This window comes from Ammospiza caudacuta, chromosome 3, assembly GCF_027887145.1.
Source record: "Ammospiza caudacuta isolate bAmmCau1 chromosome 3, bAmmCau1.pri, whole genome shotgun sequence".
NCBI classification, from domain to species: Eukaryota; Metazoa; Chordata; class Aves; order Passeriformes; family Passerellidae; genus Ammospiza; species Ammospiza caudacuta.
In genome coordinates this window covers 21,628,672-21,770,746 of record NC_080595.1, presented here as the reverse complement: position 1 = coordinate 21,770,746, position 142,075 = coordinate 21,628,672, and the positions used below count along the sequence as shown (strand labels likewise).

General features: G+C 42.5%; 5 protein-coding genes across 10 annotated transcripts in view; 2 read left to right on the top strand and 3 right to left on the bottom strand.

The window, feature by feature from the left end:
- HHIPL2 (HHIP like 2) overlaps nt 1-8,864 on the bottom strand; it is a 12,078-nt gene extending 3,214 nt beyond the window's left edge. Inside the window, 11 exon segments of the mRNA XM_058801453.1 lie at nt 183-264; nt 1,716-1,861; nt 2,215-2,341; nt 3,572-3,610; nt 3,613-3,761; nt 3,763-3,903; nt 4,235-4,270; nt 4,272-4,304; nt 6,799-6,882; nt 6,884-7,413; nt 8,637-8,864. Coding sequence (XP_058657436.1) covers nt 183-264; nt 1,716-1,861; nt 2,215-2,341; nt 3,572-3,610; nt 3,613-3,761; nt 3,763-3,903; nt 4,235-4,270; nt 4,272-4,304; nt 6,799-6,882; nt 6,884-7,413; nt 8,637-8,864 — 1,595 coding nt within the window.
- Nucleotides 8,865-38,474: 29,610 nt separating this feature from the next.
- TAF1A (TATA-box binding protein associated factor, RNA polymerase I subunit A) lies at nt 38,475-50,995 on the bottom strand. Of its 4 annotated transcripts, none has more exons than XM_058801877.1 (10): nt 50,709-50,995; nt 49,092-49,261; nt 48,163-48,276; nt 46,994-47,192; nt 46,155-46,285; nt 44,499-44,657; nt 43,351-43,417; nt 42,128-42,248; nt 40,896-41,056; nt 38,475-39,723 (listed from the first exon to the last, which is right to left on the bottom strand). In XM_058801877.1, exons 1-10 carry the CDS (start codon nt 50,845-50,847, stop codon nt 39,581-39,583), a joined length of 1,404 nt encoding a protein of 467 aa, XP_058657860.1. In that variant the 5' UTR covers nt 50,848-50,995; the 3' UTR covers nt 38,475-39,580. The 4 variants fall into 4 exon arrangements, with proteins under 4 accessions (XP_058657860.1, XP_058657861.1, XP_058657863.1 ...); XM_058801878.1 differs by lacking the exon at nt 50,709-50,995 and adding an exon at nt 48,929-48,960; XM_058801880.1 differs by lacking the exon at nt 49,092-49,261 and having other exon boundaries at nt 50,709-50,929.
- Nucleotides 50,996-54,490: 3,495 nt separating this feature from the next.
- Nucleotides 54,491-82,186, top strand: MIA3 (MIA SH3 domain ER export factor 3). Its single transcript, XM_058802779.1, has 29 exons — nt 54,491-54,666; nt 55,360-55,493; nt 60,490-60,576; nt 62,163-65,082; nt 65,991-66,278; nt 67,977-68,038; nt 69,153-69,284; nt 70,519-70,540; nt 72,609-72,697; nt 72,819-72,896; nt 72,991-73,101; nt 73,880-73,951; nt 74,159-74,263; nt 75,441-75,563; nt 75,667-75,784; nt 76,442-76,497; nt 76,578-76,668; nt 76,778-76,916; nt 78,516-78,617; nt 78,718-78,778; nt 78,899-78,934; nt 79,026-79,093; nt 79,346-79,443; nt 79,560-79,691; nt 79,896-79,964; nt 80,090-80,166; nt 80,310-80,381; nt 81,008-81,164; nt 81,526-82,186. Exons 1-29 carry the CDS (start codon nt 54,510-54,512, stop codon nt 81,768-81,770), a joined length of 5,901 nt encoding a protein of 1,966 aa, XP_058658762.1. The 5' UTR covers nt 54,491-54,509; the 3' UTR covers nt 81,771-82,186.
- Nucleotides 81,705-117,288, bottom strand: AIDA (axin interactor, dorsalization associated). 2 transcript variants are annotated; one of them, XM_058802780.1, is made up of 11 exons: nt 117,098-117,288; nt 114,234-114,303; nt 107,663-107,716; nt 105,640-105,694; nt 100,135-100,198; nt 99,583-99,689; nt 98,391-98,402; nt 95,636-95,758; nt 93,297-93,419; nt 86,481-86,598; nt 81,705-85,605 (listed from the first exon to the last, which is right to left on the bottom strand). In XM_058802780.1, exons 1-11 carry the CDS (start codon nt 117,205-117,207, stop codon nt 85,509-85,511), a joined length of 933 nt encoding a protein of 310 aa, XP_058658763.1. In that variant the 5' UTR covers nt 117,208-117,288; the 3' UTR covers nt 81,705-85,508. The 2 variants fall into 2 exon arrangements, with proteins under 2 accessions (XP_058658763.1, XP_058658764.1); XM_058802781.1 differs by lacking the exon at nt 98,391-98,402.
- Nucleotides 117,289-117,362: 74 nt separating this feature from the next.
- On the top strand, nt 117,363-134,130 carry BROX (BRO1 domain and CAAX motif containing). Of its 2 annotated transcripts, none has more exons than XM_058801120.1 (13): nt 117,363-117,548; nt 119,419-119,549; nt 120,162-120,268; nt 121,783-121,879; nt 123,188-123,283; nt 123,931-124,003; nt 124,332-124,437; nt 124,969-125,058; nt 125,793-125,878; nt 127,182-127,263; nt 128,295-128,445; nt 129,873-130,032; nt 130,488-134,130. In XM_058801120.1, exons 2-13 carry the CDS (start codon nt 119,449-119,451, stop codon nt 130,572-130,574), a joined length of 1,236 nt encoding a protein of 411 aa, XP_058657103.1. In that variant the 5' UTR covers nt 117,363-117,548; nt 119,419-119,448; the 3' UTR covers nt 130,575-134,130. The 2 variants fall into 2 exon arrangements, with proteins under 2 accessions (XP_058657103.1, XP_058657104.1); XM_058801121.1 differs by lacking the exon at nt 117,363-117,548 and adding an exon at nt 117,889-118,032.
- Nucleotides 134,131-142,075: the final 7,945 nt, after the last annotated feature.

The following is a 142,075-nucleotide window of genomic DNA, read 5'->3' as shown; positions in this document are numbered from 1 at the left end:
GAACAAATTCACTCAAACTGATTAAAGTTGCACCAGAGGCGTAGTGTGTAAACAAAACCCAAGGACTGGATGCAGATGTCAGTGATTTTGTATCAGTAGTACCTGGTATTCTTTTACTGTGATAGCTGGAGAGTGGTAACTATAGAAGAATTTGGCATGGAAATATATCTTTAATTACAAACCTTGCAGGATAGATGAGCTTGTAGAGTGATCCATGTGGTGTATAGGCACTGGGATAAGAAGTAGACATAAAATATAGTTCACCTAAATGGAAGTGAAAAAAGAGAACTGGTCTTAGATTCAAGTGCCCAAGCTGGATCCCAGTTCTCCATTTTCCTCTTTCCTGGCTTTTCAGTAATTCATGTAGTCAGAAAAGGAAACTCCTTCAGTTACCCACCCAGCCATGCCTTATGTCCAAGAAATGGCTTTGTTCTCACCCTGCCCTGCCAGTGGGCTCCCAGAAACACCAAATGACCTCCTGGCTGCAGCAGGGTTCCACACAGAGCCAGCAGCTCTCTTTCAGGCAGCACCTTCATTACCTCACCTCTGTGGCTCTGTAAAGGTTGCTTTCCTCTGTATAAATACATATTTCTTAAAACTTGTTTGTACCAAAGAAGCAGCCAGAAACTACAAATAGAGGGGAAGACCACACAAAAAACGTATTTTCCATTTCATAATCATACCAAAAAGGAAAAAATTCAGCAAGAGCTACATTGGTTAATCTGTGGGAGACAGAAGCTTCTCATGTCTGGTTACTGTAGAAGAAAAATGCTCCTTGTGCCTTCCCTTCAGCACTCACTAGAACAATATCCAGGGGAAAGGGAAATTAGAGTATCTTGCAAGAGGCAAAGCTGTTGTTGTCTTTCAAACTACATAACACCATGTTAGTTTCTAAAAGGCCACCAGAAGAAGAAACATTTCACATTCACTCACTCCATATGTTAGAACAGTTAAAAACTGTACGCATTTCACAGCAAAGCCTGCATCTCCATGCAGCTCTGACAGAATATGCTAGGCAGAAAATCTAGGATCTTTTCCTGGCAAGCAAATCTCTTTTCTGCTGAATGATCAAGTGCTAAAACGCACCTGTGCTTTCCAAAAACTTGCAGCTTCTTTTTGTATTACACAGCTCTGTCAGGAAGCTGTAGAAAAGCAAACATTCATGTTCATTGGTACTTCCACCTTGGTGGGAGATCTGGTCCTTGTGACCTTAGCAGTGTCCCATGTGCTGAGGCCTTTACACTAAACTTTTAAATGAGTGGCTTTGCTGATCCCCAGATAAAGTCCTAGTCCATGATCCACAGTGTGAATTGTGGATTGTTGTGAATAAGACTGAGGAATTTATACTAAGGAAGCAGGAGAAGTTCAGAGAAGCTCTAAGAACTCAAGTGAGGATGGGATGGTATAATGAAAAAGTGAACTGCATTGATATGGTCTTTTGATTAGTAAAAGAGTACAAAAGACCAACAATAAAAGGAAAGTTTCACATGAGATTCGGTTTCCTGAGCTTTTCATCAACCTGATCTGCAACAGCTTCACAGGGCAGGAGACCTCCCTGAGCCACAGACCAGTCCCCATGCTGTGCCAGCCACAAGCCTCTCTGCACTGCCTGCTCTCCAGGCACCCCTCAGGAACCACAGAATTTTCCACATTTTCCATACATAGAGAACAGACTGTACAGTTTCCATTGAAGGTGTGGCCAGCTCGATACCCACCTGCTTCATCCTCAGCAAAGGAGATGATGAATTTGCTGTAGGAACTGATCATTCCAGGGAAAGCTCAAGATGATGTACTGCCAACAGAGATATCCTCTTTCTTCCATTTATTTGTCTTCTTATCTTCCTGTAAAGCCATAAATCAACTAGATGAAAAATAAACCCCTGTGTTTTATGTCTCCATCATCCAAATTAGTTCCTGTCAAAATCATGCATTACTGAAACAAAAAAAGCAGTCAGTGAAGACTGTGACTGTTGGCTGGATTTTGGAGAAACAGACCTGAACAAGAGCAAACTTACCCTAAGGATTCTGAAATGGAGGAAGTTTAGATTCCAGCAAAAATGTTGCTGTAATAGTCAAACACAGAACTTACTCTATATCCAAGTTTCTCATCTACTCCAGCCCAAAAGGTTTTGGGATGGTCCAATATACTTATTTGCCCAGACAAGGAAAATGTGGGTATAGAATGGGAGCTGCAGAGGAAACAATCAGACTCACCTGCTCAGGAAATCACCAGAAATATAAAGGCCATTCAAGTTAGGTGATTCACATCCCCTGTAGACAAAGCCTCCAGTAACTGACTCGCCCACACTGCAGCCATATGCAAATATTGGCAGAGTGTCATCTGTCAAACACACAGAAATACAAAGTAAGTTTACTTTCAGAGAGCATCAAAAAGCAGTTGCTCAATGACACTGACAGGTACAAAAATTACTAGAAGGACCATTAGCAAAATTTCAGTGGTAATTAAGCAGTTTACTCTGGGACAGAACGGACCGAGGGGCTTTAAGGACCTCTCTGTGTAGTTGCTTATCAAGGCTTAGTCATGATGAGCTTCCATAAGACAAAAACCAAGATTCTCTACAGCAAGAAGCAATGCAGGAAGGCATCAGCCTGCAGCAAGTGTTATCTAATTTATATGTGACTGTACCAGTCACTTTAGCAGGGATCATCCTTACCAATTCCAGTATTTTTAGAGAAGGGAAAAAGATCAAAACTGCAAGTGAGCTCAACATCTTCATGCATTCACTGACACAACACAGAGCATGAGTGTGAAATGAGTATGCTCTCACCATTTTATGTCATGAGACTTGTAAAATAAAGACTCTGCCTCTGGCGATGTTAAAATTTAATTCAGTCCTTTCTCATATTGAATTGTCAGATTCCACAGAATTTTATTCTTGTCCTCACTTTTTTCCCTGCATTAATGTCAATAATACATACTCTGCACTTGTCTGCTCATCCAAATGTTCCAGAAACATCTGCAGGACCTTGAGACCAGGTGTCTTCACCAAACAGCTGAAGGAACATTATTATAATACTCAGTTTTTCTACCATGCTTTTGCCAAGAGCTTTGCAAAGACCACCAATTTCTGTTTTTTGAAGGCAGCAAGTGTGTTTTGTCCATCACACCCACAGTCAGACCCAGAGCACAGCTTTTGGGCATTCTGCTGCAGCACTTTGCTGGCTGGGACACACTACATCTGTCACAGGTTTGTTTCAGGATCTCAGCATCAGCCTGGCCCTCTGTCCTTTGCCACAGTCATGGCTCAGAGCTTCTGGAGAAAACACAGTATCACTTTCTACTTAAATAAAATCCATTGTCCTCCTTGCTTTACTGGGGAAACTGTCCACAAAAGACACAGGCTTTGAATTTAAACACCTTGTCCAGTGCAGTCATGAGAGCATCATTCCATAACAACACAGCAGGGCTGGGGAAAAGGGATTTCTGGTCTTAAAAAGCAGACAAATTCCATTTAATATACAACACTGGATTATTTAGCTTTGCTGGAAAAACAGTGCTAAAGTCCACTAAATATACACATATAGTAATCTTCTACAAGTTTTTCCTTACCCATGGAGGAGTTGCGGCAAAGCTTTGTGTCGGAGCAAACCCCTCCTTTGCTCTCCAACCATAGTTCCCTCCTTTAACAATGAGGTTGAGGTTGATTTCCTCAAACCTGTTCTACCCAACAGCCCCACAGAATATCCTCCCTCTTCCTTTTTTTGTGATAGGGTCCCCTCTGTCCATTGCACAGCACCATATTCCTGACCCCATAGGCATAAACCCCTGGGCAAGCTTTGGGATCAGACATGAATGGATTATCAGGAAGGATGTGGTAAGGCTTTCCATCAGGGTTTCTTCCATCCACATCAGTCCTCAACACTTTCCCCAACAAAGTGCTCCTAAAGGCAGAAAAAAGAAACCACAGCATGAGAGCCATCTGAAAACACAAAAATTCCCTTCTTCTCCTTGCCCATTTTCAAAGGAAAAGTTATCTGCCTAGAAGAAATAAACAGAGGCTGGTATCTGGCTTGCAATCCACTTAAGCCAGAAAATTCTCTTTTCTCTAAACAACTTGACAAGTGTTCATTTTTGAAATACTGCTTTGGACAGACTTGCAGATGCACAAGCATTTTCAGGAAGCACTCTTACTCTATTCTTCCACATTTTCTCCTTTCCAAACCTTGCATCTTGGTGAACATGCTCAAAGCTTTCACCTGCCCTCCTACTTACTTGTTCTGAGCATTCCCAAATTTTCCAAAAGGGTCTCTTTGCAGCTGGTTCCTCAAGCTCCAGGATAATCCTTTAAAAAATGAAAAAAAAAAGAAAAAAAAAAGTAAGAACTAGCTTTTATCTTAGCATGGGACAGGGCAGGTGCCCACATGAGTGATAAATAAGAGTATAGTACTGTCATTAAACACCCTCTTCTACAGTACAAACCTCATAGGGCAGATGTTAATTCCATAATAGATTAAAGGCTGTTACTACTCTTTAGAAGACAAGAGTACAAGATGGAGAGAGAAGACAACCTTATTCCTGAGTCTTTTCAATCCATTTTAGTTTTCTGTGTGACCTTGAGCCAACCTGATTCTGGTAGTTCCATAGCAGGCCAGTCACACACCTGAACCAGAATGACTGGGAATGCGCAGGTTCTGCCAGTGGAAAGCAACATACCATCACAGACTGACTTGAGTTGGAGAAGACTTAAAAATCATCAACTTCCAACCCCCTGCCATGGGCAGGGACAAATTCCACGAGACCAGGTTGCTCAGAGCTCCATCTGTCTTGGCCTTGAACACTTCCAGGGTGGGAGCATCCACAACTCCTATGGGCAACCTGTGCCAGTGCCTCACCGTGCTCTTCATGATACCTAACCTAAACCTTTCCCCTTTGTCCTGTCACCACATGCTCTTGTAGATGGACTCTGTCCATCTTTCTTGTAGGCTCCCTTCAGGTACTGGAAGGCTGCAACAAGGTCACCCCAGAGCATTTTCTTTCCTAGGCTGAACACTTCCAATTCTCTCAGCCTGTCCTCATAGGAGAGGTGCTTCATTCCTTTGATCATCTTAGTGGCCTCCTCTGAACTCTCCAACAGATCTGTGTCTAGCCTAGCTAGGCTAGGCTAGGCTAGATGCTAGGCTAGGCTAAGCTAGGCTAGATGCTAGGCTAGGCTAGGCTAGGGTAGGCTAGGTTAGATGTTAGGCTAGGCTAGGCTAGATGCTAGGCTTGGCTAGACTAGGCTTGATGCTACGCTAGGGTAAGCTGGATGCTAGGCTAGGCTAGGCTAGGCTAGATGCTAGGCTAGGCTTGGATAGGCTAGGCTAGATCCTAGGCTTGGATAGGCTAGGCTAGATCGTAGGCTAGGCTAGGCTAGGCTAGGCTAGGTAAGGCTAGATGCTAGGCTAGATGCTAGGCTAGATGCTAGGCTAGGCTACGCTAGATGCTAGGATAAGCTAGGCTAGGCTAGGCTAGATGCTAGGCTAGATGCTAGGCTAGATGCTAGGCTAGGCTTGGCTAGGTTAGGCTAGATGCTAGGCTAGGCTGGGCTAGGCTAGGGTAGTCTAGGCCAGGCTAGGCTAGATGCTACCTACCTTAGGCTAGCCTAGGCAAGGCTAGGCTAGGCTCGATGCCAGGCTAGGCTATGCTAGGCTAGGCTAGACTAGGGTCTAGGCTAGGCTAGATGCTAGTCTAGGATAGGCTAGTCTAGGCTAGATGCAAGGCTAGGCTAGGCTAGGCTAGGCTAGTCAAGGCTAGGCTAGAGGCTAGGCTAGGCTAGATGCTCGGCTAGATGGCTAGGCTAGGTTAGGCTAGGCTAGGCTACATGCTAGGCTTGGCTAGTCTATATACCACGCTAGGCTAGGATAGGCTAGGCTAGGCTAGGGTAAATGCTAGGCTAGATGCCAGGCTAGGCTAGGCTAGGCTAGGCTAGATGCTAGGCTAGGCTAGATGTTAGGCTAGGCTAGGCTAGATGTTAGGCTAGGCAAGGCTAGGCTAGATGCTAGGCTAGATGCTAGGCTAGATGCTAGGCCAGGCTAGGCTAGGCTAGGTTAGGCTAGATGCTAGGCTAGGCTGGGCTAAGCTAGGGTAGTCTAGGTCAGGCTAGGCTAGATGCTACAGTAGGCTAGGCTAGATGCTAGGCTAGGCTAGGCTAGACTAGGCTAGATGATAGGCTAGTCTAGGCTGGGCTACGCTAGATGCCAGGCTAGACTAGGCTAGGCCAGGCTAGGTTAGGCTAGGCTAGGGTAGGCTAGATGCTAGGCTAGGCGAGATGCTAGGCTAGGCTAGGCTAGGCTAGATGCTAGGCTAGGTGCTAGGCTAGATGCTAGGCTAGGTTAGGCTAGGTTAGGTTAAGATAGATGCTAGGCTAGGCTAGATGCCAAGCTCGGCAAGGCTAGGTTAGGCTAGGCTAGATGCTAGGCTAGATGCCAGGCTAGGCTAGGCTAGATGCTAGGCTAGGTTAGGCTAGGCTAGATGCTAGGCTCAGCTAGGCTAGGCTAGGCTAGATGCTAGCACTAGTGCTGCAGTTGGGACCTCCTGATCATAGAGCAGAGGAGCAGAATCCCTTCCCTTGGCCTGCTGCCACAAATCTTTGGATGCGGCCCAGGACATGTTTGGCTTCCTCAGCTGCAAGCTCACATTGCTGGATTATATCCAGCCTCTCACCTACTAGCACCCTCAAGTCTCTCTTGGCAGGGCTGCTCTCAGTACCCAGCCTGTGTTGATATTGGGGGTTGAACAGGGACAGAGTAAAACGATTTCTCATCATGGCATACAGTAGCATTCAACACGAACTTTACCTTTCAGAGCTTGGGTCAATTTTGTTGGCATCAGATGCCAAAACCTTCAATTCATTGATCCTGATCTTTCCCACTCTGTTTTCTTAGCCATGTGTAACAGATATAAAACTCCCCCTTGTCCTTCTGCTTGGGGTGGAAGCCCCTCTTATCCGCTAGCCATGGGGCAGCCAGCAGCAGGCTCTGAATATCCAGGAATGGCTCCTCCAGCCAGCTGCCATTGGGTAGGCAGGCCCGGATGAGGCCCAGCTGCTCAGCTGTGAAGGCGTGGTGGGTCCCGTCAGCAGCGCGGGCAATCAGCACCGGGTTCCTCAGGCCACTGGCAACCTCAGCCAGGCACAGCTGGACACAGCCCCCACACTGCTCCAGCAGCAAGCCCAGGCAGCAGCTCAGGGACAAGTTCTGCAGCACCTGGGGGAAACAGTAGTCCTCATCCTGGAGCTGCAGGAGGTGGCAGAAGTGGGTCCTGTTCGTCTTGCAGCACTCCTGGATGTGCTTGTCACCAGTCAGCAGGCAGATGGCAGAGTAGCAGTAGTCAATACAAAGTCCTGGTAGGCTTCTCAGTGGGGTCCATAGGTTTTCTGCATCATAGAGATGTGCAGCATATGGAGAACAGTCCTAGCAAGTAAAGGAAACTAAAGATGTGGCTGTGGACACTCATCCAGGAGAAGCTGAGACACCTCAAGGGGAGCAAAGTGGTTAATAAAATGAAAAATTATCAATGCAGATAACATAAACAGTCACCTATGAAGTGCAGCTGTTAAAAGTCACTCAGAATATGGCCAAAAAGGACTTCAACATCAGTAGTAGTTTCCTTTATCAAAGCATAGTCAGCTGCATGTAAATCCTTCCCAATAGAAGTACAAGTGCGGAGGCTGTGAATTTTCCATTCAGTAAAGTGGGACTGAGCAGTCCAAGGGGGAGGTGATCAGAGCAGGGAAACAACCTGACAGAGCTCTGGAAATATCACAAGTGTCATTGAGAAGAGGGATAAGGCTCACTTTCCCACAGAAGAAAAATAAGGGAGTATCAAATAAAGGCAATAGGAGCCAGGATAAAAAAAGCAAGTGAAACGCTGCCAGAAGAAGCTGTAGCTGCTAAAGATGTACATTGATTAAATATACAGGCTAAATTAATCTGATACATGCACAGTATTACTGAAGCAGACTGTAGGTGAGATTTAAAACAGATTCAAGTAAGTAAATACCATCTCGTGCAATTCCTGTAGATATCATTGACTCTACCTCTGATCGTCAGGAAAAAAACACTGCAGGCAACATTTTCATGTGTTACAGATCTAAAATTATGTTCCTTCAAATACCTTTAAGTGTTTAGCTGTGTAAAATGTAGGATAAATTCTGAAAATCAAGCATTGTGTTTGAATTTGTACCTAAATTTAAACTCAACTTGCGAACATTGTAGGCCAGAACTTCTGTAAAATGTTTCCATTAAGATCCCACCTCTATTTTAATCAGCACAAAGTTGCAGAACTTAAAGCAGAAGAGGCTACATTCTACAGAAATATTATTTTTCTGGTTTTCATGCCAGCAGCCCAAAATCAATCTATCCAGAACTTTTATTTGACAGAGATGGAAGAGGGCAAGTACATGCACAGTCCGGGAATGTAACTACTACGTTAGTAACTTCTCTGCCTCGTTAAACAAGTTAGCTTCTGTTATAAAAGATCAACAAAAAGCCAAATTAATAAATGCAAAAGATTTTATTTTCGCAACCAAGTTACGGTCCTCAAAACCCACAGCCAAAGAGACAGTGTCGAGCCCAGGATCAGCTCTGGGTGAACCTCAATCCCACCTCTATCTCATCAGATCTCCCCCATTCACGAATGCCGTCTCCAGCAAGGCTGTTTTATACAGTTTTTTATGCCTGAGGCAGAGGTGCCCCGATTTCTTTTGTAACTCCGCATATGTATGAACGTTTCTTTCACTGTGCAGGGCTGGACAATTGCTGTTTCTTGGGTAATGGCAGGTGCTGATCATGTCAGGGGGTGTCGTGTATTCAGATGTATGTTTCTCGAGGACTTCAGGTATCTTGATCTCCATGCCAGCCATGTTCTTTTATTAGTTAATGAGGCATTCTTCTCCTGCAGCCACCAGGAGTTTCATAATTCCAGTGTGGTAATCTGTCTCCAGGTTGTCCGTGGTCAGAGGCTTGTTGGATGTTAAATTAATTTTACAATTTTTATTTTATACATCTTCCCCTTAAGCATGAATTACTTTACATTACATATTACACTTCTTTAAACAGAATTTTAAAATCTGGGCAGTTATACAAGCATTGAAATTATTTTTTTTTTTTTTGTGTAAGTAGCAGCCTTTCCAGGATGTCTAATACGAAGACTACAGACCCTGATTCCAAACTTCACAAGCAAGTTGTTTTCTTTGCTCACAGCAACACCCAGGGGCTTTTGCCCAGAACAGATCTCACTTGTAAGGAGTAAAGCCCTTTAATCTTTTGGATGGTGTAGGAGGTTTCTCACTTTTCATTGCTGCCATTTGGTTACCAGAAAGCAGCACAGAATGACCTGGTTTCTGTTGCTTCCACATCACATCTGCAAGGAACTTCTCCCTCTTCCTAAATCTAAACTCTTCAGCCTTGCGAAGTCCCCCAGGCCTGTCCTTGCAGTCTGACCCCAGTCCCAGCTGGCAGAACCACACCATTCCCTGTTGCAGCATGTCAGGGTGGTAGAAACACTGCAGCCTTCTTTGAAACATCTCCTTCAGAAGCCTCTCAGAGTAGGGCCACAAGAGCATCCATTTCAAGTCCATGCACACACACATGCCACAGATAGCTCAGCAGAGGAAAGACAGGAAGGATCTTTGCATGATACATTCCAGCAAGGGTTTATTGCATTCACCCCACCAAAGGGACCAGAGACAAAAGACTAAACCATGTGGTCTGCATGACTTAAGAATGGGGTCAGTGACCAGTATCTGGAGGGCACCGGGGCTGACAAAGGGCAGAGCAAAGGGCAGCAATCTGTAGGGGGAGGAGGGATAAATAATTGGGGTGGGCAGTGTCAACTGGCCAATGGGACAGGCAATCTAGTGTAGATTGGCAGTAGTGCTGCAGAGCACCATGGGCTGAGTCACCTCTAGCAGCATAGATGGGCAAAACTCTATGATATATTCTTCCAAGGCAAGGCCCTGGGTATTCCCCTGAGGGGGAGAAGCCCCTGTTTTTTCTTACTATGAAAACTTCCCCATTGGACCTCTGCAAACACTTAACTATACAGGAAAATATAAGTAAAAACAATGATTACAACCCACAAATTCCTTTAACAAACGATGAAACCCATCCTGTCAACTCCCATTGTCCAAAAAGTTCATTGGTGTAAACGGAGTTCTTCTTAACTTTTAACTGAATAAACTGATGTAAACAGAGTTCTTCTTAACTTTACTAGCTCCTTCAGCTTCTGGATGTTTGCGTGGATAGATGCTGAGTATGTGAAAAATGCCAATTGTTTTAAAAATTTTAAAAGTTTAATAATAATAAAATGGTTATAAAAATAGCAATATAATTACAGTAATAATAATTTGGACAATTTGGATTAGGACAGTATGAGGCAATAAAAACAAAGAGTTACAGACTTCTGGGTACCTTTTTCTGGGCAAAATAAGCCCAAAAAAGGACACCCATTAACAGAGGATTAACCCTTAAAAACAGTAGCCTGTTGCATATTCATACACCTCATACATGATGCATAAATTCCATTCAAACACAGGATTCTGTCTGGTCCGTGTCAGCTTCTTCCACTTAATCCTAACGGCATCTTCAAGACTCAGCGAGATGGGAAGAAGTTAGTTTCTTCTGATAAGAGAGCAATAAATTCTTTTTATCTGAAAGATTTAGGTGTCCAGTGGCTGCTATTTCCGTGCAAGTCCTTTCTTTAAAAAAGTATCCTTCATAGCATAGTTTCTATTTTAATATTATATTATAACCTAAAACTATATTTAACATACTACTTGGGAAAATTAATACAGCATAACTTTCTAACATAATAGATATAATACTCATTTCAATATTTGCAAAAAGCCAATCATAAAATATGCATTTTTCACAAGAATGAAGAAAGGTTAAAGCAGTACATCTTTTCAAAGTTTTGGCAGCTATGTCCAAGGGCGAGCAGTGAAAAGTCTATAGCTGCTTGGTTTTATAATGATACATGCATGGTGTTATTAGCATTTGTTAGCAGCTTACTCAATGCTTAGGGTGTAGCATTGTTTTGCTTACTTAGCTAGCACCTTTAATTCTCTTAGCATTTATTGAGTTTTTGTAGGAGCAACCCCAGAGGCCAATAGTGAGGGTGCTATTTTCTTTTTTCTACCTCAAAAGTCAATTTCGGTTTTGCAGTCAGATTTAAACTGATGGACAAATCTGCTGTGCTTAATTTTTTGGTCACAAATTATGGTAAAGTCAGGTGCTAGCATAGCAGGCTTCCCCAAAGCCACGAGGTGCTTCGGCCATGGAACTGTTTATTTGCTGGTGGGGAGTAAGATTTCAAAGAGGCTGTATAATTTAGTAAAGACTGAGTATTTGCAAATTTCAATTTCATGGATTTGTTATGTCCAAAGTACATAGAGAGACAAAATTGTATTTAGTTACATGAGTGCTGCACGTCTATTAGTAAGGCTGTTAGAGGCTTCTGCATCTTTGCTTTTCAACAGCTTTAAAGACTCGTTATTCTTAAGACAAAATTACTTGGATTTTATAACTATCCTTATAAAAAGGAGTCACTATTGAGCTGTTAGAATATAACAGAATTTTGAAAACTGAAAGCATTCTTAAAATCTCACAAGAAATAGCTGTTAAAAACCTATGGCTGCTTTTTTTGCCTTTTTTTAAATTTGTGTGTGTTTGAGCAATTGGATGTTGGTATATATCCTTACATGAAATTCACACATATAGAACAAGGAGTCTTATACACTTATGAAGTAGTGGAGTGACATTTTCTTTGATGACCATTTGTGATTACAGTCTTTTTCTTTCTTTTCTTCCATGCCACATGGTTTGGGTTTTTTTGCTGTCTCGGAGGCTCAAGAGAAGGGTCTTTGGGTGCTGTGTATGGCTGTTCGATGCACCTCTTGATGCTTATGCCTGTAGATATTGAAGCATACACTGTCTCCAAGGTTCTTGATAGAGAGGGGTTATTGATATCTGAAATGGGTGTGTTTTGGTCAGGGTCAGTCTCACTTCCAGCATGGGAACCGGGAGTGACCAGATTGGAGAGGAGTGGGGCAGGGTGCCGGCGGGGAAAAGAGCCCAGCCTGGCAGCGGCGGCCACAGGACCCACAGCATCCGAGACGGACAGCACGGGAGCCGGGCCAGGCACAGGCAGAGCGGAGCTCGGCTCTAGAGGGACAGGAAGACCAGGTACGGGCCCAGGGCCAGAAGGACACAGAGCAAAGGCAGGCAGGGGTGGAGCGGGACAGAGAACGGGCCCTGTGCGCCCCCGAACCCTGCGGGAACGGGGTGGGCAGCAGGGTAGCTGGGCACAGCGAGGAGGAGGATGGGCACGGGACCAGCACCTACTGCGGGGGGGCTGGTCTGAGGCAGAGGAGGGGAAGGGAGGGTCCCAGACGCTGTGTTGTGTGCTGAGGCGGGAAAACTGTGCGCCACAGCATTCAAACTGGGAGATCCGTCCGTGTAGCAGGTGCCATCTTGTCTAATAGGTGTGCATGGAGGTTCAGAGTAAAGGAATACAGGAAAAAGGGTTGGGTTAGAGCCCAAGCTAGTATGGCCCACTACTAGCCTGGAAAGGGCACAGGTGAGGACTGAAGGTGGCAGGAGGCAGGTAGCTCTCCCGCACCTTTTGTAGGCGGTTTCCATTTCCATACCTGTCCCAAGGGGACAGGAGCATGAGGGAGGAATGCCTGAACTGTGGTATTAACTCACACTACACCTCTTCAGGAATATTACAGTTGTCAGAATTTCATACTCAGTTTTTAAGCTAAAGTCTAGAATTAAAATTTAGAATTTAGAACAATTCAGCTGAAGGTCAGACTCTAAACCTCTAAGTGCTTAGAACAAGTGTAGGTAGCTAAAACAGACCGAGACCTTGCCAGATGCAGACTGAGCTCTACCAGCAGAGCCAAATTACTTTACATGCCTCTTCTAACTGATTCGAGACTCATATCTGAATATTCGGATCTGAGTAAGCTAAGATTGCTCTGAAAAGACATAATGGGAACAAGGCAGAGTAAGGAAGTTCCTAACGCCCACCCATTAGCATGCATCTTAGCACATTGAAGAGAAATAGCAGGCAAAGGGGGCACAGAAAATAAAAACCAGCCTAAATAAATATTGCTCCCATTGGTAGCCATTATATCGCCTAGAGGATGGGGCAAGGTGGGCCTCCTACAGGTACACTGGAATATAATACCCTGTTACAGCTAATGCTGTTTCTACGCAGAGAAGGGAAATGGGAGGAGGTTTCTTATTGTGATCTGTTTTTCTCCCTCCGAAAGAAACCCTGATTGGCAAAGGGACTGTGGCATCAGGGCCCCTTCTGACTCCCTTGTTCTGCCTCTTGAAAGAGAAAACAGAAGCAAAATGGGAGAAGATAAACAGTACTGCTTGGCTTGTAGCCTAAGACAGAGATGCACCAGGACAGATAAAGTTTATCATGCAGCATTAGAGAAAGAACAAGATCTAGCCAACCAATTTAGCCCTCACTTGGGAGGGCAGGGGGGAAGGGGCAGGGACTTGGGAGGGGCACCAGCATCACCTCCTGCACCTATTCCTACTAGTCCTACTCCTTCTCCTCCCTTGGAGAAGACACCAGCTCCATCCCCTCCAGGCTTCCCAATAGCAACCCGACCTAGAGAACAAATACTGCAGGCCCCTTTGCGGGAGGCAGTAATACCAGGAGGAGAAAAGATATTCGTTAAGGTGCTCTTCTCCCTTGATTGGGAAGTATGGGAAAGGGTTGCGGGAAATTACCAGAATTACTCAGTAAACACTGCTAAACATCTATGATACATTATGAAGCAGCACAATCCAGACTGGGGTGATATTCAATTGTTATTAGATGCATTCACTGAAATAGAAAACCACCTGGTTCTAAAAACAGCAGGGGTCCTGGTAGCAGACCACTTTAGACAACAACAAGTGGATCTAAAGGAACATTTTCCACTTCAGGATCCAGCCTGGAACCCGAACCTACCAGCAGAAAGACAGAGGCTAAAGAATTATCAGGATTGGATTATACTGAGAGTGGAAAGAGCAATGCCTAAAACTATAAATTGGTCAGCTTTATATGCTATTAAACAGGGACCCTCAGAATCCCCCACAGAGTTCCTAGACTGCCTGAGAAACACAATGCAATGCTATACACCACTGGACCCTGCATCTGACGTGGGGATACAACAACTAATTAATCTATTTTTGGGACAGTTCACAGGGGATATTAGGTGCAAACTCCAAAAAGTCCAAGAAGAAGATACACAGAATTTAGAAACTTTATTGGGGGAGGCTTGGAGAGTCTTTAGCAACAGAGAAGAGGGGTAAACAAGGGATGAAAAACTTAATAGCAATAGTGCAGGAGGAATAGAGAGAAAAACATGAAAGCAGGCAGGGACCACTCAAGCAAGGCCCTCCTTGATTAGGCAGAAATCAATGTGCAAACTGGAAGAAACAGGGCCACAAGGAATTGCTCTGGGGATATTAGCACAGGACCTTGGACTGTATCGGGCAGCAGTTGCTTATTTCTCTAAGCAATTGGATGCAGCAGCTAAAGGGTGGCCTGGATGCCTCAGAACTGTTGCAGCAGTTGTACTGAATAACCAAGAGGCACATAAATTCACCCTGGGACAGAAAATGACTGTGCTCGTGTCTCACACGGTGTCTGCAGTGCTAGAGGTGAAAGGCAGGCATTGGCATTCCCTAAGAAACAAAGATTTCTGAGATACTGAGCTGTTATGGTGGAGCAAGATGATGTGGACATAGTAGTGACTAACATTGTCAATCCAGCCTCCTTCCTCAGTGGAAACCAAGGGGAGTCAGTGGAGCATGACTGCCTGGAGACTATCGAGGCAACCTATTCCAGCCACCCTGACTACAAGGACACCCCTTTCAAGAAAGCAGAAATCTGGTTTACTGATGGAAGCAGTTATGTCATCAGTGAAAAACGACACGCCAGGTATGCAATTACTACCTGCAGAGAGGTAACAGAATCTGGACCCCTGCCAACAAACACTTCTGCACAAAAGGCCGAGATAATTGCTCTAACTTGGGCCTTGGGATTGGCAAAAGGGAAAGAAATAAATGTGTATACAGACTCAAAGTATGCATTTGGAGTAGTGCATGCTCATGGAGCCATTTGGAAAGAAAGAGGGCTGCTGAACTCTCAAGGGAAAAACATTAAACATGCATTAGAAATACTGCGACTCCTAGAAGCAGTGCAGTCACCAGAGAATGTGGTGATCATGCACATTAAGGCATATCAGAAGATAAACTCAGAATTGAAAGAAGGGAATGAGCTGGCGGATAGGGAAGCAAAAGAAGCAGCAAAAAATGAGGTAATAACTGAGGCGACCCTGATTCCAGATGTGCAAATTTCCCTTGAAAGTAAGCCAAAATACAACAAATTAGACAGAAAATTGATCTATGAGCAGAAAGGAGCCTATAACCAAGAGGGATGGGCCACCACAGAAGGAAAATTAGTTATACTCTCCTATTTATAATGTTCCCTAATAAGGGAGGAACATCAGAAAACACACTGGGAAATTGATGCCCTACATAAATATCTAAATGAAAGGATCATTGCTAGAAATATACGAGCTGCTACCACCCAAGTGACTTGACAATGTGACCTTTCCCTCCAGATCAAACCCAAGAATATTCTCAAACCAAAACTTGGCCAGATTGGGAAGGGCCATGGACCTGGGCAGCAATGGCAAATCGATTTCACGGAATTGCCAAGAAAAGGGAGGTGTAAGTTTTTACTGGTGCTAACAGATACCCTTTCAGGATGGCCAGAAGCATTCTGCACCAGAACTTCTAAAGCTCGGGAGGTAACTAAAGTATTGGTACAGAAAATCATACCACGCTTTGGAGTCCCGGCCACAATCTCCTCAGATAGAGGACCACATTTTATCGCAAAATTAGTGCAACAGGTTAGCCAATACTTACTTGGGCATAGACTGGGAACTTCACACCCCATATAACCCACAATCAAGTGGTCAGGTAGAGAAAATGAATCATTTGACCAAACAACAAATTATACAACTGGGACAAGAGGGTAATTTGCCACGGCCTCACTCCCTCCCATTAGGGCTGCTGTGGATTCAAACCAAACGCAGGAATAAGAAAAAACTAAGTCCGTTTGAAACACCTTACGGGAGACCATAGGGGGTGCAGAAGGGAATGTCTGCCCAGGACATATCGCTAACCTCCTATATGATCGCTCTGACCAAACAACTTTGAGCAACTGAAAAATATGTGGCTGGAACTCGGGGTACAGGGCGCAATGCACCCGTACATGACCTACAACCTGGAGACCATGTATATGTTAAGTCTCTTACAGAGAAAGCCCTGCAACCACAATGAGAGGGACTGTACCAAGTGCTCCTTATTACCTTCACTGCAATCAAGATTAAGGAACAAAGTGCTTGGATCCACCACAGCCATGTTAAGAAAGCTCCAGAAGCCCCTTCGAGCATAACACTGGGTGATGGTGAACTGAAACTGAAACTTACCTGGACAAAATGAATGCATCATGGTGGGTGGGGATTTTTGCAGAAGCGTTGTTTACAATCATAGTTGTATGTCCACAAATTAGAAAGTACTCCTAGCCAGAGCAATGCTGAATGGCCTTGGTCCCAAGCCTTTACTCAGTACACTGGATCCATGGAAAAACCTTCTGATATAAAAGGTTTAAACCTAGCAACTGTGGTCATGCACAAAACCCAAATATATCAAAGGCAGGAATGGCAGAAACAGAGGTTGTGGTCACTTCAAGGGACCATAGGGGAGGTAATTAAGATAGGGTGTCAAAGTATTAATGAGACTACCCATAGTAAAGCAGCTCAAATCAGTGTAAATAAGTGCCGGAAGATTTGCAATCGTCCAAATGAATTAGACTGTTGGTACAACTTCACATTAAGATAAATTGTCAATGTGGTTTGCCTCTGGGCCCGTAACAGTATTGGGCCGTCTTTCAAATTTAAAATAAATTCTATAGCTAAGCCTGTTACAAGCCACCCCACCACTCAAGCACAAACCCAAAATACGCCATTTAAGCATGAACCTAGGGTTTATGAAATCGGCCCATGTGTAATAAGGAATATGGGTCAACAACAACAACAACTGGTATTTAATCCAGAATGGTCCCTTAAACGTGTCAAACTGTCAATGCAAATTAGTATCTTGACAGTTTATCCAGCTTGTTCCCCCTTCCTAAGGTCATCCTTCAAGGGATGGACAAGATGGCTACAAAAATAAGTACACTTCAGAGACAGAATACAAAGGGATTTAACCAGTATGGTAGCAACTAGGTTAGGGGTTTTGAATGGGATTGACTCAGAAATATTAATGAATAAATTAGCTGTAGCAACTAGCAATCTGATATAATTAAAACAGCCTTTACTGTCATCTCTACTGGCATTGGAAAATAGTTATTGGCAAGTCTCGAGGGTGCTGCCAAAATGGAGAGAAAGTGAAGATCAAGACCATAGCTTACTAGCAGATGCATTAAAGGGGGCACAGGATAACATATCTTTAGCCCTTAGCTGTATAAAAACACAATTATGGGTACAGTCAACAGCTGCTTTAATCATAAGAGAAGGAGGTAAAGGGGTGTTTCCAACTGAAGTGCAAAAGGCTGTCTGGGACAGTGCTACAGACTTTGAGAGAGATTTCCAATCTTGGTGGACCATGGTAAATTTTACATATAATCCCACCACTAACATAGCTCCTGCCTTTGTGCTCACTATAGAAATAAGAACAGGTTTTGCTATTTTATTTTTTAGAAGTAGTACTGAAATGGAGGTTCACTTAAGTTAGCAATATGAATTAAGCATTTAAATTTTAGCTTGTAGAATGATGTGTTAAATTTTAACCTTTTACTTAAGAAACCTCTGCCATGGTACAAAGGGCATAGGAAAATTTCTGAAGCTTCTTGTGATGAAGAACAATACTGGGAGAAGACCAAGGAATGCAAGAAACCTAGATAAAGGAGCTCCTCTGTCTCCAAGCTGTTAAAAATCAACAGACATACTCAGATGAGCAACAAGGGACCACAGTGCACGAGCAAAGAAGTTCAAAAGTTCAACCGTGAGGAAGACCACGGCCTTCAGCCTCAGAAACCACTGAAAGACCCCTGTGCAACCACCACTGTGAAGAAGGGCATGGATCCAATTACCATACGAGGCAAGGACAGGCGGGGCCAGGAGGTGAATATGCATGAAAAGGTTGTGCAATGTAATGTATATGGAACACCTGTGTGAATAAAGATGTGGCCCAGATCGGAGCCCAGGGCACAAGTTTTCACAAGAGCTATCTCACTTGCGCTGGGCACTGACAATACATACCTGTGGAGAGTTTAGTTCAAGCATGGCTTAAAGAAAAAGGCCATGAAGCCATGCAGTTTTGTTCATAACATTAACTGGGGGGATATGACTGGTGCTGAATATACAAAGTCACACCCAGTAACCTTAATACAGTTGCAAATCCAAAATTGGAATGATTCTTAACAGATAAGGGTACCTTACTCTTATTAATTTCTATGAAATTACACACAGTCCTTAAACACACACAGCCACTACCTATATACACCAGTGCAGTCCATTGGTTGGTATCTGAGTGGATCTTGAAGTGGCAGATGCCTTGGTCAGTGTCAAAGTATATGTCCTGAGCACTAATCTAACTACTCTCACAGATGAGCAATGCAAAGCTCCAAGTTTATGGTTTGCCATTTCCCCTGGGTTTTCCAGGCCCATACCCTATGTTCCGAGGGGTATAATATCGGCTCCTTGTCACTTAACCCTAAAGCAACAATGGGGTGAATAGTGTGAACTATAAAATAAAAGGTAGTTGCAAAGCAGTTCCAAAAGCAGTTCCCAGCCTGATTTCTATAAACAATTAGATTCTCTCAGGCATCACTTTATAAACAATAAGGTTCTCAGACAGTCTTCCCATAACAAGCAAAACACCCTCTCTGGGAAAAGATGGCACCCTGAGAACAGATGTGGAAGTTTTGGGAACCTTTCATATCACAGTGGGAACACTGGTTCTGTTTTTAATAAACAATCATAGGTATTGTAAAACAAAAGGAGTGGTTAGAGTTTTCTCTGTTAGCCTATCATGAGCTTGGATTTTGTAATATGCATGAAGTTAATTAACACTGTTATTTAAAGTGACTGATCGATCAATAAATCGGAGTTCAATGCATTAAAGGATGGTCGTCTCTACTTCAACAAATGGTGACACCCGGACATGATAGCGGACACCACGAAGATCGCAAACACCACGGGGATTGCGAACACCACGAGAAGTGAGGACTGGTTCGGGCTTCGAAGCAGCTGGAGCGGCAAATAAGCGCGAAAACAAAGCGGAGGAAAAGCCGCCGATACGTGCCATGTCCTGGGCAACTGTATAGACGGGCCTGGCCGATACGTGCAGCCGTCACCTTGAGGAGCTGCAAAGTGCGCACTTACAATATAGGTATGGAAAGGCAAGCCGCATATGAACTTCTTATTACTTTCTTGCAAAAAAGGCAGATTAAGGGAATAGATTTACAGAAAGAATTACCGGGTCTTTTGGCTTATGGTCTGGAACGGGGAGTCTTTGTAAATCCCCACACAGTTCACAAGTTGTCGGAATGACGGAAATTTGGTGATATATTATGGCAGGCTACGTTAGACGATGATAAAACTGCTAGGAAGTGGGGTAAATTATGGCGGTCGTTAATACCGAACTGTTGCAGTTTCAGACTGAAAAAAGGGCTGCTCACCAGGCTACTGCCGCTCACGATTGTAACAAAGAACACGATCAAGACAGGGAGTTTGATAAGAAGTCAGGAACTCCTCTCGGCCCCGCTACAAGGACGGTTTTATTACCAGCCTCACGAACTCCCTCGGTGAGCCAGGCTGCGAGCCAGGCTGTGAGTCAGGCTATAAGCCAGGCTGCGAGCCAGGCTACAAGCCAGGCACTGCAGAGCGCTGCATTACCCGCTTCGCTGCCCCCCCTAACGAGCCAAGTTCCGCAGGGTGCTTTATTGCCCGCTTTGCCAGAGGCTACATGGAGCACCTCTGAGTCTCCCGTATCCGCTGTATCACAGCAGCCGGGGACACAAACGCATACTCTGATCCCAAAAAGCGATCAGTCGATCCCTGGGGCGGAAAACGACCCTGCGGCGACGATTGCGAGGGATAGACGGGATGCATGGGCTGCTCTGGCCAAAGATACCATGGAAAAGGGAGATCAAGAGCTGATAAGCACGGCTAGCGAGCTGGCTTGTCCGGTTATTTTCACTCCTCAGGCCGGAGGAGGCATACAGGCTACAATCAGCGCTTTAGACTGGAAGATGTTATCTCAGTTGCAAGCCACTGTTAGTCAGTTTGGCTTTAAAAGTGAACCAGCCAAACAAATGCTCGACTATATTTTTGACACCAGCATCCTTCTCGTTAATGATTGTCGCGGCATAGTTAAATTAATCTTCACCCAACACCAACAATTGCTGTTTAATGCTCATTGGCAAGCGCTCGTTAACAAGTGCGTGGCAGTACAAAGGCAGCAGGGTGACCCCCTCCATGGCGTCACTGTTAGTGAGTTTATGGGTCTGGGATCTTTCTTTCGTCCTGAGGCACAAGCCTTAATAGGTCAGGAGAAGTGCGGGGAGGCAATGACGTTAGTCAGACTCGCGATGGAAAGGGTAAAGGAACCAGAAGAGAGACCTGTATATATAGGTATCAAGCAAGGCAGACAGGAATCATTTAGCTCTTTTATTGATAAGGTTGCTGCAGCAATTGAAAGAGCTGAGGTGCCAAAATATCTTAGAGGAGTATTGCTCAGGGAGTGTGCTCTCCGAAATTGTAACTCTACTACTAGGAGAGTACTTACACCCTAGGTACTAATTGGACTATAGAAGAGGCATTAGAAAAGATGGCCCTCATATCTACGGGACAGCAGGCTTTTGTGGTAGATGCGATCAAACAGAAATCAGCGTCAGGAATAGGCTTGCAAGAACAGGCAAAGTCCTCTCAGAGTCAGGTGTTAGCCGCTCTTGCACCTCTCCAAGCGTCAGCTGCATTTGCAAATCAAACAATTGTGGCCAAAAATGCCGCTCGGACGAGCAGGCACCAACAGAAGTCATCGCTGCAGCATCGGCACCCTCTCCTGTCTCCAACCCGACACCACAGAGAGCCGCCGCGGGGGCAGCGGGACCGCCGCAGAGGGAGTGACCCGCAGCGCAGAGCGGGGGGGGGGCCCGTCCGCTCCGGCACAAGCGGCGACCAGAGTGCTTTTCCAGCGCCAGAGCTTGTTTCTCCGCCCAGCAGCTGGTAAAGAGCCTCGGTCTTGGACCTAACAGCCTAATAGATGTGACCTTTTGTCAACAAGGGAGGGGATCCCTGCTGAAATTGAGAAACCAGTGATGGTAAACAAGTGAAGTTAAAGGCACTTTTGTTCTTCCTGGCAGAGACTATGAAACAGGAATCAGCGTACTGAATGCGGGAGTCAAATTTCGGCCGGTTTGGCTTGGCATTGGTTGTGCTGTCTTGAGATCACCTGTATTAACATAGACTTTAACATCAGAAGCCCGGATGGCTCAGTCGGTGGAACATCAGACTCTAAAATTATATTTTGAAAAATTTAAAAATGTCAAGATGTGTTGGACTGGTTGTATGAGTAAGATTGTATGAGTGTGCTTTTTGGTATAAATGCTGCAGCAAAAACGTGAGAAAGGTTGTTTTGGTTTGGTGTTTTGGAGTCAGGCCTGTGGGTGAGTGATGGTGAATGCTATATTTTTTTTTTATAAGTTTTATTTGTTGTTAAGTGGTTGGAGTTGGATTGTCTATTAAGTGCCAGTAAATATTAAATACTGTAAATATTAAATTATATTAGGTTTAAGTTAAGTTAGATTCTGTTAAGTTTGAATTATATTTGGTTTAAGTTGTGTAGAATTTAAAGTCAGTTGATTTTGTTAAAGTTTTATTAGATTTAAGTGATTTTACATTATTTACAAATAAGTCTGTTAAGTTTAAACTGTATTTAGGTTTAAGTTATGTAGGATTTGAAGCCAGTTAAGTTCTGTTAATTTGAAAATAAGTCTGCTAAGTTAAGTATTTTAAGTGCTTCAAGTGCATACTGCTTTCCCACCACTCCCAATCAACAAAGGACTGAGAATTGCCCAGTTGATGCCATTTCAGCCAAATGACTAAAGGATTACAGACTGTAAAACTGATTTTGAACTCTTCTGAGAGACCGGGGGGGGGGGGGGGGGGGGGGGGGGGGGGGGGGGGGGGGTGCGGGGCGGAATGTGAAGATATCAAGGACAGAAAGGATCATTTTCAGGCTTGAGGTTCGCCTGCTCTCCAGGGTCCCATGAATGAAAACAGCTAACAGCCTTCTTTTCTTAGTCCAGTTACCACCTACCTTGCAATGCCTGATAAGGCCGGACATTGTGGCTCAGCTAGGGGTGGTTTTAACCCTTTGGGGTAAAAGCCGTTGCTCGGACCGTGGCTGGGGAACCTTATAGAGATACTGAGTGTACTTTTAAATGCTTTTACTTATTTTACCTTGTCTCTGTAGTTGTATCCAAAATATGGTTAGTAGGATGATAGAGAAAACCTGGCAAACTAACCTCCTTTCTCAAAAAGAAAAAGATGGGGGAGATGTGGAGAGTTTAGTTCAAGCATGGCTTAAAGAAAAAGGCCATGAAGGCATAAAGTTGAGAGAACAGTAAAAGTAGTTGCAAAGCAGTTCCCAGGCTGATTTCTTTAAACAATTAGGCTCTCTCATGCATCACTTTATAAACAATAAGGTTCTCAGACAGTCTTCCCATAACAAGCAAAACACCCTCTCTGGGAAAAGATGGCACCCTGGGACCAGATATGGAAGTTTTGGGAACCTTTCATATCACAGTGGGAACACTGGTTCTGTTTTTAATAAACAATCATAGGTATTGTAAAACAAAAGGAGTGGTTAGAGTTTTCTCTGTTAGCCTATCATGAGCTTGGATTTTGTAATATGCATGAAGTTAATTAACACTGTTATATAAAGTGACTGATCGATCAATAAATCGGAGTTCGATGCATTAAAGGATGGTCGTCTCCCCTTCACTTCAATACTCACTGTGTAATAGGGTGTGTAAGGTTGCACATGGGGGGTGAGGGGCAAGGAGACAGACACGTGACTCACCCCCGAAGTTCAATGTTCATATGGCACAGAGGAAGTTTATTTTCCCAGGCTACCCTTGATAAAGACTTTTAAAAGGCCCGGTCTGGATATTCTCGTTGGCCTGAACTCCATGCCCCCTCAGGATCTGGTCAGTGAAATGCTTACAGCTTCATAAGAGATCGGATTGGGAGAAGCCCCTGTCAGTTAATCCTGGGACTTGGTAGCAAGCTCATATGTGCCATCCGGTAACATATCACTCTTCTTTGTTTAATAAATTTTGTAATTTGTTTTTTGTTACTCATCTGCAAAGGCCCTTTACAAACACAACAGCAACAGCATGGCCAAATTTGCATGGAAGCTGCAGCATTTCTGTTCAGAATGTGTTGGGGGAGAACTCAGGCCACAGGCACAATGCTTATGTGTTACAACTTATAAAACCAAAACCCATTCAACCTTTAACCCATTTAACCCTTATAGAAAAGCCCAGCTATTAACGACAACCTGTAACCCATTTATCTCTTGAAGAACCCAACACCCAGAAAACAATCCGTAAACAGAAAAACAGTTGTAAACAGGAAAATACTTAGTAAACAATTCAAATCCTTATATTGACTATCTATGTGGTAGGTAGTCATTTGTAATCCATGGTTCTGTTGAAGAGACTTCAGAATGCTGTCCAGTGTCCTTTACCTTGGATTTCTTAGGAATATTGTACTGTTACATGACTTATTATAAAACATAAGCACATAACATCACTCAAAACTCAAAAAGGGGAGGTGTACCTTTCCCCCAACTTTTTTTCCACTTTTTTGTTTGTATAATAAGTAGAAATAGAAATAAAGTATGCATTTCTTAACAGCATTAATAAGGTAGGGGGTTGCTGAAAGGTGTCTTTCTCATTATGAGCAAACTTCTGGAGGGCTATTCCGGACAAAGCCTCTATGCCTCTCTCAAAAGTAAAAGAGTTAGCCTTTTTGCACAGAATCTTTATCTACTTTTTCATAGATTGATCAGGCCAATGACTTGGTTGGGAGAGATTCCTGCATAAAAACAAGTTTGTATTAATATCCAGTGCAAAACAAAATGAAAAAATTTTAACATGAATTACAGTGTAAGCAATACTCTCTTCTTGCCTTGTTAGAATTTTTATTAGTGATTTAATCATTGACTTTGAATTTTTTAGAATGATGGCAAGTGGCTAAATTTCAGTTAGAACTTTGCAACTGAAATTTGCCTATGACAAATTAATTTTGCTATGGGTATCTCAGTGGACAGTCCCTGGGTCTCTGCCATCCTTCTTTAAATACTGTGACAATAATTAGTAGGAGTATTAAAAAAATAATAATACACACAGTAATGCTTCCCAGACATACAGCTTAATAGAGGCAGTAATATAACAACCTTACTGATCATGGGCTTGTTAATTTTGGTTCTAACAAATGCAAACACCCATAATTAATATTGTACCATGAGTTCTAATGTATATTTTACAAACAGTTGTACCTTTTACTTTTGTATGACAACCTTTCAGTGTCTTTATTAGAGTTTTTGTTACATGAAAACCTCGATTTATCAGGAGGTAATGTGGTTGTAATGCTTGTAAGGAAGAAAACTTGGTGACTGCCTCTTCACCATCCATTTGCTAGCAGCTGCTGGCTTCTCGCTTGTCTGGGTGACAGTGTGTCTTGACCTCAGCTGCTGTGAGACCTGCAACCCGTGTGTTCGACTCCACCTCTTCGGGCAGACCTGACAGTCTCTGCCCCTGCGGTGCCACACTCCCGCCTGTCTCCCTGCACTGCCTTTTTCCGAGCGGCACCTTTGCAAAGGCTTCTCCCAGCTTTGCTTCTGAATTCTGCAGCCTTCTTTGGAGGCAGGCTCGGCGGGGGCGCTGCTCCCTCCCGAGGTGTGGCTGTGTTCCGCGGAGGCTGGAGCAGGGGCAGGTCCATTCCCTCAGGAGGCGCGGCCAGGCTCCATAACCTGGCAGTGTTCCGCAGCTGTGTCAGGGGCGAGGCGCTGTGTCAGGGCGCTGCCTGGCTGGCCCCGATGACCGCCTGGCGCGGAGTGATGGCCCCGGGGCTGCTCCTGCTCCCGGCAGGGCTTGGAGCGGCCGCATGCCACGTAGCCCTGGGCGGGGGCAGAAGTACCCACCATGTGGTCTGTTCTCCCAGAGCAGGGCGGTGTGGTAGCCCGAGGTGACTGCATAATAATTACTGCAGTCTGGGGAGGGCTGACGGCGTACCGGAGAAGCCGGGGCTGTGGTGGCTTCCATCTCTCTACGTGGTTGGATTTTTGGATTTTCCAATCCATCCTGCCGGCTCCCTGGATAATGCCGGCATCTGCCGAGGTTCCCCCACTCCCCATGGAAATAATCCCTCTTTTTTGAAAGAAGAAAATCAGTACCTTCATCATGGAGTTTTCTGGTCCTCATATCCTCATGGTCTCAATTGTGATTTTAGTCCACAAAACAGGTTTTTAAACCTTCAAAGCACTTTCTGCTAACTGCTGAGGGGGTTTTTTTTACCACTATCTGACCAGTGACTCCCGTGTTTTTCACTGAAAGTCTGGTTTTTACACCATTCCAGCTTTTATGCCGTTCTCAGTTCTTAGACTGTATTACTCCAGGCTTTTATGCCTAATAATTCTGGCTATTATGCGTGATAATCTGGCTCTGAAGACTGTACCAGCTTTTTGCTGTCTGTCTCCTTTGCTCTGTGCCAGGCTATCGCAAAGGTCACCACTGTTATAAACAAAGATCTGCCAATTTTCTTTTTCTTTTTTTTTTTTTTTTTTTTTTTTTTTTTTTTTTTTTTTTATTGTGAGAGAAGGGTTACAAAGATTAGCCAGACCGGAGTTGCTGTCAGGGTTGCAGACACCTTTTTGTTATGATAATTTCAAGTCGTTGTCGTTCATAGTTGTTTTTGTATCAGTAAAAGCCCTGGCTGGGGCTGAGTTAATGGCTCTTCTCCCGAGAAGGGCGGGGACCTCCCCAGTCGGTGAAGAGAAGGGACTGAGACGTGGGAGGGGGTGCATGCAAACTAACTTCGGGACCAGCGTGCCATGAGAAGCTACTATTCCAAACACACTGAAAAGAACCCCAAAACAACGAGCCAGTATAGAGTTGAGAAATTAGAGTGATATCTAGACGTGAGGAGTAGAGTGTTGGGCCTGCAAAGATGCTGAAAAAAAAAAAAAAAAAAAACCCTGTGTTACCCCTCACCCTGACTGCCACAGTCCTCTCGAACCGCCTCCCAGAGCGGGCGCGAGCAGAAAATAAAACATTGTGCGATACCACACCCAAGAGACTCCCACGAGGATTGGACCTTTACCTCTGCTCCTAGTGGACAAGCTGTACGTTTCCTGAGTCACCCGGGGAGAGGTGATGGAGGCTACACACCCGTCAGGCTTCTCAATTTCAAGCTGATCACTTTTAATAAAGGCATTAAGAGGAGAAAAAAGTCTGCTGCCCTGTTTATTTCAGTTTGGACTATTTTAATTTAGATTGTAAAGTTTCAAAATGTTCTTCCACAGCATCCCATAAGGTGTCCCTCAGCCCTGGGAAGCAACTTCTCCTTAGGTGAGAGAGATGATCCAGACTTGCTCCCAGTGGCTATCTCATTAGAGTTCATGCCTGGACATGGGCCTAAAGCTGTCTTGGGACAGCCCTGGCAGGCAACCAGGTGTCTCTTCCCTTCCAGACATATGGTGTCCCTTCACTGAAGTCTTTAATTTGGCTTCTTGCCTGCTATTGTGCCCCTCTGCTCCCCTGAACTTGCACAGATGGACTTCGATGGGTTGATGACTCTCCTGTGATGCCACTGAGAGCATCCCAGCAGGGTGTTACTTGGGCTTCCCCTTCCATTATCTGCCTGTGTTCCTTTGTGAGTATGTACAGGAGATTTTAGCATTAACCCAAGTATAAAAGCTGAATGCTGGAAGTCCTGGTACTTGGTGAGAGCTCCCATGTAATTTCCTTTTGTTCCCTCAGCTTCCTGTGAAAGATGTGTGTGTCTTGCAGCAGCTGAGACTCTACTGAGGAAGAAATGTGAAACAAAGCATCAGAGATTGGGGTGGGGATAAGGAGACTGGGAGGACAAAGAGGAGCTTGATGTCTGAAAAATCTGCTAATCCGTTTTGGTGCTCCCAGCTTTCTCCTGTGACCTCTGGAAGCAGGATTGCTCTGGGGGATAATGTCCTCTCCAGGTGCTAGAGCTATAATGCTGCAGTCAGCAAGTGCAAGAGCTGGGTCACAGCTTTTGTATAACTGTGCCCAGCATTGCTCTTCCATGTCCTGCAAGAAACTTGCTGTTTCCTGACACCACAGTACTTGGACCTGAGACAAACCAGCAGATCACAAATCCAGAGAGAAATCTCTGTGTGTACTGTGTTTTCAAGCCTGTGTGTTGTACTTTGAATGTGATAACTCTTAGTGGATTGGAATGGTTGTCTTTGGCTTTGAATTCTGTGCTCTAGATTTGGTTTTCCTATCAATTTTCCTCCCCTTCCTGTGGGCAGAGCTTCTGAGAGGATTTTTTTATTATCATGCATGAAAGAAGTAACTCCCTTTCCATGTGGCTGTGATCAAAATTATCTTGTCCTGCTTATGGAAGAGCAAATCTAGGGAAGTGTCATCCTCCAGCACAGACTAAGTACAATGTGTACAAACACCTGCGTCCCTAGCTGATGGGAAGGGCTTGCTCAAGCACTATTCACCGGAGGGGAACGTGTGCAAAGGTTTTGTGCATTTTAAATCAGTTTAATGTGAAGTGGGATCAAACCCACAAAAATTAATTTGCTGAAGTAGAGGATTACCACAGAATATCACAGCCAACTTGAGGTTGTGCTGGTGCCTTAAAAGAATTTTTCCTCCTTCACTCCTGAATTTCTTTCCATTTTAACCCTGAATGTATACCTGGATTTGAGGGTAACAGCAGTATCTTTGAAGTCACTTGTTCCTATGGTTAATTGCTGCCTTAACTTGATTGTATTTTATGATCCCTGTTCAGTCTTTATGAAACCAGGTCCCAGTTTGATGCATTGCAAAAGCTGAGAAAAATGGTAGTTAGGAACTGAAAATTGTTCACTTGTGTTTTGTAAAGATTATCAAGTTCTGTGTATAGGTATCACATCTCGTGTTTTTATTATTCATATTTCTCGGTGAAGGATTTCTCAGCCAACTTAACCTAAAATGTAGGGATTTGATTTGTGAGTGCTTCTAGGGGCAGGAGAAATATCCAGAGGGGAGGGTTAAGCCCTGTGAGGTGTGACACGTAAAAGGCAGCCTGGAGGGTGTCTCTGCTGCCGAGTAGAGTCAGGTAAGGATGAAAAATTTTGTATCCTACACTTTGAGCTGGTTTGGAGGTCAGTTGTGTTTCTGACAGCTGTGCTACTGTGAAGGGAGGTGTGGGAGCAGGGGAAGGGTGGGCTGGCAGGGGAATGGCACTTAATCCTCAGAAGGCATTTTGCAAAGTGCTTTGTGTAAGGTCCATCACTGTAATCTGGGAATATACAGTGCCATTTGCTAGCAATAAGGGTTTATGGAAACATTTCCCAGTGAGGATGATTGTGCGAGACAATTTTTTAAAAATTTTAAAAGGTATAATAAACCTTAACAAAAAACAACAAAAGGACTAAATAAAGAAAAATTTTCAGCACTGGGAACTGCCTTTGCGGCTGCCTACCACGTGGCTGGTTCATCTTCAAGATGGATGCTCATCCTGGGGGTTGCCTCAGCCAACCCTGGCCCCTCCCAAAGTCTGTCAGTCAGCTCTTCTTTGCCGTTTATTGGTGGAAACTGCTTCCTTGTAACTTGATTGGCGGGTCAGGTGTTATGCCACATCCCCTTAGCAAGGAACTTTTCTGCTCCCAGCTGCCTCAAGCTTTTCCACTCCCAACTGTACATGTACAGGCCTTCTTTCTACTTGTCTAAGACAACTGAGGCTGTCTGATGGTAACATTACAAGGCGGGGGAGAGCGCAGAATGGAACTATGGAGAGAACAGAGGTTATCTAAACTACATCAATAAAGCTTCTCTTAATATTCACACAATATTAATCTCTTAATTATGAGGCAAATCATCTCATTATCCATCTATACAATGATGATTTTCCCATAATGAAGGAGAGAATACAGATCAGAATTTACCCCCTGCTTGGAGGCGCAAGGTGCTGTGTCTTGGGTTGATAAGGAAGTGAGGTTTTTTGGGAAGTTGTAGCTAAACCAATCAGTGATCAGATTTGAATATTAGTACTTGGTGTGGTTATTGAATTCATGGATATGCTTTTGAGAACACATGGGGTTAAAAAGCAGAGAACTTTCAGGAGAACGTTTTTTTGCTTCGGTCAGTTGAAGAGGCCGGATCTGCCCTGCCCAGCCAGAGGCTGTGTGGGGGAGAGGAGGCCATGTGGCTTTGGTTGAAGTAGGTTGGAGCTTTGGACAGAGAAGGGGACTGAAGGCCCCTGCAGAACGGAGGGGTGGGGAACTACCGAGATGTTTTGGGCAGCTCTAGAGAGAGAGCGCTCCCCCTTCAGAGAGAGAGAGAGAGAGCCCGCCACCTTAAAATTCAATACCATGTGCTGGCAGCACAGCCGGCCGAAAAAGAGAAAGGGAGGGGAGGGTGCAGTGAGAAGGTGCCCGGCTGCTATGGGAGTTCTGGGTAGGCAGAGCCAAGGATTTTAACCCTTTTCTTGGACAATAAAAACTTTGCAGTACATTAAACCCTCCTAGAAGAGAGACAGACATAAAATAGAAAAAAATGGTGTGGTGAAGATCTGAGCAAGTGAAAGATGTCAGAAGAAGTTGAGAAGAATCCTAGGTGGGAGGAGATAATAGAGTAACCTTTAGCTAGACTCTTTTCTTATATAGCCATAGACAAAACCATTTTTCCTGTAATGCAGAAACTGCATTTAAGAGGAAGCAATGGCTTGGAGCCAAGAGAGTGCAGTAATGTTATGTGAAAGAGTAGCATGAACAGAAGCTGATGAGGAGGGTGTAGTAGTGCCCTCTGTCTTCAGTGAAGAAGAAGATCTCTGTTCTCGAGATCCCTCAGCCCCCAGGAGTAAATGTGAAGGGGACTGGTGTCCCAAAAGTGAGAAACTGTTGCTTTTTTACTAGACAAAACACCCTTAAAAGAAAAACCCTAGAAGCAGCTCTAGTCCATGCACAGTAGTGAGAGCACTAAACATAGAAAAAAGAAATCACAAAGGCAAATGTTCTCCGAGTAGTGCCATGTATGACATGAAAACACAAGAAGTTTCAGCTGTGTTTCCTGGAGAAACCTTTAGTACAAAAAAACTCCTCTCTCCATAATGAACTGAGAGTTGATTATCTGAAAATTGGTAACTAGATTGAGAATCTGAAGTTTTATCTCATTGTGCTGTGTAGAAATTAAAAAAATAAAAGAATGCTTTAAAAAGTTTTCATTCTGAATTCTGTGTGTGTTCCTTTTTACATATTGTAAGTTAATAAAGTTTTTTTCCTTTATTCCTAAGCTAAAACCTGCTTTGCTCTATTTCTAGTCACATCTCAGAGCAGCCACTAAAACAATTATATTTTCATAGGAGCACTAGCATTGTGCCAACGTCAAACCATAACATGCTGGATTACAAATTCTACAGAATCAAATGATAGGGGAATTACAGGGAAAGTGTTTGGATCTCTGGACTGCAGGGAGGATGTTTTTTCGTTGTGTTCCTGCTGAGGGTGCTCCAAATGCTGTGCTTGTCAGAGTAACACAAAATTTCCCAGGCAGTGGTTTCACACAGCTGCTGCAAGGTCCCGAGGCTGCAGTAACAGTGTTTTCACCAATCCTATCTTCCCACTGCCCACCTGGCTTGTGGGAAGTGTGCAGGGAGGAAAGACTAAAGGCCCTTTTCTGCCTGAGCTTCCCTGCATCCCTGGAATCAGAGGGCAGGACTCACCTGCCTTTTTAGCAACTGTGAGTCACACCAAGCTCCACTCAGTGCATGCCAAAACACAAAGCAGCCAAAAGACACACTTAGTCTTTCTAAAACCATACAAAACTCTTGTAGTCAATATTACCTGAGCTCTAAAATGTTATCTATGTACCAAAATGTTTCCACTCTTTTGGATACTGTCAAGATTCTGGCATCTCCTTGGGATGGAGGATACACCTTTTCAGCACTAGGGCTGAAAAAAAGTAGCAGCAGAGTTCTGTGTTATTTTACAGCTGGTAAACCAGCAAAGATGTGTTATAGATTCTAACAGAAAAACTGGTGTTGATGTTGTAATCATTTTTTCTACATGATTCAGGTAGAAAAAAGACTATAAAATTACTGTTCTTTCTTTGATTCCTCATTCTGCAGGGTATAATGTGAAATAAACAAAAGGGCCAGGAGACTTCTTCTCCTGTTTAATGCCTTTATTAAAAGTGATCAGCTCAGGATTGGGTAGCTCGGCGGGGCTGCAGTCTCCCGTCGTCTCTCCCAGGGCGACTCGGAGGAGGAGGATATGCACAGCTCTGTCCACCAGGGGCAGAGCTGGGGATCAGATCCTCTTGGGAGCCTTTAGGGCCTCCTGATCCCATAAGATGGTGCTCGGTCCGGGTCTCCAGACCCCCCCAGTCCTGGCTCGGGGGATCTCGAGGACAGGGTGAGGAACGATGAAGGTTTCCCGCATCTCTGCAGGCTCAGCACTTGGTTCCTCACGTCCAGACATCACTCCAGTCTCTTAACTCTTAGGTGGCTCGTTGTTTTTGGGGTTTCTCCACGAGTTTGGAGATGGGGGTCCCACAAAGCATTCTGGTCTTGCGAGTCACTTTGCATAACCCCCCCCACCTTCTCAGGTATCTTCCCTATTCTGAGAAAGGTAAAACTTAGCCTTGGGCAAGGTCCCCACCCAGGAGAAGGGCCATTACCTCGCCCCAGCCAGGGCTTTTTACTAATACAAAGACAACCATTAACGACAACGACCCGTGATTACAATAACAAAACACACAGAACTTGGGCAGGGCCAGTGGTCTGGCTGCCTTTTTGAAACTTTTTCTCATAAAAAATATTAACTGAGTTTTTGTTCATAACATAATGTAATTTTGCATTTAAGTGCATTTTGTAGGAAAGAAACTCCCAAACCACCCAGATTTTTTTACAGCTTTTCAAAGTCTTAAGCTATTACTCTTTTCCTGTTTTTTTAAAGTAAGATTGCTGTTGAGTCTTTGAGGAGGAGTTGTGACTGTGATATGTGTTGCTCTCCCTGGTCAAGTTGGTAATAACCACAGAAATAAGATTGGGTTCTCTGGCACATACTGTTTGCCTGTTGAATTAGTGAAAAGAGCAAATATCTACCAAATGGTTTTGCTTCAGTGAAGTCACTTTGCTGGATCCCATTGTTGCTGAACTTACATGGAAGGGATGGAATTCCATTCTGCCACCTCCACAGCATCCTCATAGTTTGGAACAAAATAAATTGTAAGGAAGTGGTGGAGGTGCTTATTAATAAACCTGAATAGCAGCTGCTCTGATTTAGCAAAGACAGCATTTTTTGGGGAGATCAGAGCAGTAGCCATGTGTGGTAACAAAGCAGCTCATTCAGTCAGGTGTTCCTTCTGTGCCAAAACCCAGCAAAAGTCAGACAATCTTGCTGGTAATAAGGGGACTGCTGAGTGTTACCCAGAGGAAGCTGGGTTCACTGGCCCTGCAGAAACCAAGAAGGAGGCCATGGAGTTCACCTTACCCTGGCAGAGCAGCTCTGTGTTCCTTAATGGTAAGGAGATTATTCAGGGATGTGTTCTGGATCATGGATTTTCTGCTAGCACTCTAAACCGGATACATTTCTCTAAAAAACGAACAGGTTATGAAGCGATAAGTGGAATAAATTGGCTCCACAACCTGATGTAGTTATGAAGTGGGTATGTGTTGAAGTGAGGGGGAGACGACCATCCTTTAATGCATTGAACTCCGATTTATTGATCGATCAGTCACTTTAAATAACAGTGTTAATTAACTTCATGCATATTCCAAAATCCAGGTTTACGATAGGCTAACAGAGAAAACTCTAGCCACTCCTTTTGTTTTACAATACCGTTAATTGTTTACACAAAACAAAACCAGTGTTCCCACTGTGATATGAAAGGTTCCCAAAACTTCCACATCTGTTCTCAGGGTGCCATCTTTTCCCAGAGAGGGTGTTTCGCTTGTTATGGGAAGACTCTCTGAGAACCTTATTATTTATAAAGTGATGCCTGAGAGAATCTAATTGTTTATAGAAATCAGGCTGGGAACTGCTTTTGGAACTGCTTTGCAACTACCTTTTATTTTTCTCTCAATTGCATGGCTTCATGGCCTTTTTCTTTAAGCCATGCTTGAACTAAACTCTCCACATTTCCCCCGCTTTTTTCTTTGAGAGAAAAGAGGTTAGTTTGCCAGGTTTTCTCTATCATCCTACTAACCATCTTTTGGATACAGCTACAAAAACAAGGTAATATAAGTAAAAGCAATAAGAGTACACCTAATATCCCTATAGCATACATTACAAAGTTTCTTAACCATGGTCCCAATCCTAAACTTTTAAGCCACTCATCAATTCCCAATCCTTCTTATTCCTTAAGGCTGTTAAGCCCTAGCCGTAGCTCTTTTATCTTAGCATGAATAGATACAGAATGATCAGATAAATTCATGCAACACATCCCTTCAAACTCTTCACACCAATGGCCTTGTGCTAGTAGTAAAAAATCTATGGCAGCTCTATTTTGTAAAACAGCGTGATTAACACTCTGTATATCTGCAGTCAACATATCTAATATCTGTGAGGTCTTATTCAATTCACCCTTAGCCCAGCACCCTATTTGTTTTGCTAAAGTCATTGCTTTGCTTGCAGCACCCCATGGCAGGAGAGCTGAAACCATCACTTGTTTAAATTTACTCCAGAACAACGGATCTCCTATTTGACTACAGTCTAAGTTATGTAAGCTGCGCCTTTGCCTGCTTGTCTTATGACTTAGTTGCATTAGGGTGGAACAATGATAACTTGCCTAAATAACAAGGTCCACCCTGCGGCTGGGCTGGTATTCCATTCCAGGCTCTATCTCCACAAATTAAAAATATCCCTGTAGGTAATTTCTTAGGTGTCATGATACTAGAGCCTTTACATTGGTTATAAAGCTGTTTGGACACTATGTCTGGGCTTAGAGATGAATCTAGAGTGGCCCATGTCTGTTTATGCTGATTCATCTTTTCAAAATTAGAGTAATCAAAGCTGAACCACCCACCATTGGAAGTGCTGGTCATGCTAGCATTTGCACTTCCGAAAAGAACTAACTCCTCAGGTGGGGAATGCAAAGGAGTATTAAGTGGTTGAATTAGCAGACATTGGCGGTAGCCGTCACTCTGACTGGCAGTATACCCTTTTTGCGCAGGCAATTTAATATTTACCATACTGTGCATACATAAGGCACGATTATTAATAAGACTGCAGAATTCTTGAGAAGACCATACTGGAAGCCCTACCAAACATGTTTAAAAAGGGTTAGTAACTCCTCCAATGCTGAGACAAAGCGATGACTGATTAATCTGTCTAGCAAGTGTTATCCATACATTATCTCTAGGTTGACTAAAATGTGTTACCCTTAATTCTTCAGCTACCACTACACCAAGCAATATAACAAAAGTAAACCTAATTACAGGTATTACACCATAAATGAAAAAGCGACAACTGATCCACCCAAAAGGTCTTATCACAACCCCCACAACACAGTGCAACCCAAGCAGCACAATGTGGGCTGTGACATTCAAGGCAGTTCTCTTTTGCCGGTCCTTTTATATGGAAAGATGATAATGATTCAATAATGTCAATCAGTTCCCTGGTCGTCCGGCAACGGCGTTTTATCCCAAAGGGTTAAAACCACCCCTAGCTGAGCCACAATGTCCGGCCTTATCAGGCATTGCACGGTAGGTGGTAATTGGACTAAGAAAAGAAAGCTGTTAGCTGTTTTCATTCATGCGAACCTGGAGAGGAGGTGAATGGCAAGTCTGAAAACGATCCTTTCTGTCCTTGAGATTTTCACATCCACCTTTTCCTTGGGTTTCTCAGAAAAGTTCAAAATCAGTTTTACAGTCTGTAATCCTTTAGTCATTTGGCTGAAATGGCATCAGCTGGGCGATTCTCAGTCCTTTGTTGATTTGGAGTGGTGAGAAAGCACTTAAAATATTTAACTTAGCAGACTTATTTTCAAATCAACAGAACTTAACTGGCTTCAAAATTCCATGGGCTAACTGTGCTACACTCTTTGCAACATAAGAATAGGCAATTCTAATAACTAAACAGTATTTTCAGCTAGCAAGGTTTCTCTGATGTTCACAACAACACTTTGAATACAAGTCACAAAATAAACACCTATCGTAAAAGCATAAATCTATCTAACATCACTTAAACTTAATAGCACTTATACTTAAAATACTAAAACTTAAAATATTTAAACTTAATAGAACTTAACATTACTTAAACTTATCTTTACTTAAACTTAACAGAATTTACCAGATTTTTAAATCAACAGAATTTACATGTAAAATCTCTTAATTCTAATAAAACTTAACTATAACAAAACTTAACTGACTTTAAATAACAGACTTATTTGTAAATAATGTAAGATCAAACTTAACAGAATCTAACTTATCTTAAACCTAATATGATTTAACCTTAACAGACCTCGAACTTAACAGAAAATAAACTTAACAAACTTAACCTTAATAGAACGGCACTTAATAAATAATTTAACTTAAACTACTGAATAACAGATAACTTACTATAGACATAAAATATAGCATTCATTATCACTCACCCACAGGCCTGACTCCAAAACACCAAACCAAAACAACCTTTCTCACGTTTCTGCTGCAGCATTTATACCAAAAAGCACACTCATACAATCTTACTCATACAATCAATCCAACACATCTTAACATTTTTAAACTTTTCAAAATATAATTTTAGAGTCTGATGTTCCACTGACTAAGCCATCCGGGCTTCTGATGTTAAAGTCTATGTTAATGCAGGTGATTCTGATAGCATAACCAATGCCAAGCCAAACCGGCCGAAATTTGACTCCCACATTCAGTACGCTGATTCCTGTTTCATAGTCTCTGCCAGAAAGAACAAAAGTGCCTTTAACTTCACTTGTTTACCATCACTGGTTTCTCAATTTCAGCAGGGATCCCCTCCCTTGTTGACAAAAGGTCACATCTATTAGGCTGTTAGGTCCAAGACCGAGGCTCTTTACCAGCTGCTGGGCGGAGAAACAAGCTCTGGCGCTGGAAAAGCACTCTGGTCGCCGCTTGTGCCGGAGCGGACGGGCCCCCCCCTCGCTCTGCGCTGCGGGTCACTCCCTCTGCGGCGGTCCCGCTGCCCCCGCGGCGGCTCTCTGTGGTGTCGGGTTGGAGACAGGAGAGGGTGCCGATGCTGCAGCGATGACTTCTGTTGGTGCCTGCTCGTCCAAGCGGCATTTTTGGCCCCAATTATTTGATGTTGCAAATGCAGCTGACGCTTGGAGAGGTGCAAGAGCGGCTAACACCTGACTCTGAGAAGACTTTGCCTGTTCTTGCAAGCCTATTCCTGACGCTGATTTCTGTTTGATCGCATCTACCACAAAAGCCTGCTGTCTGGTAGATATGAGAGCCATCCTCTCTAATGCCTCCTCTATAGTCCAATTTGCACCTAAGGTATTAAGTACGTTCCTAGTAGCAGAATTACAATTTTGGAGAGCACACTCCTTGAGTAATGCCCCCCTAAGATATTCTGGCACCCCAGCTCTTTCAATTGCTGCAGCAGCCTTATCAATAAAAGAGCCAAATGATTCCTCTCTGCCTTGCTTGATCCCCATATATACTGGTATCCCTCCTGGTTCCTTTACCCTTTCCATCGCGAGTCTGACTAACCTCATTGCCTCCCGGCACTTCTCCTGACCTATTGAGGCTTGTGCCTCAGGATGAAGGAAAGGTCCCAGACCCATAAGCTCATTAACAGTGACGCCATGGAGGGGGTCACCCTGCTGCCTTTGTACTGCCACGCACTCGTTAACGAGTGCTTGCCAATGAGCATTAAACAGCAATTGTTGATGTTGAGTAAAAATTAATTTAACTATGCTGCGACAATCATTAACAAGAAGGATGGTGGTGTCAAAAATATAGTCGAGCATTTGTTTGGCTGGTTCGCTTTTAAAGCCAAACTGACTAACAGTAGCTCGCAATTGAGATAACATTTTCCAGTCAAGAGCAGTGATTGTCACTTTTATTCCCCCCCCCCCCCCCCCCCCCCCGGCTTGAGGAGTGAAAACAACCGGACAAGCTAGCTCCGATAGCCGTGCTTATCAGCTCTTGATCTCCCTTTTCCATGGCATCTTTGGCCAGGGCAGCCCACACATCTGGTCTATCACTCGCAATCGTTGCCACTAGGTCGTTTTCCGCCCCAGGGATCGACTGATTGCTTTTCGGGAACGGAGTATGCGTTTGTGTCCCCGGCTGCTGTGATACAGCAGATACGGGAGAAGCAGAAGTGCTCCGTGTAGCCTGCGGCAAGGCAGACAATAAAGCACCCTGCGGAGCTTGGCTCATTAAGGGGGGCTGTCTCGTTAAGTGAGGCAGCGAAGGGAGTAATACAGCGCTCTGTGGAGCCTGGCTTATAGCCTCGCTCGCCTAGGGAGGTGGTGAGGCTGGTAATAAAACCGTCCTCGTAGCTGGGCCGAGAGGAGTTCCCGACTCCGTATCATACTCCCTGTCTTGATCGTATTCTTTGTTACAATCGTGAGCGGCAGTAGCCTGGTGAGCAGCCCTTTTTTCAGCCTGAAACTGCAACAGTTCAGTATTAACGACCGCCATAATTTACCCCACTTCCTAGCAGTTTTATCATCGTCTAACGTAGCCTGCCATAATATATCACCAAATTTCCGTCATTCCGACAACTTGTGAACTGTGTGGGGATTTACAAAGACTCCCCGTTCCAGACCATAAGCCAAAAGACCCGGTAATTCTTTCTGTAAATCTATTCCCTTAATCTGCCTTTTTTGCAAGAAAGTAATAAGAAGTTCATATGCGGCTTGCCTTTCCATACCTATATTGTAAGTGCGCACTTTGCAGCTCCTCAAGGTGACGGCTGCACGTATCGGCCAGGCCCGTCTATACAGTTGCCCAGGGCATGGCGTGTTTCAGCGGGTTTTCCTCCGCTTTTTTCTCTGTGCTTATTTGCCGCTCCAGCTGCTTCGGAACCCGAACCAGTCCTCACTTCCCGTGGTGTTCGCAATCCCCGTGGTGTTCGCAATCGCGTCCGGGTGTCACCATTTATTGAAGTGAAGGGGAGACGACCATCCTTTAATGCATTGAACTCCGATTTATTGATCGATCAGTCACTTTATATAACAGTGTTAATTAACTTCATGCATATTACAAAATCCAAGCTCATGATAGGCTAACAGAGAAAACTCTAACCACTCCTTTTGTTTTACAATACCTATGATTGTTTATTAAAAACAGAACCAGTGTTCCCACTGTGATATGAAAGGTTCCCAAAACTTCCATATCTGGTCCCAGGGTGCCATCTTTTCCCAGAGAGGGTGTTTTGCTTGTTATGGGAAGACTGTCTGAGAACCTTATTGTTTATAAAGTGATGCATGAGAGAGCCTAATTGTTTAAAGAAATCAGCCTGGGAACTGCTTTGCAACTACCTTTTACTGTTCTCTCAACGTTATGCCTTCATGGCCTTTTTTCTTTAAGCCATGCTTGAACTAAACTCTCCACAAGTGAGGAAGCAGCATTCTTAGGGAGTCAGAAGTAAACAAACACTAGGGTTGGGAATGAGGAGTAATTGTTTTTAACAAAACACACTTACAGCAAGTATTTCACTTAATGTTTAAGATAGGTTGTCTTAAGGCACTTCTCACAAGACCTATCTGAACCCAGACCAAAATCCCAGAGAGGTTCAAGCACTTCACCCTCCAGAATTCTACAGATGCGGCATTAAAACAGAAGTATTATTTGGAAACCATTTTGTTGTTGTTTTCAAGGAAACTGGAATTCTTGTTTGTGATAACACATGAACATTTGCTTTCCAAACACAGCAACACTGCGTATTTCAACTCATGGGCATGACTGCAAAAAAGTCTCTTCCAGGAGGTAGAGAATTTCTCGGTATTTCTGAGCCTCTGCTCTTTTAAGATGTATTTGAAATCAACACTGTTAGCATTTCACACAAATATGAGAGTAACATTACAGAAATTCTTTCTGTAATTCTTTCTTCAGACATTATCACTTGATTTATATTCATTTTATTATAAAATAAATACCAACCAAAGTGGTTTTATATAAATATATTTTTAAAAAGTCTAGTACTGAGTCAATAGGGTCTGCCTAAAGGTTTTGGAGTACCACCAACACAAAAGCCAGTTTTACAGAGAGGAAAAAGTACCAAGAACCTTAGGGACACCTTCTCATCAAGGCTGAACAGAGCAATCTGGAGGACCAGATATTCTCAGGTAGACAGGATTGTGCCTAGTCACAAACTTCTTCAGCATCTGAAACCTTTTCAGCTGAGCTTTGAAGCCTTGGTGTGATACATATTTGAAGTATTTGCAATCTAAAGATGAAAAAAAACAACACGAAGTTACACCATGATACAAGCAAATACAAAATGCTTTCATTGTTTAAATAATATGCAAACAGCTACAAAACTTTTCAGTAATTAAAGGTATTAAAATCCAAGACATGCTCATTACAGACATAACTGCAGCATTTAATAATCTATCCTCATTTAGCCCAGCAAACATTCTACATGTATCTAAATGCCTGTTATCTTGCACAATACTGTTTTCTCTTTCATTTTTGCTCTGCAAATTAGATCAGAAAGTAAAATTTCAAGTGTGTAAAACAGCACTGATATCATACATTAATTTATTATGCTAGATAATGAAAACAGAAGCTCACATTAAGTCAGTAAGTACTGAAACTTCATTCAAGAAAATCTGAACTAGAATGCTTTTATTTGCCATCTGGAAATAAAAGGGAGATATCTGATCATACTGAAAGCAAAACAAAAAATATCTAAAGAGCTTCCAACATGAAGCTCTGTTTGTTCTATGAGAAGTTGTTCTATGAAGTGCAGAAGTTATAGAAAAGTTGACAATGTACATGTTGCCCACCAACCAGAAGTTCAAACCAGTCTACAAGCCATTGTCTCCACACCATATTCCCATTCTCAATTTAGCAGCTGATTCTTGGCCTGATCCTCCCCTTGTTTTGGCAGCATTTCAAATAATGCTACTAAGGAGGTAATGATATTCACCTTCTTACCAAACTGATGATGTTTTCCATTCAGACTCTCCGTCCTCCTTCCTGCATTACAACACACCCACAGTCCTTAATGACCAGCTGACACCCAGTATTGCTGAGACACTGCCCAGGCTGGCATCTAGGAAGCAAACTGCCGGCAGTCCTCACAATATTCCCAAGGAGGGTGTTGTGCATTTTTGGAGTTACGGTTTGAAGGTCAAACGAGACAAATAGTATTGTGGCTGCTCAACAAAGCTAGATAAAACTGAATTCTAAACCACAATAAGACTAGCTGCCTCACTGTTAAATATCAAACTAACTTGAATACCTTTCATGTTCAGCTTCAAAGACAAGAATCTTTTTTAAAAGAAAGAAACTGTATTTCTTCCAGGCAGCAGATCAGCTGCATCCCATGTCACTAGGGCTAGAACTAGACATTATTTCTGTTCTATGAAGTGAAAAAAAAAAAATTAATTATACCCTTTCCCAGTAGGATTCCAGCCACCAGAGCTTTTTCATGTGAAAGGCTTTTATTTTCCTGCCAATTCCTTTTTGCCAAGTAATGGCTAAAATGGAAGTCAGGCCACCAGTCCTTCCTGGAGTTCCACTCTTGCTTGATCCAGTCAAGATGCTTCTCGGTGCTGGAAAAAGGTTAAACAAATTACAGAAGAGGTTAAAATATAATGGAAAGATTATTAGGAGACAGTGAATGTTATAATCAGCTTGCTATAAATCTCCTAAATTGCCAACACAGACACATTGACTTTATACCAAAACACTAACACAAGCATTTTTATATAAAACTAACAATTCTTTTTTAATCCCTGGCAACACTTGTGACGCTGAAAGTGAACTCTAGCAGTTTTATTAAGCCTTGGCAACAGCACAGATTATGGTTTGAAATTAAGCAAGCCTTTCACTTGTCTGCCAGCTTCTCAATATGGAAGTTACTCCAGGTTGGTCAACAAATGAGTAGTATGAAGAGGTTGCTTTGTCCTTAGGAAAGGTTTGTGTTACTCCAGGCATACTCAAAGACTAACTCATCCCCAACAGTTATTACTGTTAGGCAATAATGCCCTTAAACCAAGCATTTCAGCAACACAAACTCCTTCCAGCCTCTCAAGGGAACCTGCAAGAACACAAAGAGGGAGTTTTTGCAAGGGAAGGTAGAGACAGGACAAGGAGGAACAGCTTTAAACTGGAAAAGGACAGGTTTAGATTAAATATTAAGAAGTTTTTCACTCTGATGGTGAGGCCCTGGGTCTTTCTTGCCTAATATAGTATTTGGTGAGTGGTCTCTCCCTGTCCTTCTCTCAACCCATGAATACTTATGTTTTCTCTCCCCATCCAGTTGCAGAGTGGAGGGATAGAGCAGCTTTGGTGGGTGCCTGGCATCCAGCCATGATCAGCCCACTACACTGTTTTAGTGGGAGCTGTCCCTGCCCATGGCAGGGGGGCTGCTGGAACAAGGTGATCTTTCAGATCCCTTCCTACTCAAACCATTCTAGGATTCTATAAAACTATCCACAACAGGGAAGTGACATTGCCATACAGTGATCAAACTGCCCAGTATATTCCAAGATACTCTGAAGTTGTGTATGAAAGGCAAAAATAAAGGCAAAGTTAGAGCACAGTGGGTCACTGTGTTCACTGCCCAAAGGTGGAGGAGACTTGACACATTTGTTTCAACACATTGCATCAGAGCTACTTACATTACAATTTGTTTCACCTGTCTTGCCAAACAGCTCCATGCTGTTGCATTTTCTTTCCAGCCAGCATAATCCAAGGCTGCAAAAATAACTTCTAGGCCCAGTTGACGCTTTTTTCTTTTCTCTGGAAAAAGATGAGGCTGATTAATGAATTACACAGATCAGGATGAACTCCTTAGTAAGGCATAAGTGAAATACAATTCTCCACTCTTCCCCCCCCCCCCCCCCCCCGTCGCTACTTTAAACATAAGTTATGTTTATTGGTATAAATTTCTCTAAAAACTCCAGGTTGTTCTCATAAGTTACGAAAAGTTGGCAAATGTGTCACACATGAACTGAAAAAGGGAGGTTTCAGATAAAAGGTCTCCTTTTCCCACTCCCAAAGAAGAATCACAGTTAGAGTTGGAGAAAACCTTAAAAATCATCAAGTTACAACCCCCTGCCATGGGCAGGGACACTTTCCACAAGAGCAGGTTGCTCAGAGCCCCAGCCATCCTGGCCTTGAACACTTCCAGGGATGGGGCATCCACAGCTTTCCTGGGCAACCTCACCACCCTGACAATCAAGAATTTATTCCCAAAATCTCTTCTAAACCTCCCCCTGTCAGTTTGAAGCCATTAACCCTCATCATATCAGAAGAGTGAACAATCTTTATTCATGTACATTTCACCAATCTGTTGGCCTGCTGAGACATACCAAGACACAAGAAGACAGACAGCTTGGAATACAACTGATCAGCATGGAAAAAAAAATAGTCTTCAGATTAGAAGACTCTTCTACCAGCCTGAAGATAATGCTCCATTAAAGAAAAGGAAAATTTTGTTGTTTGATCATTAACAATGAACTAAAGAATAGATACATTCCAAGAAAGAAAAGAATAAATAAAATAGAGATTTCAAAAATGAAATTAAGACCTTGGAATTCAGAGTAGGGTACCTAAAAAAAAAATTAAGTTGTTTTTGAGGTTCTCCCTGTGCCTTAAAACTGCTTGCTTTGCTCAGCCTTTAAAATAAAAAAAGGCATTTGTTTACACAAGTTTGTAAATGACTGCTCATACATCCATCTTAAGAGGTTATGGTGACTGAAAAGATGGCATTTGAGGGGTTTTTTTGGGACTATTTCTTAAGAAACAAAACTAATTTCAAAAGCAGAAAGAAGGCTGTAGGATAATCCAGAATAATTTTCTGAAACTACCATAAATGAAATGAACAAAGGTAAAGACTTACTTGATTTTTGAAGCATGGTATTAAAATCTATCATTAGTTCATGAGAAGGAACATTATCATGCAAGATCTGAAAAAAGACAAAACCCACATAGGTTATTTTAATGTGAAAACTTTTGAAGACTTTTACCTGACCAAGAAAAGCACAGGCTTCAGAGCTTTGGGTGCTTTTAGTTCAGAAAATTAAGCAATTCTGGTACTTTGGTGCTTTGATATAAAGAATGGATCTCTAGGTCCTTCTTGCACATTTGTGGCACTGCTCTGTGACACCATAGATGAAATACCTTGATGGCTGCTGACAAACACTGCTTGTGGCAAATACAACGTTCTGAAGGAGCAGCCCAAATCCATATCCAGTGTCCCCTTTTTTGAAGGCAAAATGTAATTTTCTCCCTAGGACAGTTCTAGCTTCCCTGTACACTACTCTGTGCATTGAATCAGTTTCTAGACTTATCAAACACTTTCTATGATTTTTCTGTTTTCTAAGAGACTCATGCCTAAAGCGACTGCTAAAATGCAGAGGAGAATTTCATGCAAATCTGCTACAGTTTCACTTTCAAAGTCTAAAACAAACAAAACAGCCTTACAAACCTGTTTTTAAACAACACTTGCACTAACAAGAGCACATTAGTGCCATCAAGTGGCAAAGCATGGTTTGCAAGGAGTACTGAGGGCAAGGAAAGCGGGAATTTAAAAGCTTAACCCAACAAGGTCTTGTCTGCCAACACCCAGCAGACATTAACTTTTAGCTTTAATGCACAGCTCATTGAAAACAAGCAAAGAAACTAATTGCTAGATAGGATCAATAGGTGAAAGAGAAGGCATTTAATGATTTGTACATATTGTCAAGATCAAACTGTAAGAGAAATCAATGCATGCTATGCACAAGTCTGCTGATACAGACTGCTGAACCATGTCAACATGTTCTCTGAGCTTGCTTACCGCCTTTAAGTGATATGATGTACCAGTCAAAGGCAAAACAAGAACTGGAATTCAAGGACAGTTAAGGATTCTGCTCCCTCTCACTAACTTCCCTCTAACCCTCTACTTCCCACAAAGAATACAATAGGATAAATAATGTTACAGAGCTCAAGCAAGTTGTCACACCACCCCATGACTGACACAGACTGTATCTCCTAGGGGATACCTACCTTCAGTGCAGATATGAGGGATTTCTTTGATTCACCCTGCCTCTTGAGGAACTGATAGAGGTAGACATGGGCATTGGGGTTAGCAGGGAACTTTGAGTTGTAGGCATATTCATTTAACACTTGTCGGGCCTCATTGTGCTCTCCATAGAACTCCAGCAACTGGAAGTTAAGTCTGTCATTAGTTTGGCAGATACAGGGAACCAAACTCTTACAATTAATTCTAAACTGCCACAGAGCCATCCAGTAGCACAGTCTGTATATAAGAGTGCAGTGTATTAGATAATGCATATTAGATAATGCATCTTAATTTTACTGGCTACTCTCGGGACAGAGAGACAAGAATTCACACATAGAACCTACTCTGGGAGAAAATGCCTTAACACCTACTTAATTGTCAAAGGATTATCATCCCTTGCTCACTGGAAAGAGATGCTGAAGGCACCTGCCATATCTCTAGAGACAGAACTTGGCAGATGCCAGCACCAAGGCAAATTCTTAAAACGTCCTAGATTGCCAAGCAATGTGTATTCTATTTGTCATGTGTTCAAGGTGTGGCAGTTATCTTCTGTTAATTAGGCAGTTTTCCTTATCTTTTCCACAACCCATCCTCCCTCCAGAGAGATATCATCTGTTAATGGGCCATTGACTGTCACTGCATGACTGATAAAATTACAGCATTGTGAGATGCTCCGCCCAGAGGGAGGAGCCAAGCATTCCTAACTAGATATAATCTGAGATTCTGGGACAGCAGAACAGCCTTTCCACTGGATTACCAGAGGAACAGCTGCCTCTTCCACTTCCAATCTTCAGAAGAAGACTACACCCTGCTACAGGATCACTGCTCCAACAGAACATATCTGCTACTCCAGGACTGCAGCCACAATTCCAACTGGACTGCTACCAACACCCTGACCCACAGGGTGTCAGGTTGTATTCTCACTCTGTCAGTGTTGTTTTGATTTACCACATTGTTTATTTTATTTTTATTATCTTCCCTAATAAAGAACTGTTATTCCTGCTCTCATATATTTGCCTGAGAACCCCCTTTAATTTTGAATTTATAACAATTCAGAGAGGAGTTTACACTTTCCATTTCAGAGGAGGCTCTTGCCTTCCTTAGCAGACTCTTGTCTTTCCAAACCAAGACACATGCTTAGAGAAGTCAAATCTTATCAGTGTTCACAAAAAGTAAAAGATCTCTTAAAAATTACTAATTCTTGGTTACAAATCCTAAACAGGTATTTAAAAACCCAAACCAGAACAGAGAGGATGCATATTTGGCATCTCTAACATTTCATCTATCCAGAGAAAACACTGCCCTGCCAAAAATCAAAGTGTTTTCAGGAATTTGAACTAAAGCAGTTATGCTCCAATTTTTGCAGCCCCACAAAAACAAAACATGTAAGCTGTCTGTCTACTTCTTTTTCTTGACAATGAACAGATAAAAGTTCTTTTTGTACTGTGCTCAGTCTCTGCAGCTCTACCAGGAGTACGCTGTTCTCTACATCAAAGCCTGTGATGTGCACACACAAATGTGTTGCGTTTGAAATACTTTGTTTTCACTCACACACACAGAAAATAATCTGCATATGGGCATCTTAATGAAAATTAGACAGGGAAACACAAATGAAAGCCATCTGTAAAACATGCCCTTACATCCACATAGCATTTCACAAAGACATCCCAGACTCCAGGTATTTTAATAATCTCCTTCAAGTTCACTGCTGCCTTCCGGAAGTAACTGTGCATTTCCTGCTCAACAGCCAAGTCTGCAAATCCACCCTCACCTACCAAAACACAAAAGAAGGTCACAAAGTTATTAACACTGCCAAGCACAGGGATCTTGAAGTGCTGCACCTTAGGGGTGATCACATTTTGCTAAGCAAGGACTTCAGCCAGAAAGCTTTTAAGAAAAGACTCCTCAGTACTGAAACAAGACATTTTCACTGTTCCTCATTCAAATTTATAATCAATTTCAACTTATGGAGCACAACGAGTAGGACGCCAAGAGAAGGTGCTACCAGCACAAGGTCCATAAGCCAAATTCAACATCTGGTTTTCACAGAAACAAAGATCTAGTGCAAGTGATAAAACACTGCCAGTAGGTATGTATAGAACCAGATGTGACACATGTAGCAACTTCCACATCTTTAAGGAAACTGAAATTCAAACACAAGTGTTGAGGGTTTTGCTATCACTCAACATTCCAGCAGCAATCATGCACTTGCACACTTATTAAACCACTGCATCAAGGGAATGCATTCCTTTGATCATTATTTTAGGTGATGCTGGCTGGACATGGGGTGAGAGTTTCAGAACAGCAATTCAGGGCACTTCAGAAAGTGCTATTTTGGCACTACCATCACTGCTGATATAGAATTCTGTACCAGCCACACCATCACACACTGAAGTCTGGTAAAGGAAAAGGCGTCATTGCAAACCATGGCATCTGCATGAGCAAGCTGAAGCTACAGTTCAATCCAAAAAGCACTTACCATGTTCTAACAGGATTTTCTTCTGCTTAGACCAGCTACAGTAGTCCAAGAGTCCCCTGTAAGCCTGAATCAGCTTAATTTCCTTATCCTGAATGGCTGTTTGCTCTCCAAACCTCCAGCTTTCTGCCAGGGACAGGTTCTGGTAGGCTTCATCTATTTGCCCATTACAGAGGAGATGGAAGACATGCTCCAAGCAGACCTACAACCCAAACAGTCCAAAACACAGCATTCCACACTCAAATGTAGAGATTCTAAGCAATACAGCAAAGTTCTACACACATGTGCAGAGAAAGAGGAGACTTGCTGACATGCATAAAAAATATTGCCAAGACACGTAATGAAGAATTTAAATTATTTGTGTTGTCTCAAAAACCTGCTTGTCTTTAACATGTGCTGTACCTATTTTAGAAGATCTAAAAATTACCTGAGGAAACCCAGCTGAGCTGCATTTGCTTATTATTCAGAGCACCTGAAAGAGGAATGTCCTTCCACCCTACCATGTTGATTTGGCATAATAAGATAAAAGACTAAACCTACAGTTAGCTCCAGAAAACCCTTGTATGGAACTTCTTTTGAAGACCTTTAAAAAGAGAATAAAAGAAGCACCATTCCAAGTGTGCAACAGCCAAGGAAACCAACAATATAGGTTTGAATGAGCCACCAGAGGGAAAAAAAAAACCATTTAAAAACCCCCCACAGCTGTGTGACACAGGTGTGCACAACATACAGTTTTATAATCAGATTAGCTACTCAAAAAGTGAGAGGGTAATGAGGCAAAATTTAAGTACAAATGTTTAGTCAGCAGCACTGTGGTCAAATTAAAGACTGAAAATAAAACTTCGCAGGCAATTACCTGTATTTACATGTCATTGGGACATGCATGAAAATGAATTTGACTGGTTCAAATTCAAATTAAAAGATTAAAGGATTTTTAAGCACTTCTAAGGACTGAGAACATACATCTGTGATCAAATATACAGACCAAATGAGATAAGGTTAGGTATAAAATGACCTCCAAATATCATGCAATTGATAATTCAAATGTTGGGTTTGAGTTTTATTGACACTAAATGTCAGTAGTATATTTCAAAAGAGATCTGGAAATTAATATTCAAGTAAGTGTTCAGACAACTGTGAAAAATCATCAGGGCTGCTTTAAGTACACTCACCTTCAAGTACCTTTTTACTCCTAAAGTTTTCATCTGTTCCATGAAACAGTTGAACTCTTTCATCCTGCTTTGGGAATGACGCCACAAAATTTCAGTTCCTATTCTCCAAATCATCTGTTATCAGGGAGAAAGAAAATCAAAACCAACCTTAGTACAAAAATGGCAACAGACATCACATACAGTCTTACTAAACTTATAGTTACTGTAGGACATGAAAAATGTACATTTGAGCTGCAAATAAAAAATACTACAAAGCATTATCTACTCCTATAGTAACCTACCTACTCATCCAGTAGGACTTTTAGAGTCATTCAGTGGTTCAGAATTGCTCAATATAAATGCAACACTCAAGATGAGTTTATGAAAACTGTATGCCAGAGGGTTCCTCCTCTCCTCACTGAAAAGTTATGTTCTTTTTTGACATGATCCCACTAAGACACCAGGTATACAAAACTCGTTGAACTTAATAGCAAAGATTATTTCCAATTTGATGCATGCACCTTGTTTCCAAAGTCTGCAAGCTAGCCATACTCAAGTACTCCATTTATTTAAAACTCTGATCCTTCTCCTTCCACCTGCTTCCATCGAAACACCTACAAGGAGTTTTGCAACTACTGGAAAAGCTGGTAACAACCTAAATAAGACGCCAATTTGCAAACAGATTCTGACTGACGACATGCCAGAATTAAACACATTTATTGCTTTCCCATTTCAGAGGACTACTTTGATTTTTCATAGATACACTGCTGATAGAGTGAACTTATACCAAGCCAAGTCTTCTTCTGTTGTGACAAGGATCTATTAAAAAAAAAAAAAAACAAGCCTGTGATTAGCTAATTAAGACAGATGTTGGTCCTGAAGTATAGGGATGCTGCTTTGCAAGTATTTTTTCAACAGCAAAAGAACTCGGATAAGGAACATGGGCTTACCTCTGATGGACCTATGTGTTCTCTGGAATAGTCCTTCTCTAGTGACTCAACATAGCAGGTCAGGAACTCTGCAGCCCTTTTCCACTGCTTTTGGAGCAAGGCATCCTGAATGTAACTTAAACATGCTTCCTTGCTCTTCTTGAAGTTTAACTTGTGTTCATTGGAAGATACTAAGTAAACAACAAAAAAACCCAACCAAATAAACAAAAAATAATCAACTGAGCCCACAGCAGTCACAGCCCTTATTCAGATAGCCACATGCTCTCCCTTTCAGCATCCTTCTTGTACGGACACTACAGAAAGTCATATTAAGCTCTGTGGTTTGGAAGATAAACAGGGAAGCACAACTATGGGACTAGGTGTGATATGGAATGACATTTTCCATAAGCAGCACATAGCTGTGCTTGAAATTTCCATTCACTTGAAACAGTGAATAGCCAATTATGTTACACTACTGCCCTACTAGAATCAGGGAGCCATGGTGCTTTGATAACTTCACAGTACATTTTGTCATATTTTGGGGACTACTCTCTTCACTTATTAGTCATCACCCAAGTCTGCGATGCCACAGTGCTGCCATATTTGCATGCACACAAACAAACAGACTGTTCCAGTACCAAAGGCTAAACAATTCCCACAAAGATAAACATAGAGAACTATTCTCATTTGAGTACAAGGCTGCAAAGAGGCCTCTTGATCTTTTTACATCAATAGTAGTTCAATTTATTCCAAAACCAGCATGAAACTGAAACTTCATTCCTATGAAGTGTGTTTAAAGCTCGTAGCTGTATGACCCTACAATTCTCATCCAGAAAAAGCCACCTGCAAGGCACATGAAGAGCTCACCAAGACATCTCCTATCTGGATGCTGTAGGCAGAGGACTTAGCCATCAAACAATGGCTAAGTCAGGTAATCATAGAACCATCAGAGTTAGAAGGGACCTCTGGAGATTATCCAGTCCAACCAGCTGCCAAGGCAGTCACCTGGAGCAGGTGACACAGGAAGGTGTCCAGGTGGGATGTGAAAAAGTCTCCAGAGAGGGAGACTCCACAAACTCCATGGGCAGCTGTTCCAGTGCTCTGCCACCCTCAATGTAAAGATCTCCTTCATGCTGAGGAGAAACTTCTTGTGCTTTAGTTTATGGCCACTGCACCATGTCCTGCTGCTGGGCACCACTGAAAAGTCTGGCATCATCCCCTCAGCACTTCTCTTTGAAATATTTACCTGCAATAATGAAATCCCCTCTCAATCTTCACACTAGAGAGGCCCAGCTCCCTCAGTCTCTCCTAAGAGGTGCTCCAGACCCCGAATCATCCATGTTTCTCCTGCCTTGAGGAGCCCAGAAATGGGCACAACACTCCAGATGTGCCTCACCAGGGCTAAGTAGAGGGGCACGATCACCTCCCTCGACCTGCTGGCACTGCTCATCCCGATGATACCATGGGCCTTGCTGCCCGCAAGGGCACACCGCCGGCTCACAAAACAACTACGGTTATTTCAAACCTCTTTCCCGGCGCTAGCAGACGATTTGGCGGATAGAAGCTGAAACTCTGCCACCATTGCCAGGGCAGCACGAAGGAGTTCACAAAGAGAACGCACAAACGCTCCGCCCTTACCCGGCTGCGGCGGCAGGAAGGGCAGGTGCAGGAGCGGATGCAAGGCCGCCTGAGTGGCGGGGCTCCTCTTCCTCCTCCTTCTCTTCCCCTCCACTACCACCGCCGGCGCCTCCTCATAATCCTCCAGGAAGCTGTCCATGGCGCCGCGGACAGCCGGGCTCCGACCTCACCTTGCAGCTCAAGGGGGCGGGAGCCGCCGGCCGAGCCGAAAGCGGGGGCTCAGTCCGAGCCGGGCGGGCAGCGGCCGGGCCGCCCCCTCAGGCCGGCGCCTCCCCGCATGCAGCAGGGGCGGCAGATCCCGGCAGGCGCCGCGTCCCGGGAAGCGCGGGGCGGGAGCGGCCCCTGCGCGTGCGCGTCGAGGGGAGCGGTGCCTCCGCGGCGTTTCCGTGCTTCCCCTGCGGGTGGGGAAATGAGGGATGCGGGCCGAGGGTAAAGCGGGAGGGATGAGGTGGAGCACGGGAGATAGCTGGGTGTGTGTAGGGGTGTAGCAGAGAGGTGTTTATTCCTTAATCAGAGCATGACTAGAACAGTGGCTAATGCGCTGCTTATTCCAAAGATAAATTAGCGAGCTCTTCTGTCACTCTTTCCTTTCTTTCTTTAGCTATATTGCTACTTTCCTGTTCCTTTGTAACCCATAACGTTCTACAGAAGGAAGAGATTCTGAATCAAAATCCTGTGCATTGTATAGCAATGATGTTGCCCGCGCTCCCGCTGAATTTTGGGAATTCGTCTGCCTTAGCCACAGTATCTGGTTTATACAAATCTGTGCTGGAACTTGTTTCTTTAAACCGCTTTGGAACTGAGTTTGTCCTGGACTGTTTTGATGTGTATAAAGTCCAGTTTACTGCATAAGATCTCACAGAGTTGGTTTTTTTTCAGAACTGTCCTGGCATGGGAGAGTGAGTAAATAATAAACTGGCTCAGATTAAAGGTTCCTGTGATGCAGTGTCTTGGTTCAGCTGTGATCAATAAGCAGTGTTGGGAATAGTGCAAGGCAGAACAGTTGTATACAGCATTTAAACACTTAAACCTCAATATTATATCTTAATATAGTATTAATAAATCAGTGTGGGGAAAACAGAAGTCTCCCTTAGCTTTTTTTTTATTTTTTTATCCTGTGTTCTTCCAATAAAGGCCAGCATTTCAGTTCATAAGTATTTTTATTAATCGATAATTAACTTACTTGATTGATGACAATAAAATGTTATATAACACCACATCTTTATCAGTGCTATTTTCTTTGACTGTCCTTTATAATTTGTACCTTGTGTGAGTGCCTCTCTGATCACTGGTGTTCCCCAAGTTTGATGTCACTTCCTACAACACTCCTGATCTTCTGTTAGCTCAGTACTCAAATTTCAGAATCCAACTTAGCTCTCATTTTTTGGTAAAAGTTCTCATGTTTGCACACAAGAACATTTACTTTTGGCTTGTTATTTTTATTTTACTCTGTCATACATAAGAGAGTGTTTCCTGATCCTTAGGTAAACTTATCCAACTGATCTTGTCAATGGGTATCAGCTACTTTAGTAGATATTTTAGCACAGAAGAGATAGGAGAACTGCTTTTTAAGAGTAGGTTAATGTTAGATACCTCATGTACAGTGGGACTACACTCATAGCTGAATACATATTTCCAAGATTGGGGTTGAAAACTGGAAGAAAATTTTGCCTGAAATATCTTAATTGAACTAACTGAAGTATTTTTATTTTCTTTCACACCTTGAGGAAAGCTAGGTATGTTAATAAGTGGCTACCTTATTACCCTGAAATATTTGAAATTGTAGGAAATACTTGACAGTTGCAGTGGTAAACTTGTGTATATGTATCAACTTCAGGGTGCTCATTATTGTACAATAAAGGCAGCGACTTATACAAGAAGTATGTGATTTTGTTTTTCTTCACATTTCCCTTTCTTGCCCTTGTCTTTACAACCACGGCCACCACTACCTTTTATCTTGGTCTTTTATAAAGATAAGCTTGATAAATTATATTGTTGGAAAATAACCAAACAGCTCTTTCTTCACAAGAAATTGAACCTAATACTGTGAGCATTACACAACAGGAAATATTAATGTTGAGGAAAGAATGCTTATCTTTCACTCATACAATTATCCTAAAATGTGACTTGATTGAATTTGCTTCTATATTGTAAATTGTGACAAACTTCTAGATTTTCTGAGTTGACAAACTTCTAGATTTTCTGAGTTGACAAACTTCTAGATTTTCTGAGTTAGGCTTTCCTAAGAGCTTTTAATCAGCCAACATCAGTGATGGCAAATAGGTATCACCTCATTCTCTAAAATGTGAAACACAAAAATGTCAACAAAATTGCAGGAGGGCTACAGCTGCTATAGTGCTCTAAGCCTGAAGAACACACATGAGCACTGGGTGAATGAATCATTGCATTCCTGTAGCATGTGGTTCCTGGCGATACAAAGGACTGTAAGAAATGCCAGGGTGTCTGTGGGATGCTGGGCAAAGAGGTACCAACACCTGTTTCTACCTTGATACTTTTTCATAGTGTGATTAAAATATTAAACTGCTCTAGGTGGGGGCTGAAAATGAAACACATATTTTTCAGAGATTACACAGCAGTAACTAAGCCTGGATCTAAGGCCTTGCGACTGTGGGAATGAGAGTCTGGAGCAAAAATCAATAGGCATGAGGATGCAAGAGGAACACATGCAATTAGCAACAGTAATTGCTAAGTCTTGAGATGTAGCATTTAAAAGGGCTCTTTACAGCTCTTGGAAAAAACCCTCAGCTGCTTTGACTAGCACAAAAAAAAATTTACCTTGACTATCAGTTCTGTGAGTGCCTATTCATGTTGGGAGCAGCTTCAGAATTTGCTCTGAGATGTAGAAAAAAAATACAAAAAATGTAGTCATTTGATTCACCAGCAAGAGGATTCCCTTATGTCACCTGTCCTTTCTTACCTGCATCTTTCATTCTTTTTGTCTACTCAGGCTACTGTGCTGAACAAATAACATGGGTCTGAAAAGGAAAAGAGAGAAGTTTTGTTCATCTGCATTGAGACTTCTGCTGTCATTTTGCCATTTTAGATCTGTAAGGCAATATTAAGGTGATGGATGTGAAGAAAAGGCAATGGTAAATGCAGGCATACTTGTAAGCAGCACATATCCACATATCTCGGCTTGCAAACACTCAACACTTAAAATGTACCATTAAGTGGAAGCTGCAGCTACAGAAGGACAAGGATAGGCCTGTCAGGGAATGTTGCGCTTTCGTCTGCTCGCTGTGAAACCCTGCACTTTCCCCAGTGGGATCACGGCTGAATGAGCTCCTCCGTCCGCCGCACCGCAGGTGTAACCTCAAACTGTCGGAAGTCACCGAGAAAGTGGCGGCTGCTTCTCCCCAGGAGAGAGAAGAACTGCTCGGCGGGGCAGGAGGGAGAGCAGTCAAGTGCTTGTTCGGATGTGTCGTGTCCTTACAGGGCGGCAGCTATAACCTTTCTATAGGTTCTTGTTACTCCTGCGATCCTCATCTGGAGAAACCCGCACAAATAAGGGGCACGCCCTTCCTTATTTTCTGGCCTGCGAAGCGGGAAAGGTAGCCGGACTCCTGCTCGGCGCAGCAGTCAGGAGCGCTGCCTCCTCGGGATCGGGATCCTGCCACCAGCAGGGAGTGAGGGAGAGTCCCTGCGCTACCCTCCTCCTGCGGCGGCGGCGGCGGGGCTGGGCTTGTCCCTCCCCCGCCACATCGCCCTCCCGCTGCCGCTGCTGACGTGTCTATTCCCTCCTTCCCAACCCGGCTCCCTCCCTCCGCGGCGCTCGCCGACATGGCTGCAGCCTCGCCGCCGGAGCCCCGGCTGCTGCTCGCCCTGCTGCTGCTGCTGCTGCCGCCGCCGCCTCCGAGCCCGCGCTGCGCCGCCGCCGCGGCCGACCTGGGCCGCCGCTTCGCCGAGCGCAAGCGCTGCGCCGACCTCGAGTGCAGCAGTGAGTGGGGGCGGCGGGCACGGCCCCGGCGAGGGAGTTGTGGGCGAAGATGCCTCCTGGAGGCTCTTCCCTAAGCTCCTTCCTTCCGCCGGCTCTGGCACGGAAATTGGGGAGAATCGAAAAAACGGGAACGCGACGCCCACGCGCGCCTTCCCTCTCTACTCGGCCAAGTTTTCCGATCCTCGCTGCTCCCTGTGTGGTTCCCACCTCCACCCCCCCTGCAGAGCCCTCTCAGGATAAACCCGCTCTCTGGGTGTTCTCTGGAATAATTTCAGGACCGGTTCGCTGGGACACAGATGTCGTCTTTCTGATTTAACATTAATGATAAGCTTCATAGCTCACACCTGAAGTATAGTTCTCCCGCGCTTTGTCAAACCCTTGTCTTGACTAGAGTGCTTGCTTTACTTTTTTAGCTATAACTTGCCTTTTTTTTCTTTTTTTGGTTATAACTTGGCTTGTTTGTTTGTGTTAGTTACAGCTAAAAATTTCTTAGTTATACTTTCAATTTAGTTATAGTTTTATTAATTTATTAATTTCTTAGTTATACTTTCAATTTACTTTCTTATCTCTTGACCCAGTCTGGAAAATAGCAAAGTGATGCATGCGAGGTCTTGTTTACTGCCAGTTAGCAAAGACATTTTTCATGTAAATTATTTTTAAAGTAATACTCTTCTCTTTGTTTTCTTTGGACAGTGTTAATGTGCCGAGGGAAGGCCGTGCGGGATTTTAAAGGTCCGGATTGTCGTTTTGTAAATTTTAAGAAAGGAGAAGCAGTGTATGTATATTATAAACTAATAGGAGAATCCACTGAGCTTTGGGCTGGAAGCGTAAGTACTGTAGAGCATTTCTTCTGTTTGCTCTTCTTGGTAATCGGTTCTCATTTGTTTTGCCTTCTAAGAGAATGCTTGGAGTTTTGAACATGGCTAAATAACACAGAGAATGCTGGTTTGTCATGAGGCCAGTGGGAAATAGGATGAGGTGTGATCAAACCTGAGTGCTATGAAAAATTGGTAACTCTAATGTGTCTAAAAACTGTTAGAAAACTGCCTTTGTGTTGAAAACCTCCTATTGCAGCACTGTCAGTGGTGGTGGCTACAGGGCCACCTGGAAGCTAAGCCTCCCTTCCCATTTAGGCAGGCTTAAGCCTGTGCTTGTGTTTTCCCGTGATGTGGTCTCATACTGCACTCTGTAATCCTGCTAAAGATCAATGCATGTGCATGATTTAATTGTGCTTCTCATCCTAATATTCATCTGCCTTCTTCCCCTTTTTATCTAAGGTGCTTACAGAGTTGGAGGAAAAATAAGTAGTAAAACTAGAAAGGATTAGGGGAAATTTGATTTCTAAAAGGTCTCTTAGCTCTGCTGTATCTTGCAGAGTAGTGGCCTTGTCTGAGTCATCGTCCTTGGACAATCTGAGAGGCTTCTGCTAATGGGGAAGGAACATCACCATACTTGTAGTTGCTTCATAGGAAGCTCCTCTCGACTTTCATAAGCACCTTATTTGCCTGGCAGAGGCAGAACTGAGATACCATGGAGGAAGAGCAGTTTCTCTGGGCTTCCTTTGAAAGTGTTGGCAATCCAGAAGTTGCTTAGACCTAGTCCCTGTTGCTTCCTCCTCATGTTTCCCTTACATCCTTTTTAGTGTCTAAATTGTTTACTTCAACCTCTTTTCTTAGTCTAGTTTTCTACAAAGGATAAACAGTCTTGACAGTGGTCTTGGGTGCTTGAAACCACACCTGGGTGTTGACTGTGGGGCCAGTGGTTTAGTGAAAATCGGGATGTATCTGTGTCTGTAACCACTTCAGGCTGGGCGTGGACAGCCAAGCTCTCAGTAGGAGCTGAATCCAATTAAAACGATACAGAAGTGAACAGAAAAACTGCAGCACGTGGTTAAAGAAGAGTTAATAATTCTATCATGCTGGTAATTCCCTTCTGACATGTACTGTACCATAAATAATCTGGGTAATTAGTTGGTACAGGTTTCCAGGGCTGCCAGTTCTTGAGATGCAGAGTAGCAGCATGGGGCCAATTTTGCATCCTCTAACAAGGCATAATGTAGGCTGCAAGATCAGACAGCAGGTTAAGGTAATTGCTGAGTTAATATTCAGTTTAATTATTCACCGATAGGCAGCTCATGCAACAGTTAGGTGTGTCTCCAAGTTAAAAGGATGTTTGCTTTGAGTTTAAAGTAAAAGCTGCAGTTGGCAGGTTGGAAAGAATTCCCAAGCTCCATTTTATGTGTTGTAATTTTTCAACCGTGTTACACGATTTTCCATGCTCCTTTTAGGGCAGTGCTGCCAGACTGATTCCTTTTGGTTGGTAGCTATAACCTTTTTTTCTTTTATCCCTCTTGGATTGACTGCTGCTGCTTTAATCATAACACTGCAACAACCAGCGTGGAAGCACTGCAGCGGGGTCAGAGGTGCCTGCCTTTCCATTTTGAGTAGGGCACTGGCACAGCTGCCCCTGACTCACATACAGCGCTGGGGTCTCTCCTGTACCGTGACTTTCTGTGTCAGATTTGGCTGGGCAGCCTGATTTCTCATGCCAGGTTTGGCTGGGCAGCTTGATTTATGCAGGCCAGCCATGCCTGCTGTGTGAAGTCTTGGAGCCAGGGGCAAGCTGCTGCTTGCTAATTAAAACCAGGCTACCCAGTGAGGTCTGCCATCAAAAGAATTCCAATGCCATGGAAGGCATACTTCCTTCTGCCATGGCCCTTTTGGGATCTCATTGCGTGACTTCATGTGGGCTTTGTGTGCATTATTTGATCCCATCCATATAACATGCTGCCTTTTTCCATTCTCCAAAGTTTTTTTGTGAGAGGATTTATTAGGGCAGAATAGAAGCTCTGAAATCAAGGGCTTACTGGAGTTCTTATTGTCAGTTGTGAGCAGAGGTTAGGGGAATATGTGTATGAGAAGCTTCAACTAATGCAACCTGGGGCTTATTTTAAACAAGTTGTAAATACAGATTCTAATTCCAAAATCAATGTGAAGGAGCCATGAGAAATACAATAGTATTTCTGACCTGAAGGGAGATGACCTGATAAGAAAAGGAGCCTTTCACCAAGGCTGAAAAATCTATAGCAGTTGGGACTAGGCTTTATTTGCCTTTGGTTTTCTAATTCACTCCACCCTTTTCGAGTCATTGCTGATTTTTTTTTTTCCTTGTGCCAGCAAACACATTGTATTTTGACAAAATAGTTCCTTTATTTTGTGATGCCAGTCATGAATACTAAATTGCTTACAGAGCACACACTATGTTCACTGGATATTTTACATGTGACAAAATTCTGGAACTCAGCTGTAATATGTATACTGTGCATTATATGGCCTGTAGTTTTTAGCAGAGCTCTCTAAACCTCAATAGTAAAGCAAAGCCAAATGCTTGGAAAATACTCTATGACCATTATTTAATAGTCATTTTATGTTATGAATTTCATTAATACATCAGTTGCAGGAAAATGCTTGATTTTTTCCCCCAAAGCCAAGAGATAGAGCATATCAGGTGCTCTTGTCCTCTGCACAGTGTTCTGCTGTAAATCAGTCTCCTCTTCAGTATCAATGTTGCGTTGCTTATACCATCAAGTTGTTGTATAGACTCCTGTGCATTTTTCCTGTGTTCTGCCCTCACTTTAGCAGGGTTCAAAACTCCAAAAGTACTTCAGATCATTCAAAGAAAAACCTGCTCCTTTTCACAAAACATTTTGTCAAAGACACTTTAAGGTTGTTATTTTGTCTTATGGCAAGGGGATGAACTTAATACTTTTGATTCAAGGTTGAAAAAAAACATTTCTGGCCTCATATTACAAGAAATAGACTTAACTGCAGATTGTGTCTTCTTTGTGTTGTTTTTTGTTTTGTTTTTGTTTGTTTGTTTTCAAATCTTGTATATAGGTTAGAAGAAAAGAAGACAGGATGGATAAAATTAAGTAAAACAGGAAGACAATATTTCTGGAGAACTCAGAGGGTCAGGGCAATACTGTGTTTTCTTAACGCTGCCAATGCTCAGCAGGTGCAAACCAGCTCTTCTTTGCCCTGTGTTCCGAAGTTTTAGTTACCTGTGCTTTAGGGATGTGGGCTTTAAAATTAAAAAGATTTGAACATCATCTTCCCCAGCTGTCTGTTTTCTGATAGATGATGTGAGAGTGTGGCTTCTTGGTCAGTGAATCTGCAGCAGCTGCCTGTGACATGTGGGCACCAGGGGAGGCAGATGTTGTACACACAGCCATGCCACGTGTTTTGTCCATGCACAACTTTTTAGCCAGGAAGAGAGTGGTTATTTCTCCCTTATACACTTGGGATATCCCTTTCCTCTGTCATGTCTGTAAGAGAATGAATGTTTGTTTTATTTGCACAATGAGGCATTTTTTTTCCCTTATAAGAGAGGACTTGTAAGGAGAGAAGCAGATGAAATTTTGGGCAGGCAGATCCCATATGGCTTATAAACCACAGAAGTGGCAAACTGGGTCACTACAGAGAACATGAATGGTCAGCAGCTTGGATTGCAATAAAGGAGTTTCACACTGTGATCCCTGATTATAATGGTTGTTACAGATATTAGTCTGTAAGGAGGCTTTGAAGCTCTAACTTTTGTTTTCAGTAAGATAATTAAAAACTAGAGTTGAAGTTTAGAGAGAAAAATAAGCCAATTTACAATTAAACTCTAGTGTACTACACAAAGACAAGCTTTTGATGTGACTTGTCTAAATTAATTTCCCATTCCCATTGGTAATTCTCAATAGTAAACATAATTCCCAATAATAATCATGCATACATGATCTGTTTTCAGTAAGAGAGCAATATGTATTTACAAAAGGTGGAGAGGGAACAGTGTGGGATTTCTTAATACATATGTAACTAACTTCAGAGATATCAACTATGCAAGGTAAGATCTGAATGAGAAGTACATATTATTTACTAGGTACTAATTTCTTCTTTTATTTTTCTTTTTTTTTAATACCACTTTTATTTTCCAGATATTTAGGTTGTCTAGGAACTTTGTACCTTTCTAGGTGTTTCCACCAGACTCTAATTACCTCAATTATCTAATCAGGGTAGTGATTGCATTCTATTAATATTGGCTTCTTGACAGCCGTTCTCAGAACTCTTAAGTGTGAACATTACTCTGTGTAGATCATATCTGGTGAGTGATAAAAGAGATTCTTGTCTTCCACTGTTTGCCTTGCCTTAGCACATTGAAAATCACCATTCTGTGACTGATTTTTTTGCTTGTGTCAGGCACTGAAGAGAAACAATGCTTTCATAGAGGAGGAGGTATATTTTCCAGACAGGTTTTTAAATTATTAATTCTGCATTTTAAAATGATGCAATTTTGCATTTCCCTAAAATCTGCTTTAAGAATTTTTTTTCCATAAGTTACAAGGTGAGCGTATTTTGGGCTATAATATTGTGCGTGGATGTAAATCTTATTAGTCAAAGATCCTCTTCTGCTTGCTACTTGAGAAAATCCTTGAGGTGTGTGTGGTGCTTCTGGTGCCTGCACAATACCAGTTAAAGCAATTGAGTCAGAAGGCCTGGGATTTATTCCCAACTCTCGTAATAATTTGTTATAAGTCAGGCTTTAAAACATGAACTGTGAAACTTAAACCAGCTTCACAAGGTTGTGAAATGTGAAACCTCAGTGAAAACTCTGGCATAAACAAAGCATCACTGGTCTTCTTTTATTCACTGTGTTAAACTTCATTTAGAATACTTGAGAGTCAGTTCAACATATTTGCTAATGGTGCCTGCAATTTTTTACATAGTCATGTCATTTCTAAACCTTCTTTACTGTTTTTCATTCATGTTTGTTCTTTTGCAGGTTGGAAGTGATTTTGGATATTTTCCAAAGGATTTACTTGAAATAAATCATAACTATTCCAGTGAGGAGCTAGAATTACCAACAGATGTAAGTCTTACTTGTTCTGTTTTTCTTCTTCAGTTGGGGGTTTTACTGTTTCTTACCTCGGCATTCAGTAAAATTCCCAAGAAAGAAATTTGGAATACTAGTGATTTTTAGTAACTTTTTGTTAGTAAGCAGCTACATACTTGCAAAGGTACACATGTATGCATGGGGGGTAGAATCTTTGTGCAGCTCTGTATGTGGATAGGTGTGAAAGCATCAGCCCAAAATGTGGGTGTTGACCTTTCTTTCCTCAAATGTTATGGTTTTCTTCTAAAGAAATCTGTTTGCATTGAACTCTATGCATCCTGATAGCTGGCTAGTACATAGGCCTTCTGGTGTGTAATCAAAATGGCTTCTTTTCCCAAACTTTCCAAGTTTAAAGTACTGTCAGAAGCAAACAAAACTGGGTACACTCAGCCCTTTGATTCTGGAATTGGTCCTGCAACCCTTTCACACATGACTGGCTTTCATGCACTAATAGCAGCAACTCCAGAGTTGTGTCAGTAAAGCCTTTTTGAGGCTGTAGCTTTCGGTGTGCTTGCAGCACAGAAAGCCGAGTGAATCCTGCATCCAAGGTAGCATGGCAAGGGAGGGTATTCTGCCTCTCTGCTCTGGTAAGACCCCACCTGCAGTGTTGCATCCAGCTCTGGGGTCCCCAGCACAGGAAGGACATCAGCCTCTTGGAATGAGTCCAGAGGAGGCCACCAAGGTGATTTGAAGGATGGAGCACCTTTCCTATGAGGAAAGGCTGAGAGATGTGGGATTGTTTAGCCTGGAAAAGAGAAGGCTCCAGAGAGACCTAATTGCAGTCTTCCAGTACTTGAAGGGAGCCTACAAGAAAGATGGAGAGGGACTTCTTATAAGAGTATGTAGTGACAGTACTACAAGGGGGAATGGCTTCAAATTTAAAGAGAGCAGGTTTGGATTAGATATTAGGAAGAAATTCTTTAGAGGTACTGAAAGAAGTTGCCCAGAGAAATTGTGGATGCCCCGTCCCTGGAAGTGTTCATGGGCAGGATGGATGGAGCTCTGAGCTACCTGGTCTAGTGGAAGATGTCCCTGCCCATGGCAGGGAGTTGGTGACCTTTTAACCCTTTTCAACCCAAGGCCATTCTATGGTTCTATGAAATTGTGTCTCACACTGCTTCTATTTATTTTTCAGAAACTGCATGACAGACAGGGAGCTCCTGCTTGGAGGACTTGGTCCTTTAAGGGGACACCTGTTAATAGAGGTTGTGACACACGAGCTTAGCTACATTTGTGTTCTTCTGTTCACTGGCATTCAGCAATAGGCTTGTTCTTCATTCAGTACATGTCGTGATGAGTGTAGTGTAAAACTGCCACCTCCATTGCTGCCTTACACTTTGTTCCTGCAAAACCTCTTTATTTAGGTTTTTTTATGAGTCCTTGGGCAAAACCTCCACTGATTTCAAATGGAGCTTTGGTTAAGGAGTCAAAGGGTTAATTCTATGTGATAAACATAATTTACTTCGCTGCTGCATCTCTCTTTAAGTAGGTAAATGTTTTTGGTCTCATTACTGCTATAAAGGAAATAATATTTTTTGACTGCATGTTGTTTTTCATTTCAGGAAACAGACTTTGTTTGCTTTGATGGAGGAAGGGATGACTTTGATAATTATAATGTGGATGAACTTCTGAAGTCATTGCAAGATACAATAGCAAATGAAGGGGAAACTGATTTGAGTGATCCAGGGACAAAACCAGCTGAAGGAATTGAGAAGGATAAGGAGGCAGAACAGACTGATAGAGGAAAGTCCCTTGGCGCTTTGGAGACAGACAATCTTGAGCGAAGCGATGAAGAGGAAAACCTTGTCTTGACAGACAAAGTTGACAATTCTCATACAGAAGGAACTGAAAATACTGGGGGAGACTCCAGTGTCAGTAGTCACAAAGAAAACTCTCAGGGAGATCAAATTGCACATGAGCACTTGAAAGGAATGCTACATGGAAAATTAAAAGGGCTAGAAAGTGAAAATACCAAAAACACTAGTATTCCTCAGGGTGAAACCAGCCAACTTGACCAAGAGAATGAAGTCAATGCCTATACACTTTTAAACAGAGAACTCTCTGTGAACTTAGAAACAAAATTTGGCTCAACTGCTGATGCTATTGTATCAGATGATGAAGTGACTCGCCTTGTAACGTCACTGGAAGATGATTTAAATGAAGATTTGAGCATTAATCCTCACAATGAAGAGGAGGAGCCAGAGTTTGCAGATCAGTCTGCAGAAATCCCTTTGCTGTCTTTTATGGCAGAGGATGAAATTACATCCCCTGTGGATTTAGAAGATGATGGAAACAATGACGTGGAGTCACAATATCACAAACCCGATGAAGATGCAAAGGGTGCTACAAAGCTAAATAACCAAAGAGACAATGGGGAGGAATGTGATTCAGATGCATTAATTCTTAAGGATGCCTTCAGTAGAAGCAGGAACTCAGGTGGCAGTGTAGACAGGTCTGAATCTAAACAAACAGAAGAGAAACGGGAGGAGGTTGTGCTAATTGGTAAAAGAGAAGCACCAGCAACAACTCAGCCTGAGGATCTCTCCAAACAACTCCTTGGAAAGGAACCTGTGGGTACAGGTGGTATGGATTCAAAAGAAAAGGCCAACAAAACGGAACAGTTGGAAGAGCAGCTCACTGATGGAACAGAGTCACATTCTGCAGCACTGAAAGGTATAGCTGTGCCTCACGCTTTGCCTAGTCCAGGCAGTGCTCCGGAGTCCAAATCATTTCTTAAAAACAAGGAAGATGCTTCAGAACCATTTGATGATGATATCAATAAAAGTCCTGAAAGAGTTCCACTTGCTTCAATAGAGAAAAGTGAGAAACAGTTTGAGGACAATACCTCGGAGGAGTCCTTGGAAAGTGATTTAAAGTACAAAAGACCATGGGAGAAAACAATGGAGAAGGGAGAAGCTGAGAACAAGCCTCCAGTTGATGTTTCAGCCAAACCAGTGGAGGAAGTAAAAAATGCATCTCAAAATGACCTAGGGGATATTGACCTCTTGAGACAGAAAGTGGAGCATGAAATGCCCGTTGTGGAAAAACAACTTCTCAAACATGAAGAAGATTTAAAACAAGTAGGGAAAATTGATCATGAAAATAAAAATCCTGCCTCTTCTAACAAAGAACTGGAAATAAAGAGAAAGCTGAAAGAAACCCCTCCAGAGGAAGGAGACCCAAGCTATAGTGGAGCTGTTGAGCAACCTAGGCCATGGGAAAATGAGACTGAGTATTCAGAGGCAGATGTGAATGAAAAACTGTCAAGAAATCCTGGCAAGATGCTAGTGTTTAAAGAAAGTGCCAAGAAAAATTCCCCTGAAGAAAAATCAAAAAGCGCCACGCAGAACACTAATACAGATAATCTTACTCGTCAAGGAACTGCTCATCCTGAGCATGCAGGCTCAGACAGAAATCTTGGCAAAGATTTAGCTAAAGAAACAACACAAAGAGCAGAATTGCAGTCTGAAGAGCCACATGCTGAAGATGACCCTGATCTGAAACAAGTGGATGATGAGCTGCTGGAAGATGAGAATGCAGCAAGTGCAAAGTTGTCACAAGCAAGGGCTGCAAATGCCCAGGGTAATACACTAGGTGGTGAAAATACAAATCCTGAATTAGAAGGACTCAGTGAAGCTGTTTCAGGAACCCCAAATCCTACTTACAGAACAGGAGAGGAAACAAACTCATTCCCTAAGGAGGATAAAACAATCAGCATGCAAAATGCAAGCGCGATTTGGAACAAACAAGTTGACGTATCAGTAAGAAAAGATGCTAAATTGGATGAGATGCAACATGTCATGGAAGCTGACAAGGATTTTTCTGAACCTGAGGAACCATCAGCTGTGGATGAACATAATTTCCCATCTCCTCACACAGAAGAGAGCAATGACCTTGACCAAAGGACAGATCGTCTCCCAGAGGACATTTTACATAAAGACTCAAAGGAGGTGCAAAATTTAGGGCAAACAAGAAATGACCACCAGCAATCTGCATCTGTCCCCAGCCCTGCAGACAGCTCAGAAGCCACCAGTGACATGGTAACAGACTTCAGTGAGTCTGTGAAGCGGCTCTCAATAATGAGAGAGTTCCTGGATGAAAAGCGCGTGATGCGCCTACAGAAGTACCTTGGGCTCCAGCACGTAGTAAGGGTTGAAGCCATGTTCCATGACATGAAAGTGGAGATGGAGCTTGCTCAGAAGTCGAGCCACAATAACGAAGATATTGAGAAAGCTCTGGATGAGATACTGGAGTTTTCAGAATCGAGCATTATGGATGTTGTAGGAAAAGTTCTGGATTCCAGGGCAGCAGAAAATAAGGAGGAGGTGGTGAAGGAGATGGATTTGTATGATGAGGAGAGTGCATTGATGGATGATATTCAAGAGTTAATATATTCATTAAGAAGTAAATATTCATCTGCTGGTGAGAGTGTCCCACTTGCTTCTCCTCCAGAACAGGAAGATGACCAGCTGCACATTCAAGGTAGGATGTTAAACCAGTTAATAAATAGATGAAATGGAAGTAAAACCCTGTCTCAAGGAACACTAACACAGAGAAACTTTAAGAAGAGGGTGAGCGAGTAGAATCTAAAGAGGTCTTGTGCAATAACCTGGGATTTTGCTTATTTTTAATGCATATTTTTAGCATTGTGATGAGAGTGGCTCAGGGACAAATCCTAAGGTAAGATATTGAGTTCATCCCACCTGTTCTTATGGACTGAGTTCTGTGTAAGATAATTGAGATTCATGCATGGATATGGTCGTAAGGAGCCACTCAGGACAAGTCTGTATCTCCTTAAGAAACAGGGATTCACATACACTAATCTGCAGAATTTTGTGGAGGGCTTTTTTTCCCCCTGCATCACCTGATTGTGAGAGATCTGGTGATTAACGCAGGTACTAAATGCAGGCACCTAAAGTCTCATATGTCCTTATAATCATATTTTTGCCCACATTCATAAAAGAGTGCATAAGTAGCAATAACAAACAAACATCTTTTGATTGGGCAAGAACCAGAGGTAGAGTCTTTTGCAAACTTACTGGGTTTTCTATTAGTGTGCAAGATGTTAAGATACACTTTTAGTCAGGCTCCTCTTACAGTAGTACATGTTAAGTATGCGATTTTTGATAAGGTCACAAATGATGCAAATATTTCACCTTGCAGTGTTTCACTGCAAGATCAGTGGTTGATATCTTGCATGAATTTCATACAGACATTTAATTAGATGTTACTGAAAGTTGATTGAGAATATACTGGAAGCAATACACAAGCTTGACACTTTTAAAAGTGTCAAGAAAGCTTGGTTACATGCAGCATTTCACTGAAGGTAGCTGTGAGTAAGTAATACACATTAGCTCAGTGCTTAATTCATATCTCCTTGCCTGTCACAGATGGTGCAAAAGAGGCTGAATATGATAGTGTTTCCACCAGAAACCCGAATACCATTGTTGAGGGCAATCAGGAATTTCCACAGCTCATTGAAGATAAGAGGCCAGAGCAGCCTACTGAGGAGGAGGAGGAGAGGGCTGTCAGTGTTCCACCTGAGCATGAAGAGGCCAACTTCTCAGATAATAGAGAAGCTGAAGAAGGGTATGACAGTGAAAGAGGATTACTCCTGGAAGATACTTCCTTTGGGTCAGTTGAATCAGGAGAGAATGCCAGCGAACACATTGCTGAAGGTAACCATTTGGGATTGGCTTGTTTTATTCTTTTGCTCTTGAAGACATGCATGGTTTAAAGGATTTTTAGGCAAATAGCAGGAGTTTTCATTGATACTTTTATTTTATGTTGCTGTAATCCTCATGGCTTTCCCTGATTCGTGACAGTCCCTCTAGTGGCAGTACTATGTTGCTGTATAATATTATTTACAATTGCTCTACAGATTTAGCACAGCAGTTTTTCTACTATGATTTGCAATGTAGGAAAAAGGAAAGTGCTCTTGTGAGTGTCAGAGTTAGAGCTCTTTGGACTGTGTCTCAGGATGACTGGCTTGTGGACTGTGTCTCAGGATGGTAGTGGAGAAAGCAGAAATCCCTGGAAGCACACCATCAGCCCAGGTTTCATCCTCTTTTGCAGGGATTGTCAGCCTAAAGTTCACTTTCTATAGACAGGACAGCCCACAGAATAGTCTGCCCTCTTTTTTAGCCCATGTCTCTGGGCCATATTACTTTCCAGGAAAGGTGGTGTGTAGCTTCCCCCTCAGGCAGCTCAATAATTTCTCTCTGTGTTAGAGTAGGAGAAATGTTTGGCTCCCTCTGCATGAGGCCTTATCCCTCTGGAGCTAGAGTGCTGTCTCATCATTATGCTAAGGAGGGATCCTGTTACTGTCTTCTTGCCTGGCTCTGTTTTGGTATGAAACAATCTGACTGTATTCTCAGTGCTACTCTCAGTTTGCTGTTCTGCCTTCACTTCTGATTATGCTTAATAATTCTCTCTCCACTGAGCATTTAGGAAAAATCCAGGCACATCTTCTTTAGCTTTTGTACATTGCTGAGGTGCTGTACCATCTCCAGGGCCAAGTGCTTTTGAGCAGCTTCTAAGATCTGAAGGAAGCTCTAGGTTGAATGCCAAGAAAATTAAGAAATTTTAAATGGCTAGTGCATAAGCTGCTGGTTAAGTATTCAGATGTCCAGCTGTATTTTAGACCATTTTCCTTTTTTTCCTTAAATGTGGTTAAATGCTACTTGGCAGGAATTCTTAGGAGGGCTGGTAGAAGTGTTGAGAAGTAACAAGGTGGGGCTGGTAGAAGTGTTGAGAAGTAACAAGGTGCACCATGGTAGAATGGCTGGTCACAGCTGCTGTTCCGTGGTGTGACAACAGGCTGGGCAGGTGGCTGTGGAATCTGCTGGCCCAGACGTGTGGCAGAAGGAGCAAGAGGAGAGGCCAGTATTCAGGCCAGGGCAAAGCTGGAGATGGTTTAAAGCTTTTGCCATACTTACAGAGTACTGACAGAGTTCAGGAGTGTTTGACATGGTGTCATTCTTGGGGATGTCCTGTGCACGGCCAGGAGCTGGACTTGACAGTCCTTTGTGGGTCCCTTCCAACTTAGAATATTCTGTGGTTCTGTGAACACTGCTGGGAACTAATTGGAAGGATTCGCGGTTAGGAATTTAAGAGTGTGTGCTGCTCTGATTCACGGCTGGAGGAGCTGCGTGTTGTGCTCTGCCTGAGGCAGGCTCGGCACTGTCGCCGCACAGCCCTGTCCTGTCCTGCGGCACCCCTCCTAACGCCGCCTGTGGAATATCAGCGCACTTCCCAAGGGCTCGCTGCCTCTTTCCCCAGTGCTCCGGCGCACCGGGGGCCGTCCTCCAGCGTGGTGGCCGCGGCGGCTCCCGTGTGGCCCCGTGCGGTGACGCCGCTCCCCTCTCGCCCTGCAGGTGCCGATGCGGGCGCCGCCTGGCGGGGGGCCCTGGGCGAGGCGCGGGAGCTGCTGCGGCGGGTGAGTGGCGGCGGCGCGCGCCGTGTGACGCGGGCGAGGGCGGGGAGGCCGCGAGGGGCGGTGCGCGGCGGGTGGGGCCTGAGGGAGGGAGGGAGGGCTGACGTGTGCCTGGCGCTCCTGGGCCGCCATGGATCCCGCGGGCGGCAGCGGGTGGCCGGTGGAGGAGCCCTCGGGGCGGCGGAGGCTGTTCCAGGTGAGGGCAGGGAAACGGAGGCGGGCGCGGCGGAGGTGTTTCGGCGGCCCGACCCGGGCGGTGACACACTTACCCCGAGTGAGGCGGGTCCCTGAGGCGGTCACCCCGGCGTACCCCGCCGTGAGGGCGGCTGGCGTTTCGCGCCCCCCGCCCGTAATGTGGGGGAATCCCGCGGGAGCGGAGGCGGTCGCTGGCGTCAGAGATCGCTGCTGGCCTCTCCGGATGGTGGGGAGAGCTCGCCCCCCCGGCCGGACTCTGCAGGGGCAGGTGTGCGTTCTCCTTTTTGTTCCCCCCTCTACCGGCTGTGGAAAAGGTAGGGAGAGAGAGGGTAAGTAGGAAGAAAGGAAGGGAGAAGGCAGCGGCTTCCGTGTGGCTTGCACAGTTTGTTTCCTGAGCGCCATGCCGTGTCACTGTGAGCCCCTTAACCTGTAGCAAGCATTCGCACCTTCCCCAGGTGCTCTCTGACCTCCAGATAGAGGAGGAGACTCACGGCATATGACCCTCTGACAGGGGCAGCAGCTGGGAGATCTGAGCCATTTGCACTGCGTTGGTACAGACATCCAGATGTAAAACTGTTTGGGTTTGTTTTCTATAGTTTTCCATCCATATAGCTTTATTTGGAAACAGGTCGTGTTATCTAACGCAAATTGTGCACATCAGTGTGTACTTATTTTGGTGTTGCTTTTTTTTGCCAGCAGACTGTCACTATCAGGTGTCCTGGTACTCGAGAGTTTTGCACTGAAATATGAGCACTAGGCTGCTCTGTGGTTTTCTTAATTTTCAGTTTGCAGAGAAATTGCAGGAAACCTTCAGATAGTTCTCTGGTTTTATGAGGGGAATAAAAGCATCTGTCAAACTGCTTGTTTTACCCCCCTATTTAATGAAGACACACTCATAGCTGTCACTGCTGTTGGTTTGCAGTTGGTCGCCACACTGCCTGAGGAAATGCGTCCTGGGCCTGATTTCCATGGACTTCCATGGGAGCCCGTTATTATAACTGCCTTAGTGGGAATTTTCACACTTGCTATATTTTTCTGGAGAACCTGCCTTTCAGTGAGTATACTTCATGCTTGCAAGCCTGCTGATGTTTCACCAGCTGAATGGTCCTTTGTATGGTTAAACTGTTTCAGCATTACTGAAGTCAAAGCAATATATAGTCTTTTGTGTTTTACTTTTTCTGTTTAGAGCATTGATGGGAGCTAAATGCTGGGCTAAATAGCTTAAGTAAGTTGCAGTACTAAGAAGCATTTTCTATAAGCTGGTAATTGAAGATTACTTAGTGAGAGGTAATTTCGAAAGCAACATAGAGGAGTATGATGTAAATAAAGAATGCTGTGGAAAGGGTCAGCATATCTTTGAAATGAGAAGCCTTCCATGTGCATAAACATGTTGTTGGCTATATCCAAAACAAATAGTTAATCCTCCACACTTCATGTTGTTCAGCTGCTTGCAAGTAGTGCATTTAGAAACCTAAAAACATTATATTAATTCTCATTGGAGAGCCTCTTCCATTTGTCCTCATTCCTACATGGATAATTTTCTGTGCAACAAAAAGTCTATCACCAATTCTCAACTATAGCAGTGCTTTTCCTTGGGAGCTGAGAGATGAGACTCAAACAGGCAAATTTATTTTACAGCCGTACAGTTTAGTTATTATATGCTCTAGAAATCTGTGGAATGCTTCATATTTGCCTGACAAAAATAAACTAAAACTGCATCTTTTCTGTAACAATACTGATAGTTTTTTTCCCTTGCTTAGTTTTGGTATTGAGTACACTGGGTCAGTTTCAAATGCAGAAACCAGTGTTAATAGAACAGCAGACAAAGGCTTCTGAAAGTCATCTCTTATGGGAGTTAATTTCAAAACAAGCACCTGTCACGTGATTTAGAGGGTACATGACTGGGATGCAAGGTTGGTTTTTTTTGTGTTTGCAAGGGTTTTTTTTCCTGCTTGCCAGTTTGTGGTTTGATACAAAATGGCTTAATACAAAATGGCTTCATTTTCTGTGCAAATTGTCTATGGGCAGTTACCAGCGTCCCTTTAGTGAGTGAGTAAACAGACCTTTACTAAGGCTCTGAGCAGGGCTTTAGCCTGGGAGCTTTTATTAGAAAGCAGCTTAAGCTCGTTTGTAGTGTTACTCAACAGTCATTGGCAGTGATAGATGTGTTTTCCATATGCTGCTTTAACCTGCATGGAAGTGGTCACTTTTTTTCCATAGGGAATATTAATAACATTTTTCACTTATCACTTTTTATGGCTAATCTTTTTGTTTGTTCTCTTCTGTAGGTAAAGAGTAGAATATATCAAGGTAAGTTTCTTCAGTGTAGTTGATGCTTGGACATTAGTTTTGAATATTTATACTGTTTCAGAGGACCAAGTATCCATCTTCACTCCCTTTCAAGGAGAATGCTCAGTCCAAGGTTACAGCGTAAGCTTGGACAGTAGATGATACTTTGTTGAATCTGAGGGTTTAAATTTTGCCTTTGATAATGCTTTGATCAGGAGAAACAATGCAATTTGCACCTGTAAAATAAAGGTCAAGGAAAATCTCCACTTTGCTCAACATAAATGTGAACGACTGGTTCATGGGGCAGAATTTGTTTTGGTTTTCTGACCAGAAGTGGGTGTGCCTTTGCTTGCTGTTCACTCAGAAAGTAGGAGCTGGTTCCTTTTGTTTTTTGGATTGAGGGGAGCCTGAAACTGGCTGCTGTGCATTTGCAAAGAGATGCTCTTAAATGTAGATCTAAATATGCAGGCATTCCTGTGGCCAGCACATCATTTTTTACATGAGCTTTTTTCTGGCTTCAGGTTTATAAAATTAAGTGTACTGAATAGAAAAAAAAATCAAAGTAGGGTGATTGCTGGAATTCATAATTGAATAAAAAATGCAAATTGGAAGAGTTGTCTTCATAGATAGTCTGTTTCTTCCTCCCTCACATTTTACTTACCAGTCATTTCTCTCTAGTTTCATTGTGGTTATACTGCAGTTTCCTTCTACACAGTTAGCGTAGAATTAATGAGCTGAAAAAGGCCCATCTTAGATCTCTGTGATTTCTGTAGTGCAGGAAGAATATTGGTATTGGTGGTGCAGAAATTACTTAGCAGCCTTCCCTAAAAAATCAAGGAACATGGATTTAATTCCACCACCCAAATACTCTTCTCTTTGATGCTGTATAGAAACTACTAAAGATCAGAACCGGTAGATATTCTTCAAGCGTGATACAGGCCACATTGTTATTAACATCTTTATCCCAAATAGAGGATTGCTAACAGTGACAAAAATGCTTTAAAACATAGCATAATGCTTTTAAACTCCAAACATAGCAAAAAATCCAAACAAACAAAACAGAGCCAAAACGCTTTTAAACTACTGACTTACATTTGGAGTCCCAAGGATAAAAATGTATTATGCTCTCTTAATGACAGTAGTAAATTTGGGAGGCCAAGCTAATGCAGGGATTGCTGCTTCCCTTAAACTACTGAGAGCTGTCTTGAACCTTGGCAGCCACTTGCTGTCTCTCTTTTCCCAGAGTGGGAAAGGCCTGGAATTCACTGTCCCAGGAGCCCTCGTGAGGGAGGGAAAGGAGGAGTAGCAGTTGCCATTGCACTCCGTGGGTTGCAGTTGGAACAACCAGTACTCCTTGTTGTGCTGCAGAGTTTGCTGTGAAGCAAATGGTGCTTGAGGCAGTCAGATCCAGGTCAAGGTGGCTTAGGACTTGAAAAACAACAACAACTGGGTGTTTTTTAAATAACTTGCAATAAAATAATTGAAGGATGTTCATGATTTTCATTTAATCCTAAGAGTTGGTTGGTGGCTTGTTTAAGGTGAAAAGCTAATGCATGCCTGAAGGCTGCTGCTTGGTCACAGTCCTTTTGAGGTCCAAGCAGAGCAGCCCCTTAAGACCTTCTGGTGCTGTCTCCCAGCTGTCTCTGTTCTGTTCCCAGTAGATCTTTCAGAGCTTTCATCCTCTTACTGTTGCTGATGAAACATTCAGCTTCAATAGAGCAGAAAGGTGGTTGTTAGGGAAGGTGTTGGATCTCCCTGAGTGTTTGAGGCTGCTCTGAGATCCTCACTGTCAACACACCTCAAGTGTGTGTAGCCAGTGCCTTACTTTGCTCTGAGTTCTGGGAGCAGCCTCTGTGAAGTGGATGCAGGAACTTTGTGCTTTGTGTCAACTTTGCTGTCTTGTTTTCAATTCTGACTTCAAGTGAAAGCTGGAGATGCAGAGAGGGTTGACTGCCAAGGAGTTAATACTCTCCTGATTTATTCTTTAGTTATTACTTGAAAACATTCCTTGAAGTGGTAGTAATGATAGCTGGGTTTTTTTCCCCAGTGTATGAAGTATAGTTACTGTAAGCTTTCTTTTTCTTCCTAGTGACTGAAAAACAACTTGCTGAAAAGATTAAAAACCTTCTGCAAGAAAAAACAGAAATCTTAGAAAAGCTGTCAGAATATGATCAAAAGGTATTGCTCTAAGTTGTCGTTTGTTTCTTAATTTTCTATTATTGCTTTAATTACGCAGTCAGTGCAGCATCTTATATTATGTTGACAGTTTCCTCAGTTGTGTGTGGTTGTTTGTGTTTAGATAAAGGAAGCGAAGGAATCTGTGAAAGTGACCCAAGAACAAAAAGACATTCTCTCAGATGAAACTGCAGGGCTTAAGGTAAGAGAAAGTTAACTGTCTCTGAACTGAAAGCAGCAATACAAATAAAAATAGTTTGCTTTAGGTTGGTCTTTTACACCTTTTTTTTTTTAAGGACACTGTAAAAGAATTGGAAGAAGCAAATCAGCAGCTAGATAACAAAGTGAAAAATCTGCACACCATGCTTGAAACAGAGAGAAGAAAGAATGAGAAGAAACAGAAAAAGGTTAGAACCATTACACTTGTGTCTTATATTGTCATTAGCTTGACACGCCCTAAAAGCTGGTCATGACCTGATGGGTTAGATAGAGGTAGAGCAAACAAGGTGACCCACCTACAAAAAGAGAGATTAAATGAAATTTTATGTTTATCCCAAGATCAAAGCATTAGTCTGTTGATTTATTTTGGTTGGGGTTTTTTTTTAAGATCTCGATGGACTTGTGTGGTTATGTGCTTTCGCACACAAACAGATTCATTCAAGTCATGGGCTAGTCTAATACTTCCTAGCTGGCCAGGAAGTTCCTTGGCAATATAAGCTGAAGGCTTTGATTTGGGAAGAGACATTTTCTTGTACTCAGAGCAGCATTTAGTTCTACAGTAAGTGTAAAGATCTCTGAACTGTCTCTCTTTCTTGTTGTTCAGAGATATTTTCTCTTTCTTCATTTTAAAGCCTGATTTCCTGTATCAGCAAGCTCTTTGGCCTTGTTTTGGTCAAAGGTTGCTGCTAATGATAGCAGTTCCTCTCGTTGTGGACTGCACAGGTATACAGAGAACTTCCTGGCCACAGACAGGCAGAGTCAGGGGAAGAAGTTCATTTGAATTTGCTGAGTGTTTCTATTCCTTACCTTGTCGATAAGGTAGTGCTATGCAAATGGATGCTTGAAATGGAAGTTTGTTCATGTTTTGACTTTGCTTTTATGCTTCCAGAAGACATAGGTTAAATCATTACTCAGGCTGAGGTTTGTGCCAGGATAACACTAAATCACTGTTCATCTTTTTCTTAGCTCTCTGAAACCCAGAAGTCCTTGGAGAAGCTTCAGGAAGCTATCACTATGCATTCTGCAGAGCTTTCCGAGGTAAAGAATTATTTACACACCCTCAAGAGTCACAAGTTTTTGTACCAGGAAAATTCTTATCCATGGAATAGAAAATGCTGGCTTGGCAGATTGCAGGTTGTTTGTGCATATGTACCTTTTTCTTTTCCATTTAACCAGGTTTTTTGTAGCTGTTGCTCCACTATAGTTTGACTTTGTCTTCTTGTTCCTTTTTGTTTTTGTGTGTAGGTGCAGATAGCCCTTAATGAAGCTAAACTGAGTGAAGAAAAGGTGAAATCTGAGCTTCATCATGTGCAGGAAGAGAATGCTAGACTAAAAAAGAGCAAGGAGCAGGTAAGTTATGCCCAGGCCAGGCAACCTTGTCTTTCAAGCAAAATATCTGGCTTTTATTCCTAGTTTTTTGAGTGTAGCCTCAGCAGGTCTCTGTTTTCTTAACATGGCGGAATTCCATGTTTTCTGTTGCCATGATAAAATTCAAATGCTTTGTGCCTGCTTGCACAGGCTGTTTGTGCAGCTGAGCCACATCTCTGGTGTGAAGGCTTTGCCAGTTCCCCTGATGGAGTTTTTGTCAGCAAAGTCACAGAAAGTCTGTGCTGAGGTGGTTATCAAGGCATGATGGAAATATTGCCACTTGGGATCCAGGCTCAAGGAGGTAACGGTGAAGAATTGCCAGAAAGTGTGACGGTGTTCACAGGGGTCCCAGGATGAGGGAATAGATGAGGATCTGATTCCATGTTTCAGAAGCCTTGATTTATTATTTTATGATATATATTACATTAAAACTGTACTAAAAGAATAGAAGAAAGGATTTCATCAGAAGGCTAGCTAAGAATAGAATAGCAAAGAATGGTAACAAAGGTTTGTGGCTTGGCTCTCTGTCCGAGCCATCTGGGCTGTGATTGGCCATTAATTACAAACATCCAACATGGGCCAATCAAAGATCCACCTGTTGCATTCCATCCACAGCAGCAGATAATCAATGTTTACATTTTGTTCCTGAGGCCTTTCTCAGGGGGAAAAGTCCTAAGGAAAGGATTTTTTGTAAAAGATGGCCGAGACAAGAAAGTATTTCAGAAAGCAAAGATAATGGGGAGGAGTTTTAGCCCTGGAATGTCAGGACAGTTCTTTTCCAAATGATTGTAAATATCTGTTTTCTTTCTTCCTATGTGAAGTATGTGGCTTTTTAAGGAATGTGTTTTGATTACCTCTGGACTGCAATTAATTTCCTCATATTTTGAGGTGTGTGAGCAGTTTGATGTTGGGGTGTTAGCTGAGAAAATGCCAAATTTGTAAAGCTACCTAATAATAAACTGCAGAAAGATTCCCAGCATCCAGTTCTGCCAGTGGAACACCAATGGCCTGATAATTGAAATTTACCCTTTATCTGTGATAAAGGGTAAACCCATGGTGATCAGTTATCACCAGAGCTGGTAGTAAAGTAGACTTTAATTGTATACACCATGCACTAAAAATACAGCAAATAATCATCTTGCCTTGGTGCTTCATACAGCTGCTAAAAGAAGCTGAAGGTTGGAGTGAGAGGCATTCTGAGCTCCATGAGCAGATTCAACTGTATCAAAAATCTCAGAAGGACATAGAAGAGACACTTGCCTACAAAGAAAATGAAATTGAAGTAGGTTCTGTATAATCAGCTTGCTTTCAGTATTATGCATCATAGAATATTCTGTCGTACTTCACAATATGCAGGGCTCTTGAACCTTTGATTTCTTTACTAGGTTTTAACCAATTGCATTATGCAGCTGAAGCAGTTGGACATGGATTCAGAGGCCAAGAAGGATGACAGAGGGCATGAGTGGAGCCCAGAGGATGATCTGGCCAATGGAGAGTTGCCAGGTACAGTTATCCCACCTGAGGATCATGTGGTGCTGTGCTCATGGCATATTAGAGAGGGAACAAGAGGGATCCATGCATATAGAGCTGCCAGCTTGAATTGTCAAACACAAAATATCCCTCACTGAAGGGAGGAACTGGCTACAAGGTCAATAATTGCTTTTAAATTACCTTTTAGGTAATCCATGAGTGTAATGACACTGTTGTAAAGACTCTGTATGGAGGTTGGTAATTAAGAGCATTCCTGAAGCTGAGAGTCTCAGTTTTGTGGTTCTGGTACATTTATTTTTGAGATAGATTTTTAATGAGCTTTCTGCTTGCCTCCAGATAAATAACTAATTTAAGTAATCACATTTTTTAAATCTGTAAGACCAAAATAGATGTTTTCAAAGCTGAGGCAGTTTGTTATTTGTGATGTTGCACATGTATTTGCTGCATCTCTAGTATTGAAATCCTTTTTTGTTTTTTTTTTTTTCCCTTTGGTCTATTTTTCTACTTAAAGTGTATGTGGGTTGGAAATTCCCACTTCTTGATTTTTTTTTTCTTTTGACCATATGAGGATGTAGGGATTGAAGTGTAGGGAGTGTTACTTTTAACAGTTGTCCACAGACTTGTTCATGATTAAAAAACAGGGAAAACAAAGATCTTTTCCTCTTCTAGATACTGAGAGTGAGAAGATGAGGACTCAGATTAAGCAGATGATGGATGTCTCCAGGGTATGTTGCACAAGTATCTAATTATTGCAGTCACATTACTGCTACTCCCATGATCGTAAGTTTTCTGTTCCTGTTTTCAGGTCAAAACAATGTTATCCATAGTTGAAGAGGACAGAAATCTTCTGCAGTCCAAACTGAATGATGAAGTAACAGCAAGGCATGAGCTGGAAGGTAGGTTTAGCAAAATAACCGCTTAGGATGAAGTGCTGTTGGTGACTTAAAAAGAAACAGAGCGTGTAAGTGGCCATCATAGTTCTTACCGCAACTGCTTCTCCAACAGAGAAGATAAAAACATTGGAACACGATTCCTCTTCACTGCATACAGCCAAAACTCAACTGGAAAATGAATGCAAAACTCTTCGGCAGAAAGTGGAGATACTTGGTGAACTGTACCAGCAGAAGGAGATGGCACTCCAGAAGTAAGCCTTTCCTTACTCTGTCTGTAATATCATGGGCACTGCCCAAATGCTGTTTGCTCAGAAGGCTCAAAGAACTTGGAAGTTGTGGTTGGAATGAGTGATGGCAACTCTTCCAATACAGCTGAAACTGGCATCCTTTCTTTACTTTTGCCACCGTTCCAGAGATTCTAAAAAGACTGTCAGTATGCACACAACACATAGCCTTCTACTTCTAAACTTCTGGAGAGGGTGGGTGGGTGGCCAAGCAAATTCTGCAGTTGCTCTGTTACATCACCCAGAAGTGTCAAGGGGAACATAGGGGCCGTTAAGATTCAATGAGTCTAATTCTCATAATGTAGAAACTTCAGTATTTCAGCCTTGTGAGCTTCTTGCATTCTCAAAGGGCTGCATTCTCAGCTTCAATGAAGGCTGAATTGGTGATGGCAGTTGAGAGGAATGAATTGCCACTGGTAAGGATCTGTTCTGTATGTGTTCATTCCTCATTAATTTATTTACTTACTGCAATGTCTGTAATACCATCTCAGTTTTGTGGGGAAAATTTGAAAATAGGATTCAGGGACATTCTCAGCTAAATTCCATAGAAAAACTGAAATTATGATGGAGAAGCAGTTGAAGTTCCTATGGTTTAAGTGCGTGGGCTGGGGGAAGCACAGGGTGGGAAATGAGGCTGTAGTGAAACTGCCTGACCTTGTAACTTCCATGGATCTATGTGTAATAAACTTAGAATGGAGAGGTGGAAGGTAACCCATCTTTCAGGGATAATGTCATCTTGACCTCTGTGAAGAATTTCTGTTCTTCCCAAAACATACAGGAGACTGTTACACTGCCTGTTAGTACTTCTTTATTAGAATGAGGAACTTCTTGCAATCTCACCTTTTTTTTTTTTTTTCTGAAAAACTGCTTTGACTTTTAGCCAAGGAAATGGATTACGTTGAACTGGCTATTAGCAATAATTAACTTGCTATTAGTTAAATGTTTGCAGTTTTGTGGGGTAGCTCTTGTAAGTTAGGAACACACTATAGACTTCTTAAATCCTTCCAGAAAAATATCAAAAATCAAAAAAGTTATGAACCATGAGGTTATAAAAAGACTCTGGAAATTGGTTGTGCAGTGAATTGGTATGGAGAATACTCGGGAAAAGCTTCCCACATGGTTAATAACTATTGAATGTGTTTGTCACCTGGGCTCTAAATTTGCCCCTTCTCACCACACATCCATTTCTTCATTTCCCATGGTTGGTGTCAGTCCAGTGGATTTCCTTATTTGTTCCTTTGTAAATCTGGATTGCAATCTCTGGCATTGCTAGGAGAACTACAGGATCTGAAGGGATGAACTGTCTGCAGTTGACAGATTCTGACAGATCTTCAGAAGCTGACAAATCTTTCTAGTCAACTCTGTAATTTTAAGGTTTTATACACAAAGGGTTTGTCTGTTGGTTTCAAAAGTCAGGATTTCTGTTTCTCTTTCTAAAAAAATCTCTTTTTTGTCTGTGTGATTTCACACATTATTGTAGATTTTGATATTACTGTCATTGGCAGGATTTTGAGTTGTAATAGATGGAGAATGCTGGACTATATGGTGCATTTTTTCTCTATGCAGAAAACTAACCCAGGAAGAGTACGAGCGTCAGGAGAAGGAGCAGAAATTGTGTGCTGCAGATGAAAAAGCCATGCTGGCCATTGAGGAAGTGAAAGTTTACAAGTAACTTGAATTTATGAAGATTATGATTTTCCATTTATTTCAGCTACTGAGGAAAATTTTTTCAAACATCTTTTCTTCCCCTCTTTTTCCTTTTGTACAGGCAAAGGATCCAAGATATGGAAGAAGAATTGCAAAAAACAGAGCGATCTTACAAAAACCAGGTAAACTTCTTGCTTGCTGATTGTTGTGCCATCTTTTTCTGCATCATTCCAGTGCTCTGTGGTGAGTTATTGGAAATACTGGTAGTTGGATAAAAACTAAATGGCTTCTATCCTTCTTAGATTGCTGCTCATGAGAAAAAGGCACATGACAACTGGGTAAGAATGTTTGTCCTTTTCTGATGCCAACAGTTTATATTTGATGTCACATTGGTGCCATTAATGCAGTTGACAAAATTTTCCCTACCAGCTCATTGCCCGCTCTGCTGAGAGAGCTCTGGCTGAAGAGAAAAGAGAAGCAGCCAACCTGAGACAGAAGTAAGTACAGAACAGCCCACTCTATTGCTCTTTGAACATGATGGGAGTTGCCTGGGGGGAAAGCTCAGAATGTGCAGTGCATTTTTAAGTTAATAATTTTAACTACTGTTAAACTGTTTTGATGGCTAAAATAACATTTCTTGGTGAAAGCTATAACATTTTATAATGCAGTTTGTCTTGTTACATTATAATAGATACAACTCATATGTGTTGTTTGAATAATAATAAGAGACCTTTATTTTCCAAAATCAGATTAATAGAGGTAAACCAAAAAATCATCATGCTTCAAAGACCAGTCATTGTAAAGCCGACTCCAGGCAGACCTGACCGCCAAATCCCACCACGACGAGGTAAATGCTGCTGTTTCTCCCAAGACCTTTGGTCTTGGAGTCAGAACATCATAAAAACTTAGGGCTGTGCTAAACTGTAGAAAAGTAAATCAAGTGGTTTTATTTCTTTGGCACAGGGCCATTAAGCAGAGATGGCTCTTCTGGGCCATCACCTGTGAGTGGAGGAAATCCATCCCCTACACAGATGATTGATGTCCCTGCCCGGCCCCTCCCTGCTCCTCGAAGGGAAGGTATGAGGGGTGAATTTGGTAAGCAGCGAAACTCCCCTTTTTTGACAATTGCCTCTTAGGCTACAAACCCAGGAACGCTAAGGTCAGATATTGGTTGTAGGAATGTTGATATTGATAGCTGCTTTATTAATATACTAATGAGTGGTTGGTGGTATGTTTTATTCATAAGAAATAGCTCAGGCTTGTGTTATTTAGGGTCTCTGGGTTCTTGTTTCCGTTAAGGTACAATGGTGGATGGCCCCCCTGCCCCACGAAGGCCTCCAGAGCTGCCTGGAAGGATGTCTGTTCCTGGTAAGTTGTGGGGTCTGCAACCAACTGCAACTTATTCATTACTCTTTCCCTTCAAAAAGGCAATTTTAAGCCCACCTTCCCTACCCTTGGCATGGTAGGACACTTACTCATGGCTCTCTTTTTAGATATTGGGCCTGCTGTGGCATCCGTAATCAGCAGTGAGCCAAGAACCTCTTCCCCTTCCACAGCAATTGATGGAGTGGTGAGTTGAGAACACCTCAGCCATCAGGAAACCTTTTTAATATGTGATTCACTCTACTTCCTACTGCTTCTTTAACTGTATCATGTTCTGTCTTGTCTGTATCCTGTCACTACCCTATTTGCTGTTCAAAAAAACCCCAAAAGCAGCCCTCTCCCAAAGAGTCTGAAGCCCCCAGTGTAACTACAGATTCACCTTCCTCCATGGAACTAGCTGCAGTGAGTATTCCAAGGCTCGACATGGTGATGCTGCTTTGATGGAGAGGAGTAATAGACCTGGTGTTCTGAACTGCTGAATAACAGTTGCTCTATGGCACTAACCAAGGGCTGGCCCCTCTGTCTCAAAGGGCTTCTCTAATGATGAGCAGTTGCTCTCTGGTTTTTGTGGGATTGAGGCAGTAAGATGTTTCTTAAGGACTGTGGGCAAACTCTTTGGAGTGACTAAAACAATAATCCTATAGCTGATTTACTTGTGGTGTTTACGCACAATTCCATATATCATTCCAAGTTCCAGGTCCTTTACCAAAGGGGTGTCCACCAAGGACACCTCAACAGGGCTTGAACTTTTCTTTAGTAGATCTTCATCTTAACAAACTTGTCTCTCTAAATCACTCACTCCTGGGTAGTGCCAGCAGTGTTCTGGGAGAAGGGATGATGATGGTGCAGTAGCTGTCCCTGTTTTCTGCCTAGTTAATGTGGTTTGGAGTGTGTTGGGGTAATTTTTCTTTCTTTCTTTCCTCTCCCCCTTGTACCTGTTTGCCTCTGGGTAAGTGGTTGGGTTGTTCAGCAATGTCAGTGCTTGTCTGCTGCAGTAACTCACTGAAGTGTAACCTCATCTTGCCCAGGGTAATGCTGGTGCCAAAGGCCCCTCTCCTTTCCTTGGGACACCTCTGATGAGCTCCCCAGTGATGGGGCCTCCGCCACCGCCACCCATTCGCTACGGACCACCACCTCCTCCTCTGCGGGGGCACTTCGGGCCTCGGCCTCTCCCTGGGCCCCCAGGTATGGCTGCAGTGCCCTGTGCTGACACTTCACTTCCTGGAGCCTGACTGCAGCACCCACAGCTGCTTTTCCTAAGCACATGGCTTCCTCATGCTTCATGGGCTTTAGCTTTAGGCCCAGTAAGCTTGGATTGGGTGGGCTTTCTCAAGGCTCCTTAATGCCCAGGTATTTTTCCTTGTTTATTCTGAAATGGAAACCAGCAGCCAAAAGTCCCTAGAATAATTTATGGGCTTTGAATTCCTGCATGCAACAGTGATCCACTCCAGAGCTGCTCCAGAAAATGACAAACTGAGGAACTAAGCAGGAGCTTCTTTGTTTAGGTTAAAGCAAGATTTGACTCCATGATTTCCTTTCCTTCTAGGTTGTGGTCCTCCCTTGCCACCTCCAGCTGGAAGAGATTTCTTACCTAGTTCACGTTTGCCTCCTGGCCCACTCCCGCCTCCCCCTGATCCCAGAGGCTACGCATGTGGGCACCCTCCCTTCCACCCCCTCGGCCCTCCTGGCCCCCGGGATTATCCTCCAGGCCCTCGGCTACCCCCACAGGCTTCCAGGGACTATGCTCCTTCTCCCAACAGAGACTTGCCTCCGCCGGCACCCAGGGACTGAGAGCAGCTGGCCCCAAGGACTGCACACATCCCCAGTGCAGAATCTATGCCTGCAGCACCCGGCCGGTCCCACAGACTCGGCTCCTGTGTGCACAACTCTAGGAAATGGCTCTTGGTTTGAAGCTATTGGTCTCATTTCAGTATATCTCAGCTTTTGCAGGATTAATTTTTATCCCATTGCTACAGATGTCTTACATGCATTTATGATCACAAACTCATCCATCCACTTGGGCTGCAAGAACCTTTCTGTGATGGACTTGAACCTACTTTAAAAGTGCAATAGGAAGGAAGTACTTGTGTGGAGAGTTTTAATTCAATGTAGCCTTTGTAACCAGTTGGCGAATGAACTAATTTTGTTAAAAATGTATATCAATTCATTTCCTGTGGAAATAAATTTTTAAGTAAAATGCTATCCAACCTGCCTTCTCCATCCCATCATTGAGCTGCAGTTACTGTAGGCCAGGGGTTTACATGAGGACTCTGAGGTTCTAGGGTTTTTTTCAAAAGATGTCTGGTCAGAGATCAGAGGCACAAATGACACTGTATTCAAAGGAAAGTTATAATAAAAAGCAAAATTCCTTTTGCTAAACCCCAAAGGCTTTGTTTCAGTGCCATGTTTTGTTCAGAAAGGATATTGGTTCAGTAATGTGACAGAGAATGCTACAGTTCTGAGAACAAGAATTGAATCAAGGCCAAATTAATGCTGCGGCAGGGTAATGACCATGTTACCCTCACGCTGATCTACTCTGACAGAATATGGACTTGCTTCATGTAATCAGGACCATGGGGGCTACAGCTTCCAGAGTTGGAAACCTTAATGAGGTTGTGGAGTTGACCTGTGTTTCTCAGTGCCTCTCCAGTAGAGAAACTTAGAATTTCCCTAATTGCTTTCTGCTTTCAAGAGCACCTTGCAGCATCAAGTGAAGTTTGAGAATCGTGTTTTCATCTTCCTCAGGGTTTAAGAGCAATTCAGCCTCTTTAAAAGGAAGGCTGGATTTGGAGAACCTTTTTTACTTCCATCAGAAAAGAAAGTAGCTTTCTGTAAAGCAGAGTTGGGAGTATGTAAACATCTACTGCAGCTACCACCACTGAACAACTTTCAAAGGACACCATACATTGGCAGGTCAAGTGTTAGTGCAAGCATTTGGAACAGCAGGCTTTTGACTGTCTCAGCGAGTAAGGTTTCTCACAAGTGCACTGTCCAAAAGGCAGCCTGAAGGAGGAAAAAAGGAAAACAATACAGAATAATAAAAAACTCTACTGGGAAGCCATTACAGCTTTACTGCCAGAGTACAAGCAGCCATTAAAGTTGCCATCTAGGTATTACATTCTTACAGTACAAGTGTAAAGCTTTAGATATCAGGTGAGAGAAGCTGGAGCATCACTGAAGCATAAAACAATCCCCAAGCCTGTGGTGTGTGCAGCAGCAGTCCTGGCACTGAGACAATTCACAGAAAAAAGGCAAGGGATAGAAGCAACTTTAAAAATGGTATTTCACATTCAACAGACATTAATTCACAATCAGTTAAATACAAAGCTCTACTTGTGTATTTAACAAAAATACTTCCAAGTTGACATTTCATAAAATTGGCATTAATACAGACATCTGCAAGCTGGGGAAGGGTCCAGGTAAGTAGCAGAAACGATGGGTTTGTACTTCAAGGGACAGTATTTCAGTTTGCAGGGTGGCTGGCTGATGATACACACATTGATGAACATCTGTGATTAAAAATCAAGTTCTCCAAGTCCAGGATCTTTCCTTCCCCTATATAAACCTTTGTGATACTCAGTGTCTCTCCCCTTGCCCATCCTAGCTAACAGTAACAAAAGCTGGATGGAATCTCCCTCTGGATGTAACAGCATTCACTTTGACACACACACCCAACTGCAGTGCTTACCCTGAATGGCAGCCGGGCCAAACTCCAGAACCAGCCCTTCCACCTTTCATGGACACTCAGATTCTGCAATTCCTTGGTCAGAACAAGTGCTGAGCCAGCCAGGGACCACTGACAGGTAAATGGGCCAAGCTCAGATTACTTGCAACCACAGACTAATGTTTTGCTTTGTCCTTTTGCAGAGTTCAGAGGATGATTTGTATTTGGTTTTTAGCAGTGTAGGTATTCTCCTTTAGTCTGGTGTCCAGAATGCTGCATTCAGAGGAGTTTCCATAACTCACAGGGGTATCTTGATCATCACCCATCAGCTTTAAAACCAGTGGGATATTGTAAAGATCCATAAACAGGACAATTCAACTGCCCTTTTTCGCCTCCAACCAGCAATGGCATTTGGGAAAGTATTGCTGACTTTTGTTGTAACACCTAAATAATGTCATTCCTAGTTATACCAGAGCAAAGAAAGGCAAGAAGATTAGGACATTCAAAACCAGCTTTTCATCCTAATCAATATGATAGAGCCAAAAATGCCGAACAGCTGAGTAGAGACAGACAAACAGCATGAAGAAAAGTAACATCCCTTCCCTTAACACATGATGGAACATCTTGAGTGAAGTGACAGAAAAAAGGAATGGATGATTCACCTGCATCCAGGCTGTTTAAAATAATTGATGCTATTTTGGGAGCTGGGTCTGTAGTTAGCATAGCAGAGTATTCAGGCACTAGTTAGAGATGCAAGAAGTTTATCAAACCATAAAGTATCATATTAAATATCCACGCAAATATATGAAAGATTTGACTGGGTTCTACTTCTTTCCCTTTTTCAGGTCAGAAGGTGAATGCAAGTGTGTCATAATAAGCCAATGTCCTGCACCTTATTATGCACCAAATAAAAAATACAGAAAATAAATGATAATCCTACCTACTTACATAAAAAGGCAATTTTTTGAGTAAGTTTCCAGATTTGCACAAAATATGCAGAAAACTGCATACAATCAGTTTCCATAAGAACAGCAACTTCATGTAGAAGGTGGGTCAGCCTGCTAGCCAGACCTACTTTATATAAAGCTCTGGAAAATGGAAACTTCAGCACTGAGGGCCTGTCCTGCTGTCACTGAAATAGCAAAACACCCACTGCAACCAGGACGAAGGCCTCTTTATTCCCTATCTGCCTTTGCAAACTACTCTGTGACAAGATACAAAAAATAGCTCTATTAGGGAGTAACAGTGACTGAAAAGATTGTAACATGTATTCAAAACATGTTCAGTGTTCTCATCTGCATTTGTCCTCTTCCTGACCTGACCACAGGGACTGGCCACCCATCTGACCTGCATCCTCCACTCCCTCACTTCAAAGCACTTGCAGTACTTCAAGCTCCTTCCCAGCCCACCTTGTCCTTCTCTCAGTCTTCTGTCACCCTGCCCACTCCAGAGGACTCTGAAATGCAGATGAGAGGAACTACAATAGCACAGCAGTGTAAACAGTTAGTAGACCTGCCACATCTTTATTGCTGCAGGTTTGACAAAGGGCACTCTCCATCCTCAGGGGGAGCTTGAGGCAAAAGGAGAAGAATGGTTAAAGATAAAAAGTGATGAACAGCAAACTTAGGAAAAGCAGTCAACCTATATCAGGGCTCTTGGAGAAACCTGTAGCTGAAAGTTACTAAAAAAACCTTGCATTTGCATGGTGGGCTTGTTCCTGCCCCTGAAGTAGTGCTGTGCAGTGGGAGATGGTCTTGTGTGACCTACTGGCATGAGCAGAGTTATCTTTCTGCCCCTCGGAGCCTAAGGCTACTACACAGCTACCAGGATTTGTGGTTCAGTTCACAGAGGTCTCACAACTGGGGTCATTCCTTGTGTAATGTTTGATGGAGGTGAAGGTAAAGTGGTTTCTTGGTCAACAGTTGCAATTTCTTCCTTTTAAAGTCAGTGGGTTTTTTGTACCTGTAACCACAAGAAAGTGCATTAATCCAAGTGCTAATGGCTGTGCAGAAAGATGAAAGCAAACTAGAAAGCTCATCCTCTACCTGTTGTTATCCTCACCTTTTAAATGGATCTGACAAGGCTTGCTGTAAGCAACAGTAATGAGTAGGTTTACGGGAAGAAATGGTATTTTCTCTGAATGATTAATTTTACAGAAGTAAGATTTCAATATCTAAGTGAATGTAGTATTTTTGTAAGGAGATTCCAAACATTATACTCTGGATTGTAGGATAGACCCAGTATCAGTAACTGAGTACTTCAGAAGTACTTCAGCTAGCACAGACTAAGTACTCTTCCAAGAATTGCATGATTCACCTCCTTATTGAATAAAAAACCAAACCCCAATCCTCAAACCCCTCCCTCACACCTTCAGCCAGTCAGCAAGGAGAAGATGCACACCATAACCACTCAATACTGCTTTGAAATGTTCACAAAGTTAATTGCAAATTGGTATCTCATGCCTCAAATCAGATTTCTTTTGCAGAAGTTCTGTACCAAAGGACTGAGTTGATTATTTTTTTAAAATATAGCCGATCTGACAGTCAGGCTAAGCTCCAAAATAAATCTTCCCTACAGACGTCATTAAATTAAAAAAAAATTAAATTACAAACACCGTATTTTATTTGGAAACTGGTCTAGTTTCTGAGAAGAGTCTCTAACCATCTTACTTGCCTAAAAGTATTTTGTCTTCCCCCCTTCACTGAAAATAAAATATTCTTCATGGAAGCAAATCTAATAAGTCCAAGAAACGTTCCTTAATACAACAAGCCACACATTGTAACTGAAAGTTGGTTCATTTCCTCTATCATTGTCATCCATAATTGTGAATCACTTACAGTTCTATAACAGTTGCCCCAGGTTTAATTTCATCCATCTCCATGAAAGCAAAGCACTTGGTGCTAGTAAACCTTTTCTTAGGCTTGTAGTGTTTGAATTCAAAGAAAATAGCTGCACCTGGAGGGAAAATGAATAGAAAAGTTAGCAATTATGGCTAAGAGCTACCTGAAAAATTTATCTGCCATTAAGCTGCTCTACTTAAATTGAAGGGAATTATCTCCCACACTTCTGTTATTTACTCAAAAACTACACCTCGTTCTTACAATGCTCATGACACTCCACTATTCAAACTCTTCACTCCATTGCTCACACCCAGGTACCAATGACTAAGCAGGTGATAAAGCAGCTCAATACTGTGTAGCAGAGCAGACTGCTGTTTTTATCTCATTTCTCCCTTGACTGCAAGCCATCCCTGTGACCAATTTGAAAGGGACAGGATGCAAAGGTCTATTTTTATCCTTGTCTGGATCTTGAGCCTTGCAGCAGCAGCTCAGGAGCAGCCCAGTATCTGTGCTCCCAAAGCTCCTGGGCCCTGTTTCAGGTCTCTGGTACTGTTGGAATGTTGGGGGACACAAGACAGATGATGGACTTTGGACCTGGTTAAAATAAGAGATTTGATAACAGGATACCTTGGCAAAAACAAATGGAACTTTGAAAATTAGACCTAGGCTGCAAGTAAATAAAATCAAACATGTTTACTGGAAAAAGAAAATCCCATTAAACTCTGCAAGCAAGAGATGTTGTTATATGCACAAGTTTGTGTATATGATTTTAACCTAATCATTGTAGTACACATTACAAGTCTCCCTGAAATTGTATATAAGTGTTTGTATCCCACAATGAAATCAGATTCTGATCACCGAGTCAGTCTTCCCTCTCTCTCCATCGCCAACAATTGGTGCCTCCGTGCGGGAGAATGAACTGGCCTGACTGGCGGCAGTGGGCAAGTCCCTGGAACTGATGGTGACAGTGACAATCAGGGCCCAGGACGCATCTGGGCCCCGAATCGCCTATCTGCTGTGACTGACACGTAAGCCAGGGGAACTAAAAAAGGAACTAAAAATGGGAAAGGAAATGTCCAAAGAGAGAGACATTTATGAAACCGTGCTCACCCTTCTGGACAAGCATGACTCCCCCATCCTAAAGGAGGACCTCAAGTCACTTTTACTCCAGTCCTGGAGAATACTTTTTAAGATGTTGAAAAAGCAAGAGCAGCTGGATGCTGCCAGCCCCCTACCCTGCTCTGGCTCTCCTCACTCTGACTCTCCCTGCCTGCTTGAAGTTGGCACCTCTCAGACTGAAGAGCAGCCACCGCCATCAACCCTGCCCAGACAAAGGAGGGGGGGAGGCATCCTTTCTCATGGTCGTTAGCAGTTTATATCGCTGACTGCAGCTCTAGCAGTAAGGAAGAGGGGGAGCCTTTCTATTCAGGGCCAATAGATTCAGATTATGAGACTGATCCATTCCCTCCTGACCCTTGTGAAAAATGGATGCTACTAAAGAAAAAGGCCCTTAAGGAGGGGGACCCCCAAACTTGCGGGAAATCTCAGCATTTGAAAAAGGACTGTTTTGAAAAGGGGGAGGCCAGATCCAAAACTCCCAAAATTTGCCATCAGTGCTGTAATCAGTGTCGGTCCAAGTATGATTTTGAAGGGCGTCTGATATTGGGAAACCGGAGCCAAAGCACGGAGTGGCACCACTCTGTTATAGATGGATAATGAGATGATTGGCTCTCGCAATTAAGGGATAACTATCATGTGAATATTAAGAAAAGCTTTAGTGATGTATAGTTATGTTATTGTGGTTTAGATGTCCTCTGTTTTCCCCACAGTTCCCTTTTACCCCCTGTATTGTGGCCATCAGACAGCCTAAATTGTCTAGGACAGGTAAAAAGGTGTGCACATGTGCCCCTTGCATGGGGCAGTTGGGAATGGAAAAGCTTCTTGCTTAGGGGGTGCAGCATGGCAACAACTGACCTCCAATCAAGTTACAAGAAAGCAGTCTCCACTGATAAATGGCAAAGAAGAGCTGACTGACAGACTTTGGCAGGTGCCAGGGCTGGCTGATGCAACCCCCGGGGGTATAAAAGACTGAGCATCCATCTTGAAGACGAACTGGCCACGTGGTATGCATGAGGGGCAGTTCTCAGTACTGCAGCTTTTTCCTTATGTAGTATTGTTTCCTTATTGTATTTCTGTTAAAAGTTTAATAAGCATTTTTAATTTTTCAAAGTGAGCAGTTGTCTCTCACAACACAAAGACACAGATGCCCCAGCCGATGCCTCAGAGCGGACTGCCGCAAGCCTCAGCCCAGTCTCCCCAAGCAGCCCTGGCCAGACCATTGTGGCTGACATATGACCCAGCCACATCAGGCAGCACAGGACTGGACATATCAATCAATACCGCAGTAACATTAATTCATCCACAGGAGTTTTCAGACCACCTGGACAGCATATGCATACTTTGTTTGCTTGTTCTTTCTGGAACTATTGACTCTGACTCATGGCATGGACCCCCCAGCCGCCCTGTGTAGTCCCGGCGGGGAGCCATATAGCTCAACTCATATCTTCCCCGGCAGCACCCCTATCTGCATTCCTGATAACTGAGAAGAGGGAGGGGGGGAGTTTGATTCCACAGGGGTCCCACAGATTTTATTACACAACGTGTTTTATCCCACAACGTATTACATCTAAGCGTCCTACATGCCAAAGTGACTCTCAAAGGCAGAGGCACTCCTAACAGGACTCATTGATACAGGAGCTGATGTGACTATTATCTCAAAAAGCCAAAGGCCCAGTGAGTGGCCACTAATGACTGTGCTTCAGGTACTCCTGGGCATGGGTGGAAGGAGTGAAAGCCTGCAAAGCCAACACTATGTGGAAATAACAGGTCCTGATGGGCAGATCGCCACAGTTAAACTTTCTGTGATGTCTGTCCCCTGGTTTTGTGGGAGAGAGATGTGTTAACACAGTCGAGAATTTTTATGCATTCATATTTTGTACAGGAGTCATTGCGAACACCCCCACAATGGGCCCTGGCTGAAGTGCCCCAGGAACCTTCAAGCATTGGAAGGAGCAGCCCAGCTATCAAAAGCCACAGTTCATACATATCTAAAGCCCTGAGGAACACCTAGCCCTGATCAAATTTCCAGTTACGTGCCTCTTTTAAAACAATGTATTTTGTTGTGAATTTTTTGGTACAGCTATTTAGTAGTATATAACTAAATCTTATTTTGTTTTAGCCTTCAATGTTTATATCCCACTACTCATACTATGCCAAACTTAAATCTATACTATAAGCAATCTTTAAAAGCTGCTGCAGGGGGTGTGGCCCTGCCTGGTACCAGCCAGTGTTGAGATTTACCTTCTAACTTGGGAATTGTGATTTTGAACATGATTGTTACTAGAAAAATCAAAGGTGTTGGTATAGAGGTTATAGTATATGTTATAAAGTAATTCATGCTTAGAGAATGTATGCTATGAAATTATAAAATCCAACCAGTCTCTGACCTCAAGCAGCCCAGGGACATGTAACCACTCTGGAATTTTGAAACTCCTGAAGGCAGCAGAATAACGGCTCATTTACCAATGAATAGACATGGCCAGCGTGATGATTGGCCGCCTCCAGGGCCATCAGGAGACACCCAAGGGTGATCATAGCTTGATAGATACCATCAATCAAGATAACCAAAGTTGCTTAGGAAGATCCATCTGAATATGCAATTTCCCCTGACATGATCAGCACCTGCCATAATCCAGGAGACAGCAATTGTCCAGCCCTGCACAGTGAAAGAAACGTTCATACATATGCAGGGTTACAAAAGAAATCGGGGCACCTCTGCCTCAGGGATAAAAAACTGTATAAAACAGCCTTGCTGGAGAGGGCATTTGCGAACAGAGGGAGATCTGATGAGATCGAGGTGGGATTAAGGTTCACCCAGAGCTGATCCTGGGCTCGACGCTGTCTCTTTGGCTGTGGGTTTATGAGCACCATAACTTGGTCGTAAAAAATAAAATCTTTCACATTTATCAATTTGGATTTCTGGCTGATCATTTATAACAAGGTGGTGTCTTTTTACCTATTATTAACATAGCAAAACTGCATAGTTCACTGAGAGTAATTACATAAGTCATAAATTCAAGACTCTAGCTTACATTCAAGACAAACCTTGAACTATATCTGCAGTCATTATCTGAGATTTAATTATAATTAATATATAAACTCAATGTCAGCTTTATTGAGTGCTTGCTTTTTGCTCCATAGTTCTAACAAGATCATTATATTGAAAAGATTTCAGTACAGTTGTTTGCTTGCATGTTGTTTATTTTGATGGTTAACTATAATATGACAAATTTTCAGTAACCTTTTTGTAATAATAGAGTTTTAAAAAGTTAATTCTTGTTAAGACTGATTTTTGTTTGGTCTCGGTGATGTTAACTTTAAGTTCTTTTAGATATATTTATTAAGGTTAAGTTTTAGTAAAGTTGATTTTAAATTTTGTTGAAGTATGACTGTTTGAGGTATAAAATATAATTCCTTTTCTATATAAGTGCATGGCATAAAGATTGAGTGAATTTTTGTTAAAATTTCCTCATTTAAATTATAAGATACACCTATTCTGCTATAGAAATAAGAACAGGTTTTGCTATTTTATTTTTTAGAAGTAGTACTGAAATGGAGGTTCACTTAAGTTAGCAATATGAATTAAGCATTTAAATTTTAGCTTGTAGAATGATGTGTTAAATTTTAACCTTTTACTTAAGAAACCTCTGCCATGGTACAAAGGGCATAGGAAAATTTCTGAAGCTTCTTGTGATGAAGAACAATACTGGGAGAAGACCAAGGAATGCAAGAAACCTAGATAAAGGAGCTCCTCTGTCTCCAAGCTGTTAAAAATCAACAGACATACTCAGATGAGCAACAAGGGACCACAGTGCACAAGCAAAGAAGTTCAAAAGTTCAACCGTGAGGAAGACCACGGCCTTCAGCCTCAGAAACCACTGAAAGACCCCTGTGCAACCACCACTGTGAAGAAGGGCATGGATCCAATTACCATAGGAGGCAAGGACAGGCAGGGCCAGGAGGTGAATATGCATGAAAAGGTTGTGCAATGTAATGTATATGGAACACCTGTGTGAATAAAGATGTGGCCCAGATCGGAGCCCAGGGACAATACATACCCACTTCATAACTACATCGGGTTGTGGAGCCGATTTATTCCACTTATCGCTTCAGTACTCAAGAATGAGTCTCCATATTATGACTGTAATTAGTTATGAGTTATTTAATGCTTTCTTCTACTTTTTTGCTTTAATGTCATATATGTCTAGGAAAATATAACCTCAATTTCTTAAGACAATTTCTACTGATATAATAAGTGACGCTGATTATGCTGTTAATTTTATGATGTGAATTCATGGAATTTACCATAACAAGCATTACTTTTGTCTATGGTACCATTGACTAACTATAAATGAGAAAGCCAGCTACTTTACAAACCTTCACTTATTGTTGTATAGCTATTCATAAGACATATATTATTTTTCTAACTACTAAGAGGTTTCTAAAATATATTAAAAAGACTCTTCCAGTTAAGAGCCTGGATCCTGGCCAAGTCCTGGCCTTAACTAGTAGAGAAAATTTTCTGTACCAAAATTATATTCAAGTAATTCTGACTTACCAAATTTGGACCTATAATAGCTAAACCTCCTTTTAAGGTGAACTTGGAAGTCTTACCCGGGAATGATTTTCCAAGTCCACACTTTAAAAAATAAAGCTTGCCAATTACTACAGACTCTAAGTAATAGTACAATAGTAAAGAAATTTATACGGCATTGCTTTAAATCACCATTCTATTTTTCATATGCCACTAATTGTATCTATTATCTGATTTATTTTTAATTAGTATAAGTTTATTGTTATGTTTTGCTTTTATGTTACATTCATGTTCATAACAAGAAACACACATCTTATTGAAAAACAAAAAATTAGCAAGGAATATAGCTCCTCCAGAACTTTACGCTAAAATTTTTTTTTTTGAAAGCAAATTAAATCATATCAAATTGAATCCATACCTTCCTGAAACACCTTTAGAACCCCAAGAATTAGAGCTGCCGCGTTCTTTAAAATTGGATTTTTGTGTTAATTTTAAATACATGGGAAGAAATCAGTCTAAATCTTGGGCTGTTTCTCCCTATCACTCCATGTATAACAATCAAGCCTTTTGGTACAATTACACTTCCGGCAGCCTTTCTAAATCCAGTAATGCGGCTGCCATCAGGAACGTTTTATAAAGATCAAGCTTGAGCCTTTTAGTGGCTGGAGTTTTTAACTAAAATATTCTTTTTAGGATAGGTATGTATATGGTAATTTGGATAATAATTCTATTAATCATGATACCTTTTGCTGTGTGCAGAGATTAATTAACAAGGCCATTAAAAGAGTATTTTTGGTCAAAAGGAAACATCTGTCTTAGGGGACACAAGAAAGATGATGGACTTTGGACCTGGTTAACATAAGAGATTTGATAACAGGATGCCTTGGCAAAAACAAAAGGAACTTTAAAAATTAGACCTAGACTGCAAGAAAATTAAATCAAATGGGTTTACTGGAAAAAGAAAATCCCATTAAACTCTGCAAGCAAGAGATGTTGTTATATGCATAAATTTGTGTATGTGATTTTAATCTAATCATTGTAGTACACATTACTAGTCTCCCTGAAATTGTATATAAGTGTTTGTATCCCACAATGAAATCAGATTCTGATCACCGAGTCAGTCTTCCCTCTCTCTCCATTGTCGACATGATACCACATACCTTTTGTTAGTCTTTCAATGTGTTTCTGAATCTCAATGTCCACATTAAAATGGACGTACGTGTCCTCCTTCCTCAAAGCCACAGGAGTATCCTGCACAGGAGTCAGATCTATCCCATTCAAATCTGCAGGAAAGAAACAGCATGAGAATAGCAGAAGCTTCTCAGACTTCAAGGTTCAGCTTTAAGAGACTTAAAACTCTCATCAAATCCTGCCACAAAAAGTTAATCCACACCTGGATGTTTCCACAAAACCTAAAAAAGGGGCAATCATAGCCCTTCACAATCAGTTAATTTTCTTTTTGAGTACAACATGAACGCAGCTAAAGTTCTAGCAGTATTTCAGATAAAAAAATGTAGTTATCCCTCTTTTTATTTTTAAGAGTGCATTTCTTTCTGCTGTCAGCAAAATATTCCATTTCCTGTGCACAAAAGACTCCAGAAGAGCTCCAGGCCAAGGGGAATACGCACCAAAGACAGCCCTCCACACAGTGTCTGCAGGGCACAACTGGCACAGCTCACCCTTCCTGTGTGTGCCCTGCTTTGTCCCTAGACACAAGGACTATTCCTCTTGGGTTTTCCACAGAGGCTTTGTAGGGCTCTGGGTTGCACTCTAGCTCTCAGCACCAGCCCCTGGTTTTGCTGCTCTGGCATTGCCAATATTGTTTCTCACTAAGCCTCTGCTGTTTCCAGGGGTATATTTGTCCTGTCTTTCCTCTCATTCCTGATCCCTTTCCCTCTGGCAGAGGAAGTTGCTAACGATGTGGCCAAGATTACAGGTACGGAGTGCACATGTTGTGCTTGGAGCTCAGGCTGAGGCCCTGGAGCACCAGTGATTCCCTTAATCCATGATATGGGCTGGGATTGCCAATGCTGCATCAGGAACAAACCTCACTCCAAACCTGCAGAAGAGCAGCTTGGTTTAAAACCAAGGAAATCAGCTACTAAGTGTCTTCAGACTCCTAAAGGTGAAAAAATTGAGTCATCAGAGTTACTTTGCCTAACCAAAAATCTTGGGAAATAAAAGTATCAAAAGACACCATTAGCAGACTTATCCATACCCTGCCCACACTCTCACTTTTTGATCCTATTTTCTACCTCATTACTTGGCAGCCACCATTTATAGGTAAATGAGTTTGGAAACAGGGAGCATCATGTTAACAGAGACTTGTTGGGAAAGCAAGGCCAGCAATAGAGAGTCTCCCTTAGCTCTGGAAGGGAAATGAGAACTACAGCAGCAGTTTTAGCAATGTACAATGAGACAAACACTTCAGTGGCAATGAACAAGGAATGTTTGCTTTACAAGTCCTGGTAAGGGATATTCAAGGGATATTTGATGCTGTGAACCTTCCTCCTGCCAGAGGATGTCTGGTGGAAGAAGCCCTGATCACACATCTAACAAGTGTTTCATCCTACATTTAGTATCCAATAGCATATCTCAAGAGGACACATACAAGGTTATTATCACAACTAAAATAACAAGAGGCTCAGCTACAGATTTTTACATGATAAACAAAAAAAAAAAAAAAAAAAAAATCCTCTGCCTACATTTAAAAATTGTAAAGAGAACCCAAAGTAAAGCAGAACACAAGGCAAGGGCAAGCAGGTTTGACTACAGAGGCTTCCTGCTAAGTGCAAAATGGGGGATAGTGATACTCCCATTAGAAAGAGTGTGAATATGAAAAATCTTAGCCTCAAAAGATACCAATTATGTTACCATCCGAAACAGAGAAATCCTCATGTTGCCTATCCTGGACTGACAGAGAGAGAGGTTCTTCCAGATTTATGGAGCCTTTCAGCCCATCAGGTTTTGGCTGAAGCATTTCACAAGCCAGGCTAACACATTTTTTATTTTATTTCACTTGCAAGCTTTGTTTCCCAGCTTCACACCCATCCCTCTAAATCTCAAGCCCTGGCAAGATTATATTTGTATTACTACAAAAATAGTTTAATGAGAGGGCAAGAATGGAGTCAGTGGGCTGTGGTTCCCCACCTCCAGAAAGCCCAGAGACCAATAAGTGTGGGGAGTACACACAGTCCAAGCAGATCTGTACTTAGGAGTCAGCTGTAGAAGCCGTGATGGAGAAGTAGGGCAAATTTAACTCAGCTCTCAGCATGGACAAGCCACCCCTGAGTGCACAGAGAGAAGTGTATCTTGCAGATATTCACCTCCCAGTAGCTGTCAAATACAGAATTTTTTGCCCTTGATTAAAGCAGAAGCCCTACATCTACAACAGAAGTGACAACAAATGTTTTTCCCAGCAGGCTGAAAAATCCATAGGGCTTTTGAAAAATGCAGTCTCTCCAAAGCAGCACGGAGGAGGCAGAACAGAAATCATTACCCTTTACACTGACTGTGATGTAAGGATCAATGCACTGCCCAGCATCTTTCAGACCAATTTTCTCTATGGTGATGGTGAGTAACGTCATCCTGGGTTCAGATGGCAATCTGGGCAATAAAGTACCTGGAAAGAGTAAAGCATATTATTAACCCATGGTGTCATCTCACAGCAGAGGTCTCACTGGTCCCATCTTCTCTCATGGAAGATGCTGTTCTTAGGGGGTTGAAACTCCAAAGATTCCTATTCCAGCAGTACACACCACTATGGAAATGTCTGTGCACAGACACACAACCTCCTCTGACAGATTTTATAGCCCCCCCAGAAAAAACCCAGGATTGCTTGAAGTCAAATCAACTGATAAAAAACTATGGCCATAAAAATAGAGGGGAGCATTGTTTCAAGTGTTATTTCACAGAATAACCATTCATGGAACTCACTTTATAGCATTTTTGAGGATTAAATTTGGGAGGCTGAATTCAATCTGCAGTTGCAGGAGGTTTAGACACTTGATCAAGAGTCCAACTCCACTGAACATGACTTGGCTTCACATTGAACATTTAGACTGGGAGATTAAGGAGGAAAATGGCATTGTTGCAAATCACACAGAACATAAGGGAATCAGAAAATTAATTCTTAAGTAAGTGCTACTGGCCTCTACTTTAAGGGTGGGGGGGGGGGGAAGTGTTTGCATTCCCCAAGTTCCCTTCAGGCTAAAGGAAGGGTCCCCAGCTCTGCATCAAGAATATTTACCATCAAAACTTGGTGGTCAGTATAAATGAATTCTCACAGTGTTGAAGAAGACAGTGCAGCTGTCCAAACTGTTCAAACTCACTAAAAGTCATAATATTCTGTCATAGGTTACTTCATGCTGAATTTAGCAAAAACTGGCACACTTCAAGCCCCTCTTTCCTACTGGATAAAGAAGCACCAGGATAGAAAATACTCAGACTCATAAGCAAGTTTGAGTTACAGTTTTGGTTTTCTAATGAAAAAAAGAAGTTATCCTAAGGTTTTAGATCTAAACAATGTATTAATTTCCTTTCACAAGTCCAACACAAGTGTTTTCTTGACACAATTTTTTCCTCTCATCTGCTTGAGGAGCTGTAGAACCACAAAGATTTTGTCTTATGAGAGACTGGCTTTGCAAGAGGGACCTTGCATTCTGCTCTGAGAACTACAGGCTCAACTTCAGCAAGATTTCATGACCATTCCTGCATCCAATCCCCCTCTCAGAATCAAGTGCAAGACTTGAATTTCCATCTCTGGTGCTGTGTGTTTCTGTATTTCCTGTCCTGAGGAGACTCAGGGCCTCCAAAGCACCGTGTCCACACCTCTCAACACAGCACAGCAGAGCTCAGCCCAGGGTTTGGAGCAACAGAAAAGACTTCTGCGTGCAATGGGAGAAATGTTAGAGAACAAACTTAGTAGAGAGCCCTCATTTCTACAAAGCAGCTCATGCTCTAGTTAATCTTTCTGTTTCTTCCCCAAAGAGATGTTCAAATACAGAGTTCTTATTTCAATCTAAGTGAAGGAAGAAGCAAGCCTGTCTTCTTTTTGGCACAAACCTTTGCTCCATCATATGTCAGTTGTCTCCTAAAAGCAGCATGGCCCCCAAGAGCCAGGAATAACTGGAGCCTTCAGCTTTCCTGTCCATCACTCCATCCACTTGACAGAAAAATCACCTGAAAGATGCCTCAGCCTGGTTTTTGTTATAAAAATTCTGGCGTAAGAGAAATTATTCTGTTCTTGAAGAATGCTTTCCAGAATGTATGAAATTGTAGAGTTGCAATGGACAGAAGGGTCAAAGTCACTTCCAGGAGACAAGAGAACAGTAGGACAGACAGTATCCAAGGAACACTGTTTCCTTCCTGTCCTAGCAGGAGCCAACAGTGGACTAGAGCAGCTGACTGTAACCTGTTTCACATGAGCCACAGCTTCAGGCAGGCCTATGCCAGAGCCTCTGCAGCCAGAGTAGGTGACAGTGCCCTCTCTGCAGCACAGCTTTCCTGGGCTGGGCACCATCCCCCTTGTCAACCACCATGGCCTGGGCCCCTGAGCAGGCTCACACTGAGGCCTTTCAGGATAAAGCTGCAGCCACACCAGACACAACCACAGGGCATCTCTGCCAGAGGGGGATGGGAGCATCTGCAAATGAAAAATGTCCTCCTCCAAGTGGGTTTCAGGGATAGTGAGCCAGCCCAGCACCCCACTGCCGCCAAGACACAGGCACTCAGGCTCTCCACTCCCAAATCCCAGTTCAGAGAAAGGGGAAAGAAGTGCTAAGTCTCCTGCTGGGCTCACAAAGTGAAATGGTTTATAAAAGAGCACAGCACTGGAATAAAATCATATATAACCAGGAGAAAGGCAGGAAACCTTTGCTGTTAGAGGCAGCAAGCATTGGTCAGTTCAGCTCCACAGAGCACAGAAGTCTAACTATGCAAATACTCTTTATGTAACATTTCCCATAAAACGTGTATTCCAGTAAATAAAATGCAGCTACACCTACCCTTGGCTACACCACAACCCAGAACACCTTAATTAGTACAGCAGGACCTCTAAAGAGCTGTTTGAATCAACATGACCTTCCCTTTTCTCCTTACTGAAGGCAGACTAAGACCAACAGATAGGTGCCCAGTAGTGTGATTGTAACCAAAAATTGTCTTGTGAGGATCGGCACTAAGAGCTGGATGAAGAAGACCACAGCTACATGAACATGAGCACAGAAATGACTGTACATACTAAAAGGTTCTCATACCTTTGTTGGCTCCTGGGTTAGACGAATGGGGCAATGTGATAACGATGAAGTCATGCATGGAGAAGACAAGACCATGGTCAGTTAGACAGTACTGGATGGATTAAGGGCACATCAAAGCAAGGAGTGCAACACAACTCTGTCAGCTTCAGATAGGGAAATTCACTTTACTCGTAAGGCTCACCCCAGGGCTGCAAACTGCTTTTGTTTGAGTCTTCCTGCTGTACTTGGGACAGACAGAAGGCACCTCCATAAATGGATTTATCATGGTGAATAACAAGGATCAAGACAGCAAATGTTAGCCATCAATATCACAATATATTATAGCCTTTTTGAGAGCTTGGCATGAATAGCTGTAGACTGTGCATGTCCACATCAGGTCAGCCTGCAGCGGCCATATTCAGCACTGTGCTTGGGATCACATCTGAATATCATCTGTTTTCTCCAGGCATAAGTAATACAACACCTCAGCTCTTTTGACCATTATTCTGTACTTGTTATCTCATTCCTCAAATACAAAGTTTGCCAGCCAGCTCTGAAACTAGAAACTTGCTTCTTCTGCAAAGAAATTACACCAGAAACTAAAGGAACCAGGAACATTAAAGAACCTCTGATACAACATTTAAATTGTCAAAAGCTGAAGCTTCAGGAAGACCTTCTATAGAATCTGTCGGTTCTACAAAATACTTTCGCACGATCAAGGACTTCAGCTATGAAAATCAAAACCCCCTCTTTCTCCTCTCACAGCCTGGCTTCACTCTAAGCCACTATCTCACGAAACAATGCAACGCAAAAATAAGCAGCAACAACTTCTCATATTTCTAGAAACATGCGCTGCTCCTTGCAGGAGAAACATTGCCACAATTTACATTTGAACACATTTGAAATGCTTCACATAGTTATGTGTGAAGGATGAATAATCCTGACTCAGACTCAGTATTAAGGCTAATTATTTGAGATAGATGGTACCAGCCTCACAGGTTCTCCATACAACTGTTTCACAGTAAGATACTGTTTGCTGGAAAAAAAATTCACTGGCCACCCTTGTGGTTCTCCAGTACAGCATTAGGGTTTGTTTACATGAGCCTGTAGCTTCCCACCCAAACTTTTCAAATCACAGGTGGAAAAAGAAGCTTTTTAGAGCCAGAGCTCAGAGATGCTACAGAGGCTGGCATGGCAAGGCTAGTGCCCCTACCTGGAACTCTAGCAGGAAAAGAGTTTGGAGACCCTGCTCCAGCTCCTCCTTCCTCGTCATCCTCTTCAAATTCCAAGTGTTCCTCTTCTCCAGGTGCTAAAATCTTCCTGTAAAACACAGGGAAGAAGAAATGAGACCAACGCTCACTCATCACCTGCAGGCAATTCACAAGCCAGCACCTGAGCATGGACAACACTCTTTAATGTCATTTCATACTTCTTAACTTCTACCTCTACCCTACAGACTTTGACAGAGATTGTAGGAGTTCAGACCAATAGAAAGCACAGAGCCTAAAGGCAGGACATGATAATGGAAATCTCAGAGAGATGTAGGGATGTACCAAGTACTGATTTTACCAAAAGGATGGTCTTGATTTTTAGTGGTACCTAGACAAACAGAGTTTTAAAGTTCTTTTATTAACCAGTTTATACAAAGCAGTCTGGCAAGCAGATGGCTCTGGAAATGTGTTTTAGGTACACACCAGGCCCAGGCCGCACTCCCTTTCAAGTACATATCTGTACATGAAGTGATGTGCAAGAAGTTATCTCTTACCTGAGTGGGACAGGCTGAACATCAAAGGGGAACTCCTTATTGTAAGTGAGGATATTCTTTAAGACTACGGAGAAGAGAAAAAATAAAAATCTCTACTCATAAAGCAGCATTAATTCTATTACTTTGCACAGCTATGTCCATTCTGACAGTATCTTCACACACAAATAATAATAATAAATTTTTTAAAATAATCAGATCATACAAAAACCATCCCTCTTCTCTCATATTTTAAACACCAGCACAGCTATGATCAAACCTATATCACTGTAACATTCAGACAGGTGAACTGCAACTATAAGATTACTACTACCACACCCACACAGACAGAGAAGATAAATGTGGCAATAACCAAAATCGTAATGAGAAAAAGCTACAGCCCCTGGGGTGAGGGCAGCAATCTTTGGTGGCTATCGAGAGCAGGGTGGTGGCGTTACTGGCATCAGCTCCAAACAGATGAGATCTCCAGAGCTGACACATGAGGGTGCACATTCAGGCAGCCACCATGGAAGAGCAAGTGTGCTGCTAGCACAACGCTTTGGTAAGATTTTCTACTTCTTCAGTCATGTGTTTTGGGGGTTTTGTTTGGTGGTGGTGATGCCTTTGTTTGTTTGTGTTTTCTTTCCATCTGCCCTCATATGTCTGGGCAGATTGGTGAAATTCAGGAGAGATAAAGTACAATATCTGGGCACCAAGCCCCAAAGACATCACGTATACTTTCAGAATTTCATGCAAAATGGCTTTGCTGTTTATATTGGAAATTTGCTCACATTTTAGTAATCCCAACTTTAGCTACCATTTCCAAACACAACTACCAGTGAAACTTCCAAAGATGTGGGAAAGAAATAAGTACTTAAAGATGGCTAAGGGGCCTAAAAATTTACAAGAGGACACCTGCAGGGAGAAGCACTCTCTTACCAGACAATGAATATCGCACACTGGTAGGGGGAGCAGAGAGAAAAACCCCTGACTCTCCTCAGAGAGCTTCACTTCACCATAAGCACTCTCAGAGCAGAGGAATTCTCCCCTGAAGAATTCTGAATATTCAAAAACAAAACTCTTTTCAAACAATGTTCAGATTACACAAATATCAAGAGGTACTTAAATACCAGTTATGCTTAAGAAGCCATTGCCAGGCCCCTCTGAGCACACTGCAACTCAGCCAGTGCAGGACAGCTTCCCTGTCTGCCTTCACATTCCCATCACCCAGTCTGGGCTCCTGTATTAGCTTACCAGACACCATCCAAATGCTCTAAGAATAAATTATTCTTCTGGGAAACTATAAAGAAACCAAAAAGTCTTTCCAGTCTTTACTCATACTGACTTTTTTTTTTATTTTTGTTCTACAACATGAGAGGTTAATCAGTGCCTAATCCCAGCCAGTCACAATACATAAATACAGAGAAAGGTTTAACGTGCCTTCAGTCAGAGCTTTGATGAGAGAACAAACTGATGCCATGTCTCTCTCTCCAAAGACTTCTGCTCTGAGGGACCAGTAATGCAGATCTCAACATGCATCTGAAGAATCACAGCCACTTCCCACCAGAAAAGCAGCTGATCATCAGCTGACAGTCATCTTCCAATGCTGCTGAGGTTCAGGAAAAGAAGGGGATTTTTACTGCTCTCATAATTCCCCAGCTCTCAGAAAGATACATTACATCAGAAACAGAAAGGGTATTCCCAGGAGGAAAACCTCAGTGAAGTGAGATCTTTTACAGATCATAGGCACATTAAACAGAAGAGACAGGTGTCACAATAGCTCTCCTCCCACTTTCCAAAGGTTCATAAGTGCTAGACTCCCCGCTTTTAGTAACCAGGTCCCCTTAAAAGTAAAAAAACCCTCCTCCTAATTCACTTCAGGCATCACTAGAGGGCCCAAAGAGCTCTACTGACATGAGCCCAGGCAAGAGGCAAACAGCTCTACAGGACCTAAAATCATGCTGCTGCTGCCAGAGGCTGAGCACCCCTGAACTGCCAGGAACAAATGTGGTGCTGAATATTCAGCTCAGAAGCAGGACTTCCTGCCTTTTGCTGCACAAAGCTGTGGCTCAAGTTTTTAAAGAGCTTTCAATTCTTGTCTCACCACCAATAGCAAATAATTTTGCGAAGTTGTAACACAGCAATGTAAGTGCTCCTTTAAAGATGAACAGGATAAGCAACAGGTCCACTGTACTCAGCTGGGTGAAATACTTATTCAAAGCCATGGAGAAAAAGCTAAGCAATAAAACTTTGAGGAAAAGGAAAATCCTCTTTGCATCTGCCACAAGTATGAGCTTCAGTTGATTCAAATAAAAATACCAGACCACAGGAAAAAAAATTAGGTTAATACGAACAGGAATCTCCCTTGTAATGCTGTCTAAGACATCCAAGCTTTAAAAGGTTGGTTTCGGCTTTTTTGGATCTCTGTTTCATTTTCAAAAACACAATTCACTTCTGGGAAGAAGAGCCTTTCCCCTCTGCAATGTTGCTGCTTGAGAACACAAATCCAAGAGAATTCTCCACAAGTGCAACTAATGGGTAGATCCCAGCATCATGGCCTCCATCTGTGCTGTATTTCCAATAGAAATATTTTTTTAAATAGTGTTCTGCAGGCTCTTGTACAGAAGTTGCCTTTTCTTTTGTGACTTTGGACAGTGTCACTTTGATTTGCTTAGAATCACAGAATCGCCTAAGCTGGAATGGACCCTCAAGGATCATCACAGTCCAGCTCCTGGCTCTACACAGAACACCCTGAGGGATCATACCATGAGCCTGAGAGCATTGTCCCAACACTTCTTGAACTCTGTCAGGCGGGTGCTGTCACCACTTCCCTGGGGATCCTTTTCCAGTGCCCAACCACCCTCTGGGTGTAGCACCTTCTCCTGATCCCCAACCTAAATCTCCCCTGACAACTCCAAGCCATTCCCTCAGGTCCTGTCACTGTCATCACAGAGCACAGATCAGTGCCTGCCCCTCCCTCTGCCCCTCATGAGAAAGTTGTAACAGCAGCGATGTCTCCCCCTCAGTCTCCTCCAGCCTGAACAGATCAAGTGACTGCAGCCACTCCTCATAAGGCTACCCCTCGAGGCCCTTTACCATCCTCATAGTCTGATTTTATCAGCAGCTGGCTCTTTCTTGAAATATTTCAAAGGAAATTATCAACATAAGTCAGAAGATCAGGACACATTAACTTGGTAAAGACCACTGTCCATTTAGATTTTCTGTGACAGTGATTTTTTCTGATACTTATACTTTTTTGTAATAAACAACATAAAATAATTCAGACACCACGCTCCCCAGTACAACCCAGTATCCACTTGTCTTATAATTATCATCCAGGCATAATGGATGTCCCGGCCCATCCATTTGTACTGTGCATTCTAAGACTGGTATAAGCTTCCACAAAGAAATGGATTTGAAATCCAGTGTGTTAACAATGACTTCACACAGCACAAACTCAAAAGAGCCATTTGTATGTATGGAACCTCCTGTAGCATTATTCCAGCACAAATTATTCAGTGACAAATCCTATAAACAAACAGAAGTAGCCAACTGCTTCACTTTCCAATCTGCATGAAATGGAAGCTCAAGTAGGAAAAGCTAGAACTCAACAGCACAAGATTAAGGGAAAATAAAAAAGTAATTCTAAGGGTCCTGGTTGTTAGAACAACACCAAAACCATTCTGACAGCTTCAGGCACAAAAGTAATTAAAACAAGCCAAATTGTGCGAATAGCTGTTTTGTATGAATAGCTGTTTTGTTCCACCCTAATGGAATGGCTTGACCTAACAAAGGAATCACTTTATATTGCCAGGCCAGATTTTTTAGCTTTTTCTGGTGGGATGCAAAAGAAAATTGACAACATGCGAATTAAAACACTTCACAGTGGATTTTATGAAATGGCTGGTATTGGCCTGATTAAGATTTACTCTATTTGAGATACACTTAAAAACCACAAAACAAAGGCACAATTCAGAAAGAAAGAGGCCAGAACCGTCCAAGTAAGACAGCAGCACTAGGAACATCAATGTTCAATTGTTGTTGTAGAAGCACCCATTCTCTTCCAAGGAAAATAACTCAGTGTATTTGAAAACTGATGGCCACACACTCTTCTTCAGTTTTAATATAGTTGCTTGTTGTATGAGGTGTGGGCTGAATGCACTTCACACTGCTAAGCAGTTTTTTTGACAGCTAAAAATCAATTCTGTGATGGAGGGCAAGATAAACAACAGAACTGTTGCACCATAATTGAAATTTTGGACAAGATTCCCATCTCTCTTCCATCATTCAGTCACTCACAGGGCATTTGCACAATGGAGTCTGAAATCCAGAGTCATTCAATGATTACAACATTTTAAACACTTTGTAAACAGAGAGCAGCAAAATCTACAGAGAAAAATCCCAAGTCGGAATTCAGAGGCCAGACATGCAACATGTAGTGTGAGGAAGACCGAATATGCCAACACACAGTTAAATCCCTTCCTCAGTTATGGTCTTCACCCATAGGACCAAGCAGTTTTGTAACACACCATCACTTTGCACTTTCAAGGGACAGTTTAAAAGCATTTGGACTCTATGTTTTGGTAAAGATATAAGGAAGCTTAGCTCAATGCGCCACTTCTTAACAAGCTCCTCTGTAGGATCCTGTGCAGAGAAACTCAGCCTATTCATGAAGGGGAAACATTTGCCTGCCCATCATATTTATCCCAAACATATTGCTCAATGTAACAATTGTGTAATAAGCACAATAAAACCAACTTCAATCAGCATGAAAGTAGTTCTTCCACATTTCTTGTTCCCTGAGAAATGCAGAAACATTAACATTCAGGATAATATTGCTTAGCTGTGTAAGCTCTAATCATAAGGATGCTCAGAGAACAAAGCAGCCAGTGTTACAGGAAGGAAAATGAAGCAGATAAATAGATACTTCCCATGTGAAGAAGTTATTTCTGGATTGACATACCAAGACCTGACCCAGGATCAGTTGGAAAAAAATAACATTACACAAAACCCTTCATAGACTGACTCACATCCTCACTTTGACTCTCACCTTCACTGGTCTGGTAGCATTACAGTGGGAGGTGATAGGTGAAGTTAAATATTTTCAAGTTAAATATTTTCACAAGTTAAATATTTTCAGAAGAAAAAAATAAATGTCATGCTGCAAGAAGGAAGACCATAAAGTGGTGAAATACAGTTCAAATAAGAAATGTGCAGGTAAATTATACAATGTACTACTGATAGATTAAAATACAATTTTGTGCAAAAATTAGCAAGGTCCAAATTGCTTATTTGAAAATGAAGATGAATATATTTTCTGAAACATTTGGGTCAGTGTACTTTTAAATTACTCACATTATATTCCTTAATTCACATCAAGTTTTCTCTGTGTGGTAACAGACACTTGGCATAAGCACCTAAACCCAGCATCACTGTTGAACTGCAGTGTTGGTTAGTCAGTATTCCTGCTGCTGTCATGTTTTCCCCTGTCATGATAAATGGCACTCAAAATACAAAGATACCACTTACTTGGTTCCAACTTCTTCAGATCCTCAAGCTTAAACTCATCCTGCGACTGGGTGGACTAGGACAGTACAAAGAAAGAGTCAGATCTTCAGATGCACCCTCCTCATCTCAGAATAAGATGCAAAGTGCTTCCTTTGTTCAAGCACACCAGGTTACTACAAAGCTACCTCCCCCCAGAAAATCTCCCCAACAAAAGGCAGGTTCACAGGTGAGGCAGAGACTACATTACTTCTCACTTATTAAGAACAAACCTATCCAATATTCCAAGCTCTAATGAAAGATAAATATCTTTAAACCAACTCGTTATAAATTCTTCCTTATTGCACACAGGAACATTCACATTTCAAGACACATGTCCAACATTGTGACACTAGCAGAAATTACAGTACACAGGATGAGTTTGAAAAACTCAGCCAAGAACTCACTGAAAATAGAAGATGAATTCCCATCTTTCTTTTCTCCAGCTCTGATGATGGTTTCCTCCTCTGTCTGTGGCACATACATGTACAGTTCTCAGTAAGCCTATCTGACTTACTAACTCAACAGAGAAGTTCTTAATTTTTAATTCTGAGGCAGCTCACCAACAGTTAGGTAAGATTAGTTTTTTCTAATCAAGTGGCAGAGCAGGCATAAAAAGAAGTGGAAATAAGAGGACTTACACTGGACATTCACTTCTGACTGGACGGTCAGGTCTTACCTATTATGTCATTGCACACTTGGCATCTCTTAGGATTGCCCATTGTTTACAACATTTAAGGTCCAATGAGATTTTTTTTCTTGATTTTGTCCAAGAGGGAATAGGTTCCTTCTGCAAGACTGTGTAAGGATACTAAAGCAGCTATACCCTTAGTGTTAGGAGAGTGGGAAAAGGTGAGAACACTCACCAACTGCTTTAACCTCTGCCAAGAAACCATAACCTCCCCAAAATGAAGTGGGCAAGAAGTTCTTGTATCCTCTCAAAAGGTTACAAAATCCTCGACTTATTGCTAGGGAATCAACAGCAGGGAAGGCTGGTCTTGCATAACATCCAGCTCTCCAGCTTGGCAGGTTATGACATGGCTGCAGCTTCTGCTGCTGCTCCCAGATGTGACCTGACCCACAAAGCTATTCCATAGTGGAACATTCAGGCTCTCCTCAAAGTCACAGTGACTCCAAGCAAATGAAACATTCTTCAAACACCCCAGGTTAGATCAAAATAGAATGACAGGTAGAGGTAACCAAATAATTCCTCAAATTCTACACAGCCTTGACTAGTCAGCCCCAACCTCATGAGTCCAGCATGCTGTATCCCAGCCTTTGAGACATTTGAAGGCAGCACCCTGTCCAGCAACATGAAGTACTTAGTAGTGCTGCTGGGAGTAACTTGATGCAAAATTTGTCTGTCATCACTCTTTCTTGGCAAAGAAGTAACCCACTAACTCAGCCTTTGATTTACCCCTTCCCCATCCATGGTCTTTTGGAAATTTCTCTCACTTGTTTTTTGTTTTGGGGATAAGCATGTGCTGAGAAAAAATGATATCCACTCTCATGATATCTACTTTCAGTCCAGAAAAAAAGCCCAAAGAGAAATTTTCAAATTATTGTTTTCCCACATTTTCCTAGAGCACTGCTGGTTTTCATGACTGCTAAATGTAACTTCTATTCTACACACACATTCTTCTTTGTAGTCTATTATGATTTGTGAAGCAGCTGAATAAGTCTAAGGGTCATTCTGGTGATCTTTTTAACATTGCACACAGGTTAGGAAGAGAAATTAAACAGTTCGGGAGGATGAAAAAGAGGCAGAGAACCAAAGACACAAAATGTGGAGGTAAATTCCTGTACAAGCACCAAGAGATGCTCATATAAGCACTTCCAGCCTTTCTCAAGGCAGTCACCTGGGCCATCATGACGACAGCCTGGAAATTCCAAGTGTTTACTCCATTTTCAGAAGTTTGGGTATTTCTGAAGACAGTAAACAAATTTTAAAAAGCTCTACAGTAATTTACTGCTAAAGTATGAAGTCAGATAGGAAAAAGAGCTATACCTGTAAAGCTGCACTCCTCAGTTCCAAGCATGTTGCAATTTTAGCTATGGTTTTCTGAAATGGAAAAAGAAAAATTTAGTACTGAAAATAGTATTTCTCCACATTGACACTTTTAAAGAATGTAAACACAAACAGTTGGGTTTTTTTTTGCAAAGGTTTCAGGTCTATTGTTCAGTACCAGACCACTGAGCATCAGAAGCTTTTTTTATAGACAGGCTGGATTTACTGAAAGCACAATAGATGAAAGACATCTGCCACTTAACTCCCCTCCCACAGCCCAACAACACAGATGGGGGGTCATTCACTCTGCAGAAACTGTAGTAATGCCTACCACATCATAAAGTGTTTATAAACTCAACTGCTCTCAGGTGATAGAGAACTAAAAAAAAAATAAATAAAAAAAATCCAAGCCAAGTAGCCTATTACCTCCTGAGAACCTGACTGGTTTGCGCTGATTTGCCCTTTTAGGAGCCAGGCCTACAGCTCCCAACCTCAGCAGACCAAGTCCACCCACATCAGACATTACAGCAACCCAGTATCTCAGCCCTAAAAAAAACCACAGCCCACTCCTGTGGGTTTTGTTGGGAGAGGAAGTCTAAAGGTAGATTATTTTTCTAACTCTCTATTTTTGTGATTTTAAGAGATTTAAACTGTGAGTGAATCATGGAATATATGCCTGAATTCAAACTTGTCAGCAATCTAAAATATCTGTAAGCAGAACTGTGAAGTAATTTCTCATTTTCATTTAAAACTGGAAGAGAAGAGAGGGAAGGGCTTCAGAATAGCACATTGCAAGGAGTCTTGCTTTGAAGACAGTTTTAAGCTTTTATGTCTCATAAAGTAAGATGCTCCAGCAAGTCACATTTGTTTCTATTACTACCAGCTGAAATGAGGAGTTAAGACTTCCATTAGTGACATGAAGAGGACACAACTGCCCAGTGTATTTTTCCTGACCATCACAAGTTTGTTCGTTGACTAAAACCTTTTTGAGAAGAAAAACTCAGATGATGTGCAGAAAAATAAGTGCCAGATATAAATTCAAAATACTCCATGGAACATTTATAGGGCAAGAAAACCAGCAACAATGAAGCTACAAAGAAAAGAGGCTTATTTTCAAATTAAATTTCCCCCCAGAAGGAAGACTAAAGTTGAAATACACAACTGTAACTCATTCTCTCCTTTTAAATCAGGCAGTATAAAAAAGTTTCTCCACAAGCTGGATGAAAGGGGAGGAAAAGATTTCCAAGAGCACAATTCTAGCATCAAAGAACTTCAAGAGTATGGGCACCTGACAATCTATGCAGGGTCAGTGAAGTCCAAAAGGAGGGTTATATTTTTTGGACTCCAAGAGGCTGGGAACAGCAGATAAAAACTATGCATGCTTTCAAAGGTGCCTCCCCCAACACCTTTTCTGGCTCTCCTGCAAAGTGGTGTCACGAATCCTTCTCAATCTGCTCCTAGGCCCCCACTAATTCCAACAAACTAAGTGCCCCCAGTAATTCCAACAAACTACGTGACTGCAGTTTCAGTTCACCTTAGGCCACATTGAAAGTTGAAAGAGTTCAGGAGCTGAATCTTAAGTAGGTCACACATCAATACCTGAAGGGCAGACCCAACAGCTGCAGCATGCAAAAGCCTCAGATACCTGATTTTCATCTGCCACCACAGGCTCAAAGTTTTTGAAGCCATTTCTCCCCAGCTGGTATCTCCCCTTAACATTGTTACAACATGGCAGTAGGCCAGACTTTTCATCTTCATATTTTTTTATTACTGCCCATTGTATGGCAGCCTTTCAAAACTTTAGTTCTTCTGAGCACCTTCCCAAAAAGCAGCGAGTGATGCTATTAACACAGGACACATTGTTCAGTCAACAAACTCTCTCCTCCTCAAAAGAAATTCTGCTATACAACAGAGACCCATGACTGGATCTCCAGCACAGCTTGAAAAAACACAGGTATTTGGAAACAGAAAAGAGCACATAGAGTCCTGAGCTCACTTTGAGACTTTCAGATCCACACTGCATACGTGGGTGTTGTGGATTTGTTTACATGTACTGCCAGGCTGGGTGGAAGACACCAAGTAGTACTGCAGAAGCAGATTCTCAGTCTCTAGAATGAGAACACACAACAGCCATCAGCTGCAGTAAAACAAAAGGAACTCCTTTTTTCATTTGTGAACATCTGGAAAAATATATCTGCAAAGGTAGATTCTTAAAGATGAAGGTGTGAAATAATGGGTAAAAGAAAGGAGTCCACAGGTTCCCTAGGGAAGGGAGGGGAATCTCTGAGGTTTGACTATAGCTCCAGCATCTGCGAAAGTCCAGCTGTTCCAACAGTTTCAGTGTTGACTGCTGAGCAAAAAGCATGTCATTCTCTGTGAGATCAAAACTCCTCCAACGAAAAGAGGGCTATGAGTTTGCAGGGTACCAGCGCACAGCACACAGCCTCCATGGCCCACCACAGAACCAGAACATGTAAACAGATTTTCACCCGGCTCTGCCCCTCCTGGTATCTCGCTAAGCGCACACCATAAATGAGGTCTCAGAAGCACTGCTCAGCCCCTATCTCCTATGTCAATTCACCAGTAAATTCAACAACTCCACTATTCCCTATCCTGCAGATTCATAACTCTGTGTTCTGAAAACTGCCTAACTAGCAGCCCCCTCACAGAACAAAGAGCAATACAAAATGTGTGTACTCTGGCTCCTGGGAGCTGAAGTGCAATAATGGCTCTAGAAACAGATTAATTTAAGAGAGTTTGGAAGTCTTAAATAGTAAAGAATAGGTTTTATATGGAATCTATTGAAATATGGCAGGCTCCCAGCAGGCATTATTCATAACTATTTCTTTAAGGGACCACACCCAACCCAAAAGTTAAAAATGCAGCTAAACACTTATCATTTTCAGCTGCAACTATCCCTGCTGCAAATGCTCCTTTTTGCAGCAGAGAAAACATTCTGCATCTCATTAGAAAGACTGAAGCCATAATTAACTTAGCTAGTTTAAAATAGTTTAGATTCAGTTTATTGTAAACTCATTATTAGAATGGGGATAAGTCAGTTGATCTCGTAGTCAAGGTTTCTTCAGAGGAGTTGCACAAGGACTGTGCTAACTGTAATGGAGGCAAAGATGTTTGCATAAACACAGAGCCAGAGCAGAGCTTGGCTTTAACCAGAGTTTAGGCTGTTAGAAGACCAGTAGTTTAATGAATCATGCTAAGACTGTTCAACAGCGCTTGCATTTCAGCAAGTTATGGTTGCTTCAAAAGCAGGATTTTCTAACACTGACAAAAAATCAGCCTAGCACAGAAACAGTTACACAAGAAGCAACAACTATTGTTAGAAGAGGGCTTTAAAGGTCACATTTATTGCACAGAGAACTGGGTGAGAGTAACTGTAGCTGGAGGCAAGCTGATAGACATAGCCAAACCTAACTGGAACAATTCCTATCACAAAACGCAGTGGTTGATAATGAATAATCATGAATTTTAGAGAATGGAGGTAAAACAGTGAACAGCAGTATTCAAAATGTTATGACTGAGGTAAATTCACCAGGAGCTGCATCTCTTAGTATTCCATACATGCTGCCTCTCAGTGATAAAACTGTTGCAGAGCCTCTTTATAGCTGTTGGAGGGAGACAAAACAAAATGATTTGCTGTTTACAGGATCTGCAGAGAAATGCTTCAATAAAATTCACAATCACTAATGAAGAGTCCAGCACTGTCAATTACCCAAGTCAAGACAGAGAACGAAAAATACGGAATTATGTCCAGCAATAGTTATAAGATGACAACCCACCACAATTTGAAAATACAGGAAAGAACAACAAAATCTGTAGTCTGCTCTTTCAAGGCAAGTAGCATATAGTGTTTCAAAATGGATTCTTTAGGAGCAAAAATGGGAGATGCAACTATTTAAAAGTCTGAATTCTTACCATAAACAATACATGCATTAGAAGATAAATGATAACTGGCTCACAGGATGACCAGGAAAGAAACTGGTGGTATCTGTCAAGTATTCTTAGATTAACAGATTGTATGATTACATTAGTAAGTAACACACCATCAATTTTTGTGTGGCCATATCTGCACTGTAGCACCACCTGTGATGCATGAAATAAACCCAAACGTGGTAAAAGTTCATACAGACAGATAAGGATGAGGATTTGAACCTAGTCTTGTCCTTTCCCTGCAGCTGTAAAGAAAGTAGCACCCCCTTGCTACAGAGGAATCACTGCTGAAACCCACCTTCCCCCCCCCAGGGTAGGTCAAGTAAGAAACTACAGCCTCGCAACAATTCTCGGCAGTATTTATGGTCCTTTGGAAAACCGCTGACTGAAAATCTACAAAAAACTGCACTGAGGATAGATCAAGCAAGTGGAAATCATAATCAGCTTCATGGCCTTTCAATCTACAAAATTCTGCACGTAGCCTTGGCCAGTTACATCAGATAAGCAAACCCTGAAGGTTACAGAGTCTTCCACATTAAAATTAAAAATAAAAAAAAAGTGTCTCTTGTATAACATACAGAGCCTCAGCATGCTGGTGGGTGTACTGGCAGGAGAACAGCTGAGCAAAAGTTACTGATTTGTAGCTGATTTTTAGAAGGGCAGGGGGAAAGAAGATACATTTCTATTTAATCAAAATGCTTACAAACCCAGTATGCACCAAGCCCTCCAGCCACATGCCATGTGAATGATATTAGTGATGACAGTAATTAGTCATACTGACTAGATGACATCCTGGACGAGCTCTTGCAGAAATAGGGAAGACAAGCACAGCAAGGAGCTTTACATCAGAGACTTTGCTGTGCAGAGTTTTAAGTGTTTTTTTTAAGCAACAGCAAAACTCCACTCACAATTTTCTTTTTTTTTTTTTTTTTTTTTGTGACTAGCACTCCTCATGGTAGAGGAGATAAAGTGTTCTTTCAACAAAATGTTGGGGAATTGGTTTGTGCATGTGGCTAATGAAACAGGCACTGCTATTTGATAAACAAACTCAAAGATTCAGTGCAGCAGCCACGTAATGACTGGCAAAAACCAGCAAGTGATAAAAATGCCATCCTCTTTTATACATTATTTCAGCTTTAGAAACGGGTATCACTCTGCTAGAATGTAAAACCACCACCCATTACTTTTTTCTTTTCAGAAGACTGTTGCTTTAAGACATGACAGCACTTGTGCATGAAACATCTCCATTTCCTGAGCCCCCCAGGCCTTCCCTCATGGCTGACCTCATTCACTTCCACAATCTGGTTCCAGGTCCTTTTCAGAAGACTCAGGGAACATCTGGAGGCAAAGCCCTGTGAGTTATGGTTCCCATACTCACAGGAGATGATGTCTCCAGAAGTGAGATTAACAGCTTCACCTTCATGAAGTAACTACATTTTCAAAAGTCTCCACAGAGGGGAAACTAAAGAAACACTAAAGATGACTCTAGCTGAGAATGATGGAGAAAGCTACCAGCAAGGGAGGGAGAGCAGAAGCATTCAAGGAATAAACAGCTGTCCAACATTAACAAGGCTCTCATGGCTTACAAATCAGGAAAAGTGGACCAAATTCTTCTCCAAAACTATGGCTCCATTTAAAGCAATCATGAGCTTTATCATCTTTGCAGAAGGTAAGCAGAACATGGAATACCAGGTCTTTGCTTTTCATGTTGGCACACATAGAGGAAACAGCTACAAACCTCTCTCAGAGTCTATGTAAAGGTGCATTTCTTTGAGTTTCTTTACACACATAAAGTTCATCTCTAATTTCTGTAGCCAGCACCTGTGTTCAGGACTTACATTCCTAAGCACAGCTTCCATTGCTCTTGCATCCTATTACCATTGGTGAGACTTTGAGCTAGCAAATGTCAATTTTCAGGTAACAGCATTGCTCAAACAAGTGATTTTTTAACATGAAAATCTGGAAATATACATCTCTAGTTTTTTATTCCTAAGAAAAGCATGCCTTTATAGAAGACAAGGAACTTTAGTAGGGCCTCATATCTCAAAAGATTTTATTTTGCAGTAAATGCTTGAGTGCATGAGTCCACTTAAATCCCATCACAGAACTGCAGTAGTATGTTTCTGAGACAAGAAACAGCCTTTTCAACTGAGGTGAGAGAGGGAGGAGTAAAGTAATTTCAATATTTTGAAAGATTATAAACAAATAACATTCTAAGAGACTGCTCGGGAATATTCTGCCAGGACCCTTCCCTGTCAGGTGTTACACGTTAAGCTTTCATCCCCCTCACACATCCTCAGTGTCTGCAGTTCAAGATGTTTTCCATTCAGAATTTGACATAAATTGTGCTAATGTTGAAAAAATAAGTTATCAAACATTAATCCGAAAAAAAAGAAACACCCAGGTTATGAAAGACACTGGCCAGCATTCCTGACACTCAATAGCACAGCAGAGCATCCTTCACATCCTAATGACAGCAACCGTTTTAGCCACGCTGGGCTCTGTTGCTGTTTGTGTACATTGAGGGAGGAAAAAAAGGTCTCATAAGGCTTCGGCCTGCAAGATAAAAAAACATCAACATCTATGAGTCAAACTCCTTGCCTGAACAAACAGCAGTACTCACCTTCTGATCTTCTGTGAATTCCACGTTGTTGTGCTGAGACTGGGCCTCTTTCTGGAGGTGCCTGGCTAATCTGGATGGGGGAAAAGAAAATTGTAAAGTGGGAACACAACCCAAACACACACACACCAGCTCCAGAAAATGTGTCAGCCAAAAGGTTCACAGACTGCTACTCCAAAGAGGTTTGAGTTGGTTTTGCAGCTGTGTTTTTGCTTTGTTTTTGTCTTTTGAATCAAAATTTTCTGTAGCCATGGTAGTTCATACTTAAGAAAAAAACCCAGAAGGTAAACAAAGTGTGCAACATTAGGCAGGAAAGACTAATGCATAATGAAAGGAGAACAGGTAAGAGGGTCATTATAGCCAACAGCCCCTTTTACAAGCACTGACTTTTTTCCTCTCACAAATGCCTTCTTTTACAATAACAAACCACAGCCCCTGTGAAGATCCACTGTGGTGCAATCCCATGCACATTTCCCGGGAGAGGCTGAAGCAAATGAGATGCCAGGGGGCTCAGGTGAGTACACCCTAGGCCGTGGCACACACTCTCCCAGCACTGGAAGCCAGGCACAGGGCGGCTTGGCCTGGGCTACTGGGGTGCATCCACTCACATTTCTGCCCGTCAGCACCACAGGTGGAGCACAAACCTCACCCCTTGTCATCACCAAGGCAGGAATACCAAGGGTTTTGGAAAGTAATAGTAAGCAAACAGCTCGAGAAAGCAAAAATAAGCTAGAGAGAAGCTATGGGAAGAGTTACAATTTCCATCCTGAGAGGAAGGAGAATATTAAACAAGCAAAACCTCTGGGCAATTGTTGCCATTCCTTGTAAATAATTTTTTACAAGCAGAGGGAGAGGGAGGACAGGGGTTGAGGGGAAACCCAGGGACATCACAAAAGGCTTCCTCTTGGAACCTCACAAGTTTGCACTGTGAAAGAGACTCTGCTTCCCTCCACCGCTGCTGTGGGCATTGGCCCAGATGTAGGAGGGCTTTATAAAATATACACACCAAGATGCATCCAGCAGAACAAATTGTTGTCAAAGCTACAGGAACAAAAATCAGAATTCAATTTCTTTGCTCTTCCTCAAAATCAGCTCTCAAAAAATGCCCATACTGACTGAGGCCACTGTAGCTTTTAACTCTTACCAGGAAAAACACAGCCAAACACGATGAGGTAACTGCACAACTTGGTGGTATTGTCCCACTTCAAAAATGGAGAAAGATTGGGGCTGAGAAAAGACAAAAAGCATAAACATACTCAAACCCAAAAGTACACTCCTTGCCTACTGCCCTGCCCTATGATACACAGGACACAGAGAAAGAGCATTGTAATGACTTAAGAAAACAGATTACCATAGCAGCAATATGCCACCCACAACAGGCAGCATCACAGCATTAACATTTCTGCAAGCATCACTAACACAATCCTCTTTCCATTTGTCACTAATACAAAAAAATCCACCCTAATCCAAATGAATGCATCTGGCATTCCCCTTGAAGTTCATTCAAAGTTAGATGAGACCAAATTCCATGATGGGGACATTTAACAGGGAAGCCACTGCTGACAGCTCGAAGGGCTCCTGCATGAATAATCACCCAAATGATTGACATCCACATAAGGGCAGTTAGTAAAAATATCTTATTTTACTTTTGATGATTCTTTTTTTCTGCTGAGATACAGATCTGGAAGAGAACTTCTTTTCATCTCTCTGCCAAGGTTTGTAGAGTAACAGTCTGCTCTACTCTAAAAGCCATCAGCAAACTGCATATCAGTGAACTTGCAGTGACAAGTAACATTTCATCCTTCCTGGTGAGTGAATGAAATGATGAGATTACAGCCTCTCCTGAACAACCAGTACGTGGCCAGCAGACCAGTTACTCTGAATGACAACTGAACTGGCAACACGCGTGGTTAGAACCCAACTTGTCCTGAACAGTGCTAGAAGATCCCTCAGGGAGCATCTCTTCAGCTGACTTTCTCTTGGCAAACAAGTGTGAACCCTCTTGTCAACTTCCAGAAAATTCACCATGAGAAGCCTGGCCTGAAATACTGCAATCACAAAGAAATAATTTTCATTGTCGTGGCAAATGGAGTAGTAGGGAAGAACATCTGACTAAAAGTAGCGGGTGCATTTCCAAGGAGTCCATCATCAGTGCCCCGTAGCCAATACTCCTCTGCTACCACAGGAGTCATCATGGATGGTGCAATTACAGGCTGTGCCAGCCAACCTGACTGGGGCCAGGTTCCCCACTCTCCCACCCTGGTACCATCAGGGACACAACACATGCATGCATGCAATGGACCCCTTTTCATTCTGATAGGTTGTGTGGAGTTTTTTTTGTTAAGGCTGATACTTAGGCAGCCCATTTGCCAGGTCACTCCATTGCCACAAGCAAGGTGCCAAGGCAACAGGATGATGGAATGGGAGCATCCCGGTCCAGTGGGGCATCGGGGGCTCCATCAACAAACCATTCCGGCAGCCCACGCTCTCAAAATCACAACCTGGTTTGGGGTAAAAGGGACACTAAAGATTACCTTGTTCCATCCACTGCCATGGGCAGGGACACACCTACCAAAGCAGGTTGCTCTAAGCTCCACGCCGGCCGCTGCCAACCTCCCAAGAGAGCGGGACGGCCGGCTCCCGCCTTGCCCCCCGGCCGGGCACCCCCCGAGGGAACTCCTCGGCTCCTGGCCCCGCGCCTCGGGGAAGAGCCAGAGCCGCCAGCGGGGCCCGAGGGGCGAGGGGGCCGCGGCCTGGGTACGGCGGGGCGCCCTGTCCTGTCCTGCCCCGCCCCGCCCCAGCTGGGGCCGCTCCCTCACCCCGGCGCCGAGCCCGGGACGCCAGGGCCGCGCCGAGCCCGCACTCACATCTGATACTCGTCGATCGCCTCCACCAGCTGCCCCCAGGAGTCGAAGTCGGTACCCTTCCTGAAGCTGGCGCCCCAGCGCTGCAGGAGACTGCGGGCCGCCTCCGACATAGCCCCAGTGCTAGGGCACCATGCTCACCCCGCGCCGGGGCACCTACAGCGCCGTACAGCCGCTCCCGCCAGTCCCGCGCCCACGGCACGGCACGGCACGGCGCCGCCCCGGGACACCCGAGCGCGGCGGCGCCTCCCGCCTGCACCGCCCAGCCGCGGAGGCGGCGCCGGCCGCGCCCGGCCGCGCCATCGCTATCGAGGCGAGGGCGCTACTTCCGCCTCGGTACCTGTAATGGCGCCGGTCACGTGCGCACGAACGTGACCCGGGCGGGGTCACTCAGTTTCTCCCTTCGCTCCTCCCTCCGCTCCCGGCCGAGCCGCCGCCACAGGCCCGCCCCTAGGTAAGCCCCGGCGCCCTCCCGCAGCACCGCAGCTTTCGCCCCTCGGGAGGGCCGGTGCCGTTGCTGTTTGCTGGCGTCCCCGCTTCTGCCGGTGTTGGTGGCGTTCGAGGGCTCTTCCCGCGGGAGGACTGTGGGCCCCGGCCACGCCGGCGGCCGCTGTCCCGGGGGGACGCCCTACACCCGCAGGGCTGTTGTTGGTGGCGGCCCGGGGACTCCGGTGGGGAGGAGGGCGAGCGGCGGGGTCGATGCGATCGGCCGCGATGGGGCGGTGCCATCGGCTCTTGGCTGGCGCTGCCTGCGGCAGCGTGCGCGTGACTCACCGCTGGGAGCGGCGGGGCCGGGCCGGGGTCCCGCGGCCGCGAGATCCTCGCAGGGGCCGTTCCGGGCCGGGCCGTGACACCGCGGGGACAGCAGCGCCGCGCAGGGGGGTGGGCACGGCGTGGCAGCCGCTGGCCTGACGGACAAACCCGGAGCAGTGTCAGCGGTAAGCGTGGCGCGATAGGTGCCGACGCGATGAACGAACCCCCTGCTCGGTCTGGGGGATCTGGGCCGTGCCGGGGAACCTGTGCTTGGCAGATCTTCTTGGCTCTGTTTTGGTTTTGTTTGTTTGTTTCTCAGCAAAGCTGTAGGGTGTTTTTATAGGGATGAACTGAAGGGATTCCAAAAGGACCGCGGGATGATGGAGGTCCTAGGGGGCGTCGGGTCCAGCGTCCTGCTCAGAGCAGATGCAGCTCCCCGAGTTCACACCAGGAGCTCGGGGCTTTGTCCCGTGAGGTCTGGAAAACCTTTGAGATGGAGAGTACACAACTTGCTCCTCAGTTTTTCTCTCCTCATGGAGACGTTTTACCTCCCACGTTCAGGATGTGTCCAATATGTTCCATCACCCCGCACTACTGTTGTAAAACTCACTGCAATGCTTGTGTTATATTTGGCTGTTGAAATTGAAGCGAAAGAAAAGAGAGAGTCGGCTTTATCTCTGTCCTCCCAACCTTCCCGGTCTGATACACGTGTGTAAATAGATCCATGTTTTTAGTCCGGGTTTGTGGTTGCAGGTTCGTGTATACCAAAGGCTCCCAAATGAACTATTCACAGATGGATCAGGTGCAGTATAATGATCTCAGTGAATTGAGATTTTGCCTGGAAAGGAGGAAGGAGTCTCAGAGGTGACCTTATCACTCCCTACAACTGCCTGCGAGGAGGTTGTGGCAAGTTGGGGATCAGCCTCTTCCAGGTATCAAGTGACAGGATTAGAGGAAGGGGCCTCAGGCTCTGCCAAGGGAGGTTCAGGTTTTACATTCGGAAGGATTTCTTCACAGAAGGGGTTGTTAAACATTGGAATGGGCTGCCCAGGGAGGTGGAGTCAGCCACCTCCATCCCTGGAAGCCTTTAAGGAAAGGCTGGACATGTCACGAAGTGCCATGGTCTAGTTGACAGGGTAATGATCTCACCAAGGTTGGGCTCAGTAATCTGAGGGTCTTTTCCAACCTAATTGATTCTGTGATTCTGAGATATTTCTCATGTAATTTAGAGATATGTTCAGCCTTATACAGGAGGTAACAAATGTGGAGGTTTTTTACTAGCAATGTGTGTGCTCACATAGAGGAAAGTAGGTGGTAGCTTTTTGCCTAACTTAAAATAGTTGCGTCAGAAAGCATTTGTATTTCCAGAGAGTGTAATTCTCACACAAAGCACATGGATAATCAGCACGAGGCATATGGAAGCTTGGCATTTCAAATGGGAAAAAAAAAAGAAATTAATTTCAAATTAGTTATTTACATTTGGAATATCTTTTTGCGAGCAGAGGACAGGACATGGGCAGCACCTCAGTTGTACCTGTTTCTGCAGCTGTCCTTTCCTTTCCACTCCTTAGATTTGGCGTAAACAACACTGCAGGAAGAAAATGACCCACTGGTTCCATCGCAACCCTCTGAAGGCTACAGCTCCCGTTTCATTTAATTTTTATGGGGTAGCCACCACTCCAGCTGCAACAAAGATTTGCAAGTAAGTGTTCTTGGGACTTGCTTCACTCTGCCTCTTACAGTTTGGGGAACATCCTTCAAAGTAATGGTTGCTCTTCAGTTTTTGAGCTGAAGATGACTAGAGATGTATAGGCAGGGAGGCAGTAAGACACTGCTAACACAGAACGTTTGCTTACAGAGAATGAATTCTCCAGTCTCTGAGTGCACAGCAAGGCCAATTACAACAATGCAGAAGCAAAAGACTAAACACTTCATTGTCTTTCTGATGACTGTGCATTCCTGATTGCTTAATTTCCATAAGTGGATAGGGCCTGACTGTTCTGTTGTGGATAGGAATATAATGAAAAGGGATCTCAGCCTATTTTGCAGATCTATTCTGATCTCTTCATCTCCTCATCCCATTCTAATGTTAAAGAATGTTCCTGCTTGTTGCTTCCTTTTCCTCTCTGTGCACCCCACCTCTTGGTAGGTAAATACACAGTTATTTTATTTAGTGATAGAACAGTAGATTGAGTACTGATTATCCACTGCTGTGGGTCCAGTCATATGTATCCAGAGGAGACAGGAAGAGTTTTCTGTATTGGTACATTTTTAATAGGATTTCTTAGGGTTTTTTTTTTCTCCTTTCATTTAGTGACTTGCGGTTGTCTCGAACCCAGCTATTGGAGCTGTTTACAGACTCAAGTTGTAATCCAGAAATGATGAAGAATGCAGGTGACTTTTACTTCTCACTCCTGCAAGGTAGGGAGATTTATTAGCAGTACTACTAATTCATCAAAGAGAAGTATCAGTTCAATTTTAATGGCACTTCTCAGAATGTTAATTGTGCTGATGTCCCGTAAGGAAGCTTTGTGCTTCTCAGGAAGGAGAGTATCTTCATGGGTTTTGTGCTTGATACCAGTGCTGGCTGCTCACCAGGCCCCTTCTCCAAGTTTCAGTATCCTTTGTGACCCTGCCAATACTAAGTGGTGGCAGCCCTGCCCTCCTGCCTTTAACCTAATTCTGCTTCCTCTTGGAGGAGAAAACATGTATTTGTCTTTTAGGTGGTGGTGAGTTGCTCCCTAAGTATAAATTGAGTCTATTAATTAGTTTGTTCCATTTAGTATTCAGTGTAAACTGCTGGTTGATCTAATACTAGACCATAGACTTGTTGCAAGTTTACCTTCTACTGCTGCTTATCTTAGGTGTGTATATATATGTAGGTGCTCATTAGCATGGTATCTGCATTTTCAGCAGATGGTTCAGCTGTGCTGACACATTCCTTTGAAACCTTCCTTCTGCCAATACTTGGGTAACTCTCTCTTAGCAGTCAGGTGCTCAGCCAGGTTTCTTAGGACTGAGTTTTCAGGAATCAGCTGATTTGTGGAAAGTGAGGTCTTTCAGTCTGTGGGAAGTAAACATTGGTTTAATGAGCTCCTGGGAGGGTGTAGGCTAATGTCACATCTAAAGGTCAGATAAGAGTCCCTGTTGCAACAGCCAAGATTTAGATAGTTTTTTCAGGAAAATATCATGCTTGGCCACTAAAATCTTCTGCATGTGAAAGGAACAAGTATTTTCTGATTTTTATAAACATGTGACACACTGACAGGTATAGCCCCAGTAGCTGCTATGGCAGGCTCTTGACCTCTTAAAGTCTGTAAGACCTGATCAGACCAGGGTCCTTCTTCAGCCTCACTGAAATTTCCTGGGCCTGCATATGCTAGGATTTAAACATCCGATAGCATGAGCCTCATCCCACTAACTGCTGTTTTCTGGGCTACTGGACATAAAGAATGAATTTCCTGTAGCCCTGAAGATAGATGATAACTAGGTGAGCCCATGCGTAGAAGCTCTTTTCCCTCTCCCTGTTGACTAGGCAGCCTTTCCTGGCATTTCCTGGTTGGCAGTATGGTGGCAGTGACAGCCACTCACTCACCTTGAACACCCTCAGCCATCCTGTACCTGGGCTAGTCCCACTCCCAACTTGTCACCATATGGGACATGCAGAAATCTGCCAGGTTTTCCTTGAGCAGTGAAGATTCTCAGAATTGAGTTGGTAACAAGCTGGGCAAGCAGTTTCCTGGAGTAGCCAGTTAGTTTTTTCCACATTTTGTTCTCAGGGTACTGAGGAATAAAAATCCCAGGAAGTAACATGGGGGTTTGAGGGGTTCAGCAAGAAACATTCTTTTATCTATATCTATATTCATATTGATCCATCTCCTTCATTACTAATTTCTGCTTCTTACTTTGAGATTGCCTGTTTTATTATTCCATAGGTTTTATCCTTTCGTTGGATGACTCTTCCGAAGAGTGCAAGTTGAGATATATTCAGAATTTCAAGTGGACAGACACGTTACAAGGACAAATCCCGAGGTGCGTGTGCTTTTCTGGGTGCAGGGTATGCTGCTCTCTGCTGCTCTGTTACACACATGCACAGGCCTGAAGGGAAACAGAAATGCAGCAAAGTCTTGAACACAAAGTAGTTTCTAAAAAGGTGTTGCTGTGTTTTTGGTAACTGCTGTACTGTGTTAGGTATTCTGAAGTGTACCTAGTGGCCTTTATGTTAAGCTGTGAGAATGCACAATAATGGTAGAAGGATCCGTTAGGTCTCAGTTGATCTACAAAATGAACCTGCAGTTAGCTAGAGCAGTATAAAGAAGAGCCTTGAGGATATTGGTGAGTTGAGCATGGTAACAAAGCACACTGCAGTTTAAAACTTAATTTGGCACTATTGCCTGACCAGGAACTTCTGTGTGTTTGGAGGTTCCAGTGTTGCTGAAGATCTGATTCTGTTCTTGTCCTCTGAAGCTGTGAGTACATGTCCTCTTGGTTCAAACAAACAAATCTTGTGTTTCCAGGAGGAATACAGATCTGTAACCTTCTGAATTACTCACTTTTCTCTTGCTATTGGAGGTAATTGTGTTGTATAATCATGCCTACAAATTTGTCAGGCTTTAGCTGGAAGTGTTTGACCTCCTCAAAGCTTTAATTCCCCATGGAAGAAAATTTGTTGATTAGGACTTCATTCTAATTTTCTCGTGGTCATGCACACTTGTACTTGTGCCAACATTACTCTTCTCTCTCCCACATCTTTCTTTTTAAAAGGTTTGGTAGTTCCTAAGCTAAACTGAGCTTGTGATTGCAAGTTCAGTCTTTCCAAAGACTCTGTTTTTACCTTTTGAAATTTCCTGCTATTTGCAGGAAAAAATCCTGCTGTTTGTCTGCAGTTACATAAATAATTGCAATAACATTCATTTGAGAGAGTTGTAATAGACTCTGACTTATTAACTTAGCAGTACAACTTTAAAGTGGACATTCCAGGGCAAGGCTTTCTAAAAGTGTGCGACTGAAAAAAAAGAGATAGCAAAATGTCAGCCACACCCAAAGCTAAACAAATCTCAAGTTACAGTTTTAAAATAAAAGTTGTCAAAAGGGAAGGGTGGGCATCTGAATGTGGTAGATTCTGAGTTCTTAAAGAGAATGACTAAAACAAATTATGTCTCTCTTAAGCAGTTCAGCAAAGTAGGAGGTTCAGAATTGGAAATTGTTGACATTGTAAATGAAAAATGTTTTATAGAGAGAAGTGTTAACTTTTGCTACATGAACTATCAGCAGAGAGAGATGTGAGAACAAAACTGAATGCATTAAGTTTTTGGGGGGTTTTTGTCTGTCTTTCTTTAGTGCCCAGCAGGATGCAGTATTTGAACTGGTTTCCATGGGATTTAATGTAGCTCTATGGTACACAAAATATGCATCAAGACTTGCTGGAAAAGAAGAGTAAGTGGTTTTCTTTTAACAATTCTGCTGTAGCAATACTCCACCAAAGATTTAGCAGGTTCTGGGGGTCACCTGCTATAGGAAATGTCCAGCTCAGGCAGAGGAGTTCCAGGAGACAGTTGGTCTTTACACACAGGCACTTCAATCCCTTCTTGCCTCTGTAAACTGAGTGCAGTAGCACTACATGACTGTGATACAGAGAAAGTGTCAGTTGTGAATGAACCCTTCATCAGTCCCCGTCTAAATGTCCAGGTAGAAAACTGAGATTCTTAACTTCACCTCTCTGCTGACATTTAACCCTACAGACCTCTAAATCCTTGGCTTCTAACACTGAGGTTGGCTTTTACTTGAGAATCATCACAGGACCTTACATTTATTTTCTTTCAAGCAAGCTCTATATGATTATTTCATGATTGGACACTGTAAGAAACTTTTTTATTCTGACGGTAGCACAGCCGTGGGATAGGTCACTTAGGGAACTTAGTGGAACTCTTGATTCTTGAAGGATTTAAGGTTCATCTATACAAAGCCATAACTGACCTGATCTGCTGTTGCGAAATGTGGTGCCCCAAACCAGGAGGTGGCACTAAATGACACTTAGAGTCCCTTTCTAACTATAATTTTACCAATTCATTCTATTTTCTCAGTATAACAGAGGATGAAGCAAAAGACGTTCACCGCAGCTTGAAGATAGCAGCTGGGATTTTTAAACACCTGAAGGTAGAAGGGCTTTCTTTGCTGTCTGTTCTTCAAGGTGTCTCCAAATACTTGACTTTTTGTCTTAGAGAGGCCTTTGCTATACACACATACCTGAGAGCACCTGAATGATGCAGGAAACAGAAGGGTGTTAATATGTTGTGGTACCCCTCAATCCCTGGAACTCATTCCCAGTGGCACTGGAAGAGTGGTTTGTCTGTCAGCCCATATCATGTGCCACATGTGCTGTCTTGGGACCTTCACTCAGTGTGTCCTATCCTTTTAGGCACAAAGCACTTGTTTTGCACTGGCTTTGGGCCCAAACTAACTCTGAGACTTGCTTTGTATTTAGGAAAGTCACATTCCAAAATTGATTACACCTGTGGAAAAGGGAAGAGATTTAGAAGCTCGACTTACAGAGTCCTACATCGTACAGTGTCAAGCTGAAGCTCAAGAAGGTATCTTCAAATATACATTGGTTGGCTGTGGGAAATGACTCTTTGTGGGTCACAGCTGTCTCATGAATTCTGCTTGGCAGCAAGGCCATGGGTTTTTTATTCTCCTAAAGTACTGTGGCATAGTGGGGCAGGTTGCGAAATGCCAAAAATCAGTCTGATATTAGAATTGTAATATGGAATATCTTTCACTTAGGAAGAACTTGTGTGTGGCACTACTCCTTTTTCTTATTTCTTCCTTTCATGCAACCCTTTCACCACCATGCTTGCCTAACAGACATTCCAGCTCTTTTACTTTAAAATATGTGCAGCTTCTGTTTATTAGCTACTCTTAAGGCTAACATTCCTTCAGTTTTTCTATTAAACTGGAATCATTCTATCCAAGAAACAATATCTTTATTCTGCTGTTTGCTTGACTGCACAACATCTATTTGCTGTTCATGCAGGGGTTTTAAAACCCTAAATGCCTCTGCTGATTTGATGTGATGGGACATTTCAATTAAACTTAAATCATGGTGTGGAACTGTTTTTCAGTGACAATTGCTCGGGCTATTGAGCTGAAACATAATCCAGGCCTAATAGCTGCTCTTGCTTATGAAACAGCCAACTTCTACCAAAAAGCTGGTGAGTGTCTTGTTTTGTATCCTTAATGACTAAATTTACGCACTCTTGCCAGCAGATACACTTCACCTACCCATAAATTGCAATATTAATGCTGTTCTCGGTGGATATGGAGTATGTATTTAGTTTCTATTTAGCACATTTAAGGCTTCAGTTATCAGCATGTATTATGATAAAGCTTTTTGGTTTTGTGGGAATCTTGTTCTATGGTAGGAAATGGTAGCTGATGGTAGGAAACATTAGTGAAGGAAAGCAGACTAGCAGCAGACTAATGGCCTGATGTCAGTGGAGTTTGTTCCAGCTGCCTTTGGGCCACACGTCATGATGCAGAGCATGGAGAGTGGAGTGAGTTCATGATGTGCCACCTTCCAGATGAGTGAGATGATCTCTGGGCTTACTGAGGCAAGTGGTAGAAGTGCAGAAGTATGGGAGTCACTACTGGAACTTAAACTAGGAACAAGTTTTGAAATGCTGCATAAATATACTTAGAGAATTAGCCATCCAGACTTAGTGGATAGCAGTTTCAGGAATTCTATGGACAACTGCATGATAGCTATATATTTTTGGTGGTTTTCTCAGAGTTTTTCTGTGCTTTTGCAGGAGGAATTTTTGTCCCTTGTTTCTGGATACTTTAGAGTTAGGATTTAGTGCTAAGTTCAAGAATTCTGGTCTTTTAATGTGTTTGGGATTTTTCTTTTAGGAAATGTATTAAGAATTATTTACCTATGTGTTCACAGATCAAACATTATCTAGTTTGGATCCAGCCTATGCAGGTAAATGGAGGAAGTACTTAAACTTGAAGAGCTGTTTCTATATGGCCTACGTAAGTACTTTGGGTGGCAGCAGTCACAGCTTGTTGTCTGTCTGCCAAGGGCTGCATAGGGAATGGGGGCTAAGTATTGCCTTGACTTTCTTTGCACACTGTGAAGAGGAATTGTGCAGTGTCAGTGACATTTGAACTGTTTTTGTGGAGCCAAATGAAATTGCAGCAGTGTGGATTTGTTGTGATCACAGATCTTTAATTGAAGCCATTCAGGTTGAGCATAGTGGTGTTCTCTGTTATCTACATCACAGTCTGATCCTAGGCACAGTTCAGAGCTGAGAATCTTTATGAAGGCCCTGAATGAAACTGCATCAAGTACCAAAAGGTACCATTCCAAGAGCTGTCCCTATTTGCCTGATGGATCTTCTAGCAAGTACTGCAGTGCCCTTGAGATCCTCAGCTGCTCAATTTGCCGTGTCTTGTAGCCTGCCACAGCGTGTAATCTTTTTTATACTGTACAAAAGGCCCAAGCTAAGCAGTTTACATAATTGTCTTTCTCTTAGGCTGAAACTGTAGCTAAAATCTGCTTGCCTTATTAGCAGGTTTGAGAGGTGAGGGAGGGTAAGAGTTGTGGTACTTCTCCTTTTTTTAAATTTGAGTGATCTGGGCAGTGGTAGATTTACATAGATTTGTACTATGAGAACAGACACTAAAGAAAGGGGGGCAAGGTGGGCATTCGTTGATGGGGACTGTTCCTTCTCCTGTTGTGTTTACTAGTTAAACTCAGCTCCTGATAATAGATAATAGGCAAGTCAGTTTTCACTGGAATACAATACCACCCTCAAGCACAATTGGCTTTTTGGGGATGGAAAAGTTATTTGGACTATGACAAAATATCTCAGATAGCAGAACACCTCATTTTATCCAGATTCAGTGATGTTTGTTGCAGATGGAGTTTTTCGGTGCTCAGGTAGTTTTAGTTTTCAGTCTTGGCTTTGTAAACTTGCCTGGGGTTCATTCTCTTTCTGTGCTGGGGCTTGATGCTGCACACTATTGCAGTGAGAGCTTGAAATGGCCTGTGTAGCAGTGCTTCAGGTCAAACAGCTCTGTGCAGCTCAGTTACTCTTGGCTAGAGCTGAGACAGCTCCTTTCATACTAAGTGTTTGTGGTTCTGGTTCGCAGTGTTATGTTGAACTGCATTAATGGCTCAGTGAATGCTGCTTTGACTTGGAGTCCCCAGCTGTCAACTATTTGCAGGGAATGGCAGCTTCAAAGAGCTGCAGCTCCTGTAGGGAGCAGGAGGAGGGGATTGGTGTAGGAAGTGCCCAGGGATGTTGGTAATGATTTTGTCCTCTTCCATTAGGCATACTGTTACCATGGCCAGACTTTGCTGGCAAGTGATAAATGTGGGGAAGCAATCAGATCTCTGCAGGAATCAGAAAAATGTAAGTGTGATTGAGACTGGAGTACAGGGTCTGATGGTGCCGTGCCTGTTCTGTTTTGCTGTATTGTGTTAATTTGCTCTCCCATAAAGATTTTATCTGTCACCTGATTGAAATCCAGCACATCTTTGAATAGAGACAGTGTATTTTTACTTTTTTTGATGGTCTTACCAAATACTGTCTTTCATAACATTTCTGCAGAGAATCTTCATCTTCAGTTCTTAGCCTGGCTTAAAGACTGGCTTTGAGCTGCCTGCAGTATACAGTATAAAGACCCATAAGGGTCTGGTCATCCTGTTTTCTGGTCTGTATGTTAGAGTAGTGCAGCCATTTCTGCTTTGGAGGTTACATAGTAAATCTAGATCTTGCTTGTTTATTTTTAAACAGATTTCAGTAACTTACTTCTTTTCTATTCATTTGCAAGGTATATTCAGGGAAGTTTGCAGTAGTTCAAGGTCTTCTGCCCAGTCTTCTCTCTTCAAAGCTATTAGTACCCCATTGGCCTGCACTGCATAACTTTACTGCAATGTATAAAAAATGCTCAAATCTTCAAAGTGGAAACTTTAATATTAGTTTTAAAAATAAATTGGAAAATTATTAAGAACAAACTAAGTTGGATTTCTTGGAGTAAAACAAATACTGTTCGGCTGTTCAGAGAAGAGTGCTTCTTCTCCCACTCCATATCAGTTATTCTTGTTTGGTTTGGGGCATCAGCTGTGTGTGGATACCTTCATGCCCTCTGTTCTTCCCTACCACGTGGCACAGTTCTTAGGCTTATTGTTGCATTTTGCCCCACACACAAGAATGCTTTCCTGCCTCTTCCCACCCAAAAAGCTAGCTTTTTCTTTTCTTGTTCCTAGTCACTTGTTGGATGCAGGAAATCTTGGCTGTCTTCGAACTGGTTTGGTTTTGTTTCTAAGAAGAAAGAAGCCTGACTGGATTCTGGTGTCTTCTAAGAGTGAAGCACTGTAGGGGAGAACCATGATTTAAGAGGATCATGTAAATAATTTTTATTTCCTTTCTTTCTTGCAAAGTTTTTACTAAGGCTGAAGCATTGTGCAAAGAATATGGAGAAACCAAGGGGCCTGGGACTACTGCCAAACCTTCTGGACATCTTTTCTTTAGGAAATTAGGAAGTTTGATTAAGAGCACATTAGAAAAATGCCAGAGAGAGAATGGATTTATGTAAGTAATTTGTGGTTTGTACAGCACTTTACATGAAGTGTTATTACCTCATTTGCCTTAATTTCAGGATGGGATGGTAAATTTTACTCTCCTGTTGTTATTTTCCTTTAGGGCATGGCATGTAACTTAAAGATAAATTTGCAATTCTATAATTTTCTCTTGGCAGATTTGCAGTGGGTCTGTGCTGTCCCACTGCGTGTCCTGTGCCGGTTCAGCAAGTTGGGCTGGACTGACATCTGGAGAGGCGGAGCAGTTTTCTTCCCTCATTCCTCAGGCACCTGGTTACTTTTCCTTTTGCACAGGACAAAATCTGCAGAAGTTGCTGTGTTGCTCTAATGCTCTCTTCCTGTCTCCTGAGATCTAGTAGGCAAAAGAGGACAGAGGGGGAAGTAGAGAAGACCAGTAGGCAATTCTGCTTTGCAAGCAGGGAAGTCAAAACACAGTGCTGCCTTCAGTGAAGGTCATGCTTAGGGTGCTAGGAGCTTTACCAGTCCAAGTATAGTTAATATTGTGAATAGGGCTTTCTGTTCATTAATGTCCTTCCAAAAAGGGTTTGGAAATACCAATTTTTAATTTCAGTTGAAAGTAATCAAGATTAGTTTGTCTTTAGAGTTCTTTTCCTCATTTATTTCTCCCGTCCTATTACGATTTAGCCTTTCATAATAGGTGTGTTATTTTAATTTTTATGATATTTAAAGACCTGCATAATAGGGCAACTGACTAAATGGAAAGGATGGTCAAATACATCAAAGTGAACTGCAAATAGAAATAGAAATGCTCTGCTCTGCTTTTGTTCAAATACCCATTGTCAGAGCTTACAACAAAAGCATACTGGAGATTTCAGCATGTTCCTGTCCCTCTAGAACAAAACTTGGAAAGAGAAAGCTGTGACTGTTTTGGAAGAGCTCTGTGCAGCACAGGAAGTGAGGTAGAGTGTGTCAGTGTGTGAGCTCCTGCTGCCCTGCCAAGGGCGGAGGGACACCCTGAGTCAGGCTTTGCCCTGTAGCCAGGCTTTTATGGGGGGCTGGGGGGCTGCTGTGTTGCCGTCATCCACTATGGCACATTAGGACTGTTTAGGAAAAGAAGTGTCCTCTTTGTCTTTGGAAAGTACTTTAAATCCTCATTTGTATTTTGAAGCGTTTTTTTTGGACAAAAGATGCTTTCTCTAAAAAGCACTGGGAATAATGGTTAATAAGTTGGAGAAAACCCACCATACAATTAGGGAACAAACAACAATACTAGCAAGGAGTTGCTTTTGTTCTTGTGAACCTTGCTGGCAGAATGCATGTTAGGCAGTGCCTTAATGAAATGGAAGAGAGCAGCAGTGCTTGCCACTGTGAAAACCCAAATTGTTTTGTTTAGAATTGCAAACAGGACTTGCAGAGATGGTGCACTGTATTTTAAATACATTTCTGTATTTGTTCTAGCTATTTCCAGAAGGTGCCAGCAGAGGCTCCCCAGCTGGAACTGAAAGCAAACTATGGCTTAGTAGAGCCTGTTCCTTTTGAGTTTCCAGCTTTAAGCGCACGCTGGACCCCTGAAACGGTTGCAGCATTTGATCTCACCAAGAGGCCAAAGGAGGACACTGTAAGATAATCCCATGTGCTGTTCTTTCCCTCTGGCTTTATTATGTGTATCATACAGAGTTAGTTTGGCACTTCCATAACATTCTCCAGCTCAGTGTAGGAAGCAGCCATAAGGCTACCACCTAAACTCATCCTTCTGTTGTGGCAGGGGCAAGTCAATTAACCTCTGCCACACTGCCAGCATCTGGAAAATCAGCTCATTTTTTACCAAGTCCTGTAATGTTACAGCATGCTAGAGAAAGATTATTTTTTAGAAAAGGATTCATTTAAAGATGCTGAAACAGAGAAAAATTGTCATTTCCCTCTTGCTTGGGGCTTACTCAAAATCTTCAGCCTTGAAAAGAGAGGAGGCTATTAGATTATAACATGTAAAGTTAGCTGTGCATAAATACTGTGCAGACACAGTGGTTTGTACTTGTGGTATTTAGTTGGGGTTTTCTTTCTTCTTGTTTGTAGGCTAAATCAAAACCAGATGAAGAAGTAAAACCTCTGAAGGAACCAAATATAAAGCCTCAAAAAGACAGTGGATGCCAGATTTCTTAAATGCCATAAGTGCTTTGAATTCACTTTGAAACTCTATTCATAGGACTCTGGGCTTCTGTTCTGATCTTCTTTTTTTGATTCTCCTCTTCTCATTTACAAGGCTAATATAATTTACTTTTGTTAATATGTGTCTATCTTGTTTAAGATTGTGGTGGATTTCTAGGTGGTTATTTATATCTGACTTATTTTTGGTTTCAGTGGGATATCATAGAATTAGTGGGCTTAAATGTTCCTATTGTGCCTCTAGGGAGTTTCTTTTTGTGGGTTTAGTTTTACCCACAAATAGCAAAGGAAGTATCATCATTGTAATGCTTGAGGGTTTTTCCATTACCTTATATGCTGTATCATGTCCAATTCTGCAAACAGAAGTTTGCATGAACAGTTATATTTATTCAACTTTTGTCATTCAGGCTTAGCACTTTGTTGTGTCCGAATTCACCTAATTGTAGTGAGGGAAGAAAATCTGGGTTTGAATTGTAACAGTCATATGGTATTTCACAGGACTTGCACAGAACTTGGGAAACCTCAAGTTCTGCATAACAGGAGCACAATTTATGTTCTGAAACTATTAGTCTCTGTTCTTTCCTCTATAGATTAGGGGGTTTATATCAGAATTTGTAGTAAAGTACCTTAGCTTTGTCTGTCCTTTAATCCAAATCCTTTAGTATCAAAGTGTATGTGAAAGTAATGCAGCAAGCAATATGGAAGTGCTTAAAAGCAAAGCATCCCTGTGTCATTTATTCAGAATTTCTGAATCTTCAAAGCTTTAAGTTCGAAGGCTGCAGACAGTTCTGATCTCCTGGCACTGGAATTCCTGAAACTGTCATGATAAGGTAATGGATTTGGAAGTAAGTTACTGTGTTTCCATCCAAGTGGTGTCTATAAGAAGCTGTCAGGAGAATAGGGAGGAAAGATGAGCTGAAGACATGATGGCACAGCTGGGAAGCCAAGCTCTAGATTTCCTTTATGCCCTGTATAAACAGTGCTGCTTCTCAGGTTTTGCAGTATTGCACTAAAATCAGCTCTTTCTGAAGAAAACTTGTGAGAAGCTAAGCACAGTCAAGGCTGAGAAAGAAAGGATTTTGTAGAACTTGCTTCCATTTCTGCCTGCTGTGGAAAATGTGACAGCATTCTTTAGTGCTGAGCACTGCAAAGCACCCTTGACAACGAAAACATCTTTCTGATTCGTTGCAAATGCAAAGGTATATGATGCATGTGTTGAAGTTAGAGCCTTGCAATTCCTGGGTACCAGTTGCTGCGCTTCTCTTGGCCTGAGAAAGAAACTGAGCAGCCCGACAATGTTCACCCTTCCAGCAAACATGATGGCCAATGCACTTACCGTGATGTAAACTGTAAACACATTGCTCACTTTGTACTCTTTGTTCACCTTACACCATGCTGTGATTCAATGCTTCTAAAATCCTTAATGGGGCTTGGAGACAATTAGCTTAGAGAGCAAGTGTGCAACTCCTTGAAGGCTTGTGGAACAAAAGCTGCCAAGGAGGTTAATAGGGAACTCAAGACTCTTCCTGAGATACTGGACCAAATTACAAAATTTGTTGATGCAAAAGGCAAAGAGTCTTTTAATGCTGGCTATTATGGGTTGATCAAATGCAAACCTCCTTGCTTCCCATGATGATTTTTCTTTCTGTCAGTTCTGCACATAAAACTAAGTGTAAAGTGAGCTGAATTTCTTTGGAAGAAGCTACTGTTCTGCAGGGGCCTAGAGGATAATGAGTTTCAAGAAGAATACATACCTGAAATGGCTCCATTTCTTCTGGTGCTGCATGGGGACCTGGTGTATGTTTCATGAAGAGTTACTCAAATCTGTTCCTAACTTGATCAGCTGACGCATTAGACTTTTTGCATTGTTAAAATACCAGCTTAGGTTTTGCCAGAGTAGAGTGTGGAGTTAGTTTTCTTATATAAATTTTAATTCTATAACTGTATTCCAGCTGTAGTCATCAACATTTGTTCAGCCTGCCCCCTTTAAGGATCAAGATAGTTAACTCAGTTTCATAATCACAATTTTTTTAGCTACTTGTTGTTTTTCAGAATTCTTTGTCGATATATACACATCTCAACTGAGGTAGTTTTCCTTCTGTGCAGACTAGATCCTGCTTTCCCTCCTCCCCTTATTTTCCCTTCCACTGCTACAAACTGTGGTGCAGTTTTACCCTCATTTGCTAATGCACTTGTAGGTCCTGGGACTCATTTCCAACGCAGCTTTTACCCATGGGTGGGTTCCTTTAGAGGAATATCTTACAATCAAATTAACAAATCATGACTAAATCATTCCTAAACATCTTGGTAGGAAGATTATTTTATGGACTTGGAATTCTTTGCCTGCTTTATCAAACCGAGCTGTTTGTCTGAATCTAGTTCACTGTAAATAGTTTGGGGCATAACCAAGTGAACTGTCAGATGATGACATTACTTAAGCCTAGCTGTGTAGCCTCTTGTGCCATAGCTGTTTCAGTAAATATGATGTAGTAGTTTAAAAATAGAATAATGGAACAAATTAATTCACTTAACATGTGTTGCTTTTCAAGACAAACTTTGTTTACTTGTAGCTGAAATCCTGTGGCAAACATTGGATGGTTTTGCCAAAAAATAAGAACCCGGAGACTGTTTAGTTTGCAAAGTAGAGCTGTGAGGCAATGAGCAGCTTTCTCTTCCGGTTTTCTTGGGTAGTAGCAGGAATTACTGTAAATAAGATGTAGATTAACTGTCCAATATGCTTAAGAATATGAGTAAATGAACTGGGAGTTTGAGTTAATCTGGAATGTTCCTTCTCTTATAGCTCTCTCTAGTAATTTTTAAGAGTGAAGTATTTTGAATGGTGACTTTTTAATATTCTCATGCTGCAATAGCCTGTTTTTGTGGCCTCTCTCTGGTTTTAGAGGCTGTCATGGCTAAGCCTGCAAATCTTGTTAGTGTAAATAATCTTTAAAAAATTGTGCCCCATCTGAAGCAGGACAGAACTGCAGCTGAATAAAACACGGAGTGCTGGGCCCTCTGTTTTGTGCTTTAAGGAAAGCAGTGATTGTCTTTAATCTACTGTAAACCAAACCATCAAGCTTTTTGTAGGATTTCCACTTAAATACCTTCCTCCATGTATTTAAATATACTTTCTCCATGTTTCATGTTCCTGAGTTTTCAGTAGTTACTTTCCATCCAGCATATGTGACACACAGCTGAGGGACTAAACCTGGCCCTTGGATGCTAATGTCTGCCTCTCACTGGATTTGGTAGAGGAGTTTTGCCTGTCAGCCTAGGGATGGTGTTTAGTCGCTTGGATGTTCAGCATGGAGCCGTGCTGTGTCTGTGACAATGGTAGTCATTTGTACAACGAGCAGAAAAATGGATCCCTCTGTCTGTGTGGAATAGAATAGTAGAATAGAGACAACTTTGCACTTTAAAATTTTCTTGTCTTGTAAATTTGGTACAATACAATATGCTTGTAAATATTCCTGTCATTTTGTTGCACATTTTAGTACTGTGCTATGGGTAAGGTTTTAATGTGAAACATTACTAAAATGTATTTTTAATTGTCTGTGTGTGCTTCAAACTCATGAAGCATATCTCTGCCTTTAGTATTGGGGAGCATGAGAGGAAGCAGTAGCTCATCTGTCTTCCATGGTAATTCCAGGAGGTGAATTTCTGTCTGTTGGCTGCGAGGTTAAACATTTCAGCCCACCCCTGCGTCTGGTATCTGAACTGATGTTTCAGCATTAACATAAATCCTGTTCATGCCTGTTGATTATCCCAAAAAAGATTCTGTCTCTAAAGATCTCTCTTAAGTTACCATAGTAGCATAAGCTGGTTTTTCTTTTCCTTTTTCTGTGTTCTTTTTTCCTGTCACTGGCCCAGTTGAGGGAGGAATAAAGCACAGTGAGTAAGACTGGCATGGAAAAGCCTCTGGAGTATGTACCTGTCTCCAAGTTGTGAGTGCAGTGTAGAGGCCTTTCCACAGTGACCCTTGGCTTGTCTCAGGCCTTTCCCTGCTGGTGATGCTCTCAAATTCAGCAAAGGTCCTGTGGCAACCCAGGGCATCCTTGATCCGCTTTTTATGTATGGAAGGTCTCCCTCGTTTGGTGTTGATGTCTTCATGGATTACAAGCTTCCAGAAGCCATCCTGTGTTCTGAGTAATCCCACTTCAATGGAATCAGCTCTGAGATCACTGACTGAGCAGCCTTACTTTGTGAAGACAGTCACCATGCAATCTTAAGTTTCATAGTTGGAAAATTTGTATACAGCCATGAGTTTCAGAATGCCATTTAAAATAAACAATCTTCAAAGATCATGTTTATTTCATTATTTAAAATTTTACATAGAGTAGCAAGAAAGAGGCTCTGTCTTGATTATTACTTTCTGCAATTTAATGCAACTTTGTTATTATAGAGAATACTTAATCCTGGCTTATAGAAAGACTTAAATAAGGAAGATCCATTAATTGGATGTCTATGGAAGTAGTAGCTACAATGAAGCATGTGAAGTCCTGAGGCAGGAAGAGAGGAGATGGGCTTTCCAAATTCTTGTTTAGAAAAAAAGAAAGTAATTAGGCAGACTTTCTTATGGCTGTTCAAAATCCCAATACTTGCCAAGATGTGTGACATTGTGGGATGTTCTGTTATACTATGTCAAGGGCGTTATTTGGGAATAACTTCTCTGATATTCTGGATGAAGCCTCTCTAGCACAGCAGGCTCAGTCTTCCCTGTCTGAACCAGACATGCATCTGCTGCTGTCTCCAGGAGTGCCAGCTGTCTCTCAGAGCCAAGTGGTGGTCTTTAACAATTTTGTTTCATGCCTCCAATCTTTCTGTCTGGCTTTCCCAAAGAAGGACTCGTTTGCAATCTCCATGTTGATGGCCTCTGGAATGTAAGGCTGCCCTTGCTTTGTTGAGTTGCTCTCAAATCTCAGGGTCAGGGACCTTGTCCTCTGTGACACCTGAACCCTATCATCTGCTGGATGTGCTTCCTCAGTTTCTGCCAGCACAACTTAGTTAATACTTTGTCCCCAAACATTGTCAAAACGTGCATAACAGCACCAACAGAGCCCTCTCGAATGGATAAAAAATTCCCACAGGACCCTGCTGGAGTGATGGCCACCAAGGGGCAGAAGACCTCATGTTTTCCTGCAGTTTTTCCACATAGCTGCCCAGCAGAGACAGTGTGCACTCAAGAAAGCACTGCAGTTTTAAAATGGGAAGAGGTGTCACAAGTTACACCTTCTACATTATTTCACATGGAACATCTCTGTAATTACGACAGGGGGGCACCCAGGAGCCTGTGCATGCTTGTGACTAGGAGAACAGCTACCTCTCCACTGAGCTCATTGCCAAGGCCATGGAGCAGGAGCACGGACAGACAGAGAAGATCTCTTGCCCTATGTCCCAGCCAGCTGCTCTGTCCCAGGGCCTGACAGCCTCTCCAGGACATCTGCCCTTTGGGAAGAAGAAACTCTCTACATCTCTGTGGGGTTTCTCCGGGGTCGTGGGCTGGGTTTTTGTGGCAAGGATTTGAAGTGGGAAGGCATCTTCTGTGAGCAGCAGCTACCCTCATTTTGGCCAGAGCCTGTTCCAGCCAGCCCCGAGACACAGCCACTGCTGGCCAAAGCTGTGTCCATCAGCTGCCTGCTCATGGCTTTGGGGAAAAGGCCATGAGATGGACAATGAGGCCTTGGGCAGCTGGAAATGTGAACCAAAGTCTTCTCTCCTCTGCACACTGCCCTGCCAGCATGCCCCAGTGAGCTGGGGGTGCACAGGGCGCACAGGAGGCTGTGAGGGGACACAGCGGAGCAACTGACCCCCAGTGACCAGAGGAATTTCCCACAGCATGGAAATCCATGCTCAGCAATCAAACCATGGGGATGGAGGTTGGCAGGGACTCCCTTGGCTCAGAAACTGGCTGGGCATCAGTTTGTTATTATTCTTGGGTTTCAAGGTTTTTTGTCCCTCTTGTGTTTTTGTTTGTTTGGTTGGTTTTTTTGTTTGTTTGGTTTTGTTTTGTTTTAATTTAGTTAAACTGCCATGATATTGATATTCCATAGCTACAGCAATAGCCTTCAGACTGCTCCTCACTGCCACACAGAGTTGGGATGTATGTGCAGGCAGGTTTCAAGGAAAAATAGTGCATTAGATTGAAACCTGCACTGGGGCTGCAGTTTTAAATGGTGCTATAGGAGGAAACCTTCCCTAGGATGTCGTGTGCCCAGCTTTTCTTTTGGATAAGGTAAATAATGCATAGTTAGAGTGCAGGAACAATTGATTTTGCAAATTGTTAAATAAATACTAATAAAATGAGATAAATTTAACAGATTCTGGAATGCCAATGAAAAGTTTTGAAACCAGTGCTGAGTATGCACAGAACTGCTGAGGTACCTGGCCTGAAAAAGCTCCTCCTGCATGTTGCAAAAAAGTATCTGCTTTCTTTACATCAACTCATTTGCATTAAAATCAGCCACAACTGATTTTAATGCAAATGAGTTGATATAAAGAAAGCAGTTATTTTTCTTGTCTCTTCCCTCACAATTATATTTTACTCATTTACAGTTAGTCCAGAACTCAGACCTAGAAGAGCATGAAAAATTTACCACTGACTGGAAAAAAAATTGTTTAAATGGAACATTTGATTCTTCCTGGCCTGATTACAGGAATACAAATAAGAAATTATTCTGTGGCAATCAATGTGGCTGTAGGAGAGTAATTTCAATATAACCATGAAAATCTATCACCCTGTGAGATACAAGATTGCCATAAGTAAATGTTGGTCTATTCCCCTCATTTCCACTTTCCATGAACAACACTGGAATGTGAAGTTAAACCCGGTGTGTTCTAATCTTGCATTGCAAATAAGGCCTTCCTGGGGCTCCTGTACACTCTGCTGTTGGAGGTACCTGCCCAAGTGTGTGCTGGGGGAGAGGGACACAAAGCCACAAGATTTCTCAGTAGGATGGTGCTCAGGAAGAGGCAGGGGTGCCATTCCTCAGCAACAGCCATGGCAAAAATCTGGACGTGGTATGGAGAGAAAGCTAATGAGGACAACCACACTGGCTGTGCAGAGAAGAGCACTTGAGGGTCCTTGGACATACTACAAAGCCACATGGAACAGAAAATAGTTGAGCCTTTATGTGCACCTTTGCAATAGGTAATATCCCAAATTCAGCCTGATCCAAGAGTTAGGTGAAAGTTTTTTGATGGGTCACTAACTTCATGACACTGTACAGGATTAACTTTTTCTAACCATAAAGGACCTTTGGGAATGCAGATGACACAAAACTCTTCCCAAAACCTTTTTAATCTCTAAACATTTTTCTTGTCACCAGTTCTCTGAAAGTCCCTAAAGTGTGTGCTTCTGGTGCAACACTCCTGGTTCTATTAGTGGTGTTTGCTGTTGGGATAATGTAAGGTAACTCCAATTATCCTTTACTTATTCCTGCCAGTAAGAAAACAACCTGCCCTGCTCTGTTATGCTGCTAGACTGGTTACTGATGGTTGCAGCAATGGTGGTGTACAGGACATTTAGATGATCCAAAGTAAGTCCCAGGACTTCTTGAGGAAACACCTCATGGATGATCAGCTGAGTGAAATTTTGTAACTAAGGATGCATGAAATGTGTAGAGTTTTTCTAGCAATAAAATTCTACAGAAAAGATGGGATTTTTTTTTCTTTTTAAATGTGAAGATAGCAGATTATGGACTTTGTAAATTTAAATTAAGTTTTCATTACCTATCAATGAAGGGGTCCCAAAAGTTGTGGAAACTTGAAACTGTCTGAATCTGTATTTGAAGTTCAAGTTAGCCAGTTTAACTTTAGAGAAGAATCACACATGGGCTCTTGCAATTTAGGTGCAACAAACACAACTTCCCCGAAAGCTTGAAGTGTCGGCTTGTGCCAATTTGTGCTTTAAAGTGAATGTCTGCTTTGGAAAAGCGATATCTAAAACCGGCAGTGTAGTTTTCCAAGTTTTAGGTGTGATACAACTGAATTTTAGAACAGGACCTCAGCTCTGGCAGCATAATCTGAGATCTTTCCCCTGAGCTTGATTCTTGTCCATAAAATTCTGATCTTATTTCTGTTTAACAAGACTTAAATTTGAACCTTTGATACATAAGCCTATTTAACAGCAGGCTTGCTTAGTGGACAGAGTAACTTGAGAGGAAAAGGCTAGCACAGGAGTTCGGGCTCTTGAAACATGAGCCGGAGGTGATTGCAGCTCACCCTCCCTGCTCTAATACAGCTTCTTGCAGCTCTTTGCTGCTAAAGCAAAACTGGTTCATTTCTAAAATGTAACAGCAGATTTGCTGATGGTGTTTCCACACTATTACCTTTCAAGATTTATTTTTACAGTGTTTTGTGGCTTCTGATACTGCAAATGTCTTGTCACTATTCACCATGTAAGCTACAGACATAAATCAGCCTTATGTGATGGAGTCTCAGTGCAAGGTAAGTGGAAGCACTGGGACAATTATAATTTTTAAAATGTTCCTAACAGAAGACACCTACATTAGTTACCCTTTATTTAATAAATGTTTTGCTGGTTTATCTTCAGGAACATGGAGATAGTGGAGAAAGCTCTGACAGAAATGACATGGAGTTTTTGAGTGACAAAAGACACCTTGGGGTACAGAGTGTTGAAGAACAATAAAGAATACAATGTTTTTCTCACAACGTGCTTTTGCAAATATGAGTGAAGTTTCAGAATATGACCCAAGAAGTGTCTCAACAACTAAACACTGATTGCTGCTGTTCCAATATATGTCTGATTAAAGTAAATTAATAGGCTAAGAGTGAATTCTTAGTTACTTGTGGCACAACACATCCCCTCCCTTTGCCCAGCCAGCAAGATTTAATGTGAAGTACAGAAAAAACCATAATCATGGAAGAGAAAGGGAGTTTTGTGAGGAAGAACATGACAGTGGCATCTATTGCTTTATTTAATCTAGAGGGATTGCTGGAGCTTGTCATCTGATTCCCATTAACTGAAGCTCTTGTTTTCTGATGCATGGGTCTTGGAACTGTCATTAGCTGATGACTTCTGAACATGGGAAGCTTCCTGCTTGGGCCATTACAAAGGAATTCAAAATCCTGATGTCCCTAAACCAGCCTGCCTCTTTCAGTCTGGGCAAATGTAGATTTTTTTTTCCTCACTCCTCAAAGTAACCGAGTGGAAACAGAAAGAGCTTTGGCCAACTGGAAACATGTAAAATTTACCTATATTCAGCAAAGCAAGTAGTTGAACATTAAGAATAGTGATTTTCTTAATTCTTACACTCCAGGTTCCATATTTTTGTTGCAGAATAAAGTGTTGGTTCAGTATTCATAAAGAAGGTAGATTTACTTTATAGATCAACTAATCTAATAAAAGAAGAATACTTTTATTCTAGTTGATATGCTGCTGCAGTAATCTCCTATGAGATACTTAATATTGTCCTAAACTACTCTTGGTTACACATTTTTGTTTACTGGTGTGCCTGAAGAAAGTGAGGGGAACCACTGGATTATTTAAAGTACTATGCAAGACAAGTTTTCTGGACATGTTTTGAAGGGATATTTAAATTATGCTTTTGCCAGACATTTTCATGGTAGTTGAGAAAAAGCATGCCCAAAATTTGGCATGGGCCTGTGTGGTTTCTGGCTAGCTAAACAGTATAAACAAAATTTTCCAGCCACTGGGCTGTCAGTTGAAAATGCAAATCAGTTGCCTCCCCTACTTTTTCCTTTTCCCTCCTTTTTTTTGAAAAGAAAATGTCAGTCTGAGTGTAATGGTATACAGCATGGGGGTATTTAGAAGGGCAGTATATCCTCCAAAAAGCTGTTTTCTCTCTCAGCTAGGGAAAACCAAGACAGAAATACAATCACTGAAAGCAGACATTTCATTCATCCACATGCAAATCGCCACCTTAAGCCACGCTTGAGTCTAACAGGAAAGATTGAAAGTGACACAACCTCCAAAGCAAAACTGAGAGCTCATTCTTTTTCTGCATAACATGTGCTGTGAGTGATTGAAAGTTGTTCATTTTTCATCTCTCTCACCAACTATCTGCTGAGTGTCTCATTTCCCTGGTGTTTCTACTTTTTCTTAATTTCAGAATTGGAGAGTTGAATTTGTCACTTTTTGGCTCCTACTGTATAAACCAGTGGTCAGACTCAATAAATGCTCCAGCTAAGATAGCATACTTCACAGGCCTGGCTGCATTGCTGGGTGAAATACCAAAACTGAAATTATTTCCATGATACAGAACCACTGTCTTATGATAATTCTGTTGCACATTAAGTCCCAGGATTTGCAAAGGAATTTCTGTGGTCAAAGCAGTGGAATTTATTCCCATTAGTTATTCTAGTTATTCTCTGTGGGGTTTCTTTTAAATTTTTTTGTGGTTTTTGGTGGGGTTTTTTTTGTTGTTTTGTTTTGTTTTTGCTTTTTTTTTTTCTTTTAATTCCACTTCTCTTTAGAATCATATGCCCACTGGAGAGAGAACTTTTACAGCTATGCTGTTCCTTGTTAATGTTCTGAATGACATCTTTCAGTGAGAGCTCTGATTTTTTGTTTCAGCTAAGGCTGCTAGCACTGTCTAGGGGAGGCTACTGTCCTGACTGTACATGATAAACCTTGGGAAAGAACAGCTATTTCCCTCATTAGTTTTGATGTTTCACTGCAAGGCAGAAAATGCCCACACTGCCCCTTTGCTCACAGAGCTGTGTTTGTCTTTAGCTTGATTTCATAGGTAAGCAAAGCATAACAGAGGAGGCCTGTGGTGATCAATTTCTGTCTGGGTCATATCTACCCCGTCCAAGCTTTTGGCAGACTTGGGCAGCCTTCTGCAGTTTAAGGATTGACAGATTGTCTCTGGCTACTGCTGAGAGGCAGATATTTTCTAGTCGTTGACAAAAAAGAAAGAAAAAGAAATTCTGGATCCCAGGCTATGTCCTTGCTAACCAATTAAAATGCTTTTTCTGGAGAATACCCAGTGCTCATCAAACTGGATATTTGATGTGCAATAATCAAAGTGCTCAAACTTGCAACGAGGGGCTCTAACATAGCATTCCAACAAGCTGCAATAAATGCTTTGACAAAAACCACACACTCTCTGAAATGAAATCTTATTTACTGTGGTGTTATTAAAGTGCTAAACAGACAAACTCAGGAGGGCTGCTAGGATGTGGGTGAATAAATAAGCTTTGATGCTAATGTCAGTCAATGCTAATTTCTATCCTTTGAAGAAAGTGTGATAAACACAGCTGTCAGAATTGTGATCTGAAATTGCTCTAATTAAAATAGATTTTTACTAGAATGAAAGCAGCACCTTGTTTTGTTTCCTCTTTAGCAGAACCAATTCAGAAAATAGTGACTTTCCAGTTCTTTCATGGCCAGGAAGGAAAGGTAAGATTTGTTACATATAAACAAGGATCTGAATATGCACAATTGTATAGAATTCCATATTCATGTTCCTTTTGTAATGTTGCCTTCTATACCAAGGCAGGCGACCTGGTTCTGA

What these genes read in the sequence shown, in the direction of transcription:
- TAF1A (XM_058801877.1), bottom strand. Translation starts at nt 50,847, where the DNA reads ATGGACAGCTTCCTGGAGGATTATGAGGAGGCGCCGGCGGTGGTAGTG. An exon ending in TTGTGAAATGCTATGTGGAT is followed by an intron (nt 44,658 to 46,154) that starts GTAAGGGCATGT and finishes CTTAACTTCCAG; the next exon opens with TTGCTGGAGTTCTATGGAGA. An exon ending in TACCATGCTTCAAAAATCAA is followed by an intron (nt 42,249 to 43,350) that starts GTAAGTCTTTAC and finishes ATCTTTTTCCAG; the next exon opens with AGAAAAGAAAAAAGCGTCAA.
- MIA3 (XM_058802779.1), top strand. Translation starts at nt 54,510, where the DNA reads ATGGCTGCAGCCTCGCCGCCGGAGCCCCGGCTGCTGCTCGCCCTGCTG. An exon ending in TGACCAGCTGCACATTCAAG is followed by an intron (nt 65,083 to 65,990) that starts GTAGGATGTTAA and finishes TGCCTGTCACAG; the next exon opens with ATGGTGCAAAAGAGGCTGAA. An exon ending in ACAAAGAAAATGAAATTGAA is followed by an intron (nt 75,564 to 75,666) that starts GTAGGTTCTGTA and finishes TTTCTTTACTAG; the next exon opens with GTTTTAACCAATTGCATTAT.
- AIDA (XM_058802780.1), bottom strand. Translation starts at nt 117,207, where the DNA reads ATGTCGGAGGCGGCCCGCAGTCTCCTGCAGCGCTGGGGCGCCAGCTTC. An exon ending in AATTCACAGAAGATCAGAAG is followed by an intron (nt 107,717 to 114,233) that starts GTGAGTACTGCT and finishes TTTCCATTTCAG; the next exon opens with AAAACCATAGCTAAAATTGC. An exon ending in TCTGAAGAAGTTGGAACCAA is followed by an intron (nt 100,199 to 105,639) that starts GTAAGTGGTATC and finishes TCTTCTCCGTAG; the next exon opens with TCTTAAAGAATATCCTCACT.
- BROX (XM_058801120.1), top strand. Translation starts at nt 119,449, where the DNA reads ATGACCCACTGGTTCCATCGCAACCCTCTGAAGGCTACAGCTCCCGTT. An exon ending in TTACAAGGACAAATCCCGAG is followed by an intron (nt 121,880 to 123,187) that starts GTGCGTGTGCTT and finishes GTCTTTCTTTAG; the next exon opens with TGCCCAGCAGGATGCAGTAT. An exon ending in TCAAGCTGAAGCTCAAGAAG is followed by an intron (nt 124,438 to 124,968) that starts GTATCTTCAAAT and finishes ACTGTTTTTCAG; the next exon opens with TGACAATTGCTCGGGCTATT.